Source organism: Chroicocephalus ridibundus, chromosome Z (genome assembly GCF_963924245.1).
Source record: "Chroicocephalus ridibundus chromosome Z, bChrRid1.1, whole genome shotgun sequence".
Taxonomy (NCBI): domain Eukaryota; kingdom Metazoa; phylum Chordata; class Aves; order Charadriiformes; family Laridae; genus Chroicocephalus; species Chroicocephalus ridibundus.
In genome coordinates, this window is record NC_086316.1 from 33,440,290 (window position 1) to 33,583,730 (window position 143,441).

The 143,441-nt window shown below is 43.2% G+C and overlaps 2 protein-coding genes across 4 annotated transcripts; one reads left to right on the forward strand and one right to left on the reverse strand.

Annotated features, from left to right (window-relative positions):
• The first annotated feature begins 319 nt into the window (after nt 1–319).
• PIGG (phosphatidylinositol glycan anchor biosynthesis class G (EMM blood group)) lies at nt 320–92,759 on the forward strand. 3 transcript variants are annotated; one of them, XM_063319931.1, is made up of 15 exons: nt 320–556; nt 4,821–5,026; nt 6,174–6,383; nt 8,648–8,836; nt 10,372–10,510; nt 12,589–12,801; nt 19,944–20,161; nt 22,815–23,096; nt 34,623–35,080; nt 42,519–42,710; nt 45,846–46,155; nt 57,114–57,277; nt 59,661–59,718; nt 83,331–84,070; nt 91,200–91,326. In XM_063319931.1, exons 1-14 carry the CDS (start codon nt 397–399, stop codon nt 83,337–83,339), a joined length of 2,808 nt encoding a protein of 935 aa, XP_063176001.1. In that variant the 5' UTR covers nt 320–396; the 3' UTR covers nt 83,340–84,070; nt 91,200–91,326. The 3 variants fall into 3 exon arrangements, with proteins under 3 accessions (XP_063176001.1, XP_063176000.1, XP_063176002.1); XM_063319930.1 differs by lacking the exons at nt 59,661–59,718; nt 83,331–84,070 and having other exon boundaries at nt 91,200–92,759; XM_063319932.1 differs by lacking the exons at nt 4,821–5,026; nt 6,174–6,383; nt 59,661–59,718; nt 83,331–84,070 and having other exon boundaries at nt 430–556; nt 91,200–92,759.
• A 40,991-nt stretch (nt 92,760–133,750) lies between these two features.
• On the reverse strand, nt 133,751–135,039 carry TMEM271 (transmembrane protein 271). Its single transcript, XM_063321011.1, has one exon. It carries the CDS (start codon nt 134,981–134,983, stop codon nt 133,895–133,897), a length of 1,089 nt encoding a protein of 362 aa, XP_063177081.1. The 5' UTR covers nt 134,984–135,039; the 3' UTR covers nt 133,751–133,894.
• Nucleotides 135,040–143,441: the final 8,402 nt, after the last annotated feature.

The following is a 143,441-nucleotide window of genomic DNA, read 5'->3' on the forward strand; positions in this document are numbered from 1 at the left end:
CTGCCGCAGGGCCGCAGACGGCACACTCGCCAGGGCCTCGCGTCCCGAGGCTCTGCAGCACGCTGCCAGCCGCTGTCCCGAGGCAGCGTACCGAAGCCCTCCGTCCATCGATCCCTCCCTCAGCCCCGCGGCGCGGCGCCTCCCGGGCCCCCTCTCCCCCGCCGGCCTCCCATCGGTGTGAGTGCGGGGGCCTGCTTCCGGTTCGGGGGTCACACCTCTCGCGGAAGGGGGGGTGGGGGTTGGCTGGCCGCCAGCCAATAGCAGGGCTCGGCGGGCAGGTGGAGTGGCCGCTGGTTGGTAGACAGGAGGGAGAGGGGGAAGGGCCGGAGCGCGCGGCTGCCGCCTCAGAGAGGCGGCGGAGCGGGGCCCGGCGGAGGTCGGTGCCAGCGGGGGAGGATGCGGCTGCGCTCGGGTGCCTTCGCCTCCTCCTGCCTACTGGTGGAGGCCCTGGGGGTTGCGCTGTTCCTCCGCGGTTTTTTCCCGGTGGCCGTCAGGTCCCTGCCTCGCAGAGAGGCCCGCGGGGACCCTCCCGCCGAACCGTCCCCTCCAGGCCCAGGTAAGCCGAACAGCCTGTCCCTCCCCGCCTCGCCCCCTCGCCCGCCGCCCAGGACGGGCGGCTCCTGGTTACCACGGCAACCGACACCCGCTTCTCCCTCGTTCCCCTCCCCGCCCGCAGCCCACCCCCTTGCCCGGCCCGGCCTGTCTGGTCTCGGCTCTGCCCCGCTCTTCGGCCAGAGCCCGGCGGGTTGAGGGACGGGGTGGCGGAGCCCCGGCGGGGCTGAGGGTCTTGCGGCCCAGGTTGCGTCTAACGCCGGCGGTTTGCATTGGGTCTTTCGGGTTGTGAGGCTGCAGAGGCAGGACCAGCCGGTGCGAGCCCGGTGCTGTGAGGCCCCTCGGTGCTGCCGGACAGCTGTCTGTGGCGCCATCGTGTTTCCAGACCTGTTCCCGAAGTAGTTTAGAACTTAAGTAATTTTGCATGTGGTTATCGATCGCAGCCAGCAGTATCTGCTCACGGTTGCAAAAAGCCTTAAGCATCAGCTGTCACAATATTTGGAGGGTGTGCTTTTCTGTCATTTGATTACCGTGTCCCTATCTCTGAGGCAGCTGTTGTCCCCTTACTCCTTAATAGTAAGCTGGTTGCATTAAATAATACCATTTCAGTTACAATGCTTCATGTACTTGCTCTGTTAACTTATTGGTTGTGTTGTGCTTGAGAATCATTGTTTCCGTGATGCTTACTGTGGTGTGTGAGTGTCTTAATGCCACTTTAGTGACACTCGTAACACTTTGGTAGTGAGAAAAGCAGCTGTAGTAATACAGGTTTCCTTCCTATTCTGGTCAGATTGCAAAATGCATGATATTACTTTTTTCTGGAATCATGGTCTCTACAGGTCCTGCTGTATTCCTTAGCTGACATTGTGAAACCAAAGTTTCCAAGCATCTTTTTAAGGAGGAATTGGTAGAGAATGTGCTGATACGTAGGTGTTTTATATGTCCAGTCACGAATTGTATTAAAATAATGTGAAGAAGAATAACGTGTACTTGAAGGAGTGTTCTTTGCCAGTGTTTGGAGCTCGTGGGGTGAAACTGCAGGTTCACTGGACAGCTGAATTGAGTAGTATTTTGCTCATACAAAGCTCTGGCTCAGGAAATCTAATTCCTTGGTGGATCACCATTCCTTGGTGGAACAGGACTGTAACTGCCAAACTGGGTCTTTATCTACTTTTTATAAGTATATGACATTATGCATGTTGGAACAGGCTTGCTTAAATTGCAAGAAATAGTGGAGGGAAGAGAAGGTTGTGTAATTTAGAGTGTGGTGTTGCTGATATTGGTTTAAGCAGGAACATTGAAAGAATCTAATCTGGTAACAAACCTGAGTGGATGCTGCCAAATGGCAAGCTGCTTTTTAGCTGGAGATTACCAAGACTGTGAGAAGTGTTTGGTGGGCTGCTGTGTGTAAACGATTGCATTCACGTGTGATTATTAACAGGAGACTAACATGGAGGGAGACTGTTTGGATGGGAGGGAAGTGTCAGACAACTGTCTTTTGAAAAGACTGGTTTGATTTGAAGAGTATAAATGCGTACCACAGGGGCTCTACAAACAGTTTAAATTTAGGCATGTCACTAGTAAACCTAGGTATAGGTAGGCAGAAATGGAGCAACAGTGGAAGAGTCTTTCCTTTCTGTAGTTCTTGGGTTACAATTTGCTTGCAGAGTGATCTCTTGCTCTGGATGATATGCTCTAAAGGCAGGGGATTGCTAATGAAACCGTGATACAGAAGGCTTTCAGCCTACTTTAGATCTGTTCAGAAAATCGTATTTCTTCAGTGCTTCTGTATTGTGTGAATGTTTCACTTTGTGAACCCTGACTGCTATTCAATCCATGCTGTCTTGCTTGTGGGATTACTGATAAAATTCTGTAATTGTTTGTATAATAGTGAATACTTGCAGTACAGATTTTGGTAAGTTTTTGGTAGAACCTGTGGTCTTGTTCACTGCTTACAGAAGTTCAGCTTCATTTGAAGTAATTTTTTTCTAAATAAACACATCAGGGATAAATAAGCATGCTGTATGCCAAGAGTTGCCCGAGATATTGCTTTAGTTATCTTATAATTAAGTATTTTCAGGTGGGTGGTAATCGACTCCTAGTTTCTTCTCAATAGTTTGACCTCCTGATGAATAACACTGCAGGAGGGAGTTGTGAGTAGGGTGTATGTGTTTGTGATCTGAACATTTTTGGTGTCCAGCAAGTTTTGTTTGCCCAAACAAATGGATAGGAATAGATTATGAGAAAGATTTAACTAACAATACAGTACGTCCAGTTGTGCTTTCTTGTTTTTCATTGAGAGCAAAGTATGCCTGTGAAGCTGATAATTTAAATCCTGGAGAGACGTTATCATTTGAGATAACATAATGAGAGCAGCCCTGAGGAGAGGGACTTGGGGCTGTTGGTGGATGAGAAGCTCAACATGAGCTGGCAATGTGTACTCACAGACCAGAAAGCCAACTGTATCCTGGGCTGCTTCAAAAGTGTGGCCAGCAGGTCAAGGGAGGTGATTCTACCCCTCTACTCTGCTCTCATGAGACCCCACCTCGAGTACTGTGTCCAGCTCTGGAGCCCCCAGACAAAAGAAGGACATGGACCTGTTGGGGCAAGTCCAGACAGGGGCAGTGAAGATGATCCGAGGACTGGAGCACCTCTCCTGTGAAGACAGCTGAGAGAGTTGGGGTTGTACAGCCCGGAGAAAAGGAGGTGCCACGGAGACTTTATAGCAGCTTTCCAGTATCTGAAGGGGACCTACAAGAAAGCTGGAGAGGTGATTTTTACAAAGGCATGTAGTGATAGGACGAGGGGTAAGGAAGAAGCTAGATTTAGATTAGATATTAGGAAGAAATTCTTTACTGTGAAGGTTGTGAGACACTGGAACAGGTTGCTCAGGAAAGTTGTGGAGGCCCCATCCCTGGAAGTGTTCAAGGCCAGGCTGGATGGGGCTTTGAGCATCCTGGTCTAGTGGGAGGTGTCCCTGCCCATGGCAGGGGGATTGGAACTAGGTATTCTTTAAGGTCCCTTCCAACCTAAGCTGTTCTATGATTTTAATCAAGGCTGCTGGCAGTTAACATTTTGTTGTTGAGATTTCCTTCTTCCCCCTGCTGTGTCCCCCTCCCCAGTTTCATTATCTGGAAAAATCACTAGCAGTAACGAGTTTGTATGTGTCAATATATTGATGCTTATCTATGTACTCAAAAATACAGTTTCTGAGGTTGCTTTTTGAGCTTCTCTTGTTAGACACAACATTATCTGTGACCTTTCCAAGTCATCAGCCACTTATTCAGAAACATGTTTTACTCTAAAGGAGTGTAAAAACCCTAACTTCACATAATGCATGTAATGACAAGTTGATTTACCACAATATTGTTTGAGTAGAGGTCTGTGTGTAGGATCCATTCTGCTTCCATTTTATCCCTCTGTGTTTTTTCCTGGTAGAGATGCGGGAAACCTTCCTGTAGAGGTTGGGCCAAAAGCTGCCGCTGTAAAAGCTAAATGTCACTGTGTGGACCAAGCTCAATGCAAATGAAGAGTTGCTGCAGCCTGCCTTGAGTCCATACAAGAGCAAGGTGGGCTTGAAGGCCTGCTAGCTGGTGCACAGCAGCAGTTTGCTGTGCCAGCCCACACAGAATGTTCAGGGGATTCTGGAATTGGATTTTGGCCCTGCAGCTGCTATAACCCAACTATCCTGGCATAGAGATTTTTACCTTGAAGGGCACAAGTGTGCACAAATCTTTTCCCTTCAAATTTCAGTGAAACTACCTGTTTCCTTTTAATTTTCCTGTTCCCTTATGGTGGGATTCGATTGAAAAGCGTTGCTTGAGAATAGGTCTTAGCACAGGTGAATGGGCTGCATCTTTTTTCTAACAAAAGCTCTCTGTTGGATATACGTAGTTCAGCTTTACTAAATTAACCTGAGAGAGAAGTAGCAGAAGGTTCTTATTCATTTGAACATTCTCCATTTCATAGCTTTTCCTTATTTCTCCTAATTTCACATCGTGTATTCCATTCATGTTTTGTTTTCCTTCCTGCGTGCTGTATTGGATTTTTTTGTTCTTGTTTTGTCATTCCTGTGCTGGATGGCCTGAAAACTCAGCTTCCTCTGGTTACTTCTCATGTGTGCTATTGTTTGCAATTTTTTGCTACGGAATGTAAAGGTAATAAAGAGTTGGAAGCACTCATTTCTGTGGTGAAGTTATCCTTTAACTTCTGTCTAGTTATTGTTAAAATTTGTTGATGACTTTTATATACCCTTTTTTATTGCTTAGGAATGGTTTCTAACTGGACCAAAATTCCGCCACCACTTTTCAAAAAGGTTGTAATTGTGCTGATAGATGCTTTGAGAGATGACTTTGTGTTTGGATCCAAAGGTAAACAGTTTATGCCGTATACTACACAAGTTGTTGAAAAAGGGACATCCTACAGCTTCATTGCTGAAGCGAAGCCACCCACTGTGACTATGCCTCGAATTAAAGTAAGTGGTTTCTTTTTCCACTTAGGGTTGTTTCATTTGAGAAAATTTTGAAGGCTGTTTTGTTTCATGTGCTCAGAGTTGGCATAAAGGGCAGGTTTGTGTTATTGCGATATGTGGCTCAAAGTCTCTTTTTCTGTAGCAGTGCATGTGATAGAGTCCTGATTTGCCATGGCTCAGAGGTGCTTCCTGTAGGAAAGGTCAGGTCAGGGATCGAACAAAAGAGGCTGAGTAAGAGGAAGAGGTGTCAGCTTCTACTTAAGTCCCTTTGCCTTGCTTTGTTCCTTTATTTGGTAGCTCTGTGGTGGGAAGGTCTGTGAGAATCAGTTGAGGGCAGTTAAGGCCCTAGTACAGCCTTAAATGATTAGCATAATCTTTTCATTTGTAATCATGGGAAGGCCTCAAATTTTCAAGTTGCCTTCTATCCAACAAGATTTTTTGTTGGTATTTCTCTGTGTTCTTGTAACTTCTAATAGTAAATCCAGTTTAGTGTAAATTTGTTTTGTCATAGGGGTGTTTTTGCAGAGCTTAAAAAAAAATAAATTGTGCCAAGTTCCAGGTAACTAAACGATGAATTGTGCCTGTGTCTTCAAAATACTTGGTCATCCAGGCTTCTCAGTAATGGATCTGAGTGACATTTCTTATGTTGAAGAAGCTGAGGGAGTGAGCTATGGTAGGTCAGCTAGAAGGCCAGCGAGAGAGCAAGAGGGTTATAGTCTGCTAACTCTTGATGGGTGGACTTCATTGCATTTTCCAGAAGATTATTAATTACTGTTTTGAATGTGCTACCATTGTTACTACTGTTTTAAGTGAGTTTACTTAGGCCTTCTAAACTATCTTTTTGTTGATTTAATGAATTTTAACTGGCATATAAAATCGTTTTACTGTTCACTAATTAATAAAATACTATTTTTATCTTTCTGTAAAGCAGTTATTATCTCTGATATCAGCTAGCACTGTGTTGTGGCAGGTGATGTGATGCAGCATGGCAGCTCATGTGTTCTTTTAATTTATTATGTTTCTTTATTGAAACTATAATTTCTCTGCCCTCTGCTTCATTGCTTCCTCTTACACTAATACTGTCTTCTGAGTACTGTAAACTTTTTAGTTTTTATCAGTATGTCTCTTCTATTTTTTTTCTTTTATATAGGCTTTGATGACAGGTAGCATACCTGGTTTCATTGATGTTATTGTGAACCTCAATTCTCCAGCTCTGTTGGATGACAATCTGATATGGCAGGCAAAAACAGCTGGGAAGAGAATAATATTTTATGGTGATGATACTTGGGTTAAATTGTTTCCAAAGCATTTTGTGGAATATGATGGAACAACATCCTTTTTTGTTTCGGACTTTACAGAGGTGAGAGGCTTTGCATAATCCCAAGTTAAATAATGTGAGTACAAACGTGTAGTGGTTCTGAAACACAAACCTGTCAATTAAATAGAAATTGGATTTATGTATGTTTTCAGTATTGACAATGTGGAGCTAAGCATTTCAGTCCGTCATGCGTATGCTGTGGGAATTGTTTGGATGATATAGTAACAAACAGTGTGTTACTGTATAACTTTCCTAGAAGTATTGTTGTGGTAGGGAGTTAGACCACTTGCTTTGTTTAAAAATTCTCCTATCCATGTTTCCACTTTGCTATCATAATGATATTCGTATGTGCCATCTTTAAAAGGCCTATTAATATATAATCTTGGTCTCTTAGAGGCATACTTTCTTTAGTGTTGTAATACTTTTGTAGTTGCAATATGAGTAGTTGCAATATCATAGAATCATAGAATCATAGGGTTGGAAGGGACCTCTGGAGATCATCTAGTCCAACCCCCCTGCCAGAGCAGGGTCACCTAGAGCAGGTTACACAGGAACATGTCCAGGTGGGTTTTGAATGTCTCCAGAGACGGAGACTCCACCACCTCTCTGGGCAGCCTGTTCCAGTGCTCTGCCACCCTCAGGGTAAAGAAGTTCCTCCTCACGTTTAGGTGGAACTTCCTATGTTCAAGTTTGTGCCCATTGCCTCTTGTCCTGTCCCCGGGCACCACTGAAAAGAGCCTGGCCCCATCCTCCTGACACCCACCCTTTAAGTATTTATAAGCATTGATAAGGTCCCCCCTCATCCGTCTTTTTTCCAGACTGAAGAGACCCAAATCCCTCAGCCTTTCTTCATAAGAGAGGTGTTCCAGTCCCCTAATCATCTTTGTAGCCCTCTGCTGCACCCTTTCCAGCAGTTCCCTGTCCCTCTTGAACCGGGGAGCCCAGAACTGGACACAGTACTCCAGGTGCGGCCTCACCAGGGCAGAGTAGAGGGGGAGGATGACCTCCCTTGACCTGCTGGCCACGCTCTTCTTGATGCACCCCAGGATGCCATTGGCCTTCTTGGCCACAAGGGCACATTGCTGACTCATGGTCATCCTGTTGTCCACCAGGACTCCCAGGTCTCTTTCCACTGAGCTGCTCTCCAGCAGGTCAGCCCCCAATCTGTACTGGTGCATGGGGTTGTTCCTCCCCAGGTGCAGCACCCTACACTTGCCCTTGTTGAACTTCATAAGGTTCATATGAGTAGTGTTTCAGTATGTTATCAAAGAGGGAGCATAGAAAGTTAATAAATTGTGAAAATTCTTATTCTGGGCATACTTAAAGAGTAAATGGTTCAGCAATTTCAATTTATATTTTGAATTCTTATGATTTGCAAAACTTTAGGCCATTGACCTGCTACTACTGACTTAAGGATTTTATTATCGTGTTATAAGAAAGTTAGATAGGTCTAACCTGTGAATTGGAAGGCACTTTTAATTGGTTACTCTTAAGATGTCATGCAGAAGCTTCAACATGGAGTGGAAAAATCCAAACATGCTGCCGGGTCTGCAATTATGTGTCTCTCAAGCTCTTTATGCAGTCTTTATGCTTTTTGAATATAGTCCATTGAACAGAAAGCTTTTAATAGTTTTTTAGATAGTTATATCCAGAGTCAACAAAGCAGTGTTGCATGTGAAATTTTTAAGGGTTTTTAATATCAAGGGAGAAATATATGCAACTGAAAATATATTGTCAACCTAAGCAGGAGAACATGTGAGTTAGGCCCAAAATAGCACTTTTCAAATAATTTTTCTTACTTGCTGTGTTGTCAGTTCTTTTTCTCACAGCAGGAATAATCTTCTTGTGTTTGCACAGTAGCAAAAATTGAGTTGAAAGAGCAGGAGTGGTTTTTTTCTGCTGTGCTTCCAAGCACCAAAGAGAAGCTTTTCCCAGTACCTGCTTCTTGTGAAGTGATAAATCAGGAGTGTGAAGGATGAAAGTGACTGAAAATTTCTCGAAACAGTTTTTCAAAGTATCTGTGGAAGCATGGCAACCCATTTTCTCTGTTTGTATGTAATGTGATGCCTTGTAATCAGGAAAGACTGAAATAGAGTGAAGAATCTGTTTTGTAAGACAAAATTTTTTGACTGCCTGGCATTGAACTAATCAATCTGATTTTTTCCTTTTTCTTGTTAAAATTGTGAGAGACTGTAATTCTCATCAGCTTCTACAGAATTTTAATGGGTGATGCAATCTAATTTTTTGATGCTTTTACAAGAGGGAAATTATTTTTACCTTTTTATTGTTTTCTTTTAATTTCTGAGGTTGATGATAATGTTACCAGGCATTTGGATAGAGTGTTGAAGAGAGAAGACTGGGATCTCCTAATACTACATTACCTGGGACTGGACCATATTGGACATGTAACTGGGCCAAACAGCCCATTAGTGGGACCAAAACTTCGTGAAATGGATAACATTCTGAAGAAGATTCATATTTCTCTTCTTTCAAAGGTAACATAGCTCCTTCTTGGGTCGATGTCTGTTAGTTGTGGACTAACTTTAAAATGCTTGCTTGTTTGCGGGTGGTAACTTATTTTTTCCTAGACCAAAGTGAATATTCTTCTGTTCTTTTCCTTCTCTGGCCATTTCCCAGTTAGCAGTACAGTGCAACATTTTTAAGGATTTACTGGCTGACCTTAGTAATGTCTGCTAACAGTCTCTTCTGAACAGCTGCGGGAAATAATTCCCCCTTGATGTGTGGGAAGAGGAGAGGAATGCATGCCAAAATTCTCTTATCACTCATGAATTAAAATGATGGTTGGTGTGCTTCCTGGTAATGAGATTCAGCAGAAAGAATAATGGGCTTGTAGAGCTAGTGACTCTGATTTCTACAGTTGTGAAGGCATACCAAATTCTTAGATATTGAAAACATTAAAATGGATATGGTGGTTGTAAACAGCATTTTTCTTAATCTAAATGTAGCACATAAAGTACCAAATCTGAATCTGTTTTTAGATTTGGAAATATAGGATGTCACTTATCTAAATAGTCTGGATGTTGAACTACCATGTCCTAATTCCGAGTGGCCTAAAGCTTTTCTCTTGTTTGTTTTTGGCAATTGCAATTGAGAATAGCTGCTCATAAAATTTCAGTAGTATTTTTAGACAAATGGATACTATTGTATGAAAAGAGGTTAAATCATGCTTGTGGAAGTTAGAATCTCATGAACGTTGCAGTGGTTTTGCTGCAGTTTGTTAGTATGTTTTGCTTTTGCCAACTATATGCAAGCCTTTATCTGAGTTTTAGAATACAGAAATAATAAAAGCACTTTGCTTTTGGGTACAACAGGTACTGGTAATAACTAGAGATGGCACAAAGCTGCTTTGTTAGGGAATGACAATATTTATTATTTCTGCTGTCTTTGATTTGTTAGCTCAAAATTGTTGAATGGGGCTCATTTTATGCTTCTGTTTCTCTTTCCTCAGAAAAATAAACATAATTTAATATCAGTCATGTCAGATTTCTACTCCAAAAACACTTGAGAGGTTAGAGACTACTAGAAATAGGATTATCTTTTTATATTATACTAATATTTACAATATTAGTAATTTAACATTTATATTATATTAACTCAATGAAACTAAAGAAATGGAGGAGGGGAATACTTCTTTGTTCATGCTACTGGTCCTGGGCTCCTGATTTTCTTCCCACAGTATGATGACCTTTATTTAATCTTTCAGTAAGTTTCTTGTGACACTGTAAATGAGGTTTGGGGTTTTTTTTACAGCTTTTTTGTGTGTTATTTTTTTTAACATACTGATAAATATTTTAGATATGTATGTGTGCTTCAAATGTTAAAAATGAATATTATTGCATAACACTTAGTTGCAGACATCTCTTGTAATCTGCCCCAGGTGTTGTGAGCCAATTAAAAAATGGAATTTATTTTGAGAAATATTCATGTATGAACATGGTAAAGGTAGTGAAGCATTATATATATGCATCTTGTTTGTGCAGTAACTTATATTTATTTCTGTGACTTGCAGGAAGAAGCTTCTCTGCCCAATTTGCTAGTTGTTTGTGGGGATCATGGGATGTCTGAAACAGGTAGTCATGGTGGTTCTTCAGAAGGAGAAGTGCACACACCACTGCTGTTTATCAGCTCCGCTTTTGAAAAAAGAAGTGGTAAGGATCAAAGAAGCTTGACCTTTTCTAGAACACGTTGCCATCTCTAGTTTATATTAGCTCTAGAATTCTTCCTGAAAAGTGCTTTGGTTTGTTCTACAGATATGTGGCAAGGCCCATTCTGTGTGACCTGAAACTCTGGCAGAGTTTGCTGCCCAGAGAGGTGGTGGAGTCTCCGTCTCTGGAGACATTCAAAATCCACCTGGATGTGTTCCTGTGCAACCTGCTCTGGCAGGTGGGTTGGACTAGATGATCTCCAGAGGTCCCTTCCAACCCTTACCATTCTGTGATTCTGTAATTTCTAGAGTCTTGTTTAAGTAAACTCCTTGACTGAGTGAATTGGTGAAATGTAGTTATACCAGGAGTGAATATTTTCTTCAAAATAATACTTCCCTCCACCTTTCATTCTGCTTCTTGCTCATTTCCATCTGATTTCCTGGCTTTTAAAGCCTGTTTGCAGAACCCTGCCTTCTTTATCTTAGTGGAGGTTTCTGCAGCACAGTGGAAGTACATTTATCTGGCTGTTATTCATAAAGCTGTTATCCAGGTGCAACAGAAAGCATTGCTTGAGGAGTCATTGAACTCTTTTCAGATATAAAAACAAAACAAAGTCAAGAGCTGACCAAAGCTCTCAAGTAAGTTCTTGCTTTGTAAATTTCACCTGTATATGTTGACAACCAGGCCACATGAACGTAGAAGTGTAGATTCTGTAAATGCCATCTCTTGTTCATTGAGATTACTTTCTGTTAGGTTTTAACCGAATGAGCAATTTTTACAGTATAGTGGAGTATATCTATTTACCTTTATTTTGGGATTGAGTTTGTGGTTTTTAATGATGCCCATGTAAATATCCAGTAGCTTGTTTCTCATTGGTACCATTATCAGAATTCTAGTAACTGCTCCTTATGATCCATCCTACTGTAAACAAAATGTACTGTGGTTAATTTGGTAGACCTCAAAATAGTAATCCTGTGGGCTTTTGCATTTAGTATGCTGTCAGAATATTACTTGTGTAGCCTTCTACAGATATATGTCACCCATGATTGCTAGATGCATTGTAAGTTTTTTTGGTTTTTCTTTAACCTGCCTTTAAAGATGAAATCTGAAAACTGCTGACATACAGGCACTCATGCAAAAGAGGCTTTAGGAATTATAGGTGGCATTCTGTACAAGTATGGGATTAATCAGAGCTGGATGAAAAATGAGAGAAGTTCTAATGCTCTTAAAGGGAGCCTTGAGAATAATAAAGACTATATAGAATTCTTTTGATACTGTACTTAGGTCAAAACACTCAATGCCTAGAGTTATAAAGAGAACGAAGTAAAAGCATAGTAGAAAAACACTGTTATGTAACTAGTAAAGCACACAAAGAAGCAATTGGCAAGACAATCTTAAACAAAAGGTTACTTACATTAGTGAAATCATTCATGCCTGTAGGTGTCTGTAGGACTGAAGGCTAATCCTGCTAACTGCAGTAAGGTAATGGGAACCTGCACAGAACCCTTTAAAAATCACTAGATTTGCCTGCATGGAGCCATGGATTTGAGCCTTAACATTCTTTACCTGAGCTCTAATTCTGTTTGCCTAGCAACCTGATATTAATTAAATCTTGAGCTGTTGTCATTATGTCGAGAAGCTTCTAGAGTTCTGTCAGCATTATTTTAGATTCTCATTCTACATGCATACATTAAATTAGTCTGTTGTAGTCTTTTTATACTTTCTAATGAAAAAGTTATCGAACCCTCTTAAGATGTAGGCTGCAACTTGATATTAAGGTTATCTCCTGGACCATCTCTTTTCTTACTTGTACTTGTATAACATTCATGTTGTGTTTACAGTAGTTGCTAGTGTTGAAGAGTGATATTTGCTGAGAATTTAATAAATGTTGGTCTTGCAACAGTAGAGGACAGCAGCTGAAAAAGATCACTCAGCTCTCTGTATATCACTTGAAATAGCTGATCTAACACTAAAAAAAAATTTTGAAACTAACAAGATCCCAGATGTCTCTGGAGAAATACAATGGGCCTGTTACTTAAATCCTCTCTTTTTTTTTTTTCCCCTTTTTTTGTTGATCCTAGGTCCTGTAACCCAACCTGAACTCGTGCAACAAACTGATTTAGCTAGCACACTGGCAGTAGGTCTTGGTCTACCAATTTCAAGAAACAGTGTTGGGAACCTTATATTGCCAGTTGTGGGAGGCAAGACAATGAGAGAACAACTACGTTTTGTGCACTTGAATGGGTTCCAGCTTAGCACACTGCTGCAAGAGAATACACCTGCGTATGAAAAAGGTAGATCACCTGAAAAAAAAAAGTTACATATACAAAAGGAGAGCGTTTATAACAGGGTCTGGGCTTTTAGGTTCAAGGATATAGCATGGCACTGCAAATTAGCCATTCAGTTGAGAGCAATGGTCAGAGGAATAACACTGAGTTCAGTCTTTACTGTAACCTACTCTGGCACACTGCCTCTGAGTAAAGTTTTTTTAATACCCTGTACTACTTCTAGTAGGCAAAAGAGCAGAAATAATGTTTAAAGTAAAACTGCCTGTGTAGTTAAATCTCAGTGGTTTCGTATCTGCCATTTGTGAGGTGTCGTACATAGGGCACTGGTTCTGAGCTATTTGGAGGAATAGCACAATGGAGTGCATTTATTGTTTAAATAAAAAGATACTTCAAGTAAAGCTGGGAAATAATTTATGGTAAGTTATCTTTTTATTTCCTTCCTATGTATGCATTTGCTTGGAATGAGAACCTAGAGAACTGCAAAGTTGGTTACTAAAAATACGGGTGTGTGTGTATTTGGAGGAAAGAATAAAAAACAAGTTGAAAACATAAACCAAACCTAGCAATATATAGTATTTTGCTAGGAAGCATGATACAAACTGCAATATAAGCAAGCAAGTTAATATGATAACTATGTGAAAAAAAATTGAGTCAGAGGATGAAGGAGAATATTTTACCATGGATGTTAGAAGTTATTGTTGTCTTAAAGTGACTGTGAAGCTAGAAGTCCTTATCTCTTGATTTATAATCTGTTGAATCATTAAAATAACTGGATGAGAATGCAGAGCTGTGTTAAAGCTATGAATAATTAAAGTGGATAACAACGTAAAGTTTAGCAAGGTGATCATTGTATGTCAAGAATTAATTATCTTTCAACATCACGGCTTCTAATCATAATTAAATCCCATTCAGAGTCTAACAAAACAAATGCCGTTTATGGTAGCAACATGCCAATAGCAGGACCCATGCTCCATCTATTCTGATATTTTTTTTTCTGCACAGATTTCCTCACTTAACCCATTTGTGTCAAGTGAGGAAACTTGCTGTGTTGGTGGAGTTCAGGATATGGCTGTGTTACTGAAAATTCCAACACAAAGCTCCATCTGACAGTATTTCTGCAAGTACTGGTGAAACAGACTGAAGTTTCTATCAGCTTCTGGTTTATATCTTCACTTTCATTTTATTTTTGTCCAGGAACAGCTTAATTTCAGCTGTAGCTTTCATCTGAGAAATTAAATCAAAATTGCTGAGGATGGAAATGTGAGAAATTTTGATGCTACTTGTGAATGCAAACTGCTATTAGAGGTTCTACCCTACTGGAAAGGGACTGAGGGCAAAACATCCATGATGAGCTTCTCTCCTTTCTGTAATGGTAAATTTCAGTAACATGGAACTAGATCCAAGTCATGGTAGCTCTTTTTGTAGAGTCTTAAGGTGAATTCTCCCTGTTGCTGTAAACTTCTTACAGGGTCTTGTTTTTCTTAGAGCACCCTAGATGTGCAAGGCTGTGCTTAACACTTTGGTTAGGATGATTAAGATTGGCAGGAAAAAGAGATGTGCGGTTTGTTTAGTGTTGTTTGATTGATGTGGGTACTTCAGGCCCTAGAAAGACTAAAATGTCACTAACTCAGTGCTTAATGCTGCATGTAGTTTGAAAGCATGCATGAATGGCCCTTTATTTTGTGTGGCTTCTAAGTGAAGATAAATACCATCCCACCTATCTCACTACAGGTACCTATACGTATAGGCATATCTGTCGTGATTCCTGTAGGAAAGGGATTATCTTGCAAAGAAGTCATCATATTCAGTAATCAGATTCAGCTTCAGGAAGGATGCTCATTTTCAAAAAGGGTGAAGAGGAGAACCCTGGGAGATACTGACCAGTCAGCCTCACCTCCGTGCTGAGTAAGGTCATGGAACAGATCCTCCTGGAAGAGAAGGCAAAACACATGGAAGATGGGGAGGTGATTTGAGACAGCCAACATTGCTTCACCAAGGGCAAATTGTGCCTGACTAATCTAGTGGTCTTACACGATGGAGTAACTGCATCGGTGGACAAGAGAAAAACTACGGTTGTCATCTACCTAGACTTCTCTAAGGCCTGTGATACAGCCTCCCACAACATTCTTGCTGCTGTATTAGAGAGATATGTCTTTGATGAATGCACACTTGGATGAATAAGAACTTGGCTGGATGGCCACATCCGAAGAGTTATAATCAATGGCTCTATGTCCAAGTGGAAACCAGTAACGAGTGGTGATCTAGTGAAAGTTGTCCCTGCTGATGCTGGCAGGGGTGAACTAGATGATCTTTAAAGGTACCTTCCCTTCCAGCCCGAACCTTTCTATAGTTCTGTGACTGTAAGTTGGGAAGGTGAAGAGGGAGAGTTGCGCTTTATGTGAGAGAGCAGTGGCAGTGCATGGAGCTCTGCTTGGGTGTGGATGATGAAACAGTTGAGAACTTCTGGGTCAGGATTAGTGGACAGACCAACATGGGTGTCTGCTACAGACAGTCTGATTGGGAAGAATTAGTAGGTCTTCAGAAAACTTGAGGAAGCCCCAAGTTCACCATCTGTGGTGCTCATGGTGCTTCAGCCATCCTGTTGCAGCTCAGGCTAGATAACTGGACAGTGAGGTGGACTGAAAAGTGGCACAGCTGCTGGGCTCACATGGTTGTGATTGGCAACACAAAGTCCATGTAGAGGCTAGTCACTAGTGATCAATGCCAGGGCTTGACACAGACTGATATTGTTTAACTTCTTTATTAGTGACCTGGGTGATGAGAGCGCCCCCTCAGCAAGTCTGCATACAGTACAGAACTGGGAGGAGTGGTTGATACAGGAAGTGGGTGTGCTGCCACTCAGAGGCATCTTGACAGACTAGAGAAATAGCTGACAGGAACCTCTTAAGAGTCAGCAAAGGGAAAAGCCAAATCCTATACCTGGGAGGAAATAATTCCATGCACCAGTGCAGATCAGGTACTGACTGGCTGGAAGGCAGCTTGTTGGAGAAGAGCAAGGGGTCCTTGGGGACACCAAGTTGAACATCAGCCAGCAATACACCCTTGTGGAAGGAGGGCCAATAACATCCAAGCCTGCATTAGGAGGTCATTCATCAGCGGGTCAATCCTTCCTCTTTCCTTAGCTGTTGGAGACCACATCTGTGGTCCTGTGCCAATTATGGTCTCCCCAGTACAAGAAAGGCACGGATGTAATGTAATGAGTGCAGGGAACGGCTATCAAGTTGATGAATGGATTGGAACATCTGTCATACAAGGAGAAGCTGAGGGTGCTAGGACTGTTCAGCTTGGATAGAAGACTCAGCAGCGATGTTATCAATGTAGGAAATACATGATGGGAGGGAATAAAGAAGATTGCACTAAGGTCTGCTTGGTGATGTCCAGTGAATAGATAGAAGGTAGGGGGCAAAAATTGATATACAGGAAATTTTGTTTCACACTGGAATGAGTTGCCCAGAATGGTTGTGGGGACATTCAGGACCTGACTGGACACAGTTCTTGAGCAATCTGCTCTAGCTCATCCTGCTCTGAAGCTTTGGTTTTTATTTGTGGACTATCTGGATACTCATCAGAGTTGTGCTCACAAGTCTGGGACCATATGTTTTCTGAATTCCACAGACGAGGTGTGTTGCCAGGTTTTTTGAGGGAAAGAAACCCCAGAAGATAACCCAATTAGACATCTCCCTCATGTTTGCTGCTGCACATTCAAGCTTTCCAATGCAGATTCTCGGACAGTAGCAACGGGTGGATCATGACATTTCAGTTGAATGCTAAGAGAAATGCCTATGACTGGACCTTCAGTTTAAAGTGAAGATACTTGCAGGAATAGTCTAAGCTTAGCTGCTTTTAAAAAAATAATTATTATTTTCAGCTCTTCAGCTCAAAAAGACTAGGTTCTTCTGAAGGGCAAAACATGGAATTCCTGCAGAAAGTATTGTAATTTACAGCACAGAGATAGGGCCTTTGTTCCTTTCTGCAGGATCTTTGTATCATTCACTTGATATATATCAAAGATGTAAATGTGGGGTTTGACGGTCATCTTTGGTAATGTGGACAGACTAGGTTTGGTGGGCGGTTGCATGGAAAGAGGTAGATGAGAACGAAATAAAAATGCTGAAAGGAATGAAGAGGGACACTAGGCAAAAAGCATGAAGAGGGAGCAGAACACAAGCAGAAGATGTGGAGAGAATTTATTGAGTTTTCAAAATATAACTTGAACTCATTTCAATGTTCTGTTTAATGAAATAGCGTCATATCAAATCTCGGTTTGATTAAAGCTTATTTTAGATGATTCTTTTTAGATTTCTGGATTTCCTCAAAAGTATGAATATTTAACTCTTATTTCAAATATACTGGAAGAGGAAATTTCCAGGGAATTCACTGTTCAAAAAACTATGGTAGGGAAATGAAAGTCTCCATGTGCACTGGCAGCTATCTCAATATACACATATTTGCTGATGGCTGAATTGTACTTTCTAACAGATACCTGCAAGCCTCCTACATAGCAGGATCAGCGTGCTTTGGAGTCTGTTAGAAGTCCTGTGACACCAGACTGGACATTCTGGGTTAAACATTGCTTTCTAAAATTCGCACTTTGAATTCAGCCTGTAGTAGATCACAAAGTGTCTTATAGTGATAAGAGACTTAGAAATAGTGAGCATAATTCTTATATAACTGTACAAGAATTGTGAACAGAAGTACTTCATTCGTCTTCATTCACTTGAAATAAAATTAAAAATGTTTCTGGATTTAATAATGTACTCGTGCTGAAAAGGCTTAACAAAGAACATGGTGGGTTTTTTCCAAGTCTGATATACTATTGATCTACCAGGAGTAAAAATGATGTGTAACTTAAGTCTTTGTGACACCAAACTTACTTCAGTCATTGCTTTAACCTTTGTCTGAAAGTGTACAGCAAATGTTTTCCCCTACTGTTAGCTAAGAAGGTAAGGATTGCAAGATGGGAAGATAATGATAGGCTTGTTACATAAAAATTTCCAAATCACCTTTTTGCCCTTAAATTTCCGTTAACTTTCAAGTGAAATTGCAGGGAAATTGCAAGGATTATTGATGTGAAGTGAAATTAAATATTTATTTCTTGCAAAAAACGGATATATGTGAATGTTCACACACAGCATAATTTCCAGTGAGATACAAGTTTCTGAAAGTTACTCCCTTGCTTTCCTTGTGTTGTTGATTGAATTTATGTTGTGGTTGCATACTATACTCAATGACCAACATTTTAAATGTTACATGGCATGTAGGAGTATGGGGTTATGCACCTATGAAATAAAGAGGGAAAACATGTCTTAAGTGCTTTCAGGAACAACACTGTTTTCTACATTTACAATAAAACACAGAAGGTGACCTAATTTTTCTATTTTAGGTAAATACTCTTGAAATTAAACTTATATGAAGTGAATGGAATGCTCTTCAGGTGCATGTAGGACCCACTATAATGATTTTGGCAGAAATTATTTTAATTTTTTTTTATTTTCATGCTTGTAGTGAGTGTTTACTTTTTTTTTTTTCCATGTGTAAGCAAACTGATGCTCTTCTGTTTTTGCCTGTGGAATATGGTTATTGTCACTGTTGAGTGTATCTTTTTGGGAGGTAAAAAGGCTATCAAGTTTGTGCTGCAGCTTTTGGTGTAAATGTTTAGTAATGGTAAAGTTGATGATGAAAATCAATGGTAGTTGATGAGAGAATAAAATAGTAGAGTAGTTTCTTGTGTCCTTTAAATCGACTTGAATCATGTTCTCTCTATACTTGCACTTTGGCGTGTATGAACCAGAACAGTTGGTGTAAAATAAGAATTCTGTGGAATAACCAGTAAGGGGAAATTCATCTAGGAGAAAAGCTACTGCTGCCGTACTTGCAGAGGACTTCTAAAATGTAGGATTTGGCTATTTGCTTCTTTCCTGTGTCTTTTGTTGTCCTCACTCAAGCTTTTAAAAGAAATTTAGAGAGAATAGACTAATTCAGATATGTTTTTACAGTATGAGAGAGAAAGAAAAGAAAATGTAATGTCTCTGTACCTATATTAAAAAGATACATTTGCATTAAAACCTGAAACTGACAGAATTCAATAGTTGATTTAAAATCACTTCCTTCAGGGACAGACGTTATTGCTAGTCTTGTCCTCATCCCCAGTTCTGAAAGCAGACCACAGTCGTCATATATGTTGTCAGTGTTCACCTGCAGTCCTGTTTGCACGTGTATTTATCAGAAGACTTAATCAAAACTACATTTCTACAAGAAAATATTACCTACATCTAGAGAACAGATATGTGTCCTGGAGGTTGGTTTTGTTTTTTGAATTTTTATTAATTTATTATTAGTTTGGTTTTGGGTTTTGTTTGTTTTTCTTCAGGTCAGAATTTCTTTAGATGTAGATAGGCCATCATGAAATCACTTCCTGCCACAAGAGTCTTACTTCCGTAACTTGATCTCAGTATCAAGTTTTCTCTTTTTTAATCGAGTTAGACTGCGGGCCATCTTTACACTAAAGCAGAGTTGCTAAGTTTTGCTGCTGAGGATTGCTTTGCACCAACTTCATAGTCCAAATACTTGAAGACAAACTGTGCACTTCAGCTGCTACCTTTTCTATTACTGCTTCAAAATCCCCTTGTGGATTCGTGTTACCAACTGACTCTCACTATCTTTGCAGCAAAATTGAGGTCCCTAATATGGTGTGTATGTGTCCTTTGATGTTTCCTCCAGAGATCAGCTATTTGATCATTTTGCACTTGGCTTATACAATGTGGCCTGGATAATGAGTGGCTCCAATGGGAAACATGACTTTTTTTTCAGTATTTAAAGCATTTGAATAAGTTTGTCCTGGAAACCTTTTGTAAGAGTAAACGGATGTTTTAATACATTTGGCGCTTTTAGAGGTCTTGACATTTTATCAGGTTAGGGATTAATTGCTTTTATTCTGAGTAACTGGGTCATTATGATATTGCTGCAGGAAGATAATGTAACTTTCTAGGTGTAAAAAAAGTTTCAACCCTCATAGCAATTTATTTTTATACAAGGAAATATAAAAATACAACCACCTCTCTAATCTTCCTTTGTTCACGGATCCTCTTACTTCTTTTTTTTTTTTTCTTTTTTTTTCCCCCCCTTAGATCCTGGATATGAACACTTTAAGATAGCAGAAAAGTCCCATGGTAACTGGATAAAATTGTATTTAGAGGGGAATAACTCAGAAATACTCTTAAATCTTGGCAAAAAGGTCCTGAAACAGTATTTGGAGGCATTGAAGACTCTGAGTTCTTCACTAAGCAAACAAGTGGCACAATATGACATGTATTCGATGATGGTGGGGACTGTGATCATTATGGAGGTATGAAAATAACGTCTTTCTGTGAAAAAGCTAAGTGCACAGATATAGAAGTTTCTAGGTTTTGACTACTTAGTGTATACTCTTACTGGTCTTTAGAATTACTGAGTATGAACTCTATGCTTGGATGAGGTTAGAATTCATTCTAAAGTATAACTTGGCCTTTAAAATGATTTAAGAGAGCTTTTTGATATGAGATACTTATGTTTTGGTGTAACTAGTTACGGTAAATATGCAGATGCGATACAACTTAAATTACTCCCATATTAGTTAGACTTCTACTTTTAAAATAGCCTTACTGCATTAAAAAAAAAAAAAACAAAAAAAACCCCCAAAAAGTCTGGCAAGTAAGTTCCTACCTGTTCCTCTTTATCTAACAGTGAGAGTAGCTGCTCAGAATAGGCAGTACCTTATTTGTACAATTTTCACAATTCCAGGAATTGCTCTTTGTAGTAATAGGTGAGTCCTGAAATAAATGCTTGCTTGTAAGGTGCTGGGTTTCCACTTTATATCTTATGCAGGAATAAAGATAAGATATCCCATGTCTGGAATTTTAAGTGGTTCTCTGCAATTGGTATTTTGGCCAAATCTCAGATGCTGGAAATATCCTCTGTGGTAATGCTTTGAGAACCATGCTGAAAGGATACCATGCGCGCATACTGAACCGAAGCTTGCACTGACCTTTTAGATGACATGAGTGTCAACTTTTATAAGAATAAGCGTTTTCTCTAGGATGGAAATACCTACTACAGGCTTAATTCAGTCCTTGCATGTGTGCGGCACTGTACGAGACTGTGTAATTGCTGTAGCACTGGCCCTGTTCAGTGCCTGGAACAGTACATGAGCAGCTATTTAGTATTTGAGTCTCCTTTGCCCTGGAAGGGCTCTGTGCCTTGTCTCATATGCACTGTTCTCTGTGTACAGAGTATATCTGAAATGGCTTTCTGGTAGACTGCCTAGCGGGGTTTACCACTCCAGCCGCTTCACAGGAATTAGTTCTACAGTGCCCTTGGGAGATGAGATGGTAGGTTCTGTTCCCACGCTACAGATGGCAAATCTGGAGGTGAACAAAGCATAGCACAGAGCTGAAATGCTTGTATTTCTTTTTTATTCATTTGTTTTGGAAACCTATGTATTCAAGCTCTTGGCAGTTACTTCAGACCTGAAGCATTGGATTTCTTTTTTTTCCTGGAATGCAGTTGTAGGCGCTTAGTGGCTCTGCAAACAGATCTTGGGTATTTTACTCAATGGGCCTGAATCAAAAGAAACATGCAGCTACTAATGATGAAAATTTTGGTTGAGAAGAGCTTGCTCAGCATCACTGTAAGACTTGGTGCAAAGCTGCTGGAGTTTTTTCTTTTGTCCAGTGCAGTACTCAAGAAACTGCCTTGCTTTTGAAAATCATTTTGTCTTGATATGTATTTTCCACTGTCACTGAAAAAATAAAGGTAGGGAATCTCACAGGTGACTTCAAACTATGCCATGCTATAAACGCCATTTATCCTTTATTTCAGATGAGGATAACATCTCCAAGACATGAATTGATAACAGGGCATTTGCTCAAAAGAACTAAACTTAGATTTGTAGATAACTGCAATTTGAGCATTTTCCTATCATGAGTGCTGTCTTTGTTTTAATTGTAAGTGCTGTGTTAAAAGGTAGGACCTAAGCCAGTTTGATACTGTGAAACCTCATATTTTCATAACCAAATGAACTGTGTGAAGTAGAATATGAAGAAGAAGGAAGACTACTGCCAAGCATTGGATTTTTTTTTTATCTTCTTTAGTGTACCTTACTGTGTTGTGAGAAAAATTTTAGGTAGAAGTCCTCACAAGTGACAGTGAAAGATTACAGGTTGGCAATGGTGTGATATAGTTGTTTTTATCATAATTTGTTTTAATGTTGCCCTAGCACAAGCTGATTGAGTACAGTCTAGTCCTAGCTCCATCTGTGCCCCTTGTAAAGCATTTTAGCATGTGCCTGAGTTTTCCCTTTACTTGTAAGGGTACGTACATGAGTAGCAGAAATTATTCTCCACTGCTGCAATTACCTGAGAGGAAACTTGGAATTCTGCCTGATTTGTGTGCATGTTAGATCTAAGCGAAAGTAAAACCAATAAATCAAATTAAGATGAGAAGAGGTACAAAAAACAAATACTGGGAAAATTCAGAAGCTTGGAACACAGCATACGCTTATGTGATAGTGTAACTTTACTTGGTCTGGAAAGCTATTGACCTCAGCAGGATCTTTGTGTATTTGTATCTTGCACATTGTAAGTGAGATAAATGGCCTTTGGCAAAGTGTCTATGTAACTTTAGGCAGTTACAGGTGACAACGGTTCAAATTTGTTTGCTTCAAACTATTTTGATACTGGGAGTTAAAGCTCTTACTTTGCAGGGAATGAAGATCATGCATGTGATCAGTAACATGTGTGTCCAAAGCCTTAATAAATGAAATCATTGATTCTCCCATTTATGTGGTAGTATCTTACTAAAGACAAAACATCCAGCATAATTCTTCACAGTGTTTTTTTGATGAAGTATGTAAACTATCAGAGTGACATGGATGAAAACAGTATGATTTTTTGTGTGAATTCTCACTGTATGTTTTATCTAACTCCCATTCTTTTAAGTATTAATTCCCTATTTTTTTCTAGGTTCTGCTGCTGCTTTTGCTCAGTGTTCCAAAGGCCCTGAGCAGCCGGGCAGAATTTGAAGTTCCCCTCTCCCCTCCACTATTCTCTCTGCTGTTTTACTTGATGTGCCTGATGCTGTGTGCAGTTCACGTCATTGTATGCACATCAGCACAAAGTTTATGCTATTTCTGCAGTATGTCCTGGTTAACAGCAGTTGGAGTGATGATGCTGATTTCCGCACTCATGTGTGGTATTTTATCTGCTGTTACAAAGATCTTTGAGAACTCCAGAGTTCCACTGAAGGTGAGAGCATGCATTAATTATGGTTCAAAATGTTTTGCTCTTTATCGCATACTTTCAGATAAAGTGTTATGAAGGTTTTCTCTGTGTGTACTTAAAGAAATTGTTATTTGTAGTGTAATTTGAATAATTTAAAACTGTAGTTGAAATGTAGTGGCATGATACCGATTGCTATAATGAAGATTATAGAAGTGCCTATTTTCACATTACTTTAAGAAATGTTTTAATTAGTGTAAATTATTTAGCAGTTGATTTTATGAGATCAGAAACAGTGACGCTGTCTACAAATTTTATGCTGTTACACAGTGATGTTTCACAATTGCTTTCAACCCAAACCATTCGATGATTCTATGTATGATATTTTGCAACAACATGCACCGGTGATGATCCGGTATTTCCCAAATACCACAGACATTAATGCTCTAAGACTAATGAGACAATACTTTGCCAGTACCCTTTCTTATATTGGTATTCTTAATGCTCTTTTAAAAAATAGTTTTGAAACTGTAACAGAGGGAGCAAAATTAATCTGTCTGTTCTACTTTTTAAGTTAAACTTTTTATGTTTTTTAAGTTTAAGAAATCGAGCTTGTTACAATCTCTGGCATGCTCAGAGATATTCTCAGATGTGTGTCAGTAGTTAGCTTCTGTAAGGTACTTAATGAGTTTTATTGTTGTATTCAGGTAATTTCAAGGAAATAGAATTTGCAATGTCTTACTCTGTTTTCACTGTGGAACTTAATATGCCAAGAACTGTCAGTCACACCATAAAATCAGCTTCTAGCTGGTTTCTCTGGTGCTTGTTAGTCATATATTTCAAAGGTCTCAAATTCAGTAACTTTAATGCTCATAGCACTCTACTCGATGATGCAACTCGATGATGCAACCTCTGCGCAATACAGTCCTTTGTCAGTCTGCGTTTCTTTGAGTCACGTTTGGAGTTTTAGGACCTCATTTTCTAGTGTGTGACAACATCTGGCAAGTACATTGCTTTCATGATATGATTACATAGTCCTTCAAGCTAAAGAGCAAACTTCCTGACTTAGAGAAACTGCTATATTTCATGTAATTCAGAGAATTCACTACTCGTGAGTGGAGGTTAATATAGCACTCTCTGCAGCTATAGGTTGTAATTCCCGAGCTTAATTATAAATCTAAATTCTTAAAAGTAAGACTGCTGATTTTTATTATTCAAACTATACAAGTTTATAAATTTTTTTTCTGTAATTTCTGAATTTGTATTATTCCTTCTTGGAAATCCTACTTTTCTGAGAAGAGTCTTGGACTCCTGAAGAAGCATTCTGTCCTGAAGACAGCTTTTTTTTTTTTTCCCCTTTCTCAGTTTTCTTCAGTGCAATTCATTTCAATGTATTGAAAGTGATTAAAAAGTGAGTAGTTGATAGAACATGGTATTTCATTCCTATGTTTCTATTTATTGGCCACATAATATTTAGGTGTGTCTGTTGATCGTTTAGATAGACTAAAATAGAGTAACAAACCAGCTAACAACATCTGCATAATGAAATCAGGGAAGGAAGTATAGCTGCTAACAGAACAGTCTTTGTAAGCATAAATCACAGATTGCTTTTCATGCTGAAAATTTTTTTGTCAAAGTAGTGTTAATGTTTTGCTGCCAAAGCTAATGATGCTTGTGTGGGTTTCTTTTAAAGGCAAATAAAATGAAGAAAGTAAAATTGGTCAATGTGAATGGAGAAATCTGCTGAATGAGATGTCTAGTTGTACAGTTTGCTAACGCTGTTGGTACTTAGGGGTGTGTTGGTCTTTAAATGGACTCAGTTCACTTCTGCCCTTTCTGAGTTGTTCGACTTAAAGCCTTTATTAGCTTTCTGTATTTTATTGTAAAAGAGGTAGAAATTTTTCTTAGAAAAAGTAAAAGATTATGGTCTTGAAATAATAACTAATGATCCACTGCTGTAGAAACTTAATGTTTACTTGCTGTACAATGATAAACAAACACAACTATGGGAGGCAAGCTCATTTTTCATCTTAATTATTACCAGTTTTTCTAATTTTAGCAAACACTAGGAACCTAAAGATTATGACTGTCTAGACCTATGTAAAAATTACAGACGTTCCACTTCAATATAGTTGAGAGCAATGACAACAGATGATAGCTTTCTCTTTGAGGTTGATAGTCTCAAAGCAATTCAGTTTGCCTGTGACCAGAAATCTTTCTTATGTGGGTAGAGATAAGTTAATTCCTTGTGAAACTCACTACTGTAGGAGTAACTTTAAAGTAACTTTGTATGACTCAGGAAAAATGCTTTCCTACTAGATCAAAGAATGGATTCTGGTAAGATGCTGCTATTCCTTGGCTATTACTAAATTTAGAATGGGCTGTTACCAAGTATTTGTTGACAGGTATGAGCTTTGACTTTTTAATTTGGCCCTGAGTCTTAGGGTTTCATTCTTATCTGTTCTTGGCATGTTTTCATCCTTGTTGGTGAGAGACAGCTGCTGGTGCGAACAACTTCCTGCAGGTGGCTTACACATTGCTAATACAGCTACTTTGTCAACAATCACAACAGCAATTGCAAAATGTCTCCTGACATTCAAAACTTGAGTTGGATGGAAAGGCTTTCCTTATGAAAGGATTTAATTGATAACTCCTTAATAGAGGCAAATAATTTCTCAAGGAACACATGGAATGAGCACACATATAATCCACGTTGTTCCACTTTTAGATTGAATCTTTCTGCGTAACTTTAGAGGAGGAAGTGCCACTTCCATACCCATAATCTGTTGGCCATTTCTGATGATTCCACCTAGTCAGCTATGCCTAGGTAGCATAGACAGCAGTATGTGTAACAAGTCTTTACCTATCCCTTCTATTTCCGTTGTCTTTCTTTCTCAGATCAGCTTTGTCTGTACATCTGCCTTTGAGGACAAACTGAGCAAAATCAGACAAACTGATTAGAAATTATATCCAGGATACTATATCCAAGTTTGATATCTTTCCCTGCAGCACTTCGCATTCTGCATATGAGAGATCACTGCAGCTGGAACTTTTTCTCCGGTTGATGTTGGGGTTTTAGATCCAATCCCCTATTGCTTGAAGAAGGATGTTTCAGCAGCAGCTTTTCTCCTTTTTGTCTTTGGTACCAATTATGAGACCATCTGGCATTCGAGAACCCTTTTGTTATTTATTATTAAAACCCCTTTATTGACAAGTGAAATTTGATGTCACTGGCAATTACAATTCTGTCATTTTAGGACAGGGATCATAGAATCATAGAATGGTTTCAGTTGTAAGGGACCTTAAAGATCATCTAGTACCAACTCCCCTGCCATGGGCAGGAACACGGTCCACTAGATCAGGTTACTTAAAGCCCCATCCAACCTGGTCTTGAACACTTCCACAGATGGGGCATCCTCAGCTTCCCTGGGCAACCTGTTCCACTGCCTCACCACCTTCACAGTAAAGAATTTTTTCCTGATATCTACTCTTTAAGTTTGAAACCGTTACCCCTCATCACTACACTCCCTGATAAAAGGTTCTTCTCCTTCTTTCCTGTGGGCCCCGTTTAGGTACTGGAAGGCTGCTACACAGTCCTCCAGAGCCTTCTCTTCTCCAGACTGGACAACCTCAACTCTCTCAACCTGTCTTCATAGGAGAGGTGCGTCAGCCCTCTGATCATCTTCGTGGCCCTCCTCTGGACTTGCTTCAACAGGTCCACATCCTTCTTATTTTAGGAGCCACAGAGTTGGACTCAGTACTCCAGGTGGGGTCTCAGCAGAGCGGAGTAGAGGGGGAGAATGACCTCCCTTGACCTGCTGGGCACGCTTCTTTTGATGCAGCCCAGGATACAGTTGGCTTTCTGGGCTTTGAGTACACATTGCTGACTCATGTTAAGCTTCACATCAACCCAAGTCCTTCTTCTCTGGACTGCTCTCAAGCCATTCTCCACATAGCCTGCATTTGTGCTTGGGATTGCCCCAACGCATGTGCAGGACCTTGCAACTTGGCCTTGTTGAACTTCATGAGGTTTACACGGGCCTACCTCTCAAGCCTGTCCATATCGCTCTGATGGCATCCCTTCCCTTCAGCGTGTCGAGCACACCACACAGCTTGGCGTTGTTGGCAAACTTGCTGAGGGTGCACTCAGTCCCACTGTCCATGTTGTGAACAAAGATGTTAAATAGCACCAGTCCCAGTACCAACCTGCGAGGAACACCACTCGTCACTGCTTGCCACTTGGACATTGAGCTGTTGACTGCAACTCTTTGAGTATGACCATCCAGCCAGTATGACCATTCTTATTCACTGAGTGCTCTACTTTCAAATCCACATCCCTCTAATTAAGAGGCAAGGATCTCCTGTGGGGTGGTGTCAAATGCTTTGCATGGGTCCGGGTAGATTATATCAGTAGTTCTTCCCTTATCCACCAATGCTGTAACACCATCATAGAAGGCCAGCAAATTTGTCAGACATGATTTGCCCTTAGTGAAGCCATGTTGGCTGTCACCTATCATCTCCTTATTTCCCATGTGCCTTAGCATGGTTTCCAGGAGGATCTGCTCTATAATCTTGTCTGGCACAGAGGTGAGACTGACTGGTCTGTAGTTCCCCGGCTCTTCCTTTTTTTCCCTTTTTAAAAATGTTTCCCCTTTACCAGTCAGCAGGAACTTCAGCAGACTGCCATGACTTTTGAAATATGATGGATAGTGGCTTAGCAATTTCATCCAGCAGTTCCTTCAGGACCCTTGGATGCATCTGATCAAGTCCCATGGATTTATGCACCTTCACGTTCCTCAGATGGTCTGGAACGTGATCTTATCCTACGGTGGCTGGTTCTTCATTCTCCCAGTCCCTGCCTTTGCCTTCTGTGACTTTGTTGGTGTGGTTAGAGCCCTTGCCGGTGAAGACCGAGGCCAAAAAGTTGTTGAGTACCTCAGCCTTCTCCGTATCCCAGGTAACCAGGTTTCCTGTTTCCTTCTGGAGAGGGCCCACATTTTTCCTAGTCTTCCTTTTATCACTGATGTACCTTTAGAAGCTTTGCTTGTTGTCCTTGACATCCCTGGCCAGATTTAACTCTGTCTGGGCTTTAGCTTAACCTGATCCCTGGCTGCTCAGCCAATTTCTCTGTGTTCCTCCCAGGCTACCTGTCCTTGCTTCCACCCTTCTTAGGCTTCCTTTTTCAGTTTGAGTTTCTCCTGGAACTTCTTGTTCATCCATGTAGGCCTCCTTGTGGTTTTGCTTGGCTTCCTGTTTGTCAGGATGCATCGCGCCTGAGCATGGAGGACATGATCTGTGCATATTAACCAGCTTTCCTGGGTCCCTCTTCCCTCTAGGGCGTTATCCCGTGGTACTCTACCAAGCATCTTGCCAAAGAGGCCAAAGTCTGCTTTCCTGAAGTCCAGGGTGGTGAACTTGCTGTGTGCCCTTCTCACTGCCCTAAAGATCTTGAACTGCAGTTAGCATCTGTTGGACATGAAGATGCTTATTTTCATGTCACCTTTGAAAATATCTCCATTTGCCTGTAATGGAACAGTTAATCGATTCAGGCATTTCTTGTTTGAACTAGAAAGACGAAGGAATATCTGAAATTGGTGCATACATGTTTTCTGGAGTTTAAATAGCTGGGACCTCAGGACATACCAGCAGATGATTGGATCATCTGCTTCCAGTGGATAATACATGAGCAAGGAGGTTTTCAGCAATGTTTTCCAGAAGGTTTGTGTGTGTGTTTGTTTTTCTAAGGCTGGGGCAGATAAATATAAAAAATACTGGATTCTCCATCCCAAGTTTGTCTGTGATCATATTGGTATCTGAGATATATCTGAAAATGTGTGAAGCTGAAGTATATCTAATGAGGTATAGGCAGTAGTAATTCTGGTCGAGGCAGACGTGACTTTGTATCCAGACATGTAGAAATCCATTTTTGTCATCCCGTATTCAGTCTATTCCATTGGTGGCTGGATTGCTAGATGTATATTTCATCAGTCAGATAGGCTTTGCTGTCTCTGTTCAAGTTCCAAAGCAAGCTTGAAATATTTTGTAGATTTAGTTAGTAAGTTCCTCCATATTAGAATGTATAAAAACAGTGACGTGGATTTGATTTACATTTTTACCAGTCTCAGGGCTGTTGCAGAATAATATGGTCATTCTTTTGCAGGTAGCTGCTTATACAAAGACAGAGCCTGGAGACTGTGAGAGGAGCAGTGGATAATCTGGTGTCACTTGCAGTGTGGACATGAGAGGGTTTTTACTGGGAACTGGGGCACAAACAGTGTAGTTCACAAACATTCATGTCCCGCCTTCTATCCCCTTTTCCAATAGAATACCAAGACTTTAGGGGAGAAACTGGTTGTCTGTATGTGTTGTGTGTTGATCTTGAAGGGACCTTCTGTGTGACTTGGGAGTATCTCTGAATCCAGGTGTCTGCATCCTGTGTGTCTCTACAGTGCAAGTCTGCATATGGGCTTCACTTTTGAAAGAGCTCTGAAGCCCTGCTCTTCTGATGGCAAGAGTAGATTGCTGAATCAGTGTCATGCCAGTTAAAAAAGCTAAAAGCCTTTTCTAAGCTCATGCTATACAATAAAATGTAGGTATTTTAAAAGTAATTAAGATAAGGTCTCCTGTTAATGGTTTCAGAGCTTTTTTTTCCTTCAAATTGTTTCCGTTCAACATCTAAAGATTTCTCTGAAGTGCTTCTCATTTCTAATGCTTTTTTTTGCCCACTGTGGCTGAATATAGAAACTGATTACTAAGTTCATGAATTTTCTGAAGACCAGTGCAGGCAGTGTTAGCATCTGCTTCCTGACTGTTATTTATGGGTTCTGATTACTGTGTTTCTAGCAGCACCAGTCACTTCTTTTAATGACACTTCAGGCTTTAAATAGTTCTGCAGCCCTTTACGAATTCCAGAAAATCATCAAAATTTTAACTTCTTGTTCGTAGCTTCACTCTAATTGCTTGGTAGTTGACTTAAGTATGGTGTTTACTACTCCTAGTTGTATTTTATTCCTATTTCTGATATAAATCAAAACCAGTAGTTTTTTTTAAAATATAACACAGAAGTTAAAGCTTGTCAAATACAGCTTTTGAGAACTTTTGTTAATGCAAAATTATAGTGGTTTTAATTATGTAATCAAAATGTCCCTCTTTCTCTTTATCTTAAAATACCGTGTTCATTTTGAAGTATTATTGGTTTTCCTCCTCTGTATGATATTCTTTACTTCATTGAATGATAAAGGATTTTTATGCAATTGTATCTCAATTTTTTTTGTGTGTTTTTTTGACTTGGGCGGTGAGGTGAAGGTAATTGGATGCTGCCTGTACTGGGTAGCTTTCAAAAATGACCCCAAAGTGCTTTGAAAATGTGGGAGTAAGTAATATTCTGTCATAGGAAAGTTATCATCACTGGGAATCAAGACTGGGTGCAAGGAGCTCAAACATCAGAAGGGACCAGAATGATAAATATTTAAATTTTGGGTGATGGTGACCATGAAAAATAAAACATTTCTCATCTGAAAAGTGATGGTAAAATTCGCTAGGCCTTAATTATGGATGGTTAATTTTTGTGAAAAAGAGCTTTACTCTCAACCATACAGAAGCAAAATGACTAGAATTGGACACAGAAGATAGACTGACGGACATTTTATTTTAAAGTGAAGAAAATGTAAGTTTCATGGGCAGAGATGCATATATTCCATTGTTTATGTACTCACACTTCTGCAACAAGCTAGCAAGATACCCTCAAAGATGGGGCAATGAGGTCAGTTTCTGTATTACTTAGTTACTAATGCTGATACATCGAATGCTAAAAATGCTTGTCTTGGGAGATTATAGGCTTGAATGGAAAGCCTGTCTTTTATAAATTTCTACACAAAAGATTCTGTATTATTTGCCAAGACATCAGTGCGAGTCATATGAGTGTTTTAGTATTTGGAGTGCCTGCTGAGTTCCTGAGGGTTGCAGGTATTCAGCAGCTAGAAAGACAGAGCTGTGAATATCAGAACGGGACCTACATTTCTGTGCCTGTAAACGAGATCTGAAAACTGAGTACAATCTAAGTAATCTAAGGTCAGGCTGTATAAAAAAAACTGTAATGATGGCATTCCTAATAAGGCACAGTTGATATATGAGGGATTACCAGTAAATTTAGAAAAACTTGATGAAGCTATTTTCAGTATTTCTTAGAACATCAAGGCTTATGAGATGATAATTTGCAAGATAATTTTTCATTTTGCATAGTGGCTAACTCTGGTCTGAAATGTGGTTTATCAATAATTGCCATTGGACATTAATCCTTTGATGTGAATATAGGAGTACATTTTTTCTCTTTTCACTGGAGTTGTGAGAGTCAGTCAAGCAGGGAATAAATACAGATTTCTGACAATGGGACATTTCACACTAACACCATCATTTTCATGAGGCTTTTGCATGTTTCCCACTGATAATACATCATTTCTTCCATTTTCATATCAGTACTGATGGCAAACAGATGCAAGAGAACAATCCTTATATAGATTTTATGTTATGGCTTATAAAGAAGACATATTGACGACTGGTTCATTCTCATTTGTTGAGGATCTCAGATTCCTTTGTCTCTGGAAGCAGATGGTGCTTATGTGCTTGCTTATAAATAATGGTCTTTATAAATAAAGATCTTTTAAGGTCAGCATGATAGAATTATTGGAGTTTAAACCTTCTGTAGTTTAGTCATGTACTCTTCTTGCCTCAGCTCTGTGAATTTCATCATCTTTGGTCTCTGCACAGACTACCTCTCTACCTCATCCTTTTGTTCCAAATACCAGTTTATGGTATTTGATTTTCAGAGTAGAGTACTAAACAAAAAGAAGTGGTCTTAAAAGCACCAAAGACATCTCAAATACTAGTAAATTTAGATTGGGCCTGGGCAGTTTTTTGGATTATGACTGTTCTTCTGCAAATTTTTAGTGGGATCCCCCCTCCCTCCCCCCGCCGTTACTGCTGTACGTAACCTCATGGGGACTTTTTTGTTGTATTTTTTTTTTCTTTATTTTTAAGTGAAGTGACTGATGTAATATATTTTGTTAACAATGTGAGAAATGGAGGTGACGTGAATAGGTGATAACTTTAACTGTACCTTCTGCATTCTTTCACATATATCTTATAAAATCTTGATTTTGCAAAAGTTGTTTTCCTCAAAGCAAAATTCCAGATAGCGTTAACTAACTTCTTGCATCAAGTGTGTCTGTTGTTCTCTCCATGTTACATGGTCTTGTTTATGGAACAAATACACATATGCTGCTGTCAGTAAATCTTAAGCATAAGCGAGACTTGCATCTAAGATGCTCAGGGATATTTGTATTGCTTATACCACTTCCTTGTTACCTGCCCTAAGATTAGTGAGTTTCTAGATTTTTCTAACAAATTATTTAAACAGTTCAGGGTTTACACTGTGCATCTCTGAATGTGAGAATGTTCTCTGTGAGCTTCATCTGTATGAATATTGAAGGCTGTTTTTTAAAGTTCATAAGGTCAAATGTAGGAGGATGATGAGGTTGAAGCGTGCAGCTGAAGAAATGAACGTGAAAGTAGCTTCAGTGATCTCTGTTTTGAAGTAAAAAAGAGCATGCAGTAGTTTTGATTTGGCTTTTAAGTTGTTGTTTATCAGGTCTTTAAAATACCAGTTTAAGAGATACTCTGATATTCTGTAATAGAGGAAAAATTAATGAGAAAATAAAATGGTAAGGGATGATTTTTGACAGTCTCTTTTCCAAAATGCTTCACAAGTACGTAACCTGATTTGTTAGGGGATGTTAGCAAGTCCCTTCTGGCTCTGGTGGCCTCCAGGGCTGGGGTGTTTGTCCTGCCTTGCTGCTGGAGCCCAGCTGCACATGCCCAGCCTGGGCCCTTGTTCCCACCTCTGGCTCAGACTTTGAGAAGTTAAACAGACAGAGGTCCCTTCAGTCGGTGGCCCTGTCACCTGTCACACATAGGTGCTTGCTCTGGGCTCTGCAGTTGCTGATGCAAACCTGCAAGCTTGGTGATCCACGGTCACTCTTCCCTATTGCTGAAACCTGACCTCTCTTGCACTGTCATCCCTCCAGCTGCTGGCACCTGAGGCACACAGTCCTGGTGGGCTGCGGTCCCCACTCCAGTCTCTGGCATGTGAACCCTCATGCACTGAAGTCCCTGGTACTACAGGCGTGTGAGTCCAATGACCTGTGATCCTGCTCCAGTTGCTGCCATTTGCTTTTCCTTGCTCTGGTCTCAAGTTGCTGGCATGCAGGCTTGTCTCCAACTACTTGCAGTGAGACCTTGCAGCACCCACCGGTGGGACAGAGGGTGGAGTAGCACAGAAAGAGAAGGAGAAGATTTAATAAGACAGGATAGGCAGCAGTGATCGGCCACAGGGCTCAGTCAGAGAAGTGCACTGACTGGCACCTGCTTATATGTGACTCTGGCCTCTTTGTCCTTCCTCCCCTCCCTTTGCACCCTACCTCCAGGCTGTTCCTCACTGCCCTCTCTGCCCGACCTTTGATGCTTTCCTGAAGCATTGCTTAATGAGTCTGTGTAGATCCACAGGCACCATCAGATATCCATAATACCCACATTCTGTCACTTCCGCCTTATCTGTTACAAAGTCTAGGCTGATGCTTTTCAGAGCTATGCCTGTGCATTCTTAATGGCCTCTCAGTTAATGACTGAAGAGTTTTGGTTGTCTTTATCATCTCCCTTAGTGCTTACTTATCAGGTTTGTGTCTCTGTGTGGTCTTTATATGGCTTTCCCAGTTACTTCATATTCCCTGTGAGCTGAAAAGGTCCCTTACCTGATAACATCAGTGAACCAGATGCTCTCACCTTCCACATGCCCATACACTCTCTTTTTAGCCGTATCACAGAGAGACGTGAAGATGCGGCAATTCCACGTAGATGCTGTGAACAGGAAATCAAACTAATGGAGGCATTAGACAAAGAATATTATGGTTTTAGATGGGCACAGCATGTGAAGTGAAAAATAGATGGGTAAGGTTTAAATCAGATTTTATGATGAAAGGCACATTTCAAGCTAAGCAAGGTTAATCAGACTGTATGCAAATAATGTTTGTTAATTTGAGTAGTGAAGGCTGTTACTATACTGAGTTGAGGGTAGCACAGATTTAAACTATTAGAAAATTACCTGTTATCTGCGTCTCAAGTTTGATTTCTGCAGGATTTCTATTTTTACTGCTATGGCTGCGCAATGGGGGAAAGCTTTTTTCAAACCTTCTGTTACACGATGGTAGGGAATCAATCTGTACAGTTATGATGATTATTCATGGAGAAGTTTTTTCCCTTAAACAGAATGTAATTCTAAAAAGTATGATTATGTTGTAATGCTAGCTAAATAGGCTACACTAAAATGATTCTTTTATAAATTTTTGTGGATTTGTCAAGGTAGAAATAATTTGTCTCACTGTTTATTTTGTTGTCTTAGAGGAAACTGCTGTAAGCATGCTATGAATTTTCACAAGTGAAATTTTTATACACTTTCACCACCTTTTTTTTTTTTTTTTTTTTTTTCTTCCCTGTTTGCAGAATCCAGTTGTGTCCAGTTCCAGCTGGTCAGAAATAGATGTGCTGATTCTGGCTGGAACAATTGGCCATGTTTTGAGTTTGGGGGCAAGCAGTTTTATAGAAGAGGAACATCAAACCTGGTATTTTCTTATCAATACGCTTTGTTTGGTGCTATGTCAGGAACTTTGTAGAAACAATTTTCTTCTGAAAGAATGTGACCCTCAACATAGTACCACTGTGAAACAAAATTTTGATAGTATTGGGGAAGCCTCTGAGTGCAAGAATATAGACATTCCAGCATCAGGTAATTCAAAATTGGGCAAGGCCACCTCTTCAGCTGAATTCATAAAAGGATCAGATAAGTGGATAAGCTTAGCAAGTCCATGGATCATTCTTATTTGCTGTCGGCTACTTCGATCATTGAATCAGACAGGTGTCCAGTGGGCTCATCGGCCAGACTTTGGACATTGGTTGACAAGGTGAGTGTCTGATTTATTGTCATACTTTCTGTCTTTTTTAAAAATTAATGTATGTTTCATTTGGTGAAATACGTATACATTTCTATACAGCCTCTGTTCAGAAAGTGCTCTAAACATGCAAAGCGGGTAAACAGTGAAGTAACATAAGGAATTTTTCACTGCTGTTTCATGCAGGAGTAATTCCCTGTGCACTATCAATAGTTTATAATCTTTGCCCTGCACCATGACGTATCTAATTAATGCCAATTATACATGATAGGTTTATCAGAGGCAAAAAGTAACTCTTTTCCGTGTATCTGGTTTGGGAAATTAAAAATCACTTAACAGAATTAAACCTTTGAAATTAAGGCAGAAGGTTCTGCTCAATTTCAAATTTTATGAAGTTGCAGAAGAGGATGCTGCATATAGGATTCTTCCTTGTTTATCACAGACTTTTAATGCGTAGGTGGAAAACGGAAGGAATTTTTCGAGTGTAGTATGTAAACATGAAAGGGGATTTTTTACAACTTGAAGTACATTGCAGAAGGGCTTCTACTTTTTCTACTACCTTCTAATATTGTGAAGAGCTACAGTCATTATTCAGTGGTTAAAAGTACTTAATATTTGAATTGTGTTCTGTACTTCAGCTGGTGGATGAAGAAGCAATACCTTGTGACTGACTAGTTAAGGTTTTGCAGACGGCAGATGGGGAGGCTGTGCTGTGTAAGATAAAGAGTTTTCTTGCCAGTATCTTACAATACATGGATGAAATGTCATTCATCATTCATTAAAAGCGACATGAGCAAATGAACTAATATGAGACTTGTTATTTATTGGCAGCCTCACAGATAAAATGCTAATTGCTGTGACAGGCATGAGTGCTGAAAGACATGAGTTATGAGGGAATTTATCGCATTATAGCAGTTGTTCTATACCAAAGCTTTCACCATGCATTCCTCCTCTTGAGATGAGGTGAGGGATTGAGGAAGGAATGTCATATTCCCAGTGTTAAGTCCACATGATAGAGAACTCCTTCATTATGAGCTAAGCCAATGTGTGAGCAGGATTAGGTATGATTTGGTGTGACTGAGAGGATTTTTATAATTAATCCTGAGCATTTTCCAAAGATTTATTTGCCCAATAACTTCCTGAGCCAGATGTCGTCTTCAGACTGTCAGCCCTTTTCTTTGGAGTGTATTACTTTGGAGTGTACTAGTGCCTCAATGCACTAGTACACAAACAAGGACTTGATATTCTTGCAGCTGAAAAATTGAATTTGTTTCAGAGATATGGTTTTGCTCGTATGGTCCTCCAGGGATGTTTACTGACACTTGAAAATGTTACCAGCCTTCTAAAAATTGTGTGTGCATGCCTGGATGTAACTTCCAAAGATCCTGTCTTGGTAGGGGTTCTTCCATCTCTGATTTCCTGATGCTAGGTATGCCTTTAGAGTAGCAAAACCTGTTACAGCCTTGGGCTGGGGGGACTCAGGGAGATAGCACAGGGAGAACATAGTCTGCAGCTGGAGCAGGTGCTTCTAGGGCTTCCTGATTTATAACAAAAGCTGGTAAATCCTGTATGCCCAGCTCTAACACTATGGCCTGTCAGGAGCTTCCAAGTAATTCACTCAGGTAAACCAAGGGTCTTTACAACTGTTCTGGCTTAGTCTGTTTTTTTTGTTGGGGGAGGGAGGGGGGAGGGGAGAAGGGATGGAGGAGGCTATTTTTGTGTTTCATTTTTTTCCTCCTGTGAATTGGAATTGGCGTGTTTTGCAGAATTCCTATCCATCTTTGAAAACAACAGAATCACAGAATGGTTGAGGTTGGAGAGGACTGTTTGGTTCAGTGCCCTTACTCAGAGCAGAGTGATCTGGAACAGAACGCTCAGATCCTAGTCCAGCTGGGCTTTTGGTGTCTTCAAGCATGGAGACTCCACAACTATTCTGGGCAACCAGTTTTCTTTCCCCCCCACAAAAAATCCTTCTGTTTAAATAGAATTTCTTTTATTTCATTTTGTGTCCATTGTCTCTTGTCCTTTTGCTGAGCACCCCTAATAAGAGTATGGCTTCATCTTCCACCTAAAATCAGGCTGGTAAGATCCATACTGAGCCTTGTCTTCTTAAGGCTAAGTACCCACAGTGCTTTGAGCTTCTCCTTGTATGACAAGTGCTCATCATTTTCATAGTCTTTCACTACACTTGCTCCAATATGTCCATATTTTCTCTGTACTTTGTCCTTTCTCTGTACTGGAGAACCCATAACTGGACCCAGGGCTGAGCACAGGGGAAGAAAGACCTTCCTCAGCCTGCTGGTAAGGTTTTTCATAATGCAGCCCTCAATGCTGTTGATCATCTTTGCTGGCAAGGGCACATTGCTGGCTGGTGATCAACTCAGTGTCCACCAGGACGTTCAGAGCCATCTCTTTATTTGTCTTGATATGTCAGTTTGTCCTGATGTGTGTAGCTATTTGTTCCAAGGTGCAGGACTTGCCTCTTCCCCTCTTGAACTTCATAACGTTTCTGTTGGGCCATTTCTGCAGTCTGTTGAGGTGCCTCAGAGTGGCAGCAGACATATCTGCTGTATCAACCACTCCTCCCAGTTCTGTACTGTTTGCAAACTTGCCAAGGGGGCACTCTGTCCCATTGTCTAGGTCATTCATGAAGATGTCAAACACTATTGGCCCCAGTGTCAACCCCTGGGGTTGATTGCTAGTTACTGGCCTCCAGGTAGACTTTGTGTACTGCTCATCACAGCTGTGTGAGCCTGACAGCTGAGCCAGTTTTCAGTGCACCTCACTGTCCACTTTCCTAGCCTGGGCTGCATCAGTTTGCCTGTAAGGATGTTATGCGAGATGGTGTTAAAAGCCTTGTTAAAGCCAAGATAAACAACACTGCCTGCTCTCTGCTCTTCCACTGAGCTAGTCATCTCATCACAGAAGTCTGTCATGTTGATTAAGTATTACTTCCCTTTCATAAAGTCATCACAACCCTATTATTAAAAGCTGTCTGCCTCTCCCTTCAGTAAGGCTGAAGTACAGCAGCTAGATATCAAAACCAAAACTTCAGAATTTTACTGGCAAATTGCTCCCTGTGCTTCCTCACCAAATTATAGCCTCACATTGGGTATATTTGCTTGAGTCTTGAAGCAACTAGAAGAGAAAAAGTCCTACAGCTATAGTCTTAGGCTACAACTGCTTTTTTTGGCTGTAATAGTATATTGAACAAGCTCTTGCCTTACAAGGCAGGGTACCTGCTGTCTTGTTCCTCCCCTCACTGGCCCTGTATTTTGCCAGCACAGCTGTTGCTTTGTCAGTATGGTGAACTAAATCATTGTATAGATGTGGCTGGAAAAATAACCCAAGACAGCGCGGGAAGCTTTTGGCTTTGAGATGGATCACTTCCCACTCTGATTTACCATCCAGCTTCACAGGAATGCAGGAAGGGAAGAGTGTGCAAGATGGCACTGCTGCTGTTGAAATTCCTGTAGAAACAACATGTGAAACTATACATCTTTTGAAGTGCTGCAGACATAACAGTTTTTTCTTTCTGCCCTTGTCAAGCATTCTTTCAAAAAAAACACTTGCCTTTCAAATCTTATTGAGAAAGAAGCAATGATTCACAAACTTTTGGGGGCTTTAAAAAGATTGTGGAACTGTCCGGAGTGCCATGCCATGGCAGGCTAAGAGGGTGTGTGTCATTGGGGTGCCACAGTTCTGCCTTCTCGCTTTCATTGGTGTAACTTCTTCTGCTGGGTTTATCGAGCAGGTGAAAGAGCAGAACCCTCGCAGCTGTGGCACAGGTTGGCTTGGGCTGCCATGGAGTTACACCCTGACTTAAGTCAATGGAGCAGATTTTAGCCTAAGAGGAGTATATAATATATGTCAACCATTCTGACATATACTTAAGTTGCTTTACAGGGTTGAAAAAATAGCACCATTTCAAGTGCACAGTTTTTGGACTTGAGTGATGGGGTGTAGGTGAGTTCTTGGGTCTGAGATGGTTCACTGGACAAGCTTTGGAAAGATCAGTCAACGATGCAACTAAATCTTTGCACATCCTGTGGTTTGTACAGCATCTGTGAATTCCTATTTGACAAGTATGCTTGCATTTTCTTTGGTTGGAGGTCTTAATGTCTTCGTTGCGTCTCTTTCACAAGAGAACAGAGTGGTAGAGATGTCTGTTTTCATAGTGTTTTGATCAGGGTTGAGAGCATGTATTTTCCTTATAGCATAAATTCAAAGTTGATGATTAGCCGAGTTGCATAAACCACTTATTCGTCTTCCCAAAATGCATTGCCAGTCTGTAGGGTTCATTGTTACTCTATTTTTGGTGTGTGTTTAATTTGCATAATTATGTCTTAATAACATATTGTTTAGTAATAAGAAATTAGAACCTTACTGAGATCACGTGTAACTTGTTAGTTTGAGTTAAAGCTACTCAGGCTTTTTCTAGCCAGCCTTCTATTTTGTCTCTAAGATAAACTAATGAATAAACTACCCTCTCCACCCCCCCACCCCCCTTTTGACCTTTTAGACAACGTGCTTATGCTCTGACTAATATTTTGCTTGTCTGGACAGTCCTTAAGGGGTTCAGCATTTGAGACAAAGAGACTATTTTTCAGGTTTGTGCATGGAAAAACATAAGCAGCAAACCACATAAAATCAGTCTACCTGTAGTGTCTTCAATTTGAGTTGAAGCTGTCAATGAAGCATCAGCTTGAAGACAAGTGATGAGAAGCAGCAGCATGGGAAGATGATAATATTTTCTTTTAATAATGTACTTAATCATCCCCAAATGTCCTTTCCCCCAAAGCTAGCATACCATTTGACTTCTGTATATGCTAATGTACATAGTAGAATGAAAGTAAACAATCAAAAAGGGCTTTATCCACATAAATGTGCACAAGATCCATATTTTATAATTCCTTTCACTGTATTTATATTTGCAGTAGTGAAAGCAGTGGAAGGAATTATCTTCAGTCTTCATTCTGATACCAGAAGTAAGAAAGTGTAAGCTACGAGCTGTTACAGTAAGAACATTTTCCTTCCCCCCTCCTCAGGTTCTCTCTTGGGAAACTACTGGTTCTTCACTTTCAATGTTATGGTTTGGGCAAAACACACTACATTTCAGCTGAGATCAGAGTAGCATGTTCATGCTTGTATTTCTGAGTAGAATATCAAAATCACTTAGAACTTTGCTAAATGGCTGGACTCTGTATTGAGCAACTACAATCTTCTTTCAAAATACGGGCTAATTTAATATGCACTTAGCTGTCTAACTGTAAGAACCTTGGCTGGAAAACCTTGAAACTAGGTGATTTATGCTGACCTGACTTCACTTGCTAGAAATCCTTTTATTGTTTCTTCAGTAAACTCTATGAAACACTGGAGTACGTTTTTTTGCAACAAACTTGCATGGTTCAAAAAAATCCATAACAGAAAATCACAGAGGACTGTTACCAGAAAACCTGGACATGAGTTGGATATAAACCCCTGTGCTAGCAGTTAAAAATGTACCATTAGCGGCTGTTGTGCACATGACTTTTGAATATACCCTTGCTGTCCACTGGGCCATCTCTGAGAATTTTCTTTTTTTTTGTGGGGCATGTGTGTGAGACTATGATTTCAAATGTTCTCTGTAGGGAATTGCAGCTGTTAGTAAGTGTCTTGCTTGATAGAGCACCATCATTTACTTCTTACAGGTAGGAATATTTTTTAATTTTTTATGTCTTCCTATGTTAGATTTGCCTGCAAGAGTCACTTAACAGAAGTGCATTTACTTTTTTAGATAAAGAGACAAAGACAAAGATGATGACCATGTGCTGTTATTTATCCCTGATTTGTTTTATCTCAGTCTCATACAATGAGCAGCCAAGGAGAATGCGGCCTGAAAGCTTTTAAAATTTTTCACAAAGATTCATTTGAAAGATGCAGTGGCTACTAAATTAGTTCTTTATGTGTTGATTACAAGAGATGGTGCATGCACTGTCTTCACAGGTTGCTGCAGCGATCCATTCACTGCTTCTACTGTCTTTTCCTGTAGAGGAAGAACAATAGTGAGGAGAAACATCAAGAGTACATTTTCTCTCCTGTAGTGTTCTAGTTTTTTTTATTCGTCTCATTTTCCTCTGCTGGCCTGCAGAGAGTAGTACATTTCCTGGGAGTCCTGTTAAGTGGCATGAAGTGCTTGACTGGGTCCTGCAGGGAGGACTAACAGGACAATTTTTCTGCTCTATGTCCTTTGCTCTGTGACTTCCCAAGCACAACAGCTGAAACAGGTCTTGGTCAATCTCCTGATAAAACATGCACTAGGCAATAGGAAAGTAAACCTTTTTAAGTACTATAATTTTGATTAAATCAAAGATAAAACTAGAGTTTCATAAGTGCGGTCAGAGTTAATGCAGATAACAGCCCAGACTTACTGACAGTTTGCTGAAGTTAGTGATCTTTTATCGTGGCATTTTGAAATGTGGAAGGCAGAAGATGGAGCTTTTGGCTCTCACACTCTACACGATGTTCTTAACAGAAAGTAAATCTAACAAAAATAGTGGTTCTAGGTTATTTGGGATACTGGGAGTATTTGCAGTAGACGAGGGTTAGCAATTCTTGGATTACCGTGGGCTTTCTGAAGTTGCATAGCTAGTCATGGTAGGGGTTGAGTGCAGATCTTTACCTTACCCCATTACATTTTGCAGTGTAATTGGTATTACTGTAAATTTAAATACCTAACATTGGCAGCATGCTCAATGAAATGCCCTTGATTCTGGAATGAAAGTTACCTATTTAGGATGCGGGGGAACAAACAAAATGTATGTGTAATCTTCTTGGTCATGATGCCAATTTTGTGTCTATTTTATCTCTTGTGTTCATTGATCCAGTACAATGTGCTGTAGTTGCATAAGGTAATCATACTGTGCTAATGTGTTTGTGTGTGTGTGTTAAACAATGTAAGTATATTTCTGGTCATTTTGGCTAGGTAATATTTTGTATGGCTAAAATTAAATTAAATACTTGTGCATGTGCAGGTATTTAAAAAGACAGAATAGTTGTAATTCTATAGTGCAAAAGTCTTTTCTGCATTATGCTGGAAAATGAAATGCTGTAATCTAAGCAAAATGCACTGTTTCAAAATGTATAAATAACAAAACCCTAGATTAAAAGTGTTAGACCCTTTTCCATTATGCAACATGCAGCTCAGTTTTTATATAATTAACAGAATAACTAGCATATGGTAGAACACAATAATTACACTTTTAAACATGCTTGAATAGAAAACCTCATTAATAAAACTGCTTTTCTAAAAATACTAGAATATTTTACCATACCTCTTGGAAAGTTCATAACAGATGTCAGTGCAGTGATTAATTTGGAAATACAGTACTGTATCTAAGGCTCTGTCAAATGTGTTTAGCAGTAATTACAGTGGTTTGAAGGGGTTTTTTTGTTTGTTTTTTTCCCCCAGCTCTGAACATAAAACTGAACTCTCCTTCTTGGCTGCAGTCTCCCTGCTTATGATCTTCTTTCTGGTTCAAAGAAGATGCTCCCTGGTTTCAAAAATTGCTATGGCACTCGGGCTCCTGGGAGTCTACAGTTACCGGGCAGCTATTGGAAATGTCGTATTTCCATGGCAACATGACAGCAAAGATATTTCAAAGTAAGTTAATCAACAGATATGTAAATCTATTTCTAGAAAGGTGTTAACACTTTGGATATCAGGGGATGAGGTGGGAGGGGACGTTATGTCTAGGCTGGGATCACATTCTTATGAATAAAACTCTATTTTGTAAGGGACCAGCACTCAGTTTTTGTGGCGTGTGCATAATTTTGAGCCCTGTTAAGTGTCTTTTGACTGTGACGGATCAGAAGCCAGTCAGATAAGAATTAATATGAGGAAAATCTAAAGTCATATCCTCGGCTTTTGCTACAAATAAACTCCAAATGCACCGTCTCCTCTTGTTTTAGATGGACTTGCCACATTTAGCAGAGTGCATGCCAAGCTCATTTAGTTACTTTCTAGTTTTGAAAAATGCTTAGGCAGTAATTGGAGAGTTGCTTTTCCATATCTTTCATTTGCAGGTGAGTGTTCTGTAATGTATGGCCTTTCAAGATGTAACCAAATCCTCTTGAGGTATAGGCTGTGCTGCACTAGTGTGCTGCACTAGTGTGCTGCACATACTAAGGATTTTTACGTGGATGTTAAGTTTCTTATAGAACTAGTCTGTAACTGTAAGGAAGATATTAGCTTTTTCACCAGTAGCTACTTTTGGAACATAGGTAAGTGACTTTAGTTTTCTTATGATACTTTTTACTGTTGGAGCCTTTGCAGCCTCAAGTTTTTCTAAATATCAAGAGATCTGCGGAAAACTTCCGGAGTCAGTTAGGACATTTGATGAGGAGGAAGGGATCATGGAAGAGAACTTGTAAAACAATTGTCTTCTGTGTGTAGTATACTTTCCCTTGCACTCATTTTGAAAACTCCTTAATCAGGGGCCAGAGTTTCACAAGATGGGCAGAGATGGAAACAACCCTGCAGGAGAAGATCTTAGGATATATAGAAGATCAGATTTGCTAACGAGGCATGTTTTATAACAAACACTTGTATGTATACGTATATCTAGATATATTTACATGCATTCCTTTCCATCTCTCCAAATATTGAAGATAATTCTAGTTGTATACTAGTGTTAACATTGTGTGCTAGTTCTGCTGGATACCAAAGTAATGGTAATCTTTACTTAGTCAGCAGGACTTTGCTCTGTGTTTGAAACATGCCTGATCTCTGACCATGACCTCTAGTTTTGCTTTATCTTTGAGTAGAATCCTTGGAGAAGATTGCTATCCTTGGAATAAGAAGAAAATACTACAATGTGGGACAGATCATTAAGTACGGCAATTGAGCCACAAATAAAATGCGGTTAAAGAATTAAGTGGAGTACTTAAATACTAAAGGCAATGCATTTACTGGGAATTCGTTCATTCTATAGTTAGCATATTGTTTGCAATTATAACAAGAAAGATACAGGCTTTTTGTTATTTCACCTTAAATAAATAGTGAGCATGGTGATTTGCTTAAATGACATCAGACCTTTATATATCTCTGATTATATGCTGCTTTAAAAGTTACTGTCATGTTTCAAATCTTCATACCCTTTAGATCCTCTGTGTAAGCTGTTTGGTGAAAGCTGGTAGTGTTAGCAAACACAGATTCTGACCTTTGTGTCAGTCTGTGTTCTGCACCCGGGCTGGGAATTGTGGAGCAGGGCTGTTTTGGGATCTCAAGCCTAAAGTACAAGGCCTAATAGAGCAAACATTATTTGCCCAAGATCACTTAACTCCTCAAACACATTATCTTCAGCAAGGCTCCCAATACAGCATATCAAAAAATATGGTAGACGCTTGTTAGTAAATTTCAGGTGTTAGCTGATGTGTTGACATAGTGATCCTACTTCATCTTTATTAGATAGCTGATGCGATAAATGGTAAAAGCCTACGTAAACTGCCACCAGGAACAAAACCAGGAATTTCTTCGAAATGCGTCTAGAGGTATCTTTAGCGTATTTGTGATATGGAATAGCTCCAGATCCAGGTGAAGGGTAGAAGGTAGTTTTGTGTGATATGAGCAAAAAAGCTGTAGGCAGCCACTGCGTTTTTCACGCGCAATACTTTCTTCTGTAAGATAGAGAATCTTTGCTCTGAAGTGTCCCCTCTCTGTACCCTTTACTGAAGACAGGTGTTTTCTCTGAATGTGACAACTGCTGGAATGTGGATGAGGGAGAAGAGGCAGCTGAAATGTGTGCTATCTTCTATGGCTTACACTAAGATAACCTCTAAATTAAAAAATGCAAGGAAGTAATTTGACTTTTTGTTTTCCTCAGAGTTCTTTTTAAAAATGATTGTGCAACCGAAAAGACGAGTGTATATTATACTGACACAAACAAAATAATAGTAGTGTATTTGCTGAGAAATCAGAGTTTTTTAGTTAGTTTGAATTTTCATCAACCAGTTAATTTCAGTTTTCACTTAACTCATTCCATAGTGACAAATACCCAAAGCTATTTCCTGAACTTCTAAGTGTCATAGACACTAAGTCACATGAATATGTTTGAATATTTTATGGTAATAATTACATCAGAATTACCACAGATACTGAAAAAGAAAATGTCTGAAGTGTGCAGAAATTTCAGACTGTTATAAGGGTCTTCAAATACCATCACTGCCTTTTTGGTTGGCTAAAAAGAAACATATGTTTGTGTGAATAAGTTGTGAAAAATCACTTAACAGCTTAAAGGGAATAGTAATTTTTAAGTCAATTTAAATACTGAAATTAAGTTTTGTATCACTCTAAGGAGTATTTTGGGGAAATTCAGTATGCTATGTAAATGGCATATTTATATGAATATACTAATGGATCTAGACCTTGAATAGTAGTAACATAAATTTATTTGGTTAATTGTTAATTTTAATGTTAAAATTAATATGTTAATTTTATTTTTATATTTTAGGTTAGTTTCGTTTTTAGCACAAGCTGTTTTAATGGCTAAATTTAATTTGGAGCTGTTGTAATTTTAAGTATGAACCATTTTTAGAGTTTTTGTATTTAAGAAAGCGCTCTCATGAAATTGGCCAGTACTAGCCTTTGAATTTAACCTGTTTGGCAGAACTGCATTGGTCTTGCCTATCTCTTGAGAGACTTTTTGACCTGTAAAATAGATATTGGTAAGTAGCTCATCTTTCTGTGTTATTTATTTATTAATTATTATCTACCTTTTTTTTTTTATTTCCTCTTTAGGGGGATTACTGAAGCTCGTTTTGTTTATGTCTTTGTTCTTGGCATAATCTTCACTGGCACTAAAGATTTACTAAAGTCACAGGTTATTTCTGCAGACTCCAGCGTGAAGAGTACAGGATTATGGGAAGTGTATAGTGGACTGGTTCTACTAGCAGCCCTTCTATTTAGACCTCACAATTTACCAGTCTTGGTGTTTTGTCTGCTGATTCAGACAATGATGACAAAATATATCTGGAGACCTTTGAAATTTGATGCAGCACAGATTACTATCATGCACTACTGGTTTGGCCAAGCTTTCTTCTACTTTCAGGTAAGCTGAATACTTTCCTTGCTACAGTGGTGGGAGGGGGAATAGTTTTTGAAAGAAGTATTGTCCATTGTGAGTAAAATGCAAACTAAATCTCAGAGTGGAAGAGTTTACTGAGTTCTCAGATGGGTTTAGTTTCTAACTGTATTATTAATGTTTTGTTTTCAGAATCAGGGAAAGATGCATACCTTGATAACTTATCCAATATTTTTAACACTTTCAGAAATATATATTGAGGATACCTATACCAGGGGTGATTTTGGTCTGTAAGTGGGCCTCCTAAATACTGTTCTGGTGATAAAAAATTTAAAAATTTCAGCTGAGTTGATTATTACCAATAAAAGGCAGATGGATTTTTGTCCCTGTTTCTTGAGACTTACAAAACCTTTGGTAGCATCACAATAGGTCTACATACAGTTTAAGACTGAAGGGAATATCTGCGACAAGATAATGTCTCTTATGAGAATCATGACTAATTACCATTCTTATATCAAATAGTATCTTTTTTCCTGAGGAACCTTAGTAATTTCAGTAACACGGTTCTCCGCATTGTAAATAAGGTTGTAATTTCACAAAAACTTTCTTTAGCATTGAAGCTGGAGAGGGTCTTTCCGCTTCTAATAATGTTGGAAACTTAACGTAGCAGACTGTCTTAGAAGGGCATTTGTTAAGTTGGGAATCAGGTTGTTTCTGGTTTAGGAGGAGAGGCTTTCTGATTTGTTGCAGAATTTCAAGGTGAGACTTGTGTTGGCTTTACTTTTGAGGTATGTCTGAAGATGACTGTGCTCAAGCTTAAGGTACTTACTACTGTGTTTCTGATCCTGTTAGTACTGATTGAGGCTTGACTTTGCTCCGGAAGTACATGCCAGAGTAGGGAATTGCTGATGGGGATGATATCATCATGATTCAACCCTTCCTACCCAATTTTCATGCTCAGAGGACGTAACATTTCTTTGTTGAATGGGTTTTGCCATTCTTGAATGTTACTGTTCAAGCAGTCAGCTCTGATCATGGCATTTTAAGAGCAGCCCTTAGTAGGGTTAGCAAGAGGCTGAAGGCAGGGCACTCTCAATACTGAGGTACTAAGCAAAAGCAGCGGCCAGAAATTTAATGGTGGGTAGGCTGGCAGGAAGGTCCTAGTTAGGGAAAAGGGACTAATAAAGAATGGTTTGAATGTTTTCATAAAGCACCCATTTTCAGTGTTGATGAATTCTTGGTAGAGTTGGCTGAGAATTTTACATAACCACCAATTCACAGAAGAGTTGAGGCTGGAAGGCGCCTCTGGAGATCATTCAGTCCAGCTCCTCCGTGTCCAATGTCAGGTCAACCAGATCAGGCTGGTCTGGACTGTGTCCAGTCTGATTTTAAATACCTGCAGGATGAAGACTCTGCAGCCTCTCTGGGCAGTCAGTCCAAGCGCTTGACCACCCTAGCCAGTAAAAATGCTTTTTCTGATGTTTAAACAGAACTTCCTGTATTTCAGTTTGTGTGCATTGCTTTTCATCCTTTCACTAGTCACTACCGAGTGACTGACTGAGAGTGTCAGAGTCTGGCTACATCTTCATTACTCCTCACATTTTTATTATCCCTGCTGAGCTTTCTCCTTTTCAGAGTAAACAGACCCAGAGCTTTCAGACCAATGTTTGTATGACAGGTGCTTCGTTCCCATCATCATCTTTGTCGTGCTTCAGTGTACTTTATCCAGTATATCCATGTCTGTCTTGTGGTGGGGACCTCAGGACTGGACCCAGGAGCCCAGATGTGGTCTCACCACTGCTTACTAGAGGTAATGGAGCAGCTCCCTCAACTGGCTGGTGATGCCCTCCCTAATGCAGTTCCAGGTTCTGTTTGTCTTTGCAGAAAGGGCGAATGGCTGGCTAGTAGACAACACAGTGTCCACCAAGCCCACCTAGTCCATCTCTGCCAAGCTGCTTTCAATATGGTTAGCGCCCAGCCTGACCCAGGGCATGGATTTATATCTCCCCAAGTGTTGGATTTGACATTTTTGGTTCCTGAACTTCATGAGTTTTCTTGGCAGCCCATTTCTCTAGCCTAGTGAAGTGCCTCTGTATGTCAGCAGGCCCATCTGCTTTATTAACCACTCCTCCCAGTTTTGTGTTGTATGCAGACTTGCTGAGAGGGGCGCTCTGCCCTGTTTCCAGTCATTAATGAAGATGTTAAAAGTATCAGCCCCAGTTTCAGGCCTTAGGGTTGATAGCTAGTTGTTGGCCTCCGGGTGGGCTTTGTACTGCTGATCACAACAGTGTAAGCCCAGCAGGGGAGCCAGTTTTCAGTGCACCTCGCTGTCTGCTTTCCTAGCCTCTACTGCATCAGTTTGCCTGTGAGGATGTTATGGGAGATGGTGCTAAAAGCCTCCTTGTGAGGTGAAAGTGCATTAAATACAAGTAGCCCGTGTATCCTCGGCCAATATAGTATGATGGAATAGAAAATAAGGAAATTCTTTCTGAAATAAAACATTTGCTGTGGAAGTGTAATTTTCCAGGTTAAATTTTATGTTATCTCTGATCTGAGTGCTGCAAAAAATTGGGGAATAATTTTTCTGGAAGAATTTCCATGAACTTTGGAAAATGTGTTTAGCTGCTTCAGAAATATGCTATCAGAGGCTACCAAGATCATAATACCTCTTTCCATTTGACCATGCCATGCTAAAAGTTTTTTTTCTATACCAATAAAAATGTATTTATTCAAGACCAGTAAAAGGTAACAGTTAGATCTGATAGCATGTTGGGTTTTTTAAGTGGTGTTATACTAATGCTAGTGGGAAGATAGAAATATGCTCTAAGATTTTTCTTTTTAATGACTAACTTTTTGCACTTTCAACGATCTTTGCAATTGAGAAGATTTGGGGGTTTTAGAAGCCTAGAAGAGGTGATTTCTGTTTTAATTGTGCTGTTGGATATCGTCCATTTTCAGGGCATCCACCCAGGCCTCATCACCCTGCTGGCAATTTTGACATTTTTTCTAGATGTGTTTCCTTTGGAAATAATAACTTCCAGCATGATACAGATTTCAGCAAGCTTGAGGATATTTTAAATATTAGCTCTGACAAGGGAGTCTCTTGCATATAGACATACTGCTGAAACACAGCATCCAAAGCTCAGGAAGGAGAAACTCTTCATTGCTTTGTTGTAAGCCAGATTGCTTGATTGGTCTTTGTGTATCTCCTGTCACTCTATGATCTGTAGAACGAATGGTGATGGTTACTTAACAAAGCTTCTGGCAAAAGCAGAACAAAGCTTTTTTTCCCCCGTTTTGTTCCCCATGCTTGTCTATTATTAAGTCCAAGATATGATATCGAGCAGATCCACATAAGGAGCTGCCTTTTTGTGTCCCATCACATGTCTGTAAACTCCAACTTCGAAGAGATTCCTCTAATTTAGCAACAGCTTAGCAAAAATTTTGACAAATCCTTACTCTGTTTAACACTGGGCCCTTTAAAAAATTTATCCATTTCAGAAGAACTTGCCAACAGTCTTTTGCAAATTTTTTTTGCTGTCTACTTGGAAAACTAAGGTGTGTGCCTATTCAGCATGCCTAAGACAGAATAAAATGACAAAAGGATTGTAATAAAACAGGAGGGATTTTAGAAACAACAGTTTTTATTGTGGTCTGTTTCTCTGTTTTACTCTATTTACCTCTATATCTCTATTTCTCTTATCGGAAGTAAGATTGGATATTGCCCTATCCCCGGAAGTGTTCAAGGCCAGGTTGGATGGGGCTTTGAGCAACCTGGTCTATTGGAAGGTGTCCCTGCTCATGGCAGGGGGGTTGGAACTAGATGAGTTTTAAGGTCCCTTCCAAACTCTAACCATTCTATGATTCTCTATTTTTTTCTATTTTTCACAACATCCTAGAGATGTTTCAAAAATAGAGAAATCAATTCTGCTAAGGGAAAAAGTGCCTTTAAGGGTCAAGACAGATAGAATTTTCTTTCACCCCCCACTCCTTAGAGAACAATTTTTCAGTTCTCTTTTAAAACTGCTGTAAGTACATTTACATTAGATGTCCTTTCTAGGATGGAGATTAGGAGTTTGACCAAAATACCACTCTTCAGATGTTAGCTTTGTTCTTTTATTCTCTGATGAAAAAATAGTTCTGCAGGTATGGAGAGGAACAAATTGAATCATACAAGGCTAAGAGGTTTTTGCTTTTTTTTCCCTTCGCAATTGAAAGCAGTTATCTGCGTTATCTGATGTGCAAAATATTAGTGTAGAAAAGTAGAATGATCAAGCTAGTTGCTCATAAAATTATAGAGGCTACAAAAGTCTCTCAAAAACTAATTAATGCTCTCTCTTCAATAGCTAAATTTCTCTCAGTTTGTTCTGAGAATAGGTTTTCCTGTCTGTGACTGTAGATACAACAATGGAAGAAACTTCTTCCAGAAATTATGCTCCTTGTATGTTGGTTTGCTCAGTATGTAGCATTCTGCTCTGCATTTCCAGGGAACATTAAAAACCTGACAACCTACAAAACCCACTTCTTTTTTAGTTATTTTTCTCAGATATATTTACGTTTCTCCTTCCCTTTCCTTTGAGTTCGGAGTCTAGAGCATGAATGACTTCTTGCAGGGAAAAACCTGCTCAGTTTGTGGAAGCTTAAAATCAGGATTGAAGTGTTTCATAGACTTATTAGTGACACGTAATTAACTGGCAGTCATATTAATGGCATGTAATTAACTGTCAGTCACTGAACTATAGTTGCAGGATCCATACCAGATATACAACATATGAACACTCATCAATTTCTATGCCATTTTGTATACCTGATTTGAAAAAGATCTAGCCCCCACCCTTGCGCCACTCCCCCATCCCCACCCCCCTCCTCCCAAAGACAGAGGGGTAACCTCCCCTTCAGGTGTGTTACAGACACTCTCTTCTCTTGGCAGTGCAGGTTCCCCTGTTTACTTGCACCTCTTGTGACAGATGCAGGCTCTCAAGCTTTAAGTATTTATGTAAATGTCAAGATTACTGTAGATGAGTGACCTCAGGAGAAGCCATAGATGATTTTGTGTGCACTTTCCATCCCTTCCTTACCTGAGTGATGGAAGGTGTAACTCTGGAAGTACACATACTTTTCATGATGTAGCTTTCTGGTTTAGTGTTTTAGATTTTAATTGTTTGAATAAAACATTTAATCTTTTTCCTTTACCTTGTGGGAAAACCAGGAAGGTCTTTGCTTGGTGTCAGCTTTGAGATCCCTGCTTTCATTCTGTGCCTTCCAGTGAAGATACAGCATTCATACTAAGTAAACTGCAGGTGTCCCAGATTTAGCACTACCTGTCTTGGGCATGACCATCAACACTGAAGTCTTACATTTTGACTGACTTAGGAAAGTGTTTTATTTCAGACAGGGTATGCATCGTTTGTTCTCAAATATTGAATAAACATTGAGGAGGTACAACTGGGCTGTTTTCTGCCAGAGAAGTCCATCAAGTTCTCAACTTCAGTATTGACCTCTGTTCAGCCTGTCTTGGTACCAGCTAGTCATTCTTTTACTACCTCTGGAGTGAGCAATATCTGTGCTTGAATGCTAGGGGAGAGATGTGAAGGAAGCACAACTGTGTTACTAGGCATGATGTGCACTGCTGGCATATAAATATCTTCCCTCACTTTCTTTCCTCAAGTAACCTTTTTGTGGTTACTAGAGCTACCACTATTAAACTGTCTGGGTTCAGAATGGTGCTAGGTTTTTAATTTCCAGACAGGCATGATGATACAATGTAGCATGCAAAAATGATAGCAGGTTTATGGTTGAAATACAGAAATTGAAAAACACTGAAATTTGTTGTTGGTGTAGATCAGATTGGAACTAAATTTAAACTGTGCTAGCTAAATGAGGCAGGAGAAGAGAAATATCAACTAAATATAAGACCCTTCCATCTGGAAATAGGAGAGACATTTGGAGAACTACTTTTTGCATGTCTTGGTGTGATCATGAGAAGGAGACTTCTTGCCCATGTTACCGAGCCTTTATTAAATCTTGGTAGGCAAGAGGGTATGTAATGACAAAAGCAGTAACTCTTTGTCACTAAGTGTGGAATGTAAGTGATGGCCTTTTTGAATTTGATAGTGAGCAAAAATAGCCTCGTTCAGGATAGCATATTTAATGTATGAGGCAGCGTTCTTTTGAAAAAAACATTGTAGGATCCTTAAAGACTTTATGGAAGTATAGCTGTGAAAATCCTAAGTGTACAGAGTAAGCAAGGTTTATAGGAAGAGACAGTGTTTTTCATTGATCACTTGGTATAGTTGATGAAAGTAGAGGGGGAAAAATGAAGTGTCTGAGTGATCTACTTGATCTTAAGTAGAAAAAAAAACAAGTGTGAGTTGAAAAAAAATTCCTTGAGATTATGGTTGGTTTTGCATTCCACATTTCATCTGTGCCAGGGCCCTGAGTGTATCTCCTGTCTAGGAGTTTAGTTTAAGCGGAGTTCAAGGTAATCTCTTTCACTAAGAGGAGCTGCTGGGAGAAAAGGTAGAAGGAAGGGCCTGGCCCGCCCTTCCTTTGGGAGCTGCTTTTAATCTGATCCTTCACTGCCTGTGCTGTGTCACAGCTGTGTAAGCAGGTATGTCTATGCCTTTCTTGTACCTTTTTGATCCTGATATGGACCTGGTTCCTGGACTTCCTGGCCTAATCTTGGACCTATCTTGTCACTCCAGATTTGCTGTGTGATCCCTGGACTGCATCTGGTCCTGATCACTGTCTTTGGATCCAGTCCTGACCTGGACATACCACTGAGCATTCCCAGTCCTCCTGACAGCTCACCTTCCTTTGCAGAACCAGCTTGCCCTTGGTACTGTCTGGCAATGTAAGCCTAAAAGGCAAATTTATTAAACAGTTTTAACTTACATGGGAAGACTACACATTAACTTTTTCTGGACTTTTAGCAAGATTGTTGTGAATAGTAAGCAGTGGAAAAGGCTGCGCACACAGGTTGTGCTTTCTTCATGCTTGGAGGTTTTCAGAACTTGACTGGATAAAGTCCTGTGTTATTTATGTGGAGCTGGGTAAAACTACTTTGTTTTTTAGTCTTGTTTTAGTAGTTAGGGTCTTTGCTTTATTTATTGCTTTGTGTAAATCAATGCAGAGAAGCAAAGCTGAAAATACTTCAGTTTTGTCAAACAGATATAAAATTAATACATCTAGTCAGAATGCTACTTATTTGTCAGGATATTATTACAAGCTTGAGAACCTCTTGATTAATTTTTCAACAAGCTTGAATGATTGATTGTTTTTTCCTAAGTTCTGAGTTGTCCACATCTCATAAGTCACCAGTCAATTCCCAGAAGTATACTATATCTTTATCATTGCTACTTGCCCTTCAAGAGAATACAAATATTTGTTGTTTCTCTTAACTATAGCAGCTCCTAAAAAATTCATGTTGCTGTAAATATTTCTTAAAATATTTTAGTTACCTTGGATGAAAGCTCATAAATGAACAAAAATTCCATGTATGTATTTATTAGTCTTATGGTTTTTTTGTTCCCAGCCTGAGAGCAGTACATCTGCAGAAGAGGAGAAAGAAAATACTGTCTCAAAACTTTTAAGACTTTTTTATACTTTCTGGTATTTTTTTATCAATAGAGGACAACAGGATAGGTTTGTACATTTTCAGAATCATTTATATCTAATTCTTCTTGCCTTTAGGTAGAGAGATTGACTGAGTCACATTTTGAAGTGGCTTATAGCTTTCTCTTATTAACATTTCAAAGCATTGTAGGATAATATATGTTGGAGAGGACCTCAGAAGATCCACAGTTCACCCCAGAGCAGCGTCAGCTGTGTGGTCAGACCAGGTTGCTCAAGGTCTTGAAACCTCCAAGGATGGAGGCAGCAGAACCTTTCTGGTGAACTTTTTCCAATTACTTCATTTTTTTCACCTAAATTCTTTGCTTCAAATAATTGAAATAAATTCCTCATTCCATGCTTGTTTATAGAATTCAAATTACTAGAAAGGTGTATGATGATGTGAAGGGCTCAGTGGAAGTGCGGTAACAGTCTGCTGCATTATATCAGTCATTAAACAAGCCAGGTGCATGTCAGTGTTGTCTTGTACCTCCATACTTCTCAGTTCAGTGAGAGTCATTGACATACTGCAGGTAATAACTCATAGTGAGTGATGCAGTATCTGAAAAGTTTTCAGAAAAATCATGCCAACTTTGAAGAGGATTTTAGATTGTTCTCATTACTGTCTATGGAGGGATTCTCCTCTGTTACTGTAGCAAATATGCTGGGTAGTTTCTCTAGTCAGTGTTGTTACATTTGCGCTTTGTTGATCTAGATCATGGTGGATTATCATGGAATGCTTTTGTGCAATAGTGCATTGTCTCCTGTTGTTTTTTGCCCTTACCACAATAAGCTATTGCAGTATTTGAAATACTGGAGCGATACTTTAAAATAAAAGCAGACACTTTGAATTGTGGAGTATTAGAAGTTATAAGCAACGAAAATTCAGTTCAAATATATGAATTAGTCTTGGACATCTAACATGAAGAAAAAAATGCTTCTTGCTGCTCTGAAGGACTCTTCCAATAGTAGCTGTGGAGCCATCTATGAGGCTCAGCAGCTTTCTTGTGAGAGTGGTGTGTTTGGACACTTGACATCTAGCATGGTTGGAGTTTTAAGTGTGTGGATCCAAGTGTGTGCATCCTTGCTCTCCTCGTTCTACGGCTACATTACTTTAGAATTATAGAATGGTTTGGGTTGGAAGGGACCTTAAAGATCACCTAGTTCCAACGCCCTGCCACACGCAGGGACACCTCCCACTTTGACTTTAAACAAAGTCAAAGATAGGTGGAGTCATCCCTGTGTGAAGGGAACCACAGGGAGTTGGGGAGAAGGTTGAAAGCACTATTCCTACTTCCTGGTTCCTTCCTCTGCCCTCACTACCTTCCAGAGGAGAGTACATCTTTTTGTCCTGTTGTGCAGGACCAGTGGTATGGACTCCCAGGTGCTGCATTTAATCTTGCTCCTTCTCACATAAAATGGGATGGGAAGTTGCCCCAAGGTGCCAAGGATCAACCATGTGTATGTCCAGGTGGAGCAAGCAGTGTAAAGACACCGTACAGCTCTTCATGAGCCTGACGTCTCAGCTTTTCTACTCTGCACGCATCATACAGAGGAGAAAGAGGGGAGAGAAAATAAGCAGATGTGATGGGGAAAAGACGTGTTGATGTGGACAGGGACTGGGGGAAAAGATGGCGGTTTCTCTCCCTACCTGACCCTGTCAGACTTTTGCTTGTTGAGGTGCAGCACTCTGCCCTGCTCTCAAAGTGCTGCACCTGGCCTTTCTGCTCTTTCCATGTCCTCAGTCTATACTTCTGAAACCTGAGGAGGAGTCTTGTTTTACAGCTTTCTTTTCCAGTCTCATCTTACAGGTTCTAGGGCACAGATATGCTTTTCCTTTAACTGCTCATCATTAGTTGTTTGTTGCTCTGCTCCTTTCATTCCCAAAGATTACGCTAAATGCATAACAGTAACTTATTACACTGGTGCAGTGTGATGATAATTTACTACAGTAGTGCATGGTGAAGGTCAAAATGAGAAAGACGGGCAGTCATAAGTCAAGATTTTTCTGCTGTATGATGTCTTGGTAAAATTCATACTTTACTGCGCTGTTACAGCTTCAGGCTTCCCTTACGTTCTGGGGATATCTTCATGGTAGGAATCACAGAGACAGCGACCACTGATAATGAGCTCTGAACCATTCTGTCAATGTAGATGGCTTTTCTCTCCCTTAGATTTTAGACTTGTTTCAGGAACAGGGTTTTTGCTGTCCCTGGTGTCTTGTTACTTAGGTATGTGAAATAGCTACCTATTTTTCGTGCTTTCCTGTGTGTTCTGGATTTCGTGGACAACCCAGACATGTATTTGGTGATAGCTGGGCTAACTTGCGGTTCAAGAAGCCTGCAGTCACTAAGGTGAGAGGAGATCAGGTTGGAGGGAATGAAGGAGCCACGGCTCCTCATATGGGCTGCTGGGACTGGGTCTGAGGCTATTGGTGGTGACAGTCCTTACATTTGGGTTGTTCTGGCATTCTGTATGGGGGAAAGGAGAGTTTGATGGCTGTTAGAATACCAGCGCTGTAGAAACCAATCAGCTTCTCCAGGTGGAGTAAGAATGTCTGAGAGCTTTCACAGTAGTCTGAGGAAACTTGTCTGTGACCTGCTAAGCTAAGAAGATTCTGCCTTAATCAAAGGGTGTGTTTGCTGCTTTAGGTATTTGAATGAAGTTAAATACTTGGGCATTTTCGGTGGAAAATGCTTCCTTCAATTTTATATTATTCCTTGTTATTTAGTGGTGTTAGTCACTGAATAAGAAAACTAGGTAAAACATACAAGTCTTGGACAGCTCTTGATACTTTCATTGCTGTATGTTCCTTGTGTTTTCCTCTTTATAGGTTTTAAATACCTGTCTTAGATTAAATCTGGTTACATGCAGCACCTTGTGTTGTGGGGCAGGCAGGTGGGCAGTGTAGTGTTCCACTACAGCTCTAAATTAGAGCCCTGTTGTCTCTAAGGGCAAGAAATATTTATTTCCTAGGGCAGTTTTTGGCACCAGGCCTAACATCTTGGGTTTGAACCATGCATGATGAAAAAAACATTTTTTTTTTCATTACCGTGACTGAAATCTGCAAGTGTAGCTGCTTGCTTTAAAATATTTTTTGATGTAATCTATTAAACAACATGTTAATTTGCAGACAAAATAAGACAAGCAAAAGATCATGCTGTTTATGCCTTCATTAGTCTGTAAATGCGAAAGAGAAGCTCTTGTTTGGTAAGCTGCTTTATTGAAATTCGGATGTAAAGAATATGGCTGTACTGTAAAGTGGCTTAAAGAATAAGTCTTTAAATGGTGCAATAATTAATATTATTCCAATGTATCCTAAACGTTTCTTTGGAGATACTTATATGTTTCCTTTTTTTTATTCCTATTTTCAGGGAAATTCAAATGGTATTGCTACTGTGGATATTTCAGCAGGTTTTGTGGGACTAGAAAGCTATGTGGAGATACCAGCTATCTTCCTTACAGCATTTGCAACATATGCAGGACCTTTGCTTTGGGCCATTCATCTGCTCTGCTACTTGAGTTCTGAAGTTAGCAGGTAATCATGTTTGGAACTAGATTAATGCTCCGCTATGTACTGCAGATATAAATACCATCCATATAGTGTGTACAGTTTTGTTCCGATCATTGTTTTCCTTGGAAGTTAGGTTTCTATTAAGAAAATACATGTTCTTTTTTTGGTATGAGTTAGTATCACCTCACTCTTCCAGTTTCATTTTCTCTGCAGAAGTTTTGCACTGGGAATATACGTGTATGTTTTACTAATTTTATTTCTTAATGAGTTCTCAGTTTGCTGTGCTAAATTACTTAAAATTTTACTACATTTTGTTGTAACAGCACGTGTGGCCTAAAAACATTCTTCTTGGAATGTATTAAGTAGGAAACCTGAGAAGGACTTTTTAAAGTAATAGAGTAGAATTCAAAGTTAACTAACGTGCTGTTCTTTGAATGTCTGTGCTTGTTTGACATAGTGACATACAACATTTTATAAATAAAACGGATTTATTTTATTGTATGTTACTGGTTATTGCAGTCATTTGTAGCTAAAATATTTGTACTTTTGTGTATCTTGTGTAGCGAATGGGCTAATGTAAAATGAATTAGTGCTTTTAGAATTTTAAGAAGACACAGTTGGAAAATGCTTATGTAACTTAGAGTGTGCATGTAAAACCCAACTGGACTCTCTAGTATTGCATTTCAGTCACCATCCAGGGCATTCAAACTGAGAGATGCAGTATGTTAAAATAGAGATAGGAGTTGTAAATTGTGCATCATATAACACCAGTTCACAAATGCAAAAACTTGATATATTTTCACAGAAATAACATTTGATAGTGACTAAATTCTTACCATCCCAGAGTCTTTTCTCTATTGTCTGTGGAATTTAAATATACATTTTATTTTTATTTATTTTTTAAATGGGGAACAAAATTATGCAGCAGGCTTTGCAGGTGGGATTTTAGACGATGTTTAGTTTATCACAGTTCTTTCTCTTATGCATTGTCATCCTCTGTAAAGCTCTGACTTCCCTTTATCTGCATAGTATCATCTTGTCTCATCCTGTCAGTGCTTTTTGTTTTCTGGCTTCTCCTCCTTTCACTTGTTTGTTTTGGACTGTGAGCTTGTGTTGGCACATGTGTGTTCATCGAAGGCGTGAGGAGATGGGATCCCCAGCTGACCAAGATGCATAAACTAATGGAGGTTTTTGAACCAGGAAGGACCTGTTCTAACAGGCTAAATGCCTGCACAGTCCACTGCTATGTTTTAACAGGCACCTTTAACAGGTAGAGTTGTTATTCACCTTATTCATTGATTTGCCTGTCTGCCGTATTGCTCTCTAAAGATGTCTAGCTCTGTCTACTTTATTGCAGTAGAATTATGCAGCTCAGTGCTGGGCTATTGCATTGCCCTAGTAATGCACTCCTTAGTGGAGATTGAGATTCACTGTAGAACATTACCTCTTAGTCTGAGTCCAGCTACCTTGAAGTCATCTTTCGTCTTACATAGATTGATGCTGTCTAAGTACCGGTCTTTATGTATAATGTCTCAGAAAACCAGCCTTTTCTCTGTTCATTCTGATATTTTTTTGCTTCAGAAGGAGTAGGTGTGGTATAAACTAATAATTGATGTCTGGATTTATATAACCACAGAAAATCCTTTCTTGAATTTTCTTGGCTATCTGGTGTCTTGACACCAAACTCAGTTTTAACTCTCTGCTTCTAATGCTCCTCACTTTAGCTTTAGTTACTACTTTGTTCCATCAATACATCTTCCCAGTATCCAAGCTCTTCAAGTTTTCTCCATTCTTTTAACTCACTTTAAAAAGAGTTATCATGTATAAATAAAAAGCCCTGCCTTGTCTTCTAGTAAATATGTGACCCATGACGCTAAGTATTATTTACATTCTATTAATCTACTGGTTTTCCCGATTTCTTTGTACCTCTGCCATGCTTTGTTTAAAATAACGCTAGACAGTTTCACTAGCCACATCCATGTTCTTATGTTGGTGGGCTTTTTTAGCAGTCTCACTTTTCATTCTTCATTATTACACTGTAGGTGCTTTGGAACTGGAGTTTTTTGCTTGTCCTTTGAAGACTCTGAGCACAGTGGAGTAAACCACCTCAGTGCCATTATCTGGGGAGGGACAGGGAAAGAATAAGAGCTCCTGTAATGTTTTTAAAGAGCTCAAGTTTTAATGTTGTTTAAACCCTAGAGACTGCAGACTGTGATGAACACTAACATACAATGAAGAGAAAATGATATCATATAGCATGTTTTTTGAAAGCTCTTCTAACAAAATAATAAAAAACTTTATGTAACAAAATCTTTGAGGATCTGTACTTGTTTAGTATTGTTTCAAATAATGTGCCTCTAGTAGTGTTCGTTGTTGTTCTGATGTTTTCTTGGTTGAATTTTTGCAGATTAAAAGCTCAGCTAAGTAGTGTTGCCAGGTACAGTGCTGGTTTAAACTGCTCTCAGGTGGGTAGCTGTGACCCGTAATACCCACATCGCTTATGTAAGTAGATTCCATCAAGCAGCTTGTGTCTGTAGCCATTTTAAGGTTCATTTGGGTCAACTGGTAAGGTCATTTCCTCTATGAAATAGTGCATAACTCTGGACTGAAATCTCTGTACCGCTGGGACTTGCTTAAATTGGTATGTTATGATGCTCAGAACTTGGTCTGCACACTTTTTATTTCATGTTTTGATGTTGCTGGCCAAATGGTTGTCTCATTATTTTGTTGTTATTCCTTGGAGCTAAAGCTGAAGCTGCAGAAGGCAGAGGTTCATCTGCTTCATGTGTTTTCTTAAATGTATGGGAGACTGAGCTTTCCGAAGAACTGCTGGATGAATTAGAATGTTTTTTATAAAGGCTTCTTATTAACTGTTTTATAAGCAATATGCCTTGGTCAGTGAAATTCAAACCTTTTCCTTTTTTAATGTGGTGCTGAGCGCAAGATGATCCTTTCCCCACTTTCTCTGGATAGGAAGGTCTAAAAGAATCCAGCTGCCCTGGTTTTTTTTGGAGTATGCTGTGTGAGTCCTGTTAGGTTGCCCCAGGATGTTGTCAGGACTCCTGACTCATCATAGAACCGTCTTAGCGGAATGAATGGGCCCAGGACTGCTCCGCAGTGCAAAGTCTCTAGCATCCTGCAGCCCATTTTAGAGCTATTGCATCTGAGGAAGTTGACCTGGCCTGGGAAGTCTGACTTCAGTGCTATCGATCTTTGTTTATTCTAGCAGAGCCCATGTAATTTATAGCTGCATCAGTTGGGTTGGCTTACCAGAGCTTCTTGCTGGAGTTCTTAGAAGCTGAGCTCCACTGGCGCGTCACTTCCTAGGGGCAAGTAGACATGCATATCCTTCCCTTTCTCCGCACTTTGCATTTATGAAGTCGCAGAATACTTGACCCTCCTGTCCAAAGGAGGGTCAACCAGAGCATGCTCATCAGGGCCATGTCTAATTGGTTTCTGAGTATCTCCAAGGATGGACACTCTAAGGTCTCCTTGGGCAACCCGTTCCAGCGTATGACAACCCTCACAGTAAAACAGTTGTTTTCTGACGTTCCAGGGGAATTTGTTATGTTCTAGTTTGTGTCCATTGCCTTTCACCCTTTCACTGGGCACCACTGAGAACAGTCTGGGTACACCTTCTTTACTTTTGCCCATCAAATATTTATGAACATTGGAGAGATCCCTGCTGAGCCTTCTGTACTGAAGGCTAAACAACCTCAGCTTTCTCAGCCTCTCATTTTATGTCAGGTGCTCCAATCCTTCATCATCTTTGTCACCTTTCAGTGGACTTGCTCCAGTACACCCATGTCTGTCTTACACTGGGTAGCCCAGAACGGTATCCAGAACTCCAAATGGGATCTCGCCACTGCTAAGCAGAGAAGAAAGACCACCTTCCTCAACCTTCTGGCTCTACTTTTCCCACTAAAGCCCTGGGTTGGCTCAAGGGAATATTGCTTGCTTATGTTTAACTTGTTCGCCAGGAACAACCTATGTCCTTCTCTGCCAAGCTGTTTTCCATATGGTCAACCCCAAGTCTGTCTTGGTGCATGGTTTTCTTCCCCAGGTGCAGGATTTGGCATCTCCCTTTGCTAAGCTTCTTGAGTTTCTTGTCAGCTCATTTCTCTAGCCTGTTGAGGTGCCTCTGAGTGGCAGCAGACCCATCTACTGTATCAACCACTCCTCCCAGTTCTGTATTGTTTGCAAACTTGCCAAGGGGGCACTCTGTCCCATTGTCCAGGTCATTCATGAAGATGTCAAACACTATGGGCCCCAGTGTCAAGCCCTGGGGCAGACTGCTAGTTACTGGCCTCCAGGTGGAGGACTGTTGATCTCAACTGCGTGAGCCTGTAATTTATGCGGTTTTCAGTGCACCTCACTGCCCACTTTCCTAGCCTGGACTGCATCAGTTTTTCTGTGAGGATGTTATGGGAGATGGTGTTAAAAGCCTCCTTGTGAGGTGAAAGTGCATTAGATAGATACATGTAGCCCATGTATCTGTCCAATAAGGTATGATGGAACAGAAGATAAGGAAGTTTTGAAATAACACATTTGCTGTGGAAATGGAGTTGGAACTCCTTCAACAATTTGCTTCCATCTGATCAAACACGTGGAAATATAAAATATTCTCCTCATATGGAAAGGTAAATAACTAAGTGGCATGTGATAGACAGTAACATGGATATTACTGCCACTTTTAGTTCTTCAGGCTCTCCTCAGAAACTTGGCAGCTTAAATGTGATGGGATTTTCATAGACAGAAATAGTAAGAATCCTTTGCACAGTTTCCATGGAGACTGAAGCCAATAACTCTTGAAACTATTTTTGAGACAGGGAGTACTGATTAAACTGATACCTAAACTTAACCAAGTATGCTGTGTGTGACTTGCATAAATTCCAGAGAGTACCTGATTTATGTAAGGGGTAATTTTTATAGTGACCACTATATTGGTCTGATCTGAAGTAGAACTTTGCATTTTGGGATCCTTATGACTGGAAAAAGGGCCATATTGGATAATCTGACCTATATTATGCTATGTCATTGTTCAGTACAGTCCAGATGGATTCAGTTTTCAAGCTCCTACCCAAATAAAATTGTCATGTGGGTGATGGTCATAGTGTTGTGTAATCACCACTCTTTAGTTAGGCATCATGGTAGTTTTCAGATTTCTTGTACATTGGAATCTGTGTTTTAATTGGTTTAATGAGTAAGGTATGAGGGTGAACTGGTGGATGGTTCCTAGCATTAGAAAGCTGCACGCTTATTGGCTTTTCTTCCTTAGTGATCAAAAGTTATAACAGTGCTTTCATATTAGCAAATGGCTTTCAGGTATTGAAAATGCAAGTTATGCCTTACAGGAGGGATAGTAGTTACAAATAGTTACAAAATAGTTTTGTAACTATTTTAATAGTTACAAAACTTTTAATGTTATGCCTTGACTTTGTTAGTGTAGAATGCCAGCACAGCAAAGTTTTATTGTGAATTCTTTTATAATGCTGATCTAAACAGAATTAGGAAGGCATGGTTGCTAAAGGAACTTCAGCAGTTAACATCAGCTTCTGCCAACTTCAGCCTAATATGTTTGATTCATTGAGTCCCCCATTCACAATCCATGTTAATATATTAATCCTTTTTCTTTCTGACATAAGCTGAACATGCAGTGAGTGTTTCAATATACTTTTTTTTTTGAGTCCCTGGTAGGAGGTGCAGCCCTCATTAAAGACAAAGGAACAATCCAAATATTTATCCCTGAACCCTTCAGCATTTTACATAAGTAGTTTTTAATTCTTCTGGTTTCACTCCATTCTCTCTTCCTTATTTTAATTGAAGTTGAAAAAATGCTTGCCACTAAGAATATACTGCTACTATGTTCTCTATAATGGCAGTACTTGTTATCTGTTGTGTCTGCCAGCAATCCCGTTCTCTAAATAAAAAAATAAATAAAACTTAAAGAAGAAAGTATCTACTTGTTCGTTGATGTGCATGGAGATCTGGGAGTGATTTGATAAAATTGGAATGGGGTTCTGTTGCCACAAGCCAAGAGTATTTTACTTGCTTAGGTATCTCCTGACATGCTGTCATTGCACTGATGGTTGGAAATTTCTCTCGTCATTAGTGCTCTGTGATGGATACCTCTTCATTCATTTCTTTGTGATGCTGGTGAGGCACTGACTTTTCCTATTGAGTTTCCTTCAGGCAGCCATGGCTCTTAGTATTGAAAAGTGTTTTCTTAGTAGTGATCCAGAAAAGTAGGGTTGCCTGCAGTTGCCTCTATGTTAGAAACAAATGACAAGTTGCTTCAAAGCCATTTTCAAAATAAATGCCATCCTCTTGCTCCTTGGACCAGCTATGCAGCTGTCTTAGGAGCTGAAGCACTTTCTATGTAAATGTTAAGGAAAGTTGTGTGCACAGAATTTATAAATACATGGATTTGGGATGAGTTAGGTTATTTTTCCTTTGTCTAGATAGAACTAAGCATCTGAACAGAAACTTAAAGAATTATGATCTAATTTTTGGTAGAGTTGGCATATCCACCATGAGGTTTGTTTTTCTGGTAATGACTGATGACCCTAATTGAGAACTTGTGCTCCAGTGTGCTAGCTCCTGCCCAAATGCATTGTAGAGTTGGCCACACAGCTTTTAAATGCTTTATTGATGCTGTGTATTGCCATTACTTTGAGATTGTTCTCATCAACAGAACTGCCGGCTTAGGTAGGGGCCACTTTAACTAAGCACATTATGCTTTTTAATTTTTAAGTGGTCTGTCACTTTTTCTTTGTGGGTGATCTTGACTTGAAAGGAAAAGGTTCTGAAATTGGTTTTCATTCCTGCCCAAGCTCTAATTTGAGGTTTTATGGTTACATTGTCTTCCTACTCTTGCTTATTTGGTGTTCATCTGACTTATAGAAGTATGCTCAGAAGCATATAGCTGAGTTGACTGTACAGCCTCTCAGTTCTTAGTGCATCTGTAGAGTTACAAGCTGCTTCTTGCTCTACCTAGGGTGCAGGTATGCAGTACCACTTTGCTGTACAAAAGCATGCAGTATTTGACCTTTATTTTTGGTTGGAACTTCTGCATTGTGAGACAATATTTTTCTGCAACCCTGTATGTCTAGATTTACAAATGCTGCTTACACAAAAGAGTTCATTAAATTTAATGCATACCAAAGTTTATTAAGAGTCTCAACATTAATGACATGGGGCATGAATAGCCTAGGGGACATCAATTTCAGGCAGAAATTCTGTGATCCATTAATGGTAAGCATCTTACCATTAAGGGTAAGAATTTCTTCAAAGAATAATGACAATCTAGACAGGATCTAGACTTAGCAGAACTCTAGAAAGACTTGAAAAGCCTCTAAAAATCTGAACAAAAAATAATGAAAAGAAGGTTGTTTAAGTCTTGTGTCTGTAAATAAACTTCTGGTAGCCCTTCCTATTATTAGTGAACCACGGCTGTTGGAGCTTAAGAGGAAAGCTAACTTGCATCAGAGTTGCAGGATAGCAAGTAGTCATGTGGCATGTTATTTTCAAAAATCGTGGGCACTGGGATGCAATTAAAGGAATTCTAGTAAATTGTGATGAAAGGGATTAGGTTTGTCTATACTGGCATCTAAGAAGTTTTCTTTGATTAGTCCACACAGCTGTTAGTAGAGGAAGGACCCTGAAGCTTGGTGCTGCTATAAAGTGAAGTTACACTTTCCTGTGTGCTTCCCTTCTGTCTCTGACTCATTGTCCATCATTCTCTCTTGCTTGCTGTCCCTCTCTCTCACTCACTCGATTTCTCTCTCTTTACCTTGCTTGGTATCCTCCCCATCCCCCTCTTTCTCTTGCTATCCCCTCAGCAACCCCTGCCTCCGAGGCTTCCCTTCTCTCTTGGGCACTTTATACCTCTTTGATGTGCTTTGCCTTTCACTTGTGCATGCTTTGCCTGTCTCTCTCTCACACTTGCCTTCTCTCTTGTGCATTTTCCGTCTTGTCACAAAAACTCACAACTGGCCTGTGCTGACTGAGGAGAGACACAAAGACGCGAACTGTAGACTTTGCAAGAGTAAATATTTATTCATGTGCATGAGGTGTCCCAGCCAAACTGGGGCACCCTGAATGTGGTTTTATACAGTGTTCTTGTACCTTTGTTCATGCTTCTCTCTTGCTATCCCCCCTCTATCCCCACACCCCGGCTGTCTCTGTCTTGCTTTACACCTGTTTTCCCTTCTCTCCTCTCGCCCCCAAGCTATTCCTCTCTCTCTTGTGTTCCCACCCTCTCACAGATGCATCCCCTCCTTGTGCTCCTTCCCCATCTCATGCCTGGGCTTTCATCATCTCTCATGCGTGGATGTTCCCCGTCTCTTTTGTGTTCAGGCTTTTTCCACCTCTTGCGCTTATGCTTCACTCCTCTTGTGCACATGCTTCCCCTCCTCACACACACTTACCTCTCTCTCATGGGCTTCCCCACTCTCGCACTCTCCTCCCTGATGCAGATCTGTCCTTCTCGTGATTCTGCCCCTTTGCAAGCGTGCTTCTCCATGTGCTTTCGTCCTTGTGCGCTTTCTCCCTCACACTTCCCCCCTCATTATACCCCCTCATGGTTTTCCTCTCGCTCATGCATACTTTCTCCCTCTCCCTGTTGTGCTTTCTCTCTCACAGGCACGCATTCTCCCTGCTTTATGTGCAATTTCTCCCCACCTCACACAAAATTCCACCTTCTCTTACACACTTCTGCCCGGCTCATACACACTTCCACCTTCTCTCATGTGTGCCCCTCTCTCTCTTGCCTGCTTCCCCCTCCTTTGTGCTCTTCCCCTGGTTGGCGCACTCCCATCTCCTTTGTGCATTCCTCCCCTCCTTTGTGTGTTTCCCCTCTTGCACACTTCCCCCTTACTCTTGCAGGCTCCCCCAGCCTGATTCCCCCTCTCACACATACATTCTTCTCCTTGCGCATGCACTTTCTCCCTCCTGCACGCAGACTTCTCACGCATGCTCTCCCTCTATTACTTGAATGTGCTTTGTCTCTCCCTTGCTTTCTTTCTCTCTTGCGTACTTTTGTTCTCTTTGTCTTGCGCCTCCTTGTGCCTCTTGCTTTTCCTTTTTCTGTCTTCCTTTCCCTTCTGTAGATTTTCTCCTTTCTTGTGTCTCACACTTTTTCCATCTCTCACACACATACTCAAATTCTTACAAATTCAAATTGCTTGCACTTTCCCTCTCTGTTGCACATTCAACCTCTTACCTGGGTCCCTCTTCTCTCTCACACCTTCCCTCTCATGTGCCTTTTCTTTCTCTTGCACTTCCTTCCTTCATTCTCTCTTTTCCTCTTTGTCTCTTGTTTTCCCTCTGCTTTGTATGGTTTCCTGTCTCTGACAGATTTTCCTTTCTTGCGTGCACTTTCCCTTTCTTAAGCTTGCAGTCTCTCACTTACGCTTTCTCCTTCTCACTTGCTCTCTGTCCCTTCTGTCTGGATAGTATTTCCTCTTCATTTGTGGAGCTCCCTCCAACTATACCCTGCTTTCATATTGTCTTGGACCTGCTTTCCCTCCTTCTTAGATTTGCATTTCCCCTCTTGTGGATGCAGTTTGCCTGCATCTTTTAAGCTTTCTTGAGTCCCTCCCCACACACACTAGCTTGCCCTCCTCTCTCTGCCCCTTTCTTTCCCTTTCTTTCTCTTCCTTGTCTCTGTTGTCTCTTTCCCCCTTTTCCCCCCTCTCTCACATTCTGTCTCACTCTGAGGCTTCCTCTGTTTCTTTCTCTCTGCAGACATATTTTCCTCTCTCTGACACGCTTTTCCTGTGTGCCTTTTGCCCTTCTCTCTGATGTACTTTGCCTGCTGCTTATGTATATCCTTATCAATGATCTGGGTGAGGGGATTGCATCCTGCTTTACTAACCTGATCTCCTTGTCTGACAAGATAGTCCGCTTAGTGGAAAAGGGAAAGTCTGTGGATGTTGTCTACCTAGACTTTAGAAAGCCTGTAACACCGGTTCCCACAGTATACTTGTGGAGAAACTGGCTGCTCATGCCTTGGATGGGCATATACTTTGCTGGGTAAAAAAATGGCTGGGTGGCCAGGCCCAAGGATTTGTGGTGAATGGAGTTAAATCCAGTTGGCAGCTGGTCACAAGTGGTGTTCCCCTGAGCGCAGTATTGGGACCAGTTCTGATTAATAACTTTATCAACAACCTGGACAAGGGGATCGAGTGCACCCTCAGGAAGTCTACAGATGACACCAAGTTGGACGGCAGTGTTGATCTGCTTGAGGGTAGGAAGATTCTACAGAGGGATCTGGACAGGGTGAATTGATGCGCTGAGGCCAGTTGTATGAGGTACAACAAGGCCAAGTGCCAAGTCCTCTTCTTGGGTCAGAACAACACCAGGGAACACTACAGACTTGTGGAAGAGTGGCTGGGAAGCTGCCTGGCGGAAAAGGACCTGAGGGTATTGCTTGACAACCTGTTGAATATGAGCCAGCAGTGTGCCCAGGAGGCCAAGAAGGCCAACAGCATCCTGGCTTGTAACAGAAATAGTGTGGACAGCAGGACTTCCGGAAGTGATCATCCCCATGTACTCAGCATTGGTGAGGCCACATCTTGAATACTGTGTTCATTTTGGGTCCCTCACTACAAAAAAGACATTGAGGTGCTGGCGCATGTCCAAAGAAGAGCAACGAAGCTGGTGAAGGGTCTGGAGCACAAGTCTTATGAGGAGCGGCTAAGGGAACTGGGGTTGTTTAGTCTGGAGAAAAGGAGGCTGAGGGGAGACCTTACCACTTTCTACAGCCACCTGAAAGGAGGTTGTAGCAAGGTGGATATTGGTCTCTGCTCCCAATTAACAAGCAATAGGACAAGAGGAAATGGCCTCAAGTTGCACCAGGGGAAGTTTATATTGGATATTAGGAAAAATTTCTTCACCCAAAGGGTTGTCAAGCATTGGAACAGGCTGCCCAGGGAAGTGGTTGAGTCACCATCCCTGGAAGTATTTAAAAGATGTGTAGATGTGGTGCTTAGGGACATGGTTTAGTGGTGGACTTGGTAATGTTAGGTTAATGGTTGGACGCGATGATCTTAAGTGCCTTTTCCATCCTAAATGATTCTACATGCCTCTTGCATGTATTTTCCCTGTCTTACGCTTTCCCTGCTCTCCGATGCTTTCTTTCTCCTGCATATTTTGCCTCTCCTGCATTTCACTGTCTTATGTGCTGTGCTTCTCTCATGGTTTTTTTCTTCTACCTCTCTGCTTCCCTGTCTCATTCTGTCACTTTGCCCCTTGTGTGCACTTCCCTCTGCTCATGTGCTTCCCCTTCTTGTGTGCACTTCTCCCCTCTTGCACACTTCCTCCCTTACATGCATTTCCCCCCTTGTGCATGTTGTCTTTCTTGCATGCATATTGTCTCGCTCATGCACACTTTGCCTCTCATGTGTGCTTTACCTTTCATGTTCTTTGCCTTTCCCTCATTTGTGCTTTGCCTCTCTCTTGCGCGTGCACTTTGCCTTTCTTTCTTGCATGCATGTATGCTTTCTCTCTCTCTCACTTCTCAGGCTCATGTGCTCATGCTTTACCTCTCATGCATGCAAGCTTTGCCTCTTGGGAGCATGCTTTGCCACTCTCCCTCTCTCATATACACCATGCTGCTTTGTCTTATGTCTTTTGCTGGTGGTGTCTCAGTTTACGTACTTTGCTCTCATTCTCTCTTGCTTTCCTGTCTAACATCCTTTTCTGCCCTCTTATGCATTTCAATCTCAATTTTTCTCTTATTTGCATTTTATCTCACTCAAGCTTTCAGTCTCTCACTATGCCCCTCTGTCTCGCTTGCTATCCTGCACTCTGTCTTGCTATACATCTCTCTCTTGCTCGCTATCCCTCCCTCTCAACCACCCCCTCCAACTGTTCCTCTCTCTTTTGAACTTTCCATCTCACTCTTCATCTCTTTCTTCCTGCCTCCCCTCTCCCCCACCTATCTCTGTCTCCAGTTCTCTCTGTCCCCTCTCCTGTGCTTCCTTGGTCTCTTTTGCTCTGTCTCCCATCTTTCCATCTCTTAGATGTGCGTTTCCTCTCTGTTATGTCCCTGCTCCCTAGCAGTCCTTCTCTTCCAGATATGTTTTGCCTCTCTCCCTCACACACTTTGCTTCTTACATGTTTTTCTCTTGTGCTTGTCTTTTTCATTCTCCCTTGCTTTGCCTCTCTCATTTTCTCCATCCCTCATATACTTTTCCATCCATCTCTGACACATTCTTGCACACACTTTCCGTCTCACTCATGCTTTCAATCCCTCACTTGTGCTTTCTCTCCATTGTTTGCTATTTCTGTTTACTCCCTGTCCCTCTTCCTTGCTCTTGGTATCCCTCTCTATCTCCCCATCTGACTCTTGGGCTTTCCATTTTGTCTCAAATGTGTTCTCTTTCTCCCTTACATATTACACCCCAGTCTTACTCTGACGTTCCTTCTGCCTGCCTGTCTTGGGCTTTCTTAGTACTCCCTCTCTCTGTCCTTTCATTTGTCTCTCTCCCTCAGACATGCTTTCCTGCTTTGCTACGTGCTTTCTCACTGTCTTAGTTCCCTCTGTCTGGCCAGGTATATCCCTATGTCCCTCTCTGTTATGTCCCCCTGCTCTGTCCCTCTCCTTGGCCCTGTTCTTCCCCTCTCACAGAAATTGTCTCTCTCTTTCAGGTGTGCTTTCCCTCTCATTCTGATCAGCTTTTTCTTTCACAGTCCATTCCCCTCTCTCACAATCTTAAACACACATTTCCTCTCTCTGATGTACTTTGCCTCTCATACATGTTTTGCCTCTCTCTCGGTTTCCTTATCTCTCATGTTCTTGTGAGCATTCACGCTCTTGCATGTTTATTTTGTATTTTCTATTTCTTCTGTTCCCCACTCCCCTTCCCACCCCCATCTCCCTAGTTCTTACTATTGCTCTCACTTTACCAATGTATTTCTCTCTCTCCTCCTCCCTTCCAAGTTATTCTCCTTTCTCAGATGTGCTTTCCTTCTCTCAGACATTTTCTCTTTTACATGTTCTTGCTTTTGCAGTTTTCCTCTTTTGCTTGCACTTTCCCACTTGTGCTTTCTTTTACTTTTGCTTTTCTTCCCTCTCTTGTGCTATTCCTTGCTATCTGTTGCTGTTGTTTCTCATGTTTCCATTTTCTCTTGCTTTTTCCCCTCCCTCTGTCCTGTGCCCTTCCCACCCACCTTGTTTTGCCTGCTTTCCTGTCTTCACCTGCCTTCCCCCCAACCTGATTCCCCTCTCTCATGGACTCTCTTTGCCTGTCTCCCGCATGCTCTTCCATCTCCGACAGTTTTCCTCTTTCTTGTGTGCACTTTCCTGCTCATGCTTGTGGTTTCTTGCTTGTGCTGTCACTCTGTTGTTCACTATTTCACTCTTGATTGCTCACTTCTCCTTCTCTTGCTTTCCCTCTCCTGAGCTTTCCATTTCTCTCAGACATGTTTTCCCTCACTTGGATGTGCTTTGCCTTTCTCTTGGACATGCTTTCCCACTCTCTTGTTAAGCTTTCCCTGTTGCGTGTGCTTCTCTCCCTCTTGCTTTCCTTGTCTCCCTTGCATGGTCATGCTCACTAGCACACCCTCTAACATGTTTCTTCTCTCCCATGGTCTCTTGCTTTCTCCCCGTCTTGCACGCTTTCTTCCCTCACTTTCACAGAGACTTTTCCACTTGCTCACTTTTCCTTGCGCTTTTCCTCCCTCTTTCTTGTGCTGCACCTCTCTCTGACATGCTTTGCTTTGTGTTGCCTTACCTCACACCTGATTTGTCTCTCTCTCGTGATTTGTCTAAGAGTTTTTCTCCTCTCTCTCCAATGCACTTCCCTTCTATCACCCCCCGCCCCTTGCTTGTCTTCTCTCCTGAACATACTCTCCTCGTCCTCGTTTTTCCTCTCTTTTGCACTTCCCTCTCTTGTTCTGCCTCACTTTCCCTCTCCCCCTGTTGCTTTGCCACTCTGTCTTTTGTTCTCCTCATCCCTTCCATAGTTTTCCATCTCTGAAACATTTCCTTTCTTGCATGTACTTTCCATCATGTATGCTTTCAGTCTGTCTCTCGTGCTTTCTCCTCTCTGTTGCTCATGATCCCTCTCTCTTGCACAGCATGCTCCCCACTACCCCTGTCTATCTTGCATTTTCACTCTTAGACACACTCTCTCTCATGCTTCCCTTTTGTCTCTTGTGTGCTTTACCTCTCTTGTGTGTTTTTTTTTCTCTTGTTCCCGCTCACTCTTTTGCTTTCCTCTTCTGTCTTGCTTTCCCATTCTTTCCTCGTCTTGCATGCTTTCTTCCTGTTGCATAATTTAATCTCTCCTGCTTGCAGTTTTTCCTTTCGCTCATGTTTCCTGTCCCACGTGATTTTTCTTTTTTCTCCCTTTCATGCTCTGGACCCTGCTATCTGTCTCTTTCTCTTGCCTCCCCTGCTTCACTCTCTTACTCTCTCCCTCTCCTCCCCCAACCTTTTTCTCTCCCTCTCAGTTTACTTTTCTTCTGTTTTCACTCTCTATCCCTTTTTGTTTTCACCTCTCCTTCTCACTAGCCCTCTTATTGCTCTTTCTCTGATACACTTTTCCACTGTATAATTTTTCCTCTCTTGCATACTTTTTGTCACCTGCTTTCTTCTCTCTTGGCTTTCCCTCTCTTGAGTGCCCTTTCCCCGTCATAGGCACTTTGCATCTCTCTGTAGTTTCACAGTCTTGCATGTTTTTTCTTTCTTTTGTACTTGTGTCGTGGTTTGGGCAACTTGCTTCTCCCTTTCTTCCTCCCTCTCTAGCATGCTTTCTCTCAGTCACACAGTCCCTTTCTCTTCTGCTTGCACTTTCCCTCACTCATGCTTCATCTCTTTTACTTTTGATCCCTATTTTGTGCTCTCTCTCTCTCACTATCCTTTTTTTCCTCAATTCCCTTCTTTCTCTTTTTCACTCTCCTTGCTTTTGCTCTTTCTCACTTTCCTCTTTCACTTTCCCACTCTCACATGCTTTCCCTTTTGTCTTAATGCTTTTTGCCTCTCACACTGTTTCTCTCATGTCCTTTATCCTTCTCTCACATGCTTTGCCTCTCTTGTGTGCTTTTACTTTCTCTTTCACTTACCTATCGTCACTTTCACTTTCTAGCACGCTCTCTCTCATGCTTCCCCCTCCCTTGGGTGCTTTTCCATCTCTGACACATTTTTCTACGGTCTTGCGTGCACTTTCCCTCTTGCTCATGCTTGCAGTCTCTTGCTCATGCTTTCCTTACTTTTGCCGCTTGCTATCTCTCTTTCTATTGCTTACTGTCCCTACTTCTCTCTCAGTATCCCTCTCTCTTTCTCTTGCTACCCTTTCCTCTTTGTGTCTCTTGCTTTCCCATTGCCTCAGGCATGTTTTCTCTCTCCCTGATGTGCTTGCCTCTCCTCCCTCTCCTCAGATTTCTTTTTCAAGCTTTCCCCCTGTCTTGGTCACCTGGTCTGACATGCTTCATCTCTTGCATGTGCCTTGCCTCTCTTGTGCATGTGCTTTGCCTTGCCTCTCTCACATGCTGTTGCACTCTATGGTGTACTTCCTGTCTCTCTGATGTGATCTCCTGCTTGCTCCTGCTTCCCTGATGTGATTTCCCTTTTGCTCGTGCTGTCAGTATCTTACTTGTGCTTTTCTTCTCCCTCTCATGCTAACCCTCTGTATCTCTTGCCACTCTCTCTCTGTTTCCCTCTCTCTTTCTAGCTCTTTCCATCTCTTTCCCATTCCCTCCTTCTTTCCACCATTCTCTCCCTTCCCTGTCCCCCTTACACTCCCTCTCTCTTGCACGCTTATGTCTCTGTCATTCCATTTGCATGTCCTGCTTTGCATCTCTCACACGCGTTATTTCTCTTTCTCAGACATGCCTTCCCTGTTACATTCCCTTTGCCTCTATCTCGTTTGCCATCTCTCTCATGTGCTTTCTCTGTCTTGCATGTTTGTTCTTTCTCAGGTGCTTTTCTCTCTCCACGTCTGTTGCTTTCAACTTCTTTATCTTGCTCTCCCTCTCTCGTGTGCTTTCTGCTTCTCTCACACAGTCTTCTCTTTTGATTGCACTTTTCCCCTTCCTTGCACGTTCACTTGTGCTTTTCTTCCCTTCACCACCTCCTATCCCTGTCTTCCTTTGTCTTTCTGTTGCTTTGCCTCGTTCCTTCTTCTCCACCTCTCCTACTTTTTCTCTCACACTTTTCTTCTGTCTCTCTGAGACATGTGTTTCTTTCATACTGCTTTCCTTCTCTCCCTCACACACTCTCCTACTCCCATGTCTTACACGGTTTGCCTCTTTGACTTGCTTTGCCTCTCTGTTGTGTGGCTTGCCCCACTCTCTCTCTCCACCACCTCTCTGGGCAGCCTATTCCAGTGCTCTGCCACCCTCAAAGTCTCGCTGTATGTTTCCTCTCTGTCATATGTCCATCTTGGATGTTCATGCTCTCTCTCTTCAATGTGCATTCCCTCTCTCCCGGACTCACTTTGCCCCCTCTCTTGCTTTTGATAGATTCCTTGTGTGCCTTCGCTGTCTTGTGTGTGTCAGCTTTCTCTTGTACATCCCCCTCTCTCTGTACCCCTTTGCTCTTCTGCTCTCCCCCTCTCTTGCATGCTCTCCCAGGCACATGGTTTTCCTCTCTCATGCTTGCACTGTCACTTCCGCTGTCAGTTTTCCGTGTTCTTTTCCTCTCTCTCTCTTACGCTGTCCCTTTTGATTTCTTGTTATCCTGCCTCTTGCTTTCCCTTCCTCATGTTTTCCCTCTCTCTTTTCCTATTCCCCTCCCTCTTTCTCTTCCCCCCCTTATTCCCATCTTTCCCTGTACCTACCCTCCTTTCTCCCTCTCTCTCTCGCTTCCCTGCTTCTGTCCCTCTCCCTTGCCTTCCCTCTCCCTTTCCCTTGCTTTCTCTCTGATACGCATTTTCTCTGTCGGTTTCCCTTTCTCACACACTTCCCGCCTCAATCATATGCTTTTCCTCTCTCCTGTCACCATTTTCTCTCTCCCTCACATACTGCGTCCCTCTGTCACAGCCTTGCCTCTCTTGCACATGCGTTCTCTAGCATTGCCTTTTCTTGCTCTCTCAGTCTTTCTTATTCCCCCAAGTTTACCCTCTCTCTCCACTCTCAAGCCTTCCTCCCCGCCCCCGCGAATTCCCTCGAATGTGCTTTTCTTCGTCTCTCTAATGAGGTTTCTCACCCCGCCCCCTCGGTCCTTCCCCCCTTCTCTCTCTTCCAGCCTCTCCCTGAGCCTCCTACCCGACTCTGCCTTCCAGCTTCTGCATGCTTGTCACTTCTCTCACGCACTTTCCCTCTCTCACATCTTTCTCATGCTTTTACCTCTCTCATTCTCTCTCTTTTGATTTCTTTCCCCTTCTTGCATGCTTTTGCATCCCTCACACCCCTTTCCTCTCTAGCTTGCGCTTTCCCTCCTGCACATGCTTTCAGTCTCTTGCTCACAACCCGTCTCTGCCCTGTTCTTCTCGTCTCTCCTTGTGCTTTCTCTGTGTCTCTTGCTGAGTCCTCATCTCACCGTCTTACTTGCCAGTCGCCCCCCCGCTCTGCATACCTGTCTTTCAGTCCCTCATTTATTTGTCTCGCTGCCCCCCCCCTTTCGCTCTCAAGCACCTCCCCTTTTCCTCTCTCCCCAGCGCTCCCTCTCTCTTGCTTCCCTTTTGTCTCCCCCCCCCCCCCCCCCCCCGCTTCCCCACCGTTTTACTCTCTGACAGACAGGCTTTCCCTCTCTTTCTCACACACTTATTGCACTCGCTGGCAGAAAACATAGTTTCTGTCACTCTCACATGTTGTCCCCCCCGGACCCGTCTGTCTGTCTGTCTCGTGGTCCCTCCCTCTCTCTTGCAGGCCGTCTGCCCCTCACTCTTTCCTCCCCCCCCCACCTGCCTTGTCACTCACTCTGTCTCTCCCCTACCACCCTGACTGGCCCTCTAGCACCTCCCATCAGTCGTCCCTATCCCCCTGTCCCCGCCTCTGTTCTGGCTTTGTCTCTCTTTTTGGCTCCCCCACCTTGCTGTCCCCATCTCCTCCCCACCCGTCCTTTTCCCCCCATGTCTCCCTGTCCCTCTTCTCACTAGCTGTCCCTGTCTATCTCACTCACTGCCCTTCCCCCCACACGCTGTCCTTCTGTCTCTCTTGCTGTCCTGTTTCTCTCTGTCTTATGGTCCCCATCTTTCTCACTGTTGCCCCCTCCCTGTCCCTTTGTGTCTCTCCCTGCCCTTGCTGTTCTTTCCTCTCATGTGATGTCCCTTCTTCCTCTCTCTGTGTTCTTTCTTCTCTCCCTCTCAGTGTCTGTCCCTCCCCCTCTGTCACTTTCCGTCCCTCCTTGCTGGTGCTGTCTATTCCCCTCACTCCTTCTCTCCCACTGTCCCGCCTGGTCTCTCCCCCCACCACTGCCCCTCATTCTCTCCCCACCTCCCCTCTCACCCCATACCTTCCCCTCTTTCCCTTCCACTGTCCCTACTGCTCTCCCTCTGCCTCACTGTTCCTTTCATTCTCCCTGTCTTGCTCTCTGTGCATCTCTCTATCTCGTTGTCCCTACATCTCTTTATCTCTCTCTCTCACTGCCCCTACATTTCTTTCATGCTCACTGTCCCTCCCCCTTTCTCATAATTTCCACACATTTCCACTTTTTATTTTCCCTTCTTGGACACTTTGCCTCTCTCACAAGCGGTCTCCCTGTCTTGCACATACTTTGTGTCTCTTGCATGCTCATTGCCTCTACTGCATGGTCTTTTCTCTTGCACACTTTTTGCCTCCCTTGAATAAGCTTTCCCCCTCTGCCTTACAAGCTTTTTGACTCATATTCACCCTGTTACATCCTTTCTGTATCAGTTTCTCCAGTTTGTGCTTTCCTTCTCTTGCAGGTGCTGTTACGTTTAACTTGGCATGCTTGAGCTCTTGCACACTTGCCCTCTCTCACGCTTTAACTCTCTCACTTCTGCAACCCCTCTGTCATATTTGCCCTGTTTTGTGTGCGTTCACTCTCATATGCTATCCCTCTGATTTGTGTATCCCATCTCATGCACTTTCCCTTTCTTTTGCCTTCTCTCCAGTGCTTTCGCTCTCTTGGGCACACTTTCCCTTCCTCATGCAGCCCTTTTCCTCTGTCCCTCATGCTCTCTTGTATACTTTTCCATCTCACTGTGAACTTTCCTGTTCTGTTACATGCTTTCCCTCTTTCATGTGTGCATTCTGCCTCTAATGAACATCTCTTCTTTTTTCCATACGTTCCCTCCCTCATATCTTTCATCTTTCATCGCATGCATTTCCCCTCTCTTGCTCTTTCCGTTGCACCTTTCCCCTCTTTTGTGCAGTTTCCCCTGCACTTCACGTATCTTACATGTGCTTTTCTCTTTTTCTTGTGCTTTGTCTGCCTTGCACTTTGCTAACACTCTCACTTTTCCCTCTTGTCTTACGCACTTCCTCTGTCTTAGGCTTTCCCTGTATCTCATGTTTACCTCTTGCAGGTACTCTCTGTCTTATGTGCTTTCTCCCTCTCTCATGTGTGCTCTGTCTTTAACTCTCTCTCATGGTTCTGCTTTCCTTACAGATTCTATATAGTTTCTCTGTCTTATGTGCTCTTTCCCTTAATCTTGGGCATTTGCTCTCTCTTGCATATGCACACTGTCCCTTTCTCTTGCATTCAGTTTTCCTTTTTCTCCTTCTTGTGCTCCCCTGCTGTTGTGCCCCTTTCCTCTTTCTGTCACGCTCTTTACCTCTTTCTTGCATGTGAGGGTCTTTCCTGTCTCTTGTGCACTTTCTCTCTCTTGCATGCTGTTTATTGCTGTCCTGGGCTTTTTGTGTCTCTTGTGCAATTTTTCTTCTTGTGCACTCTTTCCCTCCCTCTCCATCGCTGTCTCATGCTTTTTCTTGCATTCTTTCTCTTTCTCACACGCTGTCCCACTGGTGCATGTTTCTCCTCTCTTGTGCATGCAATTTACATATCTGTTGTGTGCTTTCCTTCTTACTTGCTTGTAGTTTCTCTCTCTTGCATGTTTCAGTTCTCTCTCATCCTTTTCCTCTCTGTTATGTATAGGCTTTCCCTCTCTCATGCACTTTCCCTCTGTTGTGGGTTAACCCCAGTCCACAGTTAAGCACCACACAGCCATTTGCTTGCTCCCCTCCCAGTGGGATGGGGGAGAGAATCAGAAGAGCAAACGTGAGAAAACTCGTGGATTGAGACAGAGACAGGTTAATAAGTGAAGCAAAGCTGTGTGTGCAAGCAAAGCAAAATAAGGAATTCATTCACTTCTTCCCGTCGACAGCCAGGTGTTTAGCCACTTTCCTGGAAAGCAGGGCCTCAGCATACATAACGGTTACTTGGGAAGACATGCTGTAACCACAAATATCCCCCCATATTCCTTTCCCCCCCAGCTGTTATTGCTGAGCACAACTTATGGGATATCCCGTTGGTCAGTTGGGGTCAGCTGTCCTGGCTGTGTCCATTCCCAACTTCTTGTGCATCCCCAGCCTATGAACTGGGGAGGCAGCATGAGAAACTGAGAAGGCCTTGAATATGCAAGCAATGTTCAGCAATAACTAAAATGTTGATGTGTTACCAACACTGTTTTCATCACAAATCCAAAATGCAGCACCATATGAGCTGCTATGAAGAAAATTGATTCCATCCCAGACAGACCCAGTACATGCTTTTTCTCATGCTTTAGCTCTCAATAATTCTGATATGCTCCTTCCCTATGGAATGGGGGGGAGTCCCCCCATTTTGCTTTTTGCATGCTTTTTGAGTCCCTCTTATGCTTTCTTTCTTACTTTCTTGCTTGTTCTCTCATGCTCTCTCACTTTCCTGTCTTTGTCTTTTTCTTGAGGTCTGGGGCATCTCTTCCTTGCATGCATTCCTTCTCATGCACTCTTCCCCTCTCTTTTGCAGCACTCTTTGCCACTCACTGTCTCTTGCTTCTTAATGCTGATTGACACTCTCTTGCAGACATGCTCTCTGTGTTTCTCTCTCATTTTTTCTCTACCCCTCTTTTGTTCTTTACATCTGTTTCATGCTTTCTCTCTCTGTCTTGCATGTTCTCCCGTTCTCTCTAGCATGCTTTTCTCTCTCTCTAGGATATGGCCTTTTTCTGTCATGTGTACGTCTTCCCTCTCTCCCTCTGTCACTCATGCTTTCTCTCTCACACACTCTCTTCTGCTCTTTTGTGCATTTCTGTCTCCATCTTGCATGTGGTTTCATTTTCTTGGGCTTTCCATCTCTCACATGCTTTACATCTTCCTTGCACTTGCTTTTTGTTGTGAATATGCAGCAACCCGTTTCCTCTCTCATGCACGCTTTTCCTCTTTCTTGCATACACACATGCACTCCCTCTCTCTCACACGTGCTTTCTCTCTTACTTGTGGTTTCTCTCCTGCATGCATGCCCCGCCATGTTTTTCTGCTCTTTCGTGTCCTTTTTCTCTCTTGTGCACTTTTCTCAATCCTTCCTGCTGTATGCTTCTGCAGGCTTTCTTGCTCTCACACTTTTTTTATTACTGTGTGCTTCTCTTCTCCCATTTGTGATTTTCCTGTCATGTATTTCCCCTCTGCTGCAGTTTCACTCTGTTTTACACTCACCATCTCATTTCTTCTCTCTTTTGCTCTTTCTCCCGTCTTAATTTCTCAAACTTTCCTGCTTTCTCTTGCATACTTTTCCACTCTTGTGCTTGTACCTTTCCCTCTGCCGTGCTTTGTCTTGCATATTTTCCTAATCCCATGCACCTTTTTTCTTATGTCTCTCTTTAGCTTTCCTTCTCACACAAGCTTTCTGTCTTGTGCACTTTTCGCTCTGGTACTCTTTTCTGTTGCTGTCTTGCTTTTCCATCTTTTTTGGAGTCTTGAGCTTTACCTCTTGTGTGCTTTGCCTTCCCTTCCCACTCATGATGCCTCTTCCTTTCTCCCACTGTCCCTCTCTCATGGTTTCACTCTGTATTGCATGCTTTCCTTGTCTCACCCATTCATGTTTTCCCATCTTAGCCTTTCTTGTGTGTTGTTTTCCTCTTTTGTGTGCATTCCCTTTTTTGGGGGCATATTCCATCTCTCTTACTGTCACACGCTCCTTCCCTCTCTTGCATGCTTGTTTCTTCTCTCTGTCTTGTGCTTTTCTCTGCTTCTTGTACTTTTCCTTTCTCACTGATGTGCTTTCTATTTCTCTCCCTTCACCCCACTCCATACACTCCCCCCCCCCCCCAGTGCTTTCTCTGTCTTGCACACTTTCCTTTTCTGTCTTGCCTGTGTTCTGTCTCACACACCCCTTCCCTCTCTGGTACTCTCTCTCTTGCTGCTTCCCCCCACCATGTTGTGGTTTCCCTCTGCCTCTGTGACAGACTTTCTTTCTTTCTGCCATACTTCCCTGCATGTGTGTTCCTGTCTTCTTAGGCATGTCTCCTCTCTCTTGCATGTTCCGTCCCACTTTTCTCTTTTTCCTCGTGTGCGCTTGTACTTTCTCAGTCTGTCACATGCTTGCTCTCTCTGTGTTGTGGCCTTTACCCCTGTTTTGTGTTTTCCCTGTCCCCTGTGCAGATGTGCTTCCCCGCTCTGTCTTGCTTTTCCCCTTTTTTGTCCTATCCTGAGCGTTCTTTCCTTCTCTCATGAACACACAATTGCTGTCTGTCCCTCCATCTCACACACTTTCCCTCTCTGTTATGTTTTCCCCTCTTGCATGCTTCCCCTTATACACATGCTCTTCTCTCCTTGTGTGTGCTTTTCGTCTCACTCTTGTGGGCTTTCCCTCTCTTTGTGTGTCCCTTTTCTATCTTGCGTGCACCTCCCTGTGCTCGTGTGCATAGTTTTCCACACTCATGCACACTTTCTCACTCATATGTACTTTTTATTATTCTTGCAATTTCTCTCTTGCTCACTCTCTCCCTCTTATGCTTTCACGCTTTTCATCTTGCTCTCCTGCTTCCTTTCTTTTGCTTTTTCCTTCTTTGATCTCTTGAGCTTTCCGTCTTTCTCATGTGCATATTGCCATGCGCTCTTCCCCCTTGTTCAAATCTCCCTCTTGCATGTGCTTTTTTCCTTTCTCACATGCTTTCACTTTCTTGTACTTTCCTTCTTACACAGTTTCTTGCATGTGCTCTTCCCTTCTTGTGTGTTCTTGCCCCATCTCTTACGTAGCTTTTCCTTTTTTTTCACATGAATGCTTACCCTCTCTGTCACATGCTGTCCCTCTCCTGCACATGCGCTTTCCCTTGCTCTTTTCGTCTCTTTTCCTTGATCCCCTGAGCTTTCTCTCTCTGCTTTTCCCACTTTCTTTATTTTACTCAGTCTTTATTCCTTATGTGTGCTTTCTCTCTTAAGTATGCTCTCTGCCTTGCAGATCTTACCTCCTCTTTTGTGCTTTCCTTTTTCTCATTGCTTTCCCTCGTTCTCTCATGCTCGCTCTTTCACTCTTATTTACTCTTGCCTAAAAACCTCCTGCAACGTGTGTTTCCTCTCTCTCTCTTCTTTCTCTTGCTCCCTCTTTTCCCTCTCACTTGCCCTCATCTTCTCTCACGTTCCATCCCTCTTTCTGGCTCTCTGTCCTTGCCTCTCACTCATTCTGTTTTGTTCTTGCTCTTGCCCTTTTGCTTACTTTTCCATCCCTCTTTGCCTCTTATGCTTGCTTTCCCCTCTCTTTCGTTTGTTTTCCCTCTTTCCCTATTGTTTACTGTCTTTGCCTCTTGCTTTTCTTTGCTCTCTCTCACTTTCTGTCCTCCTGTCTTTCCCTCTCACAATCTTTCCATCTCACTCCCTTTCCCTCCTGTTTTCTTTATCTCTTTACTTCTGCCTTTGTGTCCCTCTTTTTCCCACTCACTTATCTCCCCTCTTACCTCTCTCCTTGTTTGCTTTCCCTTTCCGTTTTGGCTGCTCTCTTTCACTCTGCTTTTGTGCCTCTTGCTGTCTTCTATGCCCACTTACTTGCTCTCTTTCACTCTTCCCTTCTTTCTTCCTTGCTGCTCTGTTATGCTATCTTGTCCCCCCTCCCCTCTGCCTCTCCTTCCCTCTTGCTTGATCTTTCGCTTTTACATGTTGGTTTTCTCTTTCATTTTTTTTCCTGTCTCAGCTCACTTCTTGCCCAGGGTCCTTCCCTCACTCTCTCTGTTTCACTGTCCCTCCTGATTGCTCTGACTTGCACAGTCTCTCCTGTCTGCTTCTAGTTCTCTTGCTGCCTTTGTTTACCTCTCACTCTCTTTCCCTTGTGCTCACTTTCTTCTGTCACTGTCCCTCTTGCTGTCTCACTTTCTCACTCACCGTCTTTCCCACTGATTTTCTTTCACATCCAGTTTCACCTTCCCACTTGCTTGGCCTCTTTCTCTTATTATCTCTTTCTCTCTCAATTGCTGTCTTTCCTCCACTCTTGCACTCTTTCGTTTTGTCTCTCTTTCCCTTTCTGTCTCTCTTTTCCTCCCTGTCCTGATCACTTTTCCCCTCTTCCGTTCTGGCTTGCTCTTTGTCCTCCTTTCCCTATTCCTGTCTTTCAATCTTGATTGCTCCTTTTGACACTCACTCTCTTTCCCTCTTGCTCTTTCCTTCTGCGTCTGTCTTTCTCAATTGCTTTCTTTCCCTCTGCCTCTATGCCCTGCCCACCTCTTTCTGTCTTGCTCCTTTCCTTTTGTTCTTCTACCCACTTCACAGAATGGTTGAGATTGGAAGGGACCTCTGGAGGTCATGTTGTACAACCCTCCTGGTCCAGCAGGACCACCTAGAGCCTCTTGCTGAGGACCATGTTCAGATGGCTTTGAATATCTGCAAGGATGGAGACTGCACAAACTCTCTGAGCAACCTGCGCCAGTGCTCAGTCAGTCACTGGGCACCACAAGCCTGACTCCACCCACTTTGCAGCCTCCTTTCAGTTATTTGTAAGATTATCCCTGAGCCTTCTCTTTTCTAGGCTAAACAATCACAGCTCTCTCAACCTTTTCTCATAGGAGAGATGTTCCAGTCCCTTAGTCATCTTAATGGCCCTTCACTGACCTCTATCCAGTAGCACCATATCTCTCTTGTAGTGGAGAACCCAGAACTGGACACGCTATTCCTGGTGTGGCCTCACCAGTGCTGGATAGAAGGCAAGGAGAGGGGCTGCCTTGGAAGGCAGTCCTGAAATGCAAAGGAGTCCAGGAAGACTGGACAGTCTTCAAGAAGGAAACCTTAAAGGTGCAGGAGCAGGGTGTCCCTGTGTGCCCAAAGATGAGCTGGTGGGGAAGAAGACCGGCTGGCTGAACAGAGAGCTTTGTCTAACACTCAGGAAAAAAATGAGAGTTTATCACCTTTGGAAGAAAGGGCAAGCAACTCAGGAGGACTACAAGGATGTTGTGAGATTATGCAGGGAGAAAATTAGAAGTGCCAAAGCCCAGCTAGAACTTAATCTGACTACTGTCATAAAAGACAACAAAAAATGTTTCTATAAAGGCATTAGTAATAAAAGGAGGGCTAAGGAGAATCTCCATCCTTTATTGGATGTGGGGGAAAACATAGTGACAAAGGATGACAAGAAGGCTGACGTATGTAATGCCTTCTTTGCTTCAGTCTTTAATAATAAGACCCATTGTTCTCTGGGTACGCAGCCCCCTGAGCTGGAAGAGAGGGATGGGGAGCTGAATGAAGTTCCCATAATCCAAGGGGCAATGGTTAGCAACCTGCTACACCACTTAAACACATACAATTCTATGGGGCTGGATGGGATCCATCCAAGGCTACTGAGGGAGCTGGTGGATGTGCTCACCAGGCCACTTTCCATCATATATCAGCAGTCCTCACTAACTGGGGAGGTCCCACTTGACTGGAAGTTAGCAAATGTGATGCCCGTGTACAAGAAGGGCTGGAAGGAGGACCAAGGAACTACAGGTCTGTCAGTCCTGCTTGTTTCCTGTATCTCACACCCTGTCTCCTCACTCAGACTCCCTTTATCTTACTTTTGCCTATTTTCTACTTCTCAGTTCTGCTTCCTCTCTTTCCCTTGCCCTCCCCTCCTGCACTTTCAGCTGTTTATGCTCTCCTCTCTCTCCCCTTTTTGCTCTCAGTCTCCCTCTTTTCCTTGCTATCACCCTCATTCTTTCTGTCTCCTTTTCTCTCTCCTTCCCTCTCTCTTTCCAACAGGTGATATACATGTTTTCCTCCTTTTTAGGTTCCTTGACCACTGAGCATACTCCAGCTGCAAAGTAACATTTGCAATCTTCTGAAAGTTGTGTCCTGTCGGTTTAATTACATCTTCTATGTCAGAGACAAGATTAGCGTTACAGTATCACCAAAGCTACATCATGAAAAATCCTGTGCTGTTTTTTCTGCATTCTCTTCAGCTAGAGTCCAGTGAGGAAGAGGGTCTACCGATACCAGGATATCTTCCTCAGAAATCAAATTGGCCTTGCACTTAATTGCTTGCCAAGGGAAACCATTTTTATTTATTGTTCCTTTTGTGCTTCATGATATTAGCATTGTCTCATCCTTTGCAGAGATCCTAGGGTATGAGTTCACAGATCCTGCAGTAATCTAGTTTGCTTGCAAGAAAAAAGCGCGTGGGGCTCTACAATCTTTGTGCTAACGTTGACTATTGTTGTTTTTAATTATTTGTAAGTCAAACACTCCTCTAAACTTGTCAAAGTAAAAAGTATGTATGATAATTGGGCTTAGTAAGAGTATCCTTGCATAATCCTAGAAGTCATCTCATTGCACCACAAGGAAAAATGAATCTCTGAAGATTAATCCATTGCACATTGCACCAGAAAAAGCTGTGAAGAAAGTTAAGGGCAATATTCTGATACACTGCATGAACTATACACTGCACCGAAGGAATTCTTTCCCTTTTCTCTTCAGTACTTCGGATATTCCTTCCTCCTAATTCTGAAACAGAAATCTTCAGATTGAAAGGTGGTACCGACTTTATTTCTTCTCTGTAGTTAGTAAGGGTGCATGATGATGCTGGGTTCTCTGCTTAAGCAGGAGCAGAGCCATTCAGAGGGGCAATTCTGGAAAGAGAGGACCGTATTTATAGACTTTTGCTTTCATACTTGTTTATTGTTGAAATGTTTCTAGATGTAACCTGTACCTTTTCCTGTTAATAGCTTTGTCTTACTGTTCTAACTTGCAGGTTTGTTTCTCTTTCACAATTAGTTTTCTGTCCTTCTCTGTTCTGTAGCCAACATAACTGACGTCTTGGTTCTGGTAGATGTGGGTAGGACTGATGGGAATACTGTCCTTATGCAGTTATCCAGGATTTTTATATCTTTTTTTTCTCGCACCTTTTCTTGAAGTGCACAAGTTCTTCTCAAATGTGTATGTTATTGGGGTGGCAGGAGTAATTTGAGGAGAGAGCTGTTAAGTCACAAGTTTAAAAATAGTTACTGTAATGGAAAAATACAAGAAAGAATTGACTCTGCCCTCAGAGCAGAAGAGCAAGCATTGCTTCACAGAACCACAGGACAGATAAGGTTGGAAGGGACCTTGAAATATCATCTGGTCCAGCCTTTCATGGGAAAGCGAGCTTCGATGAGATCGTATAGCAATCCTGTCCAGTCGCATCTTGAAAACCTCCAGTGATGGGGGCTCTACCACATTGCTGGGGAGGTTGTTCCAGTGATTGATTGTTCTTACTGTAAAAAATGTCTTTCTTACACTGAGATGACACCTCTCCCAGCGCAACTTGTACCCATTGCCTCTTGTCTTCTCCACGTGGTACGTGGTGAAGAGAGCACCTCTGTCCTCTTTGTACCCACCTTTTAAGTAAAAGGGTGAGTAAAAGCCTGAGTAGAAGCCTCCATCAGGGAGTGTGGCCTTGTTGGCCAGTTTCCTACCCATACTTAAATAATTTCCTACCCATTACTTAAATAAGCGCCTCAGGTCTCCGGAAATGCTGCGTGACACTGTTCATGTGTCCTGTTAGACTGGTATATTCTAAACTGGTAAGTTTGAATTTAATTAAATAACATCGTAATAGTCTATTGTAAGTCTCTTTATGGCCTGCTTGTCCAGAAAAATTGTTGGAAACAATTTTTCTTTACACCTTTAGCTAAGATGATGAAGAGCTGTTTGTTTACAAAGGTGGACAGGAAAGCCTGTAGATACAGCTTCATTTTCTGTTAAGGTGCAAGTTTCCTTGTTATTCCCTGCATGTATGATGCTGATGTGAAATGCTTCAGGCTTTTTTTCTACCAGAAGTCTTCAGAAGTGCTAAGTGGATTTTGGAAGAACACTTGCAGAAAATTGACTAATGCTGGGCCTTGAAATAATTATGATTTGTGTTTTGCTTGTTAGGAATTTTACTGATTTGGTTATAGCTTGTTACTTTAAAATCTGGGCCAGTGTCAACAGGAGCAGACTGATTTAACTTGTTTGGTTTTCCTAGAGCTGAAAAGAGTAACATATGCTAAGGATTAACCTGAACAGATCCTTATGGGAAAGCTTGAGGCAGTGATAACAGGCAGGAACAGTCGCTGCATATATACCAGTGTGGCCTGCCACAGAAGTAGTGAGGAAAAACATTTCAAGCAGAGCACTGGGGATTTCATGCAAATCCTGTCTTTGAGGAATGGCTGGAACTCATCAATAGCCATCGTAGCTTATAGGGAGAAAGCTGGTTTCCTAAGTCAAAGGTACCTACTGAAAAGGGGTAGCTTCTTTTTGATGAAGAAATCTAGAGATTACATGGCTATGTTGCCTGGAGTGCAGTTTAGCTATCTCTTTCCCTGCAATCCTGAAATAGACATGGATGTTTGAGTTTATGAAGTGTTTTCTCTTTTCTATAAGGAAAGGTCAGGACTGATCAAGTGAAACTGAAAAGCAGAGAGTTTGCAATCCTTTGTAAGTTGATTGCCACAAGATCAGTATTTGGGGAAATGAGTGCACGCAGGGGATGAATTGGATCTAGTGGGCATCTTTCAGTTAGGTTGCCAAGATTTTTAGAAGCCTTTACTAAAAGTGTGGGTTGATTTCTTGCCCTAGTGGTTAAATGATGATAGTAGCCGTTCAGAGTGGCTGTTCGGACTTTCTGGCTCAATGCCCACATAATTGGATTTCTATTTGCAATCTAATATAAATCTTTGTTAGGTATCCAGTTTAGGAAGTTCCTCTGGAACTATTTTCAAGGGCCAAGCCTGACTGAAGAAAAGGAATCTGAAACTTAATTGATATATTCCCTGTGTTTTAGAGCTCTGTTCTGAGCAGGTTTGCTAGTAGTGGATGCCAGGCGGAGGAGTTACCTCTGCTGGGTGACTGAGACTACTTCTCTTTCTGACAGGAAGCTCCCAGCACAACTGATTATGCCAGCAGTGAAAACAGGCAAAACTGTTGATATGATCCTACTTTTCCTGCTCTTGATACTGAAATGAAGACAATTGAAATTTCATGTCTTAATGACCTTTTATAGATAAGTCTTTACGAGAACCTTCTGAACCCTATACTACAGTTCACGCATACTACAGTCCACTGTAACTTACTGCCATCGACACTTGACCTTGCTTAGGTAGTTGTAGTTTCTCCATCTTTCTTACTGGGAAAGAGGATGCACAGGAAAATCAATTGTCATCCCCAAGTTTCTTAATTTCCATGGTTGTCGCATATACTTGACAACCCTTTTAGCTTGCTGGCAACTGCCCTTTTTGACATCTGTTCATTGGTAGGGTTTGGTGTCAACAATTGTGGCTCTATAGAATTAATATTGTTCGGATTGATAGTCGATACCAGAGTTGATCATGCAAATTTCCAAAGGACTCTTAGTTCCCTTGGATCTGTTAAAAACATAGTGTTTTTCCATGATGATGCAGGATTGTGTGCTATAATCTAAAATAGCCCTGTAAGAATTATATTAGGTGAGAGTAGGGCATGTGGGAGAGACGTAACAAATTTGTTCTTGCTGCTAACTATATTGATATTTGCTTAGATCTGGGGAATTTCTTACAGATTGCGGATACCCTAAGATGTCGCAGACAGACACTTAGAGTGCTACAGGGTTTGTTTCTGACTGCAGCCCTTTATTAATATATACAGGACAGATTAACAAAGTGACAACTATTTTTCAGAAAGCACTAAACAGGAGATCTTGCAAACGGAAACTGCAGAAAGCCTAGAAAGAGAAGTGTCGCTAATGCAGTAAAAATTGTCTTCAAATATGCAAATTCAGTATCCCAAATAAGAGGTAGTCTAGGCAGTGATATTTGGCTAGAAAAGCAGAGCTGGGAGGGCAGAAATGCTGGGTGTTTTCATACTGAAACCCTCCAGACATGACCCCCATCCCCCAGTCCCAGAAAAGTTACAATCCTAGGGTATTCCTCACTTGTATGCTTGAATATTTTTAAAACGTTTATTTAATTTGGTGGGTTAGAACAAGGGTTGGAACAATGTAAAGCTGTGTATTTCAAAATTCTTCGTGGAAGCATTTGTTGGTCTGTGGAGGTTTTTTGCTTGATTTTTAAAGTACAAAACTTGTGCAACCATCTGCTAAGTATTCTATATAACTGGGAGACATCCTTTCACAAGAAAACAGTTGGTTTTCTTTCATGTTTTTGGCATAATATTTTTTTCATTTTACAAACCTTGTATTACCCATTTTAATAGCACCTTAGAGACCGATTGAGAGGTGAAAGATTTGTTGACAAAACATTGGCAGCTAGGATTTAGGAGACCCAAAGAAGCAGAAAACCTATTAATAGCACAATTTCTTGGCCATATTTTTCTACATATTAAATATTCAATTAAGAGAGAATTTTTATTGAAAAGCAATATGTGCTGTAGACTATACTTAATGTTTGCAGTCTAAATATGGTGTGTTCGGTGATGTTAATCTGTAGTGTTCTTTGGTGCAAAAAATCTTTAAAGCTATTGTTTTTTCTGGATCTAGCAGTCTTCAGTCTCAATCTCCCATGAAGTTCGGATATGTTATGTCATCTTTAACATGTTTTGGTTTCTATTAAAGTCCCCAGAACCTAACTTGCTATATGAGCTCAGTATTAGAGGCCTGGTGCTTACTTTTTTTAAGTCCTGCGTTGTGCAGAGCCCTTACTATTGGGCTAGTTCTGTCAGAAGATAGTATGTACAGTTTATATTCCTCTATGCTCTTCTCCTTTGAATTAGAAAAGGCATTAACTACTGCAAAGAGAGTTCAGTATGGAGTAGTTACAGGTTGATGCTTTAGATGTTTTCTGTAATCTTTCATTGTTTTCACTGAAACAGCACTGAGAGGTTGCAAGGTTATTCATTACTGCCTGATCCAGCTCATAAACAGTAGGATACATGAGTGCCATGCCATAGCCAGCTTTCTGTGCTCTTCTGGTGACTTTTGGAATAACTCAGGAACCAGCTGAACTACCTGGATTGTCTTGGTCGTGTTACCAGCAGCAGCCTCGTCCCTGGCCACAGCGTTCCCTGTGGCCTGGTGAAGCCCTCTACCCTGTGGGCACTCTGTGTGTGTAGAATGAGCAGAGAGAGTGTACAAAGTAACTATTAGTTATTCGGCAAATTGGGTGCCTGGCAGAAGCAAGAAGAAAGAATGGTGCTGTGCTTGAAGGACTGTCGTTGCTGTGGCATCAGAATAGTTGAGTAGGTCTAACTGCTTGTGCTGACTCATTCCAGTGCTGTTTCTGCAACAACACGCCTGTGAACTCTTATACCAGCTACAAAATAAACCAAATTATACTGCTATTGAACCCCACTAACAGTTTAACTTTGTGGATACAGTGTGCTTCTGTTGCCTTCTCTAAATTGCACTGCTGCGTTATAATGTGAAACTGTCAAAAGATTTCCTTCTGCAGGTAGGTGTCTATGTTTTGTTGAGAAGTGCTGAGACCTTTTGGAAGTAAAGGTACTATATAAGCAGAAAACAGTTAATTATTTTTACTATATCAGAATACAGAAGGAATTATACCATTTACTGATTGATTTGGGGATTCTTTTCTAGTAATCATAATGGGAAAATGAAGAATTTAAATGTTACTAGTAAAGATTACTTTGTGCTCTCATTCCAATATAAAATGTGAGTATCTAAAACATTATGTCTTCCTAATTTTTGAGCCAAAGATGTAAACACACAGAAATTCAATTCAAAATAATCTTCCAGCCAGTTCCTTCATAATAAAAAAAATAGCCATTTTATAAATTTTAGGAGCTTTCTCACAATAGGGTACCAAATATGTTGTTAGGGGAGCACAAACTAGGGAAAAAGATATGAACTGAAATTTAAATTTAAAATGCAGGGCTCTTGAAAGACCTGGATGTATAAGTTTGTGGACACACTCACTTTTGTCTTTTTGGATTCCCGTGAAAATCTCATCATTGAGCTTAAGTGTGGTAGCCACAGCCATTGATAGCCTTCATCTAGCTGGTCTATGAAGTGCTTTTTTTTTTCTCTAGAAAATGGTTTAAAAATTGCCTGTTTGCCTATCTAACTCAAAAGCTATTTCCACTGTTTACTCAGTTGTATCATCTAACTACTACAAATACTGATTTTACTCGTATCATCTTGAAAACAGCTAAGACTGAGTGAACTGCAGTTTGTTTAATCCTTGTCAACAAAATCAGTTATTAAACATAAAGCTGGTTATTTACACAGGCTCACTGAAGACTAAGATAGTCATGCAGAAGCAGGGAGCAGCCTAGTTCACTCCCAAGTCACAGTTTTCTTGGCTAAGCAGCAAGCGAAATAGTTTTGTATGAACTGAATTGTATGTTTTGCATTGATTCACACTGGCTGTTCTTAGCGAATTTTTCAGTTCTGCTTTCATGACCGGTTCTTCCTTCCACTGAGAGCGTTGGGAATTTTGCTCTTGACTTCGATGGAAAACAGGACTGTATCTTAATTATTTTGATTTAAAGAATAATAAGTTTAATGGTTTATGTAAAATACTGCATTCTGTAGCTTACTTAGTCATAAGTGACTAATTTACATCTCACAGAAGTGCTAGTCATCTTAAACTTTTATTACTTGGAACAAGATCAGAATTAAAAACCAGGAGGAGCAGAACAGATTCTCAGATCAGGATTTCAGTGTAAATCATTTCTGCTTTTGGCCAGTGCGTTCTTTTGGGAACTGATGATGTAAACGATTTTGATGGGGAGAGGAAATTTCACTGCTTATTATTCCAGTGAAATAGCTTTATTCCTTCCTTTTGTATTAACAGGTAAGCATCTGAATTTGGTGTGTATTAGTCTTTGCAGATGTGGTTTGGGGAAAGTGGACCCAGCATCACTGATTTGAGCTGGCACCTCAGGGGAGGGAGAACAATCAAAGTGCAGAAAACCCTTTCACTTCCATTTTCATCTGACTGCTGTCACCCACCAGAATACCTCAGCGTGGCAGATTTGCACCATGTAGGTCACATATGGAGCAGACGTTCCTTGCAATGCAGTGGGCCCAGCTGAGCTAAGCTGCTGTGACAGGAATGCAATGTATTTCTTGTGTAAGGCTAAGAATACAGTATTCTCTGGAGAATGTTATGTTAGCTAGCTTTGCAAAGTTTCCTAATAGCACAGTTTTTATGTTGCTTTGTACAAAGTTACTGGCTACGGGCAGCAGTGTATGCTGGCAAGTTTTATGCCCTTTAGAAGGGGAGCAGACTCCATCTGATTATCCGCAATATGGGTTGGGCAGCTTTGTGGAGCGTACTGAACTCTTTCTTCTCTGCCTTTTACCATCCAGATTCTGTGGAAAGGCACTGGAAGGCCAACAAGAGATGAAGCTATCTTGAAACTGCTTGATGGAGACTTTAACAATTAGAACAAAGTACATAAAAGCATAGAACCTTCTAAGTGTGAGGTGAACTACCGGGTGCCTTTATTGCAGTGACAGTTGCTATGCTTACACTTAACGTACTTAGGCACATTGTAGGATATAAAGAGGTGATAAGGACAAGTTTTATTAGTTACATCGTCATATCAATAATCAGTTTTCTAACACATAGTGAAGATCCGTGAGTATTCTTTGTGCTGTGAAATAATGCTAAAGAGTGGAGGAAAATGGATGTCTTTACTAAGTTTGCCTGAGAATGAACTTCTCTGTTTTTGTTACCAGGAATGCAGCGGCAGTGGGTCACGGCTGTTTCTGCTACGCTCTAATGCGTTCAGTTCCAGTTGCCATCTACATTGTTTTGGTAACAGGTCTGCGTTACCACCTGTTCATATGGAGCGTCTTCTCGCCAAAACTACTTTATGAGGGAGTGCATGTGTTCATCACAGCCACTGTCTGCCTGTTCTTCACAGCCATGGATCAGAACCACTCTCACAAAGTGCAAGATTGAAAATAAGTGTGCAGTAGGCAGTTCTGCATTGCAATGTCCATTATGTAACTGGAATGGAATGGAAGAAGGAAAATAATGGCTTTAAATTGTGCAGAATTTGAAGAGTAACCTTGTTTATCTTAGTCAAGATGAGGATTTGAAGGGCCTGTCCTGTTTAAAAACTGAGTTTGCTTTAAAAATGTTGAAATAAACTGTTTTTTCATGGATAACTTTTGTTCTACAGCTGTCATTATAGCACTCTCCAAATAACAGAATGGCAATATTATATGATTTGAATTTAAAAATGTACATCTTAATATAAATACAGGCCTAGTGCCTGATGAGCACTGAAAAAATCTTTTGCACATACAATTTTTTTACCTTCCTAGACTACAGAATCCTAAAAATATGCAGGACTTCTTGGTGCTGTTCACAAGATCTTATATTTGTTAGCTTTGGGGGTGTTTTTTGTTTGTTTTGTTTCTAGTGTGTGCATTGAAATTATTATTGAATTATTGTACAAATATCCCAGGTAAGAGATTTTTTTGTTTGTTTTCCATAGGCAGCATTCCTGTTTAAAGGCAGTGTTTTCTTTGTAAGATGAGTGCAGTCATTATCTATAATGGATTTCGATCTGCACTTCAGGCACTAGATAAGAAACACTAATGGGCTAACAAAGTAATGAATCTTCTGTGGAGTCCATTCACTGCTAACATGTTATGTTTCTTTTTGTTAATATATAAGTGTTAAATCACGTTGGTGGCAGCTGTGCTGAACATTTGATCATGTTTTCCACACTAGGGTAGAGAGTTATGAGCCATGAACAGGAAAACAGTTTAATGGGCTAAGTTACCAGCAGAATAAAAGCTGTGTTTGCGTCACCTTCCCCCTAGTGACCTGTCTAGCCACCTCACTTGAACGTGTTATAATTAATTCCTAACAATGTTATTTTCCTTGCTTCTGTCTAGAAGATATACATTGATGACTATCCTGAGTATTAGTATTCTTTATGTGGGGTTTTTCTGCGTCCTATTTTTGTCCATGTTAGCAGCCAATAGGTTTTAATTTAAATGTATTAGAGGTGTAGCAGAAGAAAAGCGTACAGGGAACTTTAACTCTTGTTATAAGTCTGAAAATAAAAAGCTTTTAAGCCCCATGTAGCTGACAGCACATTTGTTGGGATCGCTGATAGACTTTTCATCTTATGTTTCAGATAGAGTAAATCTCAAAAAGTGGGCCTTGCCACGTATTGCTGTTCACCTGGAGAAGAGACTACTGGATCTTAATGTAACTCACTGTGACCTGTTGGAAGTTTGAAAATTAAATACTTTTAATAAATTGTTTTTCACTGTAAATTATGAAATATTTAATACAGTTTGTATTTGTGAATGTTGTACACATTTACCACTTTCATCATTCTCAGTATTTTTCTGGTTACCTGTTGCCTAGCAACCATATGGGGATTATCGACATAAGGTCTGCTTACTTGGTTAATACCTAAGCAATCCTCCCTAACGTTCATACATAGTATGTTTGTAAGAGGTTTGACTCAGAGATAAAGGGTGCTAATAAAGTGATGGAAGGGGTGGAGGGGAAGTTGCTTCTGGGGTGCAGAATCCTAAAACAATGTGGGGTGACAGTGACAAGATCTATTACTTCCTTCTGGTATTTTTTGCTTTTAGTGTCTCTCTTGGACATTTTATCCAATAGTGGAATCTAAACTATTGTGCGTGTATTAAGGTTGCATTTCTTCAGATTACTTAGTTAAATGATCATAGTGTCCCTTTCTCCTCTGAAGTTGAAAGATGTCCAGACTGAATCCAGGAGAAAGTAAGTGGATTGGAAAAACTCTTGTTATTTAGGTCTTTGAGGACAGAAAAGGAAGGAAGGAGGACTGCATCTTTTCTCGAGTTAACACATGAGTTTGGGTGGTACCTCAAGAAAACACAGTGCTTTCAACTTCAGAATTGCCATTTTTATTCTTTTCCACCCTTTCTCTTTGGGTCTAAGCAAGTGAAATACTGTTTTAACTTCATCAGCTTTTGGGCTGTGGCAAGGCAAAGCTGAGGCAAGGAAGAAATGAGTTGGTTCTTGCTGCAGGCAAACAGACTTGAACTGTGGAATTATGTAAAAATAATGTTATTTTAAATCAACACAAAGTTTTGGCAGTTGCTGTGAATGTACAGAGAAAGCAAATGCCTGAATACAAATTCTCATCTCACTCGTTAGCTTCTCCTCTTCCTTCCTCATCCCAGCTCCTCTTTGTCACATTCAATGTGTCCCAAGCCCTCAGACAAGGGGACAAGCAATGTGGGAAGCAGGAATGGCCCGTGGGATGGTTTCTGCTGTTCTGAGCATACCCCTATCTTCTGTACAAGTGTTCAAAGTTCCCTTCTCCAGGGTGGCGTCAGCCTGGGCTGCAGCTTCCTCAGGAGTACCCTGTGCACAGGCTCAGACTCCTTAAATATGTTCTGAGCAGGGGTGTTGTGTACTTCTCTGTTTGGATAAAGTTTTCACACATGGTAAATTTTTCCACTCAACATGTTCGCTGCTGGTCAGAGCCAGGTTCGGCCAGGTACAGTGGTCTGTAGCTTCCTCGGCTAGATTTCACTACATCACTGTCAGTCGGTGCAGCTCACTGCCACTCAAGGCTTGTAACCACCATGTCCAGTATGGTCCTAGAGACCCAGAACGTGATGAAGCTTGAGCTAAGAAGAGACTCTTGTAAATGAATTCACGTTTAAGAAAAAAAAAAAATCTATTAGTATTTCAGATATTATGTGTCTGTATTTCGGCTGTGTAGAAAACTCCCCACATTTTCCTTGGCTCTATGTAAGCCAGCAGAACATCCACACCGTGCGCCCCAGCCTTTGCAGCAGGTGATGAGTGCGCGCTCCTGTGTGGTGCTGCCAGGACAATTTTTTGGAATTCGTCATGTAAATCATTTACAAATTAAGATTTATCTCCACAACTGCACAGTCACAGAAGGAGGGGCCACAGATGCAAGTTGCCATGAAGGGCTTCCTCTGAAAAACCAAGGTTTCCTTGAGTTCTTCAGCAGGACAGGGAGGAGAAGGAAAGTGTGGTCCCTGTGATCAGTGGGGCAGGAGAGGGAGCTGGCTGATCTCATTGTAGGCTGTCCACTCTGTGAACGGCTGTGATTGGTGGATATTCATGAGGCTAGCATTGCACCATCTTCTGGAAATGTAAGTAGAGTCTGGGGAATGACTGGCCATCAGCTGCTCCTCAGTCCCCAGGCAGGCTATGGAGAGGGAGACTCTTCCCCAGGAACTGGATAGAGGGAAAATGACCAAGAAGGACTTACCAGGAGAACTTGTGCCTGGCCCATTGGTGGCCTTTTCTGAAGAGATGACAGATAACTGTGGAGAAGGGAGAAGGACTGGATGTTGGAGAACTTGACTTTAGCAAGGCCTTCAGCTTGGTGTATTTGGTGTCCAAGTGGCTGTGGATCAGTTGGCTTGAACATGGACTGCACCACAGCTCTTTGAGGGTTGACTTCAGTTGTCTGAGGTCCCGTGACTGGCTGGTGAGCAGTGGTGTCCCTGGGGGGCAGTGCTAGGGCAAGGCAATTTAAGATCTTTCTTAAGCTGGATGAGGGGCTGGCAAGACTAGGGCAAGTCTGGAGATGGTACCAAACTGGGGGAGCAGTGTATATGCTGGAGGGGACAGCTACCCTTTGGAGGGACCTTGGCAGGCTGGAGAAATGGTCTACTGGGAGCCTGGAGTACAGCCTGAGTAAACACTGGGAGGAGATCGTTTATCCAACATCTGGCCCAAATCCCAGTGGCCTCCTCTGCTGCTGAGACCCAGACAGGGGAACCCCAGAGGTTTGCAGACATGCTTCAGTTGCTGTTATCCAGACCTCTTATCTTACTGGTGAGTCCAACTTGAAGTTCACTGGTGTTCACACATACCTACTAAGAGGAGGGACTGCACTCGCAAAGATGGAATAGGATTTAATGAGAGGATGGGGCACACAGTGATGATGAAGTGAAGAGCTCCGTTAGAGAAAAGCACTGACTAGCAACCTGATTATACTCAACCAGCCCTCTTAATCCACTTTTTCCTCTGCTTTCCCATGTTTATTCTTCCCCAAGCCATTTGGATCCTTTTTTCCCCCCCACTTTGGTCCTTTCCCTAAGCATTACATAATGTCATACGTGTTCCATCAATTCCCTTAAAAACATCCTGTAATTTTTTCAAAATCCCTAAGCGCTCTTCCCTGTGCATCCCATCCTGTGCTTCTTCGGGCAGTAAGCTCCTTCAGTCTGCAAGGTCTTCCAGGAGAGGAGTTTCTTTGGTTGACTAATCCTGGGGAGCTTCACACTAGGGACAATTCTCTAATTGCTTAGTGAGTGATTAGATTTTAATGTAAATAAATTACTATAAATTACTGATTAAGCGATTAGGTTAGTAGAGATCCTCAGCATGTCCTTGTTCATCTGACCATCTCCAGACCTTTGTGTTAACCATGAATAGTCTTTAATCAGCAGTGATTAGTGCCTTGTTTCAGCCTGGGGATGAGGAACCATCAGGTCGGGGAGCCCTTTTGGCTGCGGTCAGCTCCCAGGAGGGAGGGCATGGAGACGATGGAGGTAGACTCTTCTCACAGGGGCAGCTCCAAAGGCAACAGGCAGAAGTTGCAGTACAGGACATTGCCAGGAGATCAAAGGAGCCTTTTGTCGTCTGGGTGTTTACTGTCTGGGATGGGGCTGGGACCTCCACCCTTGGAGATCTTCCCACCTTGGAGCAGCCTTATTTAGTTGGCTCTGGTCTGGGATGGAGGTTGTATTGGGTGAGCTCCAGAGTTCTCTTCCAGCGAACATTTTTCAAGGACTCTCTGGTTTTGTTATGTTTAAAGTTAACTGCCATTTTTTACTGGCCATTTCACAGGCTATTTCCTGAAGTCAAAGAGCTTTGCTGTTGATTTTGTAATGAAAATAAAAAAGTTTAACCAACAGGAAATAAAACGTCTGTGTCACTGTTTTTTTTTTTAAGAGATAAACATTGCAGCTGAAAACTGATGTTAATTTTGGTTTTGTTTTATGCAGCCGTGTATTTATATGTTAGATACAAGAAGCGAGCATCACTGAAAGAGAGGTTTAATGCCATCTGCCCTTAACCATGCCAACTTCAGTGCCTCCGTAGGTTGAGGATTCCCAGATTCGATGATGAAGGGTCCTATTTTGCCATTACTTCTGTTTCGATTCAGATGATTTCCCAAAATGTTTAGTTTACCTATCAGTCCTGAAGGGAAAGTTGTGGCCTTGCTATGATCTGTGTGGGACCATGCCGGGTACATTTGGTAGGACACGCATACGCAGGGGTGACTTACTTTCTGAAGTTGGTTTTCTGGCTTCAGACTGAGAACTAGGCCGGTGAACATTAATTCCAGCATTTTCCCTGCTGGGGGACATTGGCTCATCCCAAAGGACCTGTTACATCCCAACATTTGATAAAAAGCATGGGTTGCTATGAGGAACAGCCTTGTTCCTTCATCAGCTGTCTTCCCCACTCAGTGTAACATGGTTGTCCTCCCCATGAGCAGGGTGTTGAGAACACATTTTCAGCGTGAGGTGTAACTCAAGTTTTCAATCCACCCTTTTTTGCATGATGTTGTTGTCATCTTAAGAATGAGGGTGCTAGCCACTAGAGATGGGCTTCAACAGAATGCTTAGTTTCAAGACAGACTATACACGGTAGAACTTTCATCTTCTGTGCCGTTTCTAATGCCCCCGATTTTGCCACTGCAGTGTGTTATATTTGGTGATGTCTACTGCAAAGACCACTAGTGATGCAGAACATGACACGGCTCGCAGGGCAAATGTGCGCCCAGTACTGCATGGGTGGAACATCGGTCACCAGCAGGAAGACATGAGGTCCAAAACGCTCAGGAGTTGCAGCTGTTACCCTGTTACCCTGCAGCTGTTACCCTCAGAGTTGGTTATATCTGGTGAGGTAGGCAGGCTTGAGCTGAAGTTTTCCTGATTTAAAAAAAAAAAAAAAAGAAAGACGGTTGAAGAGTGTTGTGTTTGGAGGCTGTAGGATTTCCCAGTGGGTCAAAATAGCTGAACAGCAAAACTTGTTTGTGTGGGGTGGTCCCCTGAAAAAGCCAAGTCTACGGTCCCAGAGATGGTGCTGGAGATCAGTGTAGTGTCTGCAGTTGTTTAGGCTTGCTGGTTTGGCACAGGTTGGTTTGTCACCATTTGTGTACAACAGTTGCTGAGTTAGTCTGTAGGTCCTTTGGGTGGCTGGGCACAGGATCAAATTAAAGAAAACGTGCCGCTGAATCATACCTAGGTCCATGGAAATCAACATCTTATTCTCTAAAAGTGGCCTTTAAAAGGGAAAGTGACAAAAACATCCACTGACCTCAATTCTGCCTCAGTCCCTGCACGTAGTACTTCCTACAGTCGGCTGTAGACTCCCAGAGGTGCTTGACTGATGAGAAATGCAAGGCATGGGGACAGAAGGGAAGTTTTGGGGCAAGATTTGCATGTATTGTGGGTGGCTTTTCATTTTGAAGAAATGCTTAAGAAGGCACTACCACAACCAGTGCAGCTCTCTTGGCTGGAGTCAACAGCCCAGAGAAGCGGTGTCAGGGTGGGCAAGCAGCCTCTTGCATTTTGTCTGCACGTGAACTCCCCTTGCACGTCACTGCGCAGGACTTTTGGCAGTGGCACCAGAAGCCTCGTTCCTCCACAGAAGCCATGTTGGAGGTGCCTTGTCAATGGAGGAAGGTCCTTGGTCCTCCCCTTTCACAACTGGAGATGCAGTTATGCCTGGGCTTTTGTTGTCTGCAGCCCTGCCGTTGACACTTTTGTGAAGATGTAAACACCTCTGTTCTGCTGGATGTGTTGACAGAACGTGTACAGCACTGCCTGTTTAATCTTGCGAGGCAGTATGCCTCCTAGACTTCCCTCCTGCTTTCCCATGAACTTACTGATCTAGCCCGTGGAGATACTCCATGGGAGGTAAACGTGCGTGAACCACCACGGAGACCGCAGCACAGCACTTTGTGTAGGCACTTGGCATGTAACAGATCCTCTGGTGACCTGCAGCACAGGACATAGCTTTGGCTTACAAAGCACAGCCTGATGTGTGAAGCATGTTGAAGATTAATATGTGGAGAAACACCCTCTTCTCGCTTGTGGATTTGGCTTGCTAGAAGCAGGTCCCTGTGGGGTGGTTAGGAGCACCATGTTCTTCAGGTCTGGATGTGCGGAGGGGAGTCTTGGAAGTCCTGGGAGGGCCCTGGGGCTCCTTCCTGAGGCTTTCAGTAGAGGGCGGAGATGATCCCCAGGTGGGATGGGAAGAACGCTTCAGGGAAGGCAGAGCTGTGGTGAGGGAGTTACAGGGGCAAAACAAGATAAGAGTTACTGGAGGCAACTGGGAGGAGTTTTCCTGTAGTGGGGTAGTTTCTGCAGGGTGGGCAGGGCCAGGGGAGAGTGCTGCAAACCCCATTGGCCCTTTTAACACATGCAGTATCTTTGAGTGAGACAAAATGAAGCCATTTTTAGGAAAACCCCAGTGAAAAAAAAACCACCACAAAATGAAGCCAGTAGTCTGACTGGGAGCAAGAGTTCACCTACACATAAGCTCACAATAGGTGATTTCCAGCATGCTTTCACCTCAGCATCCTACTCAGAGAAAGAGTTTTACTGGTGGGGGAGAAAGGGGACATAAGGGAACAAAATGTGTGTGACCTTATTCTTACTGCTGACCTGTCTCAACCAAACCTGGAGCAAAGCAGAGGTCTTTACAGTAACTTGAGTTCCTGTATCTCTCTGCTAAGTATTAGCAACGTGTCATGGACAAGGATCTCAGGGCATGCCCCCACTAAAGACTGGGTGATCAGGACTTAGCTAGTGTCCAGTCCACATAAAAGCAGGTGTCTGACCAGTCCATGCAGCTATGCTTTGGGCAAAGGGTGGATTTTTAAACTAGGCTTTGCTAGTTCCTCTGGTCCTGGAACAGCTTTCTTTAAATGTATACTGAAGAGGCACCTTGAAGTTCCTTCTTACTCACTCCAGAGAGACAGTAGCTACTGGAGTCACCTGGCAAATGTGCCTCAGTATCAGAATTTTACTGGGCTTTTGACGTAGGCTTCTTAGCTCAGACTGTGGTAAACACCTGCAGCTCTGCCTTAGCATCCTTGTGGTGGAGTCTGAACAGCTGCTGCCTGTTTCTGCTGGTGAGCACAAGTGCAGGGTAGAAATGAGACACCCTTTCCATCCTTCTCTGCATTGCTGCATCTGTCGGTGTATGTGACACGGTCTGCACTGGGCTCTCGCCTCAATGGAAAGGGAGTCAGAAGTGCCACCCGACCTGCCTGGGACTTGGACTGTGAGATGGCGATGAAAGCCTTTTCCCTTCACAAAGTGTTGTGGGCACATGCCTGGGGGCTGTCTGCTACCAGAAGGGACACACAGCACTCTCCTAGCTTGCAGGGCAGCAGAGACGGACAGTTAAAGACAAGTCAGTCTTTACTTCTGCATTCCCTGGAAAAATCTTGTGTAGAGCCTGCTCACTTGTCCTGGTGTGAATTTTACAGAGCCAACGTGATGATACCAAAAGTATACCATGTGCTATACCATGGCTAGCAGACAGGTATAGCACAAACAAGCTATTTAAAGCCTGAAATTCGGATGAAAAAATACTAGATGATTAGCAAAGTAATTTTACTCCATTTGCAACAAACGTGCTCATTTGCATGAAGAGTGCAGTGAACGTAGATTAGCTGAAACAAAAGCACAGAGATTGGGCAGTTTTCCTCTTTGATGCAAAGATTATAATTAGTTCGTATTTTTGTATGTGATGGTTTGAAAATGTCTTAGCTAAATACAGAGCAAGTGCAACTTCTCCAGAAGTGTTTCACCTGTTGTTGGATGCTTAACTCAAATTATTGGATTCTTTTCATGGGATCGATTAGCTTTTCTTACATTATTACATGTGACACACCCCCAAAAACCCTCTAAAGATACTGTTTGCCTCGAATGGGCTTTTTAATATTATTGTTTAATGGCCTTGCTCCATTCCCACTGACATCAGGGGAGTTTTGCTCACATTGCCAAGAGAGCCCTAACTTGCAAATCATTTCCAGTTCCCATAATTGAAATCTTTTGCTTTTCTGATGCTGTATTGTTTAAAATGTCTTAAGTACTCTTAGAAAATAAAGGCCAAATCAGTTTAATTCTGCATTTGAAATGTCAGTGTCATGCTGCTTTTATGTAGGCATATGCATATTGAGTATTATTTTCTGAGCCTAATTGCCTTAAGTGCTGTTGATCGTGCAAAGAGAATGATGCATTCTCTGACTCAAGGGTCTGAGAATCAAAGATCCAAATCTTGCAAATGTTTAAGCATGTGGAGAAAGCCCTCTCAAGGGATGACACAGGCATCCAGCTACTTTTGTGTTCAAGGCTGGGGTCCACATTTAGCAGACTGAGAGGGGCAGAAGCACACAGCATCTCGTCCCTGAGCAGTACTGGTCATTGGAGGGAGAGGCTTGTCAGGAGAGAAGGAGAAAGTGAGGACAGGTGCAGGTAGGAGAAGAACAGTGCGTATGGAGTGTTTGGAATCAGATTAAAGCAGCCAGATGGGGCATAGAAAACACCAGGAAGACAAACGCACAGAGGAAAAAGAAAAGAAGACTGGGAAATGTGTGAATCCAGGGTCAGGCAGTGATTCTTCCACTTACTGGTGGTGGCGACATGAAAACGTTAGGTTGAAATCTGTTTTCAAGGTGTTTGTAGAGGGCTTGTTGTGACTAGCTTCACTCTGCTCTTTCCTTGAATTGAAATACCAAGAAAATAAAGGGGGGGCTGGAAAGATAGGCAGAACAGAATAAGCAATGCTGGAAAATTAGACCAGTTGGAGACCAGTAGCATTTATAAGAGTTGCCAATTCAAATGCCTTCTTTTACTGAGGACCCTCCCTCTTCATTTTGAGGAGCGTTCATTCTGTTCTACATTGCATAATTTCTCATGTGCGGTGCCCCACATTACAAGTTTAGGGTGCTGATATCTTATAATCCATAGTGCTTTGTGTTGCCTGTTACTCTTTAGCCTGGTTTGTTGACTATCCACCACTTCATGGCCAGCCTGTCAGCTAGAGATGTGCTTAGAGCACTGTGTCTTGATGTCGTAGAGGTAGAAAAACGGTAGAAGAAAGGCATGGACCTGTTGGAGTGGGTCCAGGGGAGGACCACAAAAATGATCAGAAGGATGGAGCACCTCCCCTGTGAGGGCAGGCTGGGAGAGTTGGGGTTGTTCAGCCTGGAGAAGAGAAGGCGCCAGGGAGACCTTGTTGCAGCCTTTAATACTTAAAGGGGGCTTATAAGAAAGATGGGAACAGACTTTTTAGTAGGGCCTGTAGCAATAGGACAAGGGGTAATGGTTTTAAACTGAAAAAGGATAGATTCAGAATAGATATAAGGAATAAATTTTTTACACTGAGGGTGGTGAAACACTGGAACAGGTTGCCCAGAGTGGTGGTAGATGTCCCATCACTGGAAACATTCAAGGTCAGGTTGGACGGGGCTTTGAGCAACCTGATGTAGTTGAAGATGTCCCTGCTCATTGCAGGGAGGTTGGACTAGATGATCTTTAAAGGTCCCTTCCAACCCAAACTATACTTTATTTCTATAAAAAACAGGGAAGGGTTAGGAAAGCTGTGGGAAATGCACAAATATACATAAACATTACACCCTGAGCATTGCTAGAGTTGATAGTACAGAACAATTTCCTTTTTCATGCATGAATGTTTTACAGAACACTCATTTGATGGCTCTTACTTTGCTGAGATGATTGCTCCCTGAAGGTAATGTCTGAGGAAAGGCCCTCCCACAGCTGTGAATGAAGGAGGGAAGCTTGTTTTAAGAAGGACCAAGCCAAAAGTCTTTAAAGCGTCTGGAATTTCTTTGCTATAATGAGAGAGGCTTTTGCTGGTGAAACAAGAAGCACAGCATTCTATGAAGAGGTATTACTTCTGGGAAATCTCTTCTTTTCTGGACATGCCCTCTTACAGGAACATGCAAGATCACGGCAAGTGGAAGACAGCATGGGTATTAGCTTATTTTGCCTATTTCTTTGACATGCCTTCTACCTCCCAGGCAACTTCTACTTCCTCTTGCTGTATCTACTGCAGCTGTTGAGTCCCTGCACTACTCAGCTGCACACAAGCCAGCTTGTGCAAACACCACTGTCATGATACACCTTCTTTCAGGGTGCATCTCATAACTTTGTCCATGCCTTTTTGCGTATGTGTTTGTCCATCTCCTGCATTTCACATAGCTATGCTGAAAGGAAACCAGCTGCGTTTCAAGAGGGAGAAAACCTCTTTTGGATAGTAATCTGGTAGCGCCTTTGCCTCCACAGGGCAATTACTGCCCTGTTGGTACGTACACACATGGTGAGTGGAGCGAGTGTCTGGGATCCTGTTCCAGTAAATTAAATGACAGAGATCAAACTCATCCTCTTCTGCATGCTTCTTCACAACTGCTGTCTGTCATGTGAGACAACACTTTAGGAAAACGAGTATTTGAGTCTGGTACCTGATGAGGCCAGTGGCATTGTACTGCCTGGCATCTGTAGCTGGTCCGGGGTCTGATCGTGCAGGAGGAGTCATGAGGAGTGGCAGCTCTTTCTCCAGAGCCCTCTGATAAGAGCATTCAACATGGGCAACACAAGGGGACAGTTGTCTGCATCCCTCCAGCTTCCAGGCAGTCAGGAGCGCTTACCCAGTATCACTGGTGTGTACTCTTAACCCTTCTGTTGACTCTGTTCTCCTTTGTATGAGGCAGCTGAGTGCCCATGGGAGCTGAGGTTCCCCCCCACCAGTTACTGAGCTGTCTTGTTCTGCGTGCCGTGAATATTTACATGTCTTAGGCAAGCTGGAGACCTTCATGGGAAATCATGGAGAGCTGCCCTTAATACAGCTCACAGCATGAGCTGCAGGGACCCAGGTGCGATGTCCATGTGCACAGGGACAGTCTTTGCAGGTTGGATCTGGAAAGGGCATGACTTGTAATGTGGCTGAGAGAAATGAGGCAAGGCTTTCATAGAAAGAAGACAAGTTTTATCAGCTAAGGTAAAAATCAGGGAAGTTCTTCCTGTATGCACATGTACACAGAGGAGGTGCATGTGAGGGGAATACCAGGGGCAAAAGACAGGGGGGGAAGCCAAAGGAAAACACGTGCAACCCTCCAGAAGCCCTGACTAATGATGTCTGCTGATGTGTGGCCTTCTGCAAGGGCTTGTGGTGGAAGCCAGATCGCTTCACTGCAGATGGGCTGGACAAAGCCCTGGGAACATCTCCCTCCCATTTGACGTGCAGGATGGAAGTGCTCCGTGATCCCTGCAGCTCTGTGGGGAGCTGTTGACTGGTGTTCTTTGAGACGGGTGTCCTTTAAGGTAGGGCTCACCAGTCCCATCCAGACTTGTGAATGTCCGCGTTCATGTAAGTGTCTAGAGAGGAGTGATTTCTCTGATGTGTCTGCTCCTCTGGTGTGTGAGGCCACATTTCAATGGTTACTTCCAACTGCTGAAGAATTTCCTGACCTCAAGACCAAGTGTTTTCATGACCTCAAACAGAACTTGTGAAGGCAAAAATTTATCTCTAACTGTGTGGAGTGGGCAGGGTTATGCCTGGTCCAGAGTGAAAGCTTGACAGAAAAGCAACACAGATTTACAAAGCGCTTGTGGCCTGTTGGGAACAAAGTTATCTGAAGGTGTGCACAGACCTCCAGCGTCCAATCAAGCAGGGAGGGTGCTGCTGGGCATGCTGCTCTCTGGAGTACGGACAGCAAAAGCAAGAAGTTGGTTGATGATGTGCTGACACGAGATTGTGCAGATGCCTGGGGACATTGCCTGGAGAACGCCGGGGGTCCCAAGGGAGGAGGCTTCCCAACTGAAATGGCAGATGGGAAGCTCCCAGTTTCTGTGACTGGCTCCTGCTGTACAGAAAGACACTGCTGTTTTTCCAGGTAAGTGCTGGTTTGGGAGATTTTATTTTTCAGAGTGTGAAGTTTGGTCACAGGTGGGTTGTGAAGGAAGACAGAAACCCCACATCTACGATGCTGGGCACTAGCGCTGCCTGCAGGTCACTGTTGCTTCTGTCTCACGATGATCTACCCCGGGGCCCTCACACAGCGCTGCGCAGTTCAGCTTGGATGTGGCAGGCTGGTCATGGGGACTTCTGAGATCCTTGGGAGAAGACCAGCCTCTGCAGACATGGATGGCCGAGGTCAGGCTCCAGTGCTTACTCCAAGGCCGCACTGTAACTCTATGAGGGTGAGCAGCTGTGGTGTCTGCTGGAGCGGAGTGTAGGACTCGGAGCCCCAGGTCAATAAGGTCTCTCCACGGGCTGATTTCAGTGGATTTTCACAATGCCCTTGAACGCGGGGGAACTCCCTCACACGTTGCTGAATCCGCCCCCCAGGCCTCCTGTCTTACAAAGGCTGCTTGAGGGCCTGAGCAGCTGGAGGTGCCTGCATGGCCCCTGTGCTGACATGTCTTCTGGTGAACTGAACAACAAACCCAAACCCGGACCTTTCTGCTTGTCTGCTATCTGCTGCCATTAATCCACTTGAGATAATTTGGCAGCAGCGATCAGAATGAATTAATTTGTGATTTGCAGGCTGTTGAATGTTTTTCCTTGGTCAGCTTTTTCTTGAGTGTGTGGACTTTGGGGATTAGCTGCTATTTAAAGCAGCAATGTATGAACTTCCTCGATGGCCTGTGCTCTGTCTGTCCAGCTGAGCTGGAGGAAGAAGTGGTGCGTGCAGGTGCAAGCCTGCAGTTCAGTGCTCTGCTGCTTTGTCTTGGCTCCCCCGTCCCTGGTGGGATTGATCTCTCTGAGTTTCCAGCATCGGGATGTAGGTTTTCAAATCTTCCTGTCCGCTGGGCTCTGCTCTGCAACAGCTTGAAGCATTGGAGACCCGTGCAGCCTTGACCTCTCCAGGAAGGGACTGTTACTCCTTGACAGCCACCTCTCTGGGGCTAATGCAGCTGTTACTCCCTCTTTGCTTCTTGGCAAAGGCAATTCAATCTGCTGCTTCCACTTTCAGGGGAACCAATTTTCGGTCCTGGGAGTGATGCACCTAAATAGAAAGAATGAGCTATGAAAAAGGGGCAGAGGAGTTTGGGCAGTGGTGCAGGGACATGGTGAGCTGCTGTGTGAGCTGCCCCCCAGGCTGTGAGGAGCAGAAGCAAGTGTCCGTGGCTGGGGACCGGGACATGCAGTGCAGCGGCTGCTGTCTCCCTGGCCCAGCCCAGTAGCAGTGTGGGCAGGAGAGCCCTTGGCAGCAGCGGATACTGCTTGGCAAAGGGGATATGCCATGTTTCCCTGCCTGCCTGAGCATTGAAGCATATGATTCGTATCTTTCATACCTGGACATCCATACCTTTTTTTTAACGAACTCGTGGACTTGGATGGACACAGTGAGGGCAAGGGCAACCAGAATCATAGAAGGCTGCGGTATGATGGCCTCAAGTTGTGCCAGGGGAGGTTTAGATTAGATATTAGGAAATTTTTTTACGCTGAAAGGGTTGTCAAGCATTGGAACAGGCTGCCCAGGGAAGTGGTGGAATTGTCATCCCTGGAGGAAGGTAGGCATAGTGCTTAGTGACATGATTTGGTGATGGTTTTTGTCAGTGTTAGGTCGATGGCTGGACTTGATGATCTGAAAGGTCCCTTCCAGCCTAGACAATTCTATGATCCTAAGATCCTGGAGTCTGGAAACCACTTGTTGAAAGGCAGGTGCTTAAAAATGCATGTTGAGGCTGAGATCTGCCGCCTGGCTATCAAATGGGCAGAGAATATGACATTTCCCACAAGGTTTTATAACAACCATTTGGCAACAAAACAACAAAACTACACAACAAATTTGTCATCTGTGTGCCTGACATCAAGTTTTTGCCTTCTTGTTATGTGTGTGTCCACATTTTACTCCTTTTTTACTACAAAGAAGCTTTTGTAGTAATTTGCAGTGGGAATTTAAAGGAGGAGCCAGGATGAAAAAAGAGTAGGTGCATTGTGTCTTCTGGTCTTGATCTTGCAAATGCACTTATCTGGGATGCTGCAACCTGACACAAGGTCTGTGAGATCCATGGAGAATGCTGTGTTTGACCATGATAGGCCTGTACTTGCACTGGCAGGAGCCTGACCAGCAATCCTGTGTTCAGAAGCTGTAGCTTCATTTCTCCCAGCCGCTGCTGGAGCAAGCCTTCTACTATCTCCTGGATAGACCAGTTCTTTGATCTTTCCTGTAAGCTTTGGTTAAAAAACATCAATATGTTTTTTTAAATGTTTAGATGAAAATCAGCACTCAGCCCCCACCTTCCTATTTTCAAACTAGGAATTTTTAACTGGACAGAAGTAGAGACCTGTGACAAGAAGAGACAGCAGCTAGAACTGTCCTGGTGACTGATTTTGCATTTGAAAGTTACTATAGAGAACTTTTCAATCCAGAAATATTTTAGCTGGCACTTGTTTAAATTGGATCCTCTTAAAATAGCATGAGTTATTTTAGAAGCCTTTTCTGCCTTGCGCTTCTTAGTACCTATTAGCAAATATTAAGTGTGCATTCACTATGCTAAAAAGAATAATGGAGATCTCAGTGCAATCAGTTCTGTGTGGGATGCTTAAAGCGTTAACATATTTTGAAGTGATTATTTCCAAATTAAGATACCTAGAGTTGGAAGTGATCATAATGTGACTTCTGCAGTTGAAAGGAAATAAGTAGTAGGAAATAGAGAGAGCTGGCGGCATGTATGTGTCCTGAATTAGGATTAAGTGTTTATGTGTGCACTCTCTCAGCCCATTGCTATAACATTATTAATATCCATCCCTGTATAGTTGATTTAAAAGCTATTCACCCTAAGAGTCAGTTTCTGTGATCTGAGAACTTCACATGGAGCCACTAATCTCAGCCAATTCAAAGCAAATAATGTTGTTATTTGTTATTGTACAGCTGGTTTTATTGTTTCCTTTTTTTGTACATAGGAAGAAATTTTCTTTTCAATGGAAAAATAGCACTGCTGCCACAGCAGAGAGAACAACCTTTTGCCCACGTCTTTATTTTGGATGAAGAGACACGTGCCAGAGAAAGCCATGTGATGCTGGACTGGTATATGCCGCAGTGAGTTTCTGTCAGGCATGGCCAAAGCTGCCCCTTGGGACCCTCATGATTTTGGGACCATTAATGCTTACTTCTCTCTGGAAACGCCAGGGAGTTTCAGGACAACCTGGGATGGGAACTGTGGGTAGCGGCTGCCGTAACACCTTCAAGCTTTGAGATGCTTTTTCAGCCTGCAGTCATGAGGAGATGGCAATTGCACGACCCTGTGGAAAGCAGAACCGTGATGCTGCGGGGACCAGCAGCCAAAGCAGCCATTAACTGCAGCCTGCCTCCACCCAGGGCACGTCCCTGGCGTGGAGAGGATGGCAGGAGGAGGAAGGACCCACACCTCAGACCAGCATGGAAAGGCAGGGTGAAGCCGTGTGGGGAGGCAGGCAGCGGGTAGTTGTGTTACAGTCTGCAGCAGTGCGCACATGTAGTTTTGCAGGCTTCTGGGGGCTATTCCAAAAAGAAAGTACTGCAGGGAAGGGAGATCCTGTAGGCATGGTAAAACTAGTGCCCATTTTCGCTGCTAAGTCCTAGGGCCATCCCTGCAGGTCTGCAGAGTGAACCTTCCTCTGTTTACATGAGCACATCCCAGTTTCTGGCACTTTGTCTGTAATATTTTGCCCCCCAAAACCGGAAAATGGTGCATGAGAGAAAGTTTGGCTTAAGCCACAGCACGATGAAATTTTCATGCTCTTTCTATTTGCTTGTCCTGCTGCTTGGAGCCAGCAGTTTATTCATATCTCTGTAACCGCACAATCCTGAAGGACAGAGGTTTCTATCCACTTCTTGGGCTGCTGCAGCTCTTTCTAAGTCCACCTTATTACTGAAGTCACTGCTACTCAGCCAAGGAATTCAACACAAACACACATCACACACACACACACACAATGTGATAGTTCTGCATGGCTTTTCTCCCAAACAACAAAACAAAATGTCTGGTCTGCATTTATTCTAAAAAATTCCCCCTAGTCTACTGAATTAATGATTTCTCTTCCTTATGCAATGTGCTAACAGCTATGCTGTTAGAAACGAAGGGTAATGTCTGCACTTGGGGCTTTCTCCTTACACAGAATTGCCTCAGCCTTCAAGCTCCTTTGTGTTGTGGTCAGTGCTCTGCAACAGTGCCTTCATGTTTACCAGAGCAAATGCTAGGTTTTTCAGAGTGTCTTGAGTAATACTGAAGCCAAACAGCTTCTAGTGGGTGTTTAAATACTTTTCTAGTTTGACAGGTTCATACAGCAGACATTTGTTAACAAACAAAAGCACTGGTTACTGGCATCTGCTGTAAAGGCAGTAAAATTAATTCAAATCAAATTGGGCACAGAGAGGGAATGATAATCCACCTTCTCCTTCCCCCACTCTGCAAGGAGCCACCCTGAACTTTGCAGCAGTGACTGCGGCGTTGCTGCAGATGGATGGTGGGCGAAGGAATGGCACAGGTTTGGAGACCGGCAACCTGCCACTGTGGTCAAATCCTGGCTGCCCCAGTTGCTCAAGCAGCTGACAGGAGGAATGTACATTGGCCATGATGCAGTTACAGAAAATGAGGAAGGAGCTGAGGGATGCTGTGTCCTTGTGTGGGTGGTTTGAAATTGTTGGGCAGGGCACAACAGACATGGCAAGGGGACAGAAGCATGGATCCTACCTGGAGTGCTGCTCCTCTGTGGTGGTGAGGCCATGGCCATGGCGTGCTGCCCATCTTCCTTGCTTTCCGCTTTTGCTAAACAAGGTGCAGAGCTGGGGGCTGAAGTCCCACTCCGCACTGGAAAGCCTGTCCCCTCCAGCAGGTTCTTCTGGACAGTTCAGCGTATTTCAGACAATCATGATATAAGCTTGTTGGTGACATTTCCCCAGGGGCCCCTCTTTGACAGCTAATGGGACAAAGCTTGCTGACATGGCCTGGGATGTGTGCCAACACATCACCCATTGCTGGATGAACTTGCCCTTGTTGTTGGGAAGAGAGGGCATCCTGCTCTCCACCGTAAGGAGACAGATGACTGGGGGGCATGCTGCTGGATTGGATAGAGGCATTAGAAGGTTGTGGGACACACATATGGCAAAAGGAAATAATTACTGAGACAGGTCATTTCTCTATGAAATAACCTGGAATCTATTTGGGCTGGGTGCAGACAAAGCATTTGGACAAACAAAGGTCTTTCAGCTGGTAGAGAAGAATGCAGTCCATATTCAATGTAACAGAGATTACCCTGGATATTTGGGTGGAGGTGTGTCCCAGGGACACAAACAGCAGCATCAGGGTAGAAGTGGAGCGATGGTGTTAACTCTGTGCTTGCTACTGGAATGACTGCAGCAGAAATGTTTTGTCCAGCTCTGAGCCTGCAGCTGAGAAACACACTGCTAGTTTAGAGGATACTCTAAGAAGAGCAATGAGAACAATTAGGAGACCAGAAAACTTGCCTTTGTAATGGAAGAGTGGGGAGTTCAATTCATTTGACTGATCACCCAGGAGGCCAGGGGCTGACTTGATCCACAGCTTTAAGTACCTGCTGGGAACGGGCATGTGATGACAGAGGGCTCTTTGGCCAGCAGGCAAATGGATAACAAGACCCAGCTGCTGCAGGTTAAAACAGAACAAATTCAAAGCAGAAGTGAAGGGTAGCTTTTACCAGAAGGGTCAATTGAGGGCTGTGGTGGGGTCTCAGTCTTGCTCCAGGTGTTGCCCTTGAGCCTCAGCACTCCTGCCTTGCTCCTCTGTTAGCTCCGGGAGAGTTAACCGAGGAGCTACCCCTGCCTTGCAGTTCATCTAGGAGAAGGCTGGCAGGGCAGTGTGGGCTTACTTTAACCCCCAGGGCCGTGCAGCTCTGTGGATGGCCCCAATGGGGGGGGCTCAGTCTTCTTCCTCACAATCACTTGCAATAGTTGTGTCCTCCAAAGTGGAGGAATTGCCCACGGATGCAGCAGCAATGTCTCTCTTCTGCTGGCTCAGCTCAGGGCTTGCTTTACAGCTCTCTGGGGGCGTGGGGCAGCCCCGACCACTGGCACCCTCCATGGCACTGATGCTGCGGGAAGCGCGTTGCGGGTTGCTCGGCCAGGGGTGCGAGAAGAAGGTGCTGCCTCTCCGCTGATGGGCCCCAAGGGTGCCCAGCCTCTTGGATAGCAGGGAAGGGACTGCCTGCAGATCAGGGATCTAGCACCATGTCCCTTCACACCTTTATCTCTGCCTAACCTTTTGTTACGCCCCCTTGGGCAACAAGCCTGACTGATCGAAGTGCAAGGCAAGTCTGTCCTGCTTTGGCTTAGGCTGGTGGGAGCAGCATGGTCTCTTCTTGGAGTGAGGCAGCAAGAGAGGGAGGGAGGAAGGGAGGGAAAGGGTCACAACTGGATGCCATTTCCCTGCTTTCCTCCTCACTACCTCAAGGAGAGAAAGGCCATGCAGGCAGTACCTCCTTAGCCTAGGCAAGAAAGGCCAAGGACATGAGAAGCATTGGCAAGGCACGTATGATTACCAGCATAAAGTCAAAGCCTAGGTTGGGTAGCATGGAAGTTTGGTCTATGTTGCCACCACTCTAGGTGGTCTGCAGAAAAAAAGTAGCATCTCAAACTAACTGAGGTAGACGGACTTGTGTCTGTCTTGCTTGGGGCTAGCACATTCACGTTTTGCGGCAGATGACCCTCATGTCCCCTGGAATCTATGCACTGTGTATCCTGAAACAGGATAACCTTTTGGGGTGGAGGACTATAGGATGATCACAGGTCACTGTCCTGGGCACAAGGCACCCAAGAGCGTATGTCTCTCTGGAGAGGATAATGGAAAAACTATACTGTCAACTGTGCCTGGGTTTCCTCCAAGAAGGAGTTAGATTGCATGAAATCTTTGCCACCAGTCTGGGGTCAGAATCTGGGAGTGAAACAGAGCCTGGACTTGGGCTGGTGAATGGCTTTGCCTAATGCTGCATTGAAGTAATACTTCACTGCTATTGCTACGCCTGGCTGCATTAATGTTTTAGAAGACCTTGCACAAAAGCTCAGAAGGGTTTTCCTTGCTAGCTGAATGGCCAAATTTTCATTGTTATCCCAAGGATTAACTCTAGTGCTCTAAGAGCTATGCAGTTTTCTTTCCTAGCTATGGAAGTAACTGATACTGTCTCTGAGAGACTGTATAACTTCTTGAATGAAAAGGGAAAGCACAAAGATTTTCTGTGAGCTGCTCTGCTACACTACTCAGTAACACATGGTATTTGTTCACAGCGAACCCCTTCTCCCTAGGAGAGGATTTTCTGCTTTTCTTGGTGAAATAGGTACTGTAACACTGAAGTCCTCCGAAGAGGATATTTTCTGCTTGCAAGGGAAAAGGTTTAAAAAGCAGTTGGATCCAACCTTTCCTCCCTTGGAGGGAGTTGAGAAGATGGCATGATACAAGTTGCTTTTTTACACAAGTTTGTTCCCTTTCTTACCATGTTCCACTGAGATAACACGATAACCATTTATTACCCAAAGCTGTAGTGCTCTCCTAACCAGAGGTCTAACACTGGCTCTCCCTCTGTCATGAACATTTCAGACTAGAAGCTGCAGACCTGGGCGATGTCCCCTCTGCATGTGCTCCACAGTTCCACCTTCAGTGACCGCCCAGCTGTGTGTGCCAACTTTGTGTTTTGGGGGAAAACACGTTCTCTGTTTTCCAGGTTTCTCTTGGGGTTTGGGCTGTGGTGAGCCTGGCTGCAGCTCTTGTGATTTCCCTTCTTTTTTCCTTACTCTTGCCATTTCCCATGGTGGAAGCTGGCTTTCCCCATGTGCCCGCTCGTGTCTGTACTTCCACACCAAGCAGGGAGGAGGCAGCAAGTGCTGGTTCAAAGTGAGCCTCGGGGGACACTTCCAGCTTCCTTTTATTGACTCCAGAGACCTCTCTTGAGTTTGCAATCTAGATGGCTTTGGACTGGATAGAGGCAAATCCTTCCCTGACAAACTCTCTGGAGACTGCATGTGTACTCAGGGCTTGAATCAACAGAGAAAGTTTCAGTGACTCCGTTGGCTTTGAACGAGGCACGGGAGGATAGGCCAGTGGTGAAAGCAACGAAAAGCAGAGAGCTAGTATCTCAGCAGGAGAGGGTGAAGGGAAAGAGCAGAGATGGCTCTTCTTTCCTCCTCCGTATGAAATTCTGTAATAAAAGCCAAAAAGTCTTGTTTTCTGTTGTAAGGAAAACTGATTTCATAATGAGTGAGTAGGAGATTTCAGTTCTGACAGGATGGGCTGGCTCAGGGCTCATAAAACTGTTATGCTTCCAGCTCTTCCAGATATGCCGTCTTTTCTGGAAATGATGTTTGGCTGAAATCTGCCATCTTTGGATGTTTGCCTGTAATTCCAGATGTTCAATGTCCTGGTCAGAGCTGTTATGCAGAAACTTACAGTCCATGCACTGTAGATGAACTGGTGTGTCCTGTGCAGGTGCCCTATTTGCTACGCACTGAAATGGATGTGTTGAACTTTTTGTACGTGATGCAGAGAGGGTTGTGTGCTCAGGATGCCAGGGGATCATTGCACAGGCTTGTCTGTGGTGGGACTCAGGCTGTGCAGCGAGCTGGACATGCGTGTCCATGATTTCTGTCCTGCAAAACCCTCTGTGGGGAGAAATGTGTCAGCCCTCTTTAGGGGTAAGGAGACTGAATAATTAAAGTGCTTGCATGGTTAACAGGTGGTTGAAAACCTCTGCTTGGCAAGATGAGGGAGATTATCTTCCCCCTGAAGCTAAGACCCCCTCTTTTGCAGGTGAAGTCTATAAACATAAGTGGAGGAATGCTTGGCGGGACAACAGACCACCCAGCTCCAGTGCCCAGTCTCTGACTAGGACGAGCGACAAACGCTCTACTGGACAAGCAGGAGGTAATATTTTGTGGCAGTCTGGCAATTCACCTAAAATCCTGGTCTTGACACCTCTGACAGCTAACTTATGTGGAGAAAAATACTTTTTCCTGTTTTGGGGTCAGGCTGCTGCGGAGTTGAATGGTGGCTCTCGTTCTGTGATGTGAGACTAGTGATTTTATACCTGTCGCTCCATGACTGTCCTCATCTTCCTCAGCTGTCCCTCCTCAGCAAAAGTCTGTGTCAGCTGTCCTTGTGCAGGGGACCTGTCCTTTCCCTGGCCCCTCTCTCTGCCTGTGGTCCCTCTGCCCCTTTTGGCCACCGTGTGGCACTCGGTGGCACGTTGCCTCATGTAAGTGCAACCGTCTCCACTTGCGTTCCCAGCTCTTCATCCCATAGCGTGGCACCTTAAGCATCTTCTTGTTACTTCCAGTTGTGGCTCTCTTTGCTGATGTTGGGGAAGAGAGCTTGCAAAATGCTCCCGATTTGCTACAAGCTGTAGTTGAGAGAGTGAATTTTAACTACTCTCTGAATGCAAGGGGCTGGACAACCTCTCCCTGCAGCCCAAAATTGCTGTGCCTTCTGTTCTGTAAATCAGGTGCTTTATTAGAAACACTGTAGTGGAAAACGCAATGTAAAACTGAGTGTAGACCTATTTTAGACACGGTAGTAGCAGAATTAAGAGGGGAAATATCTTGACTTACTGGGGGAAGTCATTTAGAAAGAAATTGGAATGGTTAATTAGAGAAAATTATCTCAATCTAATACTTTAAGGCTAATTTAAATGCTCCAGTCTCTTTCATGTAAGGAAAAATCTCTTCTAATAGCTTAGATTATTATCAAGGGATGTAAGTTTAGCAATAGCAACAAATTTTTATAAATTTTCCATCTAGAAATGTTGTTAAAGTGGTGCCCAAAATACTGTGACAGAGATGTAAAAATCATAGTGGGCTTCTTTTTTTTCATTTTTTTTTTGGTGTGTGTGTGTGGAGGGGTGGGAGGTTGGGGACAGGGAGAGGAGAGGGAAAGATTTATGAAGCTATTCCAGTTTTGATGTATAGCATAAGGGCTAGAAACTTGGAAATCAAAAGCTATACCTGTGTGATTCCTGAATTTTAAACTGCCAAAAGAAACATTTAATCATTTGCTAAATCCCAGGATTTATAGGGGTGCCAGTAAAAATGTGTCTTTTTCACAGTAGGTATCATATTGCAAATTCCCCAAACATTTTGTCTGGCTTATACTAAGAAATTAAAAAAAGCCTCAGGTTAATTACCTACAGTTTATTAATTCAATCTTTTACTCAGGCTCCCAGTTGTTAAACTAAGAGCTTGGGAGTGATGTTTGACAACTTTCCCAAAGCAGAATTCTGGCTTTCACCCACCAAAGACCTGAAGTTTTGCAGGCTGTGCTGCCCTTGATGTGATAGTAGATGGCCAGCTTGCAACTGTAGAGCTGCTCCAAAGGCATGACCAAAGTGGGAGAGAAAACCGGCTTGTGGTGCCATTACCACTCTGTTCCAGTCTCCTTTGCCTCGGCTTGGGTTGTCTGTCATTTTCTTGTTATTTCCTTTGCTTTCTAATGCAGTCGTTTTCTGGCTGAAGAGACTCCTCTCCCTGATTGCTTGCTAAAACTCTCATTGTCCAAGAGAAGCCTTGTTTGGATTTTACTGATTTTCCAGTTAGAAAAGGAAAACTCTTCTGCCTGCCTAGTTTCCTGTGCTGCCCAGACCGTCCCACCTGTTGCAAACGAGGTAGCCTGCTAGAGAAACAAGGACAAAACAGGGCCTGGAGATGGACTGTGACTACTGCTATTCCTGCGAGAGAGCTGTGCCGCGTTTGCTGCTGTCAGCACCGTGCTTCTCCCGCAATGGCATGGAGCATTTGGATACCAAATTTTTAGTTGCTGCTTTCATTTACCTTCGTTCTCACATGAACTAAAAGCAAGCCAGCCGACAGCTTCTCCCTCGCTAAGAAAACCCCCTTCCTTCCAAAATCAGCAAAACCCGGTTGCATAGTTACGTGTTTAGCCTGAGCCTAGGCACCAGCCTGTGTGCGGTGGCCATTGGGCTATGCATGAGGGAGAGCTTGTATGGGAGACTCCAGAAAATTGCCTTAATGAGTCAGCACCATACAGCCCACACAGGGGTAGCCCTTTATTTTCTCCTGAGAGGTGGTAACCTATTAAGCTACTCTAAGATGCAGCGCTACCCTCACACCTCCGGGAGGGATGAATGCCATTTAGTCACTGGGTAGATAACACATGTCTCATGACAGTATCTGCAATTACCTAATGAGAAGTTGTAGGATATTTTTTCCCTTTGGGAGATACATTTTCAATGTAATTATGCATCTCCTACACCAGGGATGCTTTGCTTCAGCTAGTGTAAATTCTGCTTTTCACTGCAATTTTTGCAGAGGAGTGGGACAGATTCTGTTAGTCTAGAATAAATATGCAGTGATTCATATTTTCAGTAGAACAATTCCATTATGCCAATGTTACTATAATAAACTTGTCGTCTTTCTTTCCTTTTTTTTTTTTTATAGCACAGTTCTGACAGTATTGTGTTTTGAAAAACGTTAGAAGAGTGGACTAATTTCCACAGAAGTGGTCAGCACTTCACTTCTTATATAAGCATGATGTGGCAGCTTTGGGACCAGAATACAAATGGCTCCTGCAGGTATCTTTCTACCTATGAATTTTAATGTTAGGAACTCTAATAGCAGTGAAATGCCATGATGACTCCTTTGTGCCACTCTGGCACAAAGCTGGCGAGCAGGGAACATACTGAGCTGATGACTGCATTCCCAAATGTTCATTAGCATTTAGCCCACAACTTTTGCAAACAGGACCAAAATGGGTATTCACCTTAAATTACAAAAAGGAATTATAAGAAAGTAATCAGCACATTCAGTGCTGTGTGTATGCTTTCAGGCATGGATCAACCTGCAGCCTCAGTGGAGGCTGGGAAGAAACAATCTACAAGCGTGTTACCTGGTAATAACCCAAAGCCCAAGACTTACGTGTCTTTCCATGGAGCAGCTGATTCTGGGCAAAGAATTTTAGCTGGGTACACCACTGCAGTTTTCTAGTATCACAGGTGCTGTGTTCACAAGTGCAACTAAAGACTTTTGGAAGAGATGACGTAATAGCACATGGGGCAAAAAACTGAAAATATGGCCAGATTTTGCTCCTATTTGAATTAATTTCAATGTAGAGCAAATCCAAGAATTAACGGAACATGTGTTTGCTCCCAGCTGCCGCGTGCCTTGGTCCATCCCCCTCAGCCTTCTTCTCCAGGGCTCAGGCGGCAAGATAGCCCCAAATTGTGCTGGCCACAGGGAGACATGCTCCTTGGTGCCTCGTTTGCTCTGTGGCTTTGCAGTGGTCCAGATGCCTATACCAGACCCAGGTTTCTGCCAGCTTTCACCATCAGAAGTCGTGGTAGCAAGGAGGCTGTACTCAAAATGATGGTTTCATGCACCCTCCACTTGCATCTGTGATGCCCTAAACATGCTGGTACAAATCTAGATGGGGAAAGGGAATTGCAGGGGTAGGATGCAGCTGTAGAAGCAAGGGAAGACAGCAAAAGCTGAAGTGGCACGGCAGAGAAGAGGTGGGGAAGCTGGGTATGGAATGTAGGGGCAGAGAGTGGCAGGTCAGAGCTGGGAAAGGCTGGGGAAGGAAAGAAGCAGACAGCTGTTGAAGTGGCTTGAATCAGTGTGGAGAGCTTTCACTGAACAGGCCAAAGGGAGAAAGCGAAGTCTCTCCTCCTATTTTTAGCCGAGCACCTGGATTGCTCTACTTCCCTGCCTACGGGGGTCGAGCGGTAATGGAAGCCACCCTCCGAGCAGCCGCCACGCAGGAGCAGGGCTGTGCTTTGCCTGCAGGTACAGCTGATTGCCAAGTGCTGCGCGATGGCACGTGCTGCAGCACAGACCTCCCCTCAGCTGAAGGCCAGGAAAATGAAAACACTAAGGGATCCAGCCATGGATGGGCACATGTGTGCTGCTGGCCGTCCCAGGGGACCTGGTGGCATCAAGGGCTGCGAGCGGCCCTCCCCTCTCAAGTGCTGGGACACCACAGCTATGCCTGGGCAGACGTGAGTCCCATCCTGCAGGTGAGCTCGCCATCAACCTTGTGCGGAGCAGCCAGTCTCCATTTCAGCATTTGGTGCATTCCCTGTGCCTGGGAGCTTGCACGCCACATCATTTTGGGTATCTTTGGTAAATCCTCATCTATCTAGGGAGATTATCTTCCTAATTTATCAGCAAGCACCTTGTACTTTTCCACAATGCAATTCAGTGCAGCTAAATTAGGTTCCTGCCTTGCTTTGTGCTTTGAAAGAGCCTTTATCTCTGTCTAATGACTCCAGAGTACATGCTTCCACCTCACCTGCTTAAGTTAGGTGATGCTGTACATATACGACTGATTTCCCCTGGTCCATGTCCAGGAATTAACACCATGTATTCCTGGCCTTGTGGGAAGGTATCATCTTGGAAATACAGATTGAGGGTGTGCCTAGCTGCGTAGATAGGACGGGACATGGTGTGTAAGGCTGAGGGTGATAAAGGAAGAGAGGGGATCAGGGCTGTGCTTACATGAGTGTGACTAACACTTACAAAGACCTGCCTGGGTTTCCTTCTCTACAGGGAATTCTTGGTGATGTGTTGTCAGGAACAATTTTCATCAGTTGTTGTCTGTGGGGTAATACAAAAAATCAGTTCATTGTGCACATTTTTTTTTAATTAACATTTTTATTTTTACTGTAACCTTTTCTTCTGCCATCACAACCCTCAAGATGGTGTTTGAAGAAGAAACGATGAACTGACATCACCTTTTTGTCCTCCAGGGGTCTGCGAAGAGGACATGAAATGTAGCATGTACTTCACCACTGCCAGGATCATGTCTTTTATGCAGAACATGGCCATCAGGTTTAGTTTTTTGTTTGTGATTTTGAGTTACTATCAACAAAGGGTGGGTGCAAGGAGGCCACAAAGGATGCAGTTCTCGTGTCTGTCCATTGAGATAATCCCTTGCAGCTCAGCCTGTGGCTGGTGAAAAGCCAGGCTTTGCTGGGGCTGTGTGGTTTCACAAATGCTGGTGTGCATGGCCAAATCCCTGGCTTGTTGTACCGCTGCTGGGGCAGCAGCAGCGGAAGAGGCAGGCCTGATTCTTCCCCTGCAGTTTAAGAGTGGTGTGAATGTGGTGGCCATAATCTAAGGGACAGAGCCTAATAAGAAAGGGCCCTATCAGCATCACAGGGCATCTGTGGCCACAAAATAAGCCATCTTGTCCTGCTCTCCTTGCTTAGTTCACACCTGGGGGTATGTATGGCTTATGGTGAGGAGAATAAGCTCTCTGGGAAGAAGATGGTTGGAGGGAAGGAGGATGAGCTGGTGCTGAGTTACAGGCAGCAGCAGCCATCCTCTGGGCACCTTTCTTCCCTTCCACTCCTGTGTGGGAGTGAGAAGCTCTGGCAAAGATTAGTGTTAAGTCTGTGTCTATTCTGAAGTCGGTTTAGGCGCTTCAAAGATATCATGTGCTAGTGTCTTCAGGTCACTAGTTTGTCTAAGTGTCTCAGATCAAGGAGCTGGGGAACTGGGGACTGCGGGAGGACGCAGTGTTAGTTTGTCTCTGACATGTAGGAGGCAGCAATTTGTATGATATGTTTGGCTAACTGAGGCATAGGTGTGGTGAATCCTTTCCTGCCCAAGGTGCCTTGCAGAAGCAAGGTATTGATGGCTCAGTGCTTTTCCACCTTTAATTACCTTGGCCTGGGGTGGCTGATGAATATTGTCACCAACATGTATTAAGCTCCATCTGCAGTCTCATCCTCCTTTTTTCCTCAGCTTCTTGATGTCCTTGTCCCAGGACACAGCATGTGTGAGGAACGTGCTTTTCCCCAGCTCCTGCAGCAGACACCAGCAAGATGGGATGCTGCTGGCAGTACCTTCTCCTCCCAAACAAAACATCTGCACAGCTCTCTCAGGGCAGGGCTATGGGTCGTTTGAGCAGAGAGTGAGGTCAGAAATCAGGCAGGTGAGGTGCAATGAGTAGAGTCATACCTGGGCAATTTCTGGGATGCTTTCTGTGCACTTCTTGGTATGTTTCTCCCAACTCATTTGCACATGGGGCTGGGAGTCATACATCCCTTCGCACTGCTGTTACTGCTCTGGCTGCTGATCTGGACAAAAAGGTTGTTAGGAAAAGAGGATAGCTTGGAAGCAAAGAAATTGTCTTTCTTTGTATATGCCTAGTCTTCACAGGGGCTGCAGGAAAAGCCAGCTCAGGCAGGCTTGGGTTTTGAAGAACTCTGTGGGTTGGATTTGGGCAATTTAGCCCCATTCCTGCTCTGGGTCTTTCAGCTGGCGAATGCACTGCCAGAGCCTGAAGTGGACCTGAGCGTAGTGGACAGACGGCTCCTGCTGAGCTCAGGGCTGCTGACTGCCTGCTGGTCCCAGAGGACAAAGGGTAGCACCCCATGCTCCCTGCTGAGCTCCCCTGAAAGGTGATCTTGCTGCAGCAGCTGCCTTTTATTGCTGAGAGACGCCACTAGGCTTCAGGTAGTATCTCACAGCTCAGCACCTGCTGGGAGCTGTGACCTGGCCTTTCCTTCCCTACTGCACAGAAGCAAACCAGCCTGCTCTGTCTGGAGTGCCAGCAGGAACTCAGTGGGTGTTATGGCCAACAGTTAATAAATACACAGAGGCTGGCACACAGCATACTGCTGCATCCCACCTCTGCTCTAAGGTCTGGGCTTTGTCCTCCAGTGCAGTCAGAAGGTGGAGGCTGGTGCCATTCTTCTGCAGGGTAAATGGCTACAAAAGAAGAACCACAGGCAACACTGTCATGGATTTTTCAACAAAGCAATGCTCAAGTATCAGTCACTCAACATCTCTGTCCTGGTTTAGAAAACCACATTGAGTGAGGGATGACACCGCCTTGGTCCCCATCCACTCCCAAGGTGATCTTGGGGACTCCAAGGAGATTCACTTCTCCTGGAAGGGAGCCAGGAAATTAGTTTTCACCAGGGATGCCAGGCTTTGAGGGTAAGAGTTGAATGGCTCCTCCCATTGAATGTCTGGAGATGTGCTTTTCTGCCTTCAAGAAAGGGTTATGGGTGGGCCTAGGAGCAATCGAAGAGTATCAAAGAGGTTTTTGAGCTGGCTGGTACAATTATTTTAACATTTCTGAGACTTTAATATTCCTGTGATGTGTTAGGGCACTGACAGCCTTGGACAGACATCTTTTTATTATTGTTTAAGCTGACATGTTGAATCACTGTTGGTACTTGATCTCATCTAGATCTGATATAGTGGCTGCCTGTACCTGGTGTTCTAGTCTTGTAGCTTTTTCCACTGTGCAGTTTCTGCATATAAGATCTGTGGTGTGATTTGAACATGAGGTATTGGGGTACAGAAAAACAGTGAGGTTTCCAGGAAGCTGAAAGGTACATGAACAAGACTTCAGTGCTGCTATATGTTTGAGTTTTGACTCATTTGGTTAAATCTAACGGATGAAGCCATCTTCTTCAAATTTTGCTGGCAGAGGAGTAACAGATGTATCTGGAGCACTTTCCATTTTCTGGCATTACTTCACAATTCCAGACAATTTGGCCTTTTTCCTTCTGCTTCAGGCCTGCTGTTCACCAGAGCCTATTTCAGCCTCAGTCCTCACAGGCAGCACGTGGGTCACGGTGGTTCACAAGAAGGTATTTAGCTCTTTTGCTTCATCTCAAACACTAATTCGCTGCGCACATTCTGGGGTGCATGGCAGCAGATGCCTCAGGCAAGTAAGGAGAGTGACTAAGAGGGAAGGGTATGTGGTGGATGCACCCTGGAAATGCTGCTATGTTAGGTAAGCATGGCAGACCTGAGCTTGGTGTCAGTTTTTGATCACAGCCTTGAAAACATCCCTGCCTCTCCCAGCAGGCTCAGACTAAGCTGCTGACATGCACAACAGCTTCAGTTCAACAAGGCTCATGGGTTTAATGCTCTTTTGCCTATACCAACCCTTGGCAATACCATTGTTTTTGGAACAAATCTGGGGTAAAACAAAAAAAGCCAAAAGGAGAGGAGGCAAAAGGAGCTGCTGACAGTAGTTACTGTTCCGCTCAGGCAGATGAGAGCATTTTATTATCCCTTGCACAGTATCCAGGGGAACCTCAAGAGCTCCCTAGCAACAATGCAGCAGGAAAAGGAAGCGTCTTAATTCCCAGAGCAAGTGTGTTTGTGCAGGGCTTTTGGCCCATGGGCACTATCTGGCCCAGTTGTGATGGAATGGAGAGATGCTGCCTCCTTCCACAGTAGTTCCAGGCAGCAAAACTGGCAAAGGCTGCAATTTCTGGAACTGACAAAGAGGAAAAACAGCAGTCATGGTCTAAGGAACCATGTGGTTGCTCCACGAGGAAATTATTCTCCAGTCGTTAGCTGAGATGCTCAGCCAGTCTGTATGTCTTTTAGAGTAAAGCTTCCCCATTTCCTCTGCTCTTGTAAAAATTGACCTTTTCAAGTTCTTTCCCTCCTTTTCTATCTCCACTTAATCATCCCTTCATCCAAATCTAATGTTTCCTTGTTTCTGAAGATGGCATACCTGATCTTGCCTGATCTTACCACTCTGCTATAAGTGGATCGTTACGAGAAAATGGGAAACTGTACTATCTTGGTTCCCTCAGGATTGGCTTTATAAAGGATCCCAAACTTCCTTGATGGCAAAGTTTTCAAAGACAAAATGCAGCCCTCTGCAACAAGCAGGTGCTAAGGTCCTTTAGGAACTGAAAGACCACTGACACTGGAGACAAAAGGCTCCACGTGTAAATGTCATCTTACAAGTTTGATTTTAGATTTTTAATTTTGAAATTGTGCATTTCTCCTTTGTTGTATAGGTCATCAGTGCATCTTTAATTTCCTCTGCGTCTTGGGTTTGTTCACCTGATGCAGTTCCCCTGAAAGGCACTATGACAAGGTGCTCTTTGCATGTGTTTAACTTCAGATGTAGGCAGTATCTGAGAGTTGGTTGTGTCCCTCCGGTTCTTCCACGAGTGTGCTGTGTTTTGCTTGGCTGGCACATAAACATCTGTAACCAAACCTGAGCTGTTAACAAAAAACCCCTCAGTCTGTCCTCATAAAGTCTTGAAAAAAATGCACTTTATCTCCACACGTAAGCTCTGTTCTTGACAGACACAGGAGTGTCTTCTTCCAGAAATGGGATTGCTGGGAAAGAGTTCACAGCTAGTCCCAGGTGTCTGTGGGACTGGTAGCTTCTTTCTGTTTCTCACCGGGATGTAAATTCCAGGCATCTTGTTCAGGTAAGAGCTGCATGCACCTGGAACAGAGTTTGCCTTTCTGCTTGGGGAATGTATGAGGCTTTTTGTCTAAAGCATTGTGTTTTTTCCCTAGATTGTCCTGATGATTGGAAAGGGATGGAGCACTCCTTTCCCCCACGGAATGCATTGCCTTCCCTTGCCTTGACATGAAGAGTTTTCCTGACTACGGGTGGCATGGCTGTAGCTGGGTAATTTTGCTGTTCTCTAAAAAAACTTCTGACTAAAATTTGCTTTCCCACTGTGGTGCACATTGCACTGCAGATACCTTGACATGGTTTAAGTATCTCTCCTTTATTCAACTCTGCTATGGATATCTGTGTATTATGGCACTTTCCACATCAGCAGGGTAAAATTTTGCCAGCTTCATGGGCATCCAGCATTCCCTGTTCTTGGTCATTTGGTGATGAATTCATGTCCCTGTCCGCCCCCCTCGCCCCAGTTCAGTGCTATTGCAGCATTGCAACGATGATGAGCTGAGCAGAACTTGGGCTGATGATTCATTGCTGGAAGAGTGTTGAGCATACAAATGAAAGGGTACAATCAGCAGTGGAGCTTGTTTTGCATGTTGCTGCTCTACTTTGCTTCACCAGCAGGAACACGTCTAAGACCAGCCTGCAATCCTGTCGCCCTGGTAGCCTGCTCTCTGGCGATGTAGAGCTGTAGAGACTCCTCTGACATGCACAAGCAGTGGAAGGAGTCTTGTCCTTAGTGAATGTGAAGTGCTGCTGGCCTGCACCTATGCTAAGCACCTCCTCCCTTGGTGGCCTCTATTAGTGCTTTCTATTACTCAGGCAAGTTAGCGGTTCAAACAAACACCAAAAGAAAAATAATGGATAACGGGCATATGTATCTCATGGCCCTTCTCATATAAATCAGTGAGCAGTAATGAACCCTTATTATTTGTGTGCTTCTAGCTACTTGTAGATGGCCACAATCCAGATTAGATGCAGTGTGCCAGTACATCTGATTGTCAATAAGAGGCAGCTTGACTCAGCTGAAGCAAAAGCTTTTTCTACATATGACAGAAGAGTGTTGCTAAAGTTGGCTGACTCCCGGACTGTGTAGGACATATTCCAACTAAAATGTGTTTTGGTTTTGGGGTTTCTTTTGATAAACATCTTCCAGCTTCTTTTTTGAAGAAATGCATTCAGAATTTCCCGTAAGGCATTTGGCAAAGCTGATAGTCGGCACTTTAAGTGCCCTGCTCTCCTTATGGTGAAAAAAGTCAGTTTTTGGTGTAATTCTATTGACTGCAGTGGTTTTATTTCTATTTGTCCTCATCAGAGAGGACGGAGTCAGGACCTGACATTTATCCATTGGTGGCAGAAAGGTCAGTGCTGGCTGAAAGGCAGGTGGAGGTGGAAGGGAACAAGCCTCAGTAAAGAACACAAGAGGATCAATGCACCAGCTCTGTTGCTGAAAAGTCTCCTGTTAGTACTGAAGTGGGCAGCAGAAATCGGTGGTTCACTGAAACCAGCAAGTGGTGGTGTGGTGGACCAGAAACATACCCATTATCAGTGCAGTTGCTCATGCAAGCATTTATTGAGCTCCTTAGGGAAGCAGCTGAACCAAGCCATTATGCTGCCTCCCAGGTGCTGAAATAGCCCGTTGTCTCCTTGCATTAGTTATTTGTGTTGAGGTTCTAGTGGTATTTCTAAGTTGAAGTGGGTAAATGTTTGTTCTGGAGATGTACTTTGATGCCCATCTCCTCTGAGCAATACAGTTATTCATAGAAGTGAGGAAATTTAGCACGCAATAGCTCAGGAAACTCACTCTTTCCTATTTGGAGCCCTAATTAGAGCAATTAATCACTGCTGCTTCTGCCATCTAAGCTTCCAGGATAGAATATATTGTCCTCTCTTGTCAGAGCAGAAATGTAAAAATGGTTTCCCTTTACCTGACACTTTGCCAGTAGAGCCTTTGTCAGTGTCTGCCTCCTACCAGATTCTATCTTGCCTGAAAGCTGGAGCTGAAAATGTAAAGAACAAATTGATGTCACTGTTCCAAAAGAAAGAAGAGGTGTCAAATTTTAAGAGATCAGCTTCTACTCTGTGTGGGTTTTAGTTGGATTTCTCCACTTGAAATACCTTTCTTGGGAATTTCTTTTGGGTTTCCATTTTGCTGTAACAAGATCACAATATTTTTTTTTCCAGGAATACCTGGACATTTCCACTGTAGATAGGCGTTTTCTTTCCACTTCATGCAAATAAAAATTCCCCCCACAAAGTCCCTACCTATCAAAGTTCTCCAGGTATGTGCCCAGGGGAGGGTGAGAATGAGGTTGCCTCTGTGTGTTTTAACTCCATTTCTGCCCATTGTCTGGTCCATCAGTGCTTAATTTAACTGGTTAAATGCATGATTGTCACTCCGCTACCCCTACTTCCCCAAGTATGAGTGTGATCAGCTGATGAGCTGTAAGGGGCTGAGGATCACAGCACAGCACCGTGGCCCTCTCTATCTCAAGCTGTGCAGCACGGTAAATTAGGGACATCAGTGCTTTAGTCTGTCTTCTGTGTGGTCTCGCGATACTGATAGCTCCTTCAGGGGAGAAAGGCATTTCTTGTGGCGCCTGACCTCCTGGTGTGCTGTGCCCTATGGTGTACTGGGGCCCTGGGCTACTGAGTACCTCACCGGCCTCGACAGTAAGGCGAGCAGCTGAAGATCTCAACTGTCCCTGCTCTTGCCTCTTTTCCTTATGAGACCTGTGCAAAAGTATGGTGGTACCTTCCAGTTCACAGACCTGCAGGTTTCACTGGGGCCTCCCACAGAATGTGACTGGGGAAGAGACAGGTGTGGCTCCACGATGCTGGAAGTGCCTGCGCTTCTGTTGACGTTTAGTGGCTGCGTGGGGTTGCTCTCCCACTCCACTGCACTGCCCAACAGAACAGGTGAGCTTGCCCCACCAGTGGCAGTGTCCTGGCTAAAGAAGAAGGCCACCTGCCCATAGCCGGCATACACATTTTAGCTGTGCGCACACCAGACTAAAAGCTCCCAATAAGTAGCTATGAACACAGTAGGTGCTGAACTGCAAGTCTAGTGTAGTCATGTATAAAATAGTTTTTGAGTAATCATCTGGAGATTTGAAGCATTTTTAGCTGCACGTATAAGGCAAGTTGAAATTCCTGTTATTGTTAACCTTTGCTGCACATTATGAACAGGGAGACAGCAGGATTGTGAAATATCCATTTTCTTTTGGTGTAAATACCTTCTGCTGCTTCCTTATCAGTCAGCTTCAAAACCTCTTACAATGAAGCATTTCTCCATATCTGAGATCTCAATGCTAACGTTTGTCTTTTTGCTGCCCTCAATGAAAAATTAATGAACAGTTCTGCCCTGTTTATGCTTTTTTCTTTTCATGCTTAGATGCTGAGATGCATTTGCTGAAACAGGGCCAGGGCTACTTTTTGACTTTTGAGATAAATCAGTCCAGGAAAACTTCCAACAGGAATCCTCATTCTTAAGAGCTCTGGATCTTGGAGACCTTAAGCAGATAAGGACTGCCACAGCCTTCAGCGAAGGACAGACCAGAGTGTCATACAACTCTTGTATCGTGCCAAACATAGGACACAGGCAGAGGTTTTTCATGCCTTGTTGCTTATTTCTATTTATTGCCTCATCAGCTGATGGAACAATTCAGTCTGCCATTGGCGGAGTCTGCCCCTAAGCACAGAGGCAGTAAAGAGCGTGCACTTTGCCATCCTGAGCCTGCGTGCACGCTGTTCCTGTGGAGAAGCTGCTATGGGGACCTGAGGGGGTGAAAACTGAACCCAACACAGAAGATAGCACCTCTGTTGTGAAGGTCTGCAATTTGATCACTCTCATTTTGCTCGGGGCGGGGAATAAAGACAGTCCTCCTCTCCCCATTCCACTTGACTTGGGCATTTTGCTTTTGCGAAAGTGACTGGGGAGCAGCTCCCCACATGCAGCCTATGCCCCTCCGTAGCCCTGTGTAACCAGGGCAGTGTAGCAAGCCTGGAGCCTTGGCGTTGTGACAGCAACCTGCCTTCCCCATCCTGTAACGCAGGACAGCATTTCACCTGGGCTGCAACGCGTCCTGCCTTACCATCTCTCAACACATGCGCGGAACAGTCCCTGTTTCCAAGGGTTCAGAAGGTCCCTGCACGTACCCAGCAGGCGCTGGCACTGTGGTGTCACAAGAGATAGTGGCTTGTTCCCACTGGCAAGACAAGACAGCGTGGGGTCCACTGCATATTGGAACATCAAGCTCAATGCACTAAACGATGGTCCGGGTAAGCCTGGATGATGATGGTGCCTTTCAGTATTTTCTGGTAGTTCTCCAAAGACTTCACTCAAGAGGAAGTCTCTCTGCCAGCCAAATGCGTTTCTGTGCAGCTATATCTGCTCCCAATGTGTTCACAGAAGCAACCCTTCTGTTCCATTCAGCATAACAAGCCGTATTTCTTAGCAACAGTTTCACAAAGAGCTGTATCTGAATTTCTTTCCTTTTGATTTAGACCAAGTGACGAGTCAAAAAGCAGTTTATGATTTTCGAAATCTCCCAGTCTTATTTTGGTGGTAGTAATTTTTTTTTGGTTACTAATAACTTTGACTGCTCGGGTCAGGAGGTACTGATCCTAGAATTAACACAGCTCTTGATTATACATCAAAAAAATGTGGACAAATTGAGAGGTTTTCTACACTTGTATTTCCATTTCCTCTGTTTTCCCGGGAGTCTAATTTAGATGATCTGCATATGCTGGTAGCTTCTGGGTCATCCAGGAAGAGGCAGATATTCCGAAATGCAACAAAGTAGAAAATTCTCAGTGTCTCTTTCCTTTCCGGTGCAAGCATGAGCTTCTTTTGGTAGGACTTTTCCATGTTTCTAGGAGCCATTTGGCCTAGAGCTAGTGAGAAGAGCCTCTGCTCAGATCCACTGCTGATAAACCCTTGTGAATATCTTTGTGAGGGCATTCATTTTAATCATGAATGCATGGAAATTACATGCACCTTGAAACTGCATGTAGCTCATACAAAATCCATGACTGCCTGGTTGCCTGGGACTGGATATTATCATCTGGAGCTTTCCTTTCTACAGCACAACTTTGTGCTATTGCGTCCTTCATTTGGGTTGGTTTATAAAGCACCATCTACACCATGTGCCAAATTCCTTATATGAATTGGTGGCACTCAGTAATTTGTAGCACAGCTCTACTCAATCTCCCTAAATTTAATAATTTAAATGCCTGGAGATTTCATTGAGTATTTTTGTGAGATGAGCTTTCATTTAAAATGTAGAACCTGGGAGAAAAAGCAAATTCGGAATGAACCTTCTCTAGATCCGAGTATTAAGTTTCCAAAAATGTATCCCTGGAAAATAATCCTTTTAGATATTGCAGGTATTCTTCCATCCCAAAATCCGGTGCCTTAATATAAAACCAATGAATGCTTTGGAACGTTTAGTCCTCTGAACCCATTAAGAGGATCACAATAGGCTTTCTCTCCTCCCACTCTTTATCTTCTGCTAACAATGGCCACAGAGACCAACCGGTGAGGACACTCGTGGTATTTAGGAGGTGTTTAATCCCTATGTGCTGTAGTGAAACAAACAATTCATTTGCCAAGACCATGAAATGAACTTCCTAACATCCCAATTAGACAGAACCATGCCAGGAGTAGGAATCCCGAAGTGAAATACTGGGAACTTCTGCTGGATTGTATTGCTACTGCAATACATCTACTGGGTAGTTTCACTCAGGACATTGAATTTTCTGTGATCTGGTTTCTGATGAGTCAGAGCCATTTAGTATGTGTTTTCACTAGAAGTGTTTCCTTGCGTAAAGCTTATGGAGGTCTTCCAGATATCTAGAACTCCACGAGTGAAGCAGTAGCAGTCTGCAATGTCATCTCCACTGCTAACTCACGCTAAACTGAAGCTTAAGGCAGCTGGGTCTGAAGGAATGAGAGAGGACATCAGGATTTTTTTCTTCTGCAAAGGAAAATACACTCCTCTTACGAGAGTGTTATGGCTTCTTAAATTACTTGATCTTCAGTCTCAGATTATCTAGGATGACCCATAAACTTCAACAGAACTTCACCAGATGCCTGAACATTGGGTGGAACGTACGTAGCACAGCTGGCCAGCGGGAAGTGAGGCAGTTACTGGAATCAAATTTCGAGAACACCAGTTTGTGAATTTCACTCTTAGAAAGCGACACAGGGGAAAAGATTCAGAACCAATACTGTAATAAAAAGAATACACAAACCCCCTGCACCCAACTAAAACTCTCAGATTTCTTCTAGTTGCTTTGTTTGGGCAGTGCCTCCTTTTGGGCAGGACATGCTGTACACTGAATTGTTGCAACACGTATTCGAAGATTTTCCCTCAGCATTACATTAGCCTGTGGGCTTCCAGGGGACGGTCTTTTATCTGCTAAACTGCTATTAGATCAGCTATTACTGATTCTGGAACATATACTAAGCACTAGTCACATGCCATTAAGTACTGAGAGATAATTAAGAAATTTTAAAACTTTAGAGTGACCATAAGGAATTCAATCTTACCCTTACGAATTTTAATTGGAAATATGAGCCTGTATTAAGGAGATGTAACTATCGCACATTTAAAGAGAGCCATCATAGGAAATTAACAGATCTAGATTTTTACCAATGGCAGTTATCTAAAATATTGGAACAGCCTGCAACTGAGAAACATCTAACTCACAGAAACAGACTCGAATTCATGCTAAAACCTGGAATGTTATGTCAGGGTTCCACTTGTACAAGTTCTAAGTCCTTGAAAAAAATGTTTTTGTAACAAATGTGGTAATTAAATCCCTAATTTCAGTTGTACTAGTAAACGTCCATCTAAGACAATGAAGAGGATGAAATGAAGAGCATTAGGCTTTTCTTATAGGATATGCTGTGCTTTAAAACGTATTTTATTGATCCTAAAATTACAAGATCAATTACTGACATTTTCTTGAGGATCAATCTCAGATTAAATGGCAAAATGAAGAAAAGGTTTTCATATGTACTATGTCCAAAAGCAGAAACAGATTGCCGTTCTCATGTGAACATTCAGAAACCTTTTCTGATGATTAAACAGTATGTCTGAAATATATCTAAGTTATACCAGCCACCATAGCGCTTTTTGGTGAACCAAAGAAGTCCTACAGTGAAATCAAACTTTTGAGTAAAATCTGTACTACTTTAATACAATTTCCCTCTAATGTCATTTTTTTTTCCTGTTTTTAGATTCACGTATATTCTGTCTGTCAATTACAATGCAAAGTATAAGTAACAGATTTAAGCAAGGATGTTGGAGTGTGAAAATAATACATGTGAATTGCCAATAGGCTGGTGGGAATACATATTTTCCACACGAAGACAAATCCTACCGCATCAAGGACAGCAGACGATTTTCCACTGTTTCACCCCCTTGACTAGCCGCTATTACCTTCAAAAGGGACAGGAAAGCTGGGAGCAGTCTGCTACCAAATCAGTACTCCACTGTGACCAAAACAGCAGTATCGCGTCTATTCTTCCCTCCCGTTGAACAGATGTGAGTAAAGCTGTGAGCAAATTACGTGGGGCAAAAAGCAGTCCTGTCGTTACTTCAGCTAAGCAAAATGGAGATTTGATAGCACATACACGATGTTTCTCTTCTTTTCTCCCTGGTTTTGCTACTTAAGGCAAAAGCCTTGCAGTTAACACCCTCCAGTGACATGAATCGATCAGGCGTTCGCCTCAACAGTCATGTGACAGGGAATGGAAAATAAAGGGACAGTATGAGTCCTTTCAGGTAATTAACCTACGCTCTGATGCTTCCCACACCAGCCTATTTTCAATTTCGGCACACTACAGTTTATACACTCTAACATTATTGCTCAGAAGATAAGAGTGATGATTCAGGTTTACTAAAAATGGCTTCACAATACTGCAATCATGCTTGTGAAGCTTCGTCTTGTATCCTGTATTTATAAATTTCTTCTCACTGAGAAATAAATATGTGTGGTGTTTAATCAGAAAAGTTCGTCACCAGAAACCTGAAACACTTGTATACCATCTTTAAGAAAACATGGCTTGTTTGGTCAATTTGCCTGCCAATTTACTTTTTCCTGTTTTTTTTTTTTTTTTTTTTTTTTTAAACATGTCTAATACCGTAGGTGACCTCCCTTAATACTGCTGTCCATACAAATAATAAATAACTGAGAAATAATATGCCACTGCTGCATCCTGTCATGCCAGAAGATCAATATTACTTTAAAGATTATTTAGAGTAGGTGTTAGATATCATTTGTGCCCAGACCCACTGAAGTCAATGAAATGACGCCTACTGGCTTCTGTGGGAGTCCAACTTGGACATTATTCTGGCAATCTGTCCACCACTAAACCACTAAATTAAACTATTACAGGGGATAAAAGCCCAAGTGAAGAAAAGTAGAAATTTGGAAACTAAAACTGAGCCACAAATAAATATCCTAATTCAATAGCATTCTGAACAGACTTAAATAAAACACAAACACACTTACACATGCATGTACACACACACACAAAAGAAAAAAGTTATGAATTTAACAATCTTAAAAATTTATAGTTTAAAATTGTTTACATTTAAACAATTGAGTATAATAGGTAGCTTTCTTGACTTTCCGTTTATTTCCCTGAGCACTGATCTTTGGAACATCTGGAGTTTCACAATTGTCTAGTTCATAATTCCTAAAATAGTTATCTTAAGTAAAATACTGTCTTTTAATGTCAAAAATCAATTCCTTAAGTAAAACTAAGATATAACTTTCATGAACTGCAATGTAGATAGCCAATTTTTAAAAGCCAACAACTGTTATTACGCTTCTGCATCTGTATTTAGGCACCTAGCTGGTCTGTTTTCAAAATCACCCTGCAGCCTAGCAGTTCCCATTTAATTCAGTACAGGGTACTATGCTGTCTCATAAACTCACCTAATTGGAGACCTACATAAGGATTTAGCCTTCTTGCTTTAGTTACTAATCTTGCAAAATCTCAGCTGTATGAGCAATACAGTATGTTATGGGATCACTTTTGTGCCTAAATTAGTATTATAGGTAAAGACTATGGGACTTCCCAGTCACTGTCCCATAAGGGGTTAAGAAGGTGCATCTGCAGAGAGCCAGCATAAAACCAATCTTCATTACTAAAAAGGGACTTAGCTAGGGCATATGTTTTGGGCTGGCGTTCTGCACAAGGAAATCTGCTGGCCAAAAAGAGCTGTATTTTAAATTTCTGCTATTTTGAAGTACTTGGCAAATTGGCAACTGCTGCTTTTAACTGTCTTCTCTAGATTAGAGCTCTAATTGTGAGCTTCACAGACATCAGTAAGAATTTTAAGATTTCTAAGGCATTCTGCATTTTAGATTATATAAAGTGTGCAAGTCAAAACACTTCAGAAAACAAAATAGTGCAGAAAGATTTGAGTATTTTTAGGCTAAAATCTTCTCTCTCCAATTCTAAGGCTGTGAATTACGTCAGTCTCTCTGCAGCTAAAAATTTAAAAAACATTTCCCATCGACCACAGAAATACACTGTAACTTTGTATTCCCTTAACACACTCTCTCTCTCCTCTTCTCTCTCTCTCTGGGTAGCTGATACACTGGCATTACGCAGCAGGCTCCAAACACAGGATTAACGGAAAGGTTATTTTGTAATATTTCATTTCAGTATGCCGTAACTGGGGGAGGGGGTACTGAACCAAACGCAATCCGAAGAGTTGCTTTTTGGTTCTTTGTGCAAGATGAAATTAAGCCTTTACCTGTTCTCGAATGATGTAATAACATACACCATACCTGCTTCTCTTTAATTAGCACTTTTTTACACTATCCGGTACTGGCATTCCACAGCAGAATCCCAAAGGAGGGTTTAGCAGTTTTTCTCTTTGCAGAAAGCCTTTTTAATACCTCTAAGTTCAGAAAGAGTTAACAGCATACAACCCCATTTTCCCTCCCGCCTCCCCTCCACCCCCCCCAACCTTTCAGGAATTAAAGTGGCCTCTTTTTTTTAACAAAAAAGAAAATTCTTTCTTTGTAATAGAAGTATAAATACTGTTTTGGAAACACATTTGGAAGACGTCTTCCAAGATGGTTTATATCTTTTTTTTTTCTCCTTTAAAACTGTGACCACTGCACCAGTTAAGGCTGTTTTACTATATATATATTTCAAATAAAACTTTTAATATTCAAGCTTACCAGATTGATGGATTGTAACAGGTAAAATGGAACTCTTTACAAGGTAAACCATGTAGTTGTACAAAATAGAATTAAACCCTTCACCTGTGTAAAAGAAAAAGAAATCCTTCCTTGCATTAAAAACACAGAACCTGTTTACAAAAAGGAATGTGTATGACATTTGGACTTCCTTTTAACTTCCACATCCTAGCAACATCTCAGTTGTTTTAGTAAAGGAACTAATCATCAATTTTAAACTGCAGTGAATTTACCAAACATTTTCACTATAGACTTCTGAAAGCTTTTACAGTAAGAAGTTATCAACAAAAGCAGGCACGTTAGTGTACAAAAACGTTGTTGATTTTTTTTTCCTGTTTCTTTTTCAAAGTGCAGGTTTTTCTCGATGTGCATCTTACAAGACCAACGAATGTTTTAACTCACTAAATCTTAAAACAGAACTCAATTCTCCCGAGGAGTAGTGTAAACGTTAAAGATCCCCAATACACCTCTAGTAAACGTGACACAAATGTCTCTGCGTTGTTTAGAAACTTAGCTCTTTTGAGAGGTAAAGAAGCTTCATGACACCTTTTCCTTACACTGGCTGGTTATCATAAATGGGTAACTCTGGACTGCTAAAGCTGGAGACTGATGAATCACTGGAAGGGAACTAAACTTGGCTACGGAGGAGAGGCGGCGGGAGGAACCAACCCTCAGGCGTTTCTTGCGCAGCCTTTGGAAAATTCAGCCGCCGGCGGACGGAAGGACGGACGGAGGGTCGCTGTGAGGGAGGGATGGGGGGAAAGGAGGGGGAAAGCAAGGAGGGAGAGAGGAGAAGCTTCCGCAAAGCCAGAGGCACGGCGGCCCGCTGCGGCGGGGCCATCCCGTCGGTGGTCCCAGGGCTGTCCCCTAGCCCCGCGGCTGCCAGGCGCTGGCGGGCCCCCTCGCAGGCCCGCTCCGGCGACCGGGCCCGCTGCCGGCTGTCAAGGCGAGCTGGGGGCCGGGCGGGGAGCCGGGCGTCCCGCCGGCGTTGGGCGCTAGGTGCCGTGAGCGCAAGGCTCCCCGGGGTAGATCTCCTCGTAGGCAGGGGGCTGCTCGCTGGGCAGCGGGTAGCAGTAGGGGTAGGAGGCGTTGAGCTCGGGGTCCATGGGCGAGTAGCCAGGCAGCTCGACGGACGGATGCCCGCCGCAGTGCACCTCCACGCCGGCCTCGTCGAAGACGTGGAAGACGCCCACGTTGATGTAGGAGACGGCCTGGAACGGGCAATCCCCGGGGCTGAGCTCCGGCTCACCGCCGGAGAAGAGGGAGCCCTGGCTGTGGCGCGGCGCCCGCCGCCCGCCGCCGCCGCCGCCCCGCCGCCGCCGCCGCCGCCCGCCCGCCGCCGCCGCTGTCGGGGCCGCTCGCCGCCGCCGCCGCCGCCGCCCGCGCTGCTGGGAGGCCTTGTAGTTCTTCACGAGGAGCAGGTTGAGCAGGCCCAGGAGGCACTCCAGCGCGTTGAAGACGGTGGACAGCACCAAGCCGCGCTGGTAGTCCCGCAGCTTCTGGCAGCGGAGGGCCGCGGCGGAGCCGTCGGGGGCCGCGGGGCCGCTCCGCGGGCGGGCCGCGCCGCCGGGCTGCAGCAGGCAGTAGTGCGAGTACTTCCTCTCCACCAGCGACACGGTGTCGCCGTCGATGACGGCGCCGGCGAAGGCGCTCAGCACGCCCAGCATGAACACCAGCACCCCCAGCAGCAGGAAGTTCTGCCGCCCCCCGGGCGGCGCCTTCTCCACCGACCCCGACGGCGCGGTCGCCGCCTCCCCCGCGCCGGGGCCGCCGCCCGCCGGGTCGGGGTCCCCGGCCGGGGCCAGGGCCAAGGCCGGGTCCGGCGCCGGGTCCGCAGCCGGCGCCGCGGGCGCCTCGTCGGGCGGGCGGCAGCAGAGCAGCGCGGCGGCGAGCAGCGAGAGGCCGGCGGCCAGCAGCAGCCCCGAGTAGAAGGCGCCGGCGGCGGTGCCCAGGCGAAAGGGCTCGCCCTTGAGCTCGGAGCCCAGCGAGAAGCACTTGAGGCCCACGGCGGCGGCGCTGAGGGCGCAGGCGAGCAGGAGGCAGCTGGAGAGCGCGGCGCAGGCTCCCCGCACGCTCCACTTCATCCTCCGCGCCGCCGCCGCCGCCGCCGCCCCGCCGCCCGCCTCATCCTCCTCCCGCGGCCCCCCCCGGCCCCGCGGCGGCGGCGGCGCGGCGCGGCGCGGCCATGCGAGCGCGGCGCTCCCCGACGGGGCGGCTGGGCTCCGCTTCGCTCCGCACGGCAGGCAGCCGCCGGCCGCAGTGAGCCGGGCGCGGCGAGCGCTCACGCTCCCCCCCCCCGCCTCCCGGCCGCCGCCGCCTCCTCGTCCCCGCCCGCCCTCTCTTATCGCGGCGGCTGCGGGGAGGCGATTAATTATGGATGGGAGCCGCGGCGGGCGGGGGGACAGGGGGGGCGGCACGCCGGCCCGCCGCTGCTGGTGGGGGTAGTGCGACCCCCGGCTCGGCCCGCCTCGGCCCGGGGCGGCGAGGCCGGCCTCCCCGCACTCCCCCCGCCTCGGCCCGGGGCGGCGAGGCCGGCCTCCCCGCACTCCCCCCGCGTGGCACGGGGGGCGCAGGGGGAGAGAATGGCGTGGGGGGGAGCAGGCCGCCCTCCGGCTGGCTCCCCGCCGGCGGTCACGGCGAGAGACGCGCAGCGAGGGCAGGGGGCGGCGGGGCTTTGCACCCCTTCCGCCGGTTCCGATGCAGAATGCTGCCGCCTGTCTCCGTGCTCTCGTCCTCCCTCTCTCCCTCACTCTGACTTATTTATTTATTTTTTAGCGCTGGCTCTGGCAGGAGGCCGGCGGGCCTCCCTGTCACCGCGCTGCGGTGTGCCGGCGCCTCTCATGCGGCGCACCGAGCCCTCCCCGCCGCGCTGCCCGGCGCAGACACCCCGCGCCCGCGGAGGCGGCGGCCCCCAGCACCCCTCGTTTTATTTTGTGCTCTGCCGGCGAACCCCGGTGGGATTGCTCCCTGCGGGGCCACGCACACTGCTCCGTGGGCGACGGGGCTCGGGGGCCGACTGCCCGCCGGGACGCCCTGTCCGGGAGCGCCTGCAGCGCCGGCGGGTGAAAGACAGTGCTGGGGCGGAGGGAGGGGTGGAGGAGGCGCCGTCACCTGCACCGGCACGGCGTGACCCGGCGGTTCCTCGGGGAGCACCGGGGATGGCCTCCCGAAGGAGAGGTGCGAACCTCAGCCTTGGAGTGGAGGAGAGGGGGGGGATTGTGCCTGTGCCGACAGCTAAGGTGGGGGGGCTTGGGGAAAGCTTTTCCTCGCCTGTCCTTTTTCCTTCCGGGAAGCTGGAGCCTCCAGCTCCCCCATTTTCCCCTTCTGCCGTGCGCACGCCAGCCTTGCTGGGTATTTTTAGCCTGCACCGCTGATTAGCATTCAGGGGAGCAAGCGATGGAGAGAAAGCCGTTTTCTGAGCCGTTTTCCCTTTCCAAGAGGGCCAGTGAACCTGTTGGTGGTGGGAGGTGTATATGGAGCATGATGGGGTGTTCAGCTTTCTTCAGGGATGCCACTCTGCTCCCTCTGTGTCTCTGGCCCCACCAGCAGCCCCCTGAGCAGCACCAGCACCCTGTTGCAGTCCCGGATTGGGCTGGGCTGCTGAGCACGGGACTGTGTGGCAGGAGCTGCTCCTCCCTGAGCGAGGTTTCTGGGCCCTACATGGGGCAGTGGCCCTCCAAGGGAGTGGGCTCTCCTGTCTGGAGTCCAGCCCTCCCTGGTGGCACTGTCCAAAAGCATCAGGGGCTCCAATGGGACACGTCATCCTGCTGCTTGGTGCCACACAGACAAAGGAATTTTGCCCTCTCCCTCCTGTTCACAACGGGCCCGTGGGGCGTTTTGACTGTGAGGAGGAAACATTGCAATCCTGGTAGCCCAAGGCTGGCTGGCCTGTGGCTAGCTGATCCCCTTGCCAGGTCATAGCCCTGGCTGTGAGGGTAGGACCAAATTTCTTGTGTCCTTCGAGGAGGGTGTGGCTGGGCATGCCACCCACAGTCATCATCAGCTCTCCCCCTTCCCAGGCTGTCCTTGGCTCCTGAGGATTGGGGCATATGGGTCTGCTGATCCGTGCCCAAGTGAAGATTTTGCTGTAGGATCTGGGACTTTGTCTCTGCTTGTGGTGAATGCCTGGGCTGCTAGGGAAGAGCTTCAGATGCCTTTAAAAGAACTCACCCTTATGACTCCTAAAAAGTAAATGCATAGAGGGCACACAGCATTTTACAAAATACAGCAACCACCTCCTGAGGTCTCCTGAGGTTGAACTCTAGACATTGCCTTGTGAAGCACGTGTAAACTCTCAATCCAGCTGCCAGTCCAAGAGGGCCCAGGGAGACACACTGCGTGTGTGGGCGTGGAGGGAAAAGAGCTGTAGCTAGTGGGAAATAAACACTTAATGAACTAATTATATATAGAATGGGCAAAGTGCCTTACTCCCTGACACACAACATAAACTTACATGTGAGGGAAATGTGTGATTTGTGTCATTTCATTGTTACTGTCAAGAGCTAAATGGGGTTCAAAAAAGGATTAATGATTTATTACGAATAGTGAGAACATTCACTTAACAGTAAATAAATGCAAAATTAAGAAGAGATCTCATCTTTTATGCATCCAATTATTAATCAGCCTTTAACTGGCAGTGGTTAGGGTAGGAAAAGCAAACCTTCCACTGGGGGCAGATTGTTTCTTTATTGTACAGAGAACTTCTTGATGTTTCTTTCCTGCTTCCTCTCTTGGCAGCTGCCAGAAGTGGGCAGCAAGGCTTCTTCAGCGTGGTCCTTCACATGCTCTTACAGCTGTTCAGTCTTCCTCATCTTGAATGTCATTGTCTAAGGAAAGAACCTTTCCTTCCCTGTGTTTGTGATCTTGGATAGACCCCTAAAAGCTGTGCATTGTGAGAGGCCAGGCTGATGCGTCAAGTTTAATAATGTAATTAGTAATTCTGCTACACCTTTTTATTCCTCTGGTGGAGCAACTTGCTGCTGCTAAACTTTTCCAAACTTTACCTGTTTCTCCCCGCAGTGATTCTCTGGCTTCCAAGTACTGTGTTCAATATCCAAAGCTAGAAGTTTCCCTACCAACATGCTTCCCCGTCTATTATTTATTACTCATAAATCTCCCTTGTTTCAGTGTCAGAGTTTGCACAGTTTTTCATGTGGTTATTTACAGCTTTGCACTGTGGCACATTTTCAGTAAGAGGATACTTTATAAACACACATGCACAGGCACACACAGAGTAACGTCATCAGCACATCCTGCAGCATCGTTGGATAAAATGTCTGGAAACACAGTAATGGTGTTGTTACATTAATAATAATAGACATTGTATGAAATACTCTATCACACCTATATCTTACATTGAATCATTTGTTCATGATTGAATTGGCATTACTATAAAAATTACTGACCTACCAGCCTAAATAAAGGTCACTGGAGAGTTGTCTGGATCCCAAAGGGTGCTGCTGATCACCTGAGTCCTAGCCGGTAGCCCCTTCACATCAAGGTTTGGAAGCCCGTCTGCGTGTGCATGGCTGATACAAGTGTGTCTGACTGGTCAGCCAGGTCTGCCAGCTGAAAAAGAGTACCTGTGTGCAACAAAAGACATCAGAACTGCAAGCCACTTGGCCACATTAGTCTGCCACCTAAATCAGTCACTGCAGGCGAGTTGGTCTGTCAGCCTCAGTTAATAGCAAAGTCAGAACCTGATGGAACTGTACTACAGCTGCTGACTATAAAGTATGGTAGGTGCCACATGTTTTGAGTCTCTGGGTGTTAGTTTTATCTTCCAGCTTTTTTAGTCAGATTTTCCTTTTTAATTGCACAATCAAAATTTATTACAGTTGTTTTCAAGCGTTATTTTGGGGGACTTCAGGACAAGTGCGTAAGCTTTTGTGGGACAATGCCAGCCTGGGACATGCATTCCCAACACTGTCTTCACAGAGTGAGCTTTCTGTGTCTTACAGGGGAGGTCATTTATGGCCAGATCTGACCTCCAAAGAGGGGTGGGGAGCTTTGGTCCAAAGCTTTATTTAGCTCACAGGGGAGCTGAGGGGCTGTGCTTGCTGGGTGCTGGTTGGGAGCCGGCACTGTGGTGCCCAGTGATGCCGGCTTGCTTTGCCCAGTATGCACAGAGCTGGATGTTTGCAGAAGGTGCAGATCAGCCTCTTAACTTTTTGTGGTGACTCAGTGGCACAAAGGATGACAGAGCTATTAATTATTTGCTCTCCAGGCTGGAAGCTAAACTGTGTGTTTGTAAAATAGATGGAGATCTTCAGCTTATGCCACCAAAGTGCAAAGCATTGCATTATTTTATTGTCTGCCTCTCCTCCCACACTGCATTTATGGTAAGATATATGTGTTGTTATTTCAATGCTAGTTTGATAAATGGGTGTCATAGCTTTGACTATTCAGTCATGATGGCTGTGTAACCTCTCATAGCTTATTGTGTTGCCTGCTACTACATTTTTTTTCCCCTGTTTCTATAGGAGACATTATGGCTGATAAAAGTTTTTACAAAAAATTCTTCACACATGGTTACTAAGAATATGTTAGAAACTAGAAATTTGAAACTCTGAAGATGGAACATATCATGTTTCTTTCTGGTCCTTCTCCTCTTCCATTTACAAGGTCCGCCATGATGTTTCTGTGTGCTTGAAGCCGCCTTTTCTGCTGCTTTCACAGTATTTTACATGGAAGACATCTCTGCAGGCGATGTATGGAAAACACTTTAAGGAAACACATGTTGGGAAAGGCCCTACATCAACCGACAAGTTTGGAGCTAACTGGGAGCTGGACACTGATGAAAAAACAATGTTGGAGACCCTGTTTCAATGGGTCACATTTAAAATAGGAAGCAGAGAGGTTGGGAAGAAAATGTAAGGAGTTAAAATAGAGAAAGCAAATCTTATGCTAGAGGCTGGGTAGTTGTGTTGGCAGCTGTTAGCTCTAGGAGTTTTGGATTAAGGGAAGAAGGGTATGAGAAATTAGGGGTATTAACACAACAAGGTCATTTGCACTGTAAGGTCATGGGATAATTTAGGTTGGAAGGGACTTTGGGAGGTGTGTAGTCTGACCTGCTCAAAGCAGGGACATCTCTGGGGTCAGACTGGGTTGCTCAGGCCTTTGTTCAGTTCAGGTACCCTGTATCAGCAGCATTTGCCAGTGTTTTGTTAATCTGAGCACTTCAACCAGTTTTTCAGAACTTGTTTTTTTCTTGGCTCTGTTCCCTTGTCCTGGCTTCAGGTGATGCTGGATCATCTGAGAAGACCTGTTCAGGGCCCTGTGAAGAGTCTTTATTACCATTTTAGTTTAAATGCTCCAGGATATGAATGAAAAAGAATGATTTCTCTGTGCAGTAGGATTTAATCTGCTCAGTCAAGTGGTAATTATGTGAGGAACAGTCATTGTTTACAGGGCTATAGAATAGGGCACAAAGTATTCTGAGGAGAGGTCAGATGTTTGCTGTGGCATTTGTAAAACTAGTTATTTGATATTATTTGATAAATTACTTAAACAAGGTCATCTTTCCTTTGTGTATTTCACAGAATTGTTCAATTATGACCATTTTGCAGAAAATGTACCTGATGCTTTCCTAACTGCTGCCCTAATGGTGGGACCTGGATAGTATTTTATTGTGTAGGTTCTTGGAAACTGCTAAGTTAATGACGAAAGATTGCTGAACACTTTGCCAGCCAAAAGGACTCTAAAAATATTTCTCTTTGGGCTTTCAGATTATTTTGAAGCGTGTTTCAGTTCAGTCTGCATGTTTGATGTGCCATCTTATCCTTGAAATCAGTGCCATGCAACGGCTTAAGGCTAAGACATCTCTTAGGTTCTGGTGAGGCCTTCAGCATAGGACCTGAGCAGTACTCATACGCCTGTGCTTTGCCTTCTGCTGAATCATGAACGTGCTGCAGAAAGATATCAAGAGCTTCAAGAGGTCAGCAGGCCCTGTTCCAGGTTCAGGGGAAGGGGAGCTACATTCCGTGCTTGGGTGAAAGAGGATTGCTTAGCTATGTGTCCTGTCGTTTGACGTTGTACCCTCCAGAGAGTTGGGACAATGAACCTGTTTGCATCTAGGGGGTGAAGGATGGTGTCCCAGGTAAGTTGGGATGGATCAGATGTAATCTTTCTTCTTCAGTTATTGAATTAGGTGTCTTGTCAGTCTCATGTGCCCAGATCCAAATTTAGGTACTGGGCTTGACACACGGATCTTGAAAACTCCCTACGTTGATCCTACTTTGTCTTAGAGGAGTCTATCCTCAGAAGATGCCTTACTTCTGAATTTTAAAGTTTTCCATGCACCTAAATTGTATTTTATCCAGTGACTGTTTCATATCAAAGGCATAACCTGCTCTTGAAGGAGGGACTGGAAGTTACCTTCTAATGAGTCCCATGCTAAACTGTGGTCCCTTTTTGGCTGCTTCTTTTTTAGCCTAAACAACCTTCAATTTTCTAGAGGAAGAAATTGCAAGGCAGGAGTGGAAGGGGAGAGCAGATCCTCACTCAAACCAGAGCTGTGATACTGGGAAACTGTATCTTAGGATCCCCTCTGATCCCAATAATATGGGAATCATTCTGCCTGGGGCTGGCCTCTAGCAAAAAAAGATGTGGTGGGAATGTGTAGCTCACTTGCTTCTTTGTGCACTTGCTTCTCAACATGCAGACAACTTCTTCCTTTGTCTGCATGTTGGGACAAGGAATAATCTGGCTTGGTCCTTGAAAGCAAAGGCCGCAGTGAGCCCCGCATAGATCTGCAGCCCAGGAAGTACCTCCCTGCTGCCTGAGGGCTTGGCATGGTGAGCTGTGGTTCCTGCTCTGGCTTGGTAACAAAACTGCTGTCTTAGCTGCAGGACGCTTTATCCCTCTGAGAGGTCTCTGTCCCTAGCTCAACTGCTTGTCTGATCTTTCCCTACCTTGTTATTGCAAGTGATCCCCCTCAAAGCGCATCCTTTTCCATGTCAGTCAGAGGTGTAGGTTAGTGAGTGCTGAGCAATGAAGCCGACAGAGCTGAAGAAGCAGCAGTAGCCGGGGCAAGGGACATGCTGTCCTTTTCGCCTATGGCAGCAGCTGCTGGGGGGAGTTGACTTTCCAAGGAGGGCCAGGCTCATACAGACACAGCACTGCCCTTGGTGTTTCTTGTTGGCTACTAGATTGCCTCCTTCTTAGCCCTCTGCCTGGCTACCAGGGCCCTCAAGGTGGCCCACTTGTGAAGTGCTGTATGCTGGCCAAGCCAGTGTGGCTGCAGCAGCCCTGCACCTCCACACGTGCACCAGAGAGCTGTTTTCCCTGCAGTCTTTAATTCAGCTCCTGCCAGAGCTGCATTCCTTACTCCCTTGAGGAGCCAGTATTGCTGCCAGCCATCTCCTCTTTCAGATCCTGACTTGCCTGATCTGTGTTCTGGAAATATTGTGGGGTGATAATGGGGCAGCACTGGGCTTTTCCTGAGTCCCTGGGACATTTGAAGAATGCTTGTAAAAGGTTGGTGAAAGGTAACCTTTTGCCAGGGGACTTCAATTCACTGTATAAGAGTCTGCAGAACCACTGGAAATATTTTAAGGTTAAAAAAGGGTGGAAATTGTTAGCAAATAATGAACACAAGGAACTTCATAAGTCAGTGCATGAAAGCTACTGGTCCTGCACACGTCAGGTCCCCATCATGGCACTCATGAACAACTCTCACTTTTCTTTTCAAGTCTTTGGCTGCCTGTTGGAAGGCTGTGCTGAGCCTCATGGCTCTGGTGGTTAGAAACCTCCTGACTGTTTCAGTGCTAAATGTATTTTATGGCCAGCGTGCGCACATTTGCTCTGTGCCAACATCGTCCTTTAACTTAAATGGCCCTTCTTCTTCTCTGATGTTTACTCTCTGGATGTATTTATAGACAACAAACATAACCCCTCTGAGCTTTCATTTAGCTGAATGAAACAGGCCAAATCTTTTCTTCTTTTTTTTTTTTTTTTTTTTTTTTTGTATTAAAAACTCTTTATGCTCCGCTCTTTGAGTTTTTCCTTAAGCACATCACCAGGACAGTATGCTACATCTTTCATGGTCTTACCAAGGCCTTGGATGATGGTATTAGAGCTTCCTCATCTCTAGTGGAAACTCCTTGCCCAATTACCTAGAAAGTCCTTGCCCAATTATCCAAGAATTTGTGATAGCTTTTTACCCAGGTCCTTCCCATAGGAGGCTATATCCGTACCTAGTGCAGATTTAGTTTATTTATCCTCCACTGTTGTTCCTAGCTGTGGGGCTGCCGGTTGGTGGCGCTTCCAATCTTTCCCCTTGTTTGACTGATTTTTTTTCACCCAATTTCTGTTATTCCAGTCCTCAAGGTAATTCAGCTTTTGCCTTTCATGATATTTCAAACCTCCTCTGTGTTAACAATACCATTGTGCTGCCTTCTCCTCAAAGAACCTTATTTGTTATCTTCACTTGGTTCACGCTACAACCTGCTGTTGTCTCCCTCTTAGCAAGCTCCTTCCTCACTTTTCAGCTCTTTTACCCATTTCCGCCAGTTTAACAGCTTCCCACACAGTGCCGTTTCA

Coding starts and splice junctions, on each gene's coding strand:
- PIGG (XM_063319930.1), top strand. CDS start 397: ATGCGGCTGCGCTCGGGTGCCTTCGCCTCCTCCTGCCTACTGGTGGAG. Junction 20,162..22,814: donor GGACTGTGATCATTATGGAG/GTATGAAAATAA, acceptor ATTTTTTTCTAG/GTTCTGCTGCTGCTTTTGCT. Junction 35,081..42,518: donor TTTGGACATTGGTTGACAAG/GTGAGTGTCTGA, acceptor TTTTTCCCCCAG/CTCTGAACATAAAACTGAAC.
- TMEM271 (XM_063321011.1), bottom strand. CDS start 134,983: ATGAAGTGGAGCGTGCGGGGAGCCTGCGCCGCGCTCTCCAGCTGCCTC.